Source organism: Oncorhynchus keta, unplaced genomic scaffold (genome assembly GCF_023373465.1).
Source record: "Oncorhynchus keta strain PuntledgeMale-10-30-2019 unplaced genomic scaffold, Oket_V2 Un_scaffold_584_pilon_pilon, whole genome shotgun sequence".
NCBI lineage: Eukaryota > Metazoa > Chordata > Actinopteri > Salmoniformes > Salmonidae > Oncorhynchus > Oncorhynchus keta.
Window position 1 is genome coordinate 1,107,427 of NW_026290969.1, and position 144,179 is coordinate 1,251,605.

The following is a 144,179-nucleotide window of genomic DNA, read 5'->3' on the forward strand; positions in this document are numbered from 1 at the left end:
GCCTGGTTTAGATCTTATCTGTCGGAAAGATATCAGTTTGTCTCTGTGAATGGTTTGTCCTCTGACAAATCAACTGTACATTTCGGTGTTCCTCAAGGTTCTGTTTTAGGACCACTATTGTTTTCACTATATATTTTACCTCTTGGGGATGTTATTCGAAAACATAATGTAAACTTTCACTGCTATGCGGATGACACACAGCTGTACATTTCAATGAAACATGGTGAAGCCCCAAAATTGCCCTCGCTAGAAGCATGTGTTTCAGACATAAGGAAGTGGATGGCTGCAAACTTTCTACTATTAAACTCGGACAAAACAGAGATGCTTGTTCTAGGTCCCAAGAAACAAAGAGATCTTCTGTTGAATCTGACAATTAATCTTAATGGTTGTACAGTCGTCTCAAATAAAACTGTGAAGGACCTCGGCGTTACTCTGGACCCTGATCTCTCTTTTGAAGAACATATCAAGACCATTTCGAGGACAGCTTTTTTCCATCTACGTAACATTGCAAAAATCAGAAACTTTCTGTCCAAAAATGATGCAGAAAAATTAATCCATGCTTTTGTCACTTCTAGGTTAGACTACTGCAATGCTCTATTTTCCGGCTACCCGGATAAAGCACTAAATAAACTTCAGTTAGTGCTAAATACGGCTGCTAGAATCCTGACTAGAACCAAAAAATTTGATCATATTACTCCAGTGCTAGCCTCTCTACACTGGCTTCCTGTCAAAGCAAGGGCTGATTTCAAGGTTTTACTGCTAACCTACAAAGCATTACATGGGCTTGCTCCTACCTACCTCTCTGATTTGGTCCTGCCGTACATACCTACACGTACGCTACGGTCACAAGACGCAGGCCTCCTAATTGTCCCTAGAATTTCTAAGCAAACAGCTGGAGGCAGGGCTTTCTCCTATAGAGCTCCATTTTTATGGAACGGTCTGCCTACCCATGTCAGAGACGCAAACTCGGTCTCAACCTTTAAGTCTTTACTGAAGACTCATCTCTTCAGTGGGTCATATGATTGAGTGTAGTCTGGCCCAGGAGTGGGAAGGTGAACGGAAAGGCTCTGGAGCAACTAACCGCCCTTGCTGTCTCTGCCTGGCCGGTTCCCCTCTTTCCACTGGGATTCTTTGCCTCTAACCCTGTTACGGGGCTGAGTCACTGGCTTGCTGGGGCTCTCTCGTGCCGTCCCTGGGGGTGCGTCACCTGGGTGGGTTGATTCACTGTTGTGGTCGGCCTGTCTGGGTTGCCCCCCTTGGGTTGTACCGTGGCGGAGATCTTTGTGGGCTATACTCGGCCTTGTCTCAGGATGGTAAGTTGGTGGTTGAAGATATCCCTCTAGTGGTGTGGGGGATGTGCTTTGGCAAAGTGGGTGGGGTTATATCCTTCCTGTTTGGCCCTGTCCGGGGTGTCCTCGGATGGGGCCACAGTGTCTCCTGACCCCTCCTGTCTCAGCCTCCAGTATTTATGCTGCAGTAGTTTATGTGTCGGGGGGCTAGGGTCAGTTTGTTATATCTGGAGTACTTCTCCTGTCCTATTCGGTGTCCTGTGTGAATCTAAGTGTGCGTTCTCTAATTCTCTCCTTCTCTCTTTCTTTCTCTCTCTCGGAGGACCTGAGCCCTAGGACCATGTCCCAGGACTACCTGACATGAGGACTCCTTGCTGTCCCCAGTCCACCTGGCCATGCTCCTGCTCCAGTTTCAACTGACCTGAGCCCTAGGACCGTGCCCCAGGACTACCTGACATGAAGGCTCCTTGCTGTCCCCAGTCCACCTGACTGTGCTGCTGCTCCAGTTTCAACTGTTCTGCCTTATTATTATTCGACCATGCTGGTCATTTATGAACATTTGAACATCTTGGTCATGTTCTGTTATAATCTCTACCCGGCACAGCCAGAAGAGGACTGGCCACCCCACATAGCCCGGTTCCTCTCTAGGTTTCTTCCTAGGTTTTGGCCTTTCTAGGGAGTTTTTCCTAGCCACCGTGCTTTTACACCTGCATTGTTTGCTGTTTGGGGTTTTAGGCTGGGTTTCTGTACAGCACTTTGAGATATCAGCTGATGTACGAAGGGCTATATAAATAAATTTGATTTGATTTGATTTGATTTGGTGCAGCAGGACAGATAGTTCAACCTTGAGGAGTAGAGGAAGGGTGTGGTTCTACTGTTATCACTGTAAAAAAAAAACTCCCCTGCACCCTTTCCACCGAATATAATATTGTTGACATAGTGGCCATGGACAGGTGAAATAAAGGGGGCCATACTTGCAAACATTAGAACAAGTTTAAAGTTAAGTTTAAGGATCAGCCAATTAATGTAATGTCACGTGATAGAATGCTACAAGGTTGCTGATCCCATCAGACAACCTGGCACACGTTAGCCCTATGTTAACCTCACCAGGTGGCAGTGAGTATTTCTTGCAACAAATTCCTTGTCAGCCTATCAAAGATCTTGAACTTTCTCTCCACAAATCATGTGCATTCCTTAAAAATAGGTCAATTCTGCCACCAGAGGGATACATGTACATCTTGAATTTTGAGTTTTACATGTATGCCTCTCGTGACCGAGTTGACTTATTTTAAGAAATGCCATTGGTTTGCAGGAAATATTCACTGCTACCCGGTGAGGTCAGCATAGGGCTAATGTGTGCTAGGTTATCTTATGGGACCAGTGTTCTATCACGTGACAGCACGTTGACGATTTTAATTGGTTGATGTTTAACGTTAACTCTGAATTTGAACAACTCCCTAGCCTCTCTCTGAATGACTTGGACATCCTTGGGTGAGTGAAGGAGTGACAGAGAGAGGGAGGAGATGAAGGGGTGGCATGGAGCCAGGGTGCAGGGCTTGGCACAGGGAAACACCAGCAGCCTTGGCTGCCTCGCTCTCCTCCAGAGGCATAGGTTGGGACAGATAGAGGAGAGGAGGAGGGTAGAGTTTCAGCATGAGAACACAGTCTGTTCCAATCCCTTTGTCTCTCTTGTCATGCACCATTCTCAACCTGACTCAGTTGGAAGTCAGACATTAGCTCAGTTTTGGTTTCTTTCTATTTGCACACACCTTTCTTCTTGAAGCTGTAACAGTCCAGGTGTCACACTGGCTTTCACATGATTTTTCATGGCTTCCTGACTATTGGGAATGACAGCAACTATTTAATTTACTGCAACAGGTCTTTTAACTGACAGGAAGCATCTGAAAAGCTATATGTTGGCTTCAGAACTATTTTCTCACACCTTTGTCGGTCAATATTATAGATCCACTTATGCGATCATCACACTGCAATGTCTTCCAGTATGCTGATAGCATCAAATATTGTCAATGGTGGGTGTAGCTGGTGCATGGAAGTCAGGCGCACGAGACCAGAGATGAGTGAACACAAAGCACTTTACTGAGGCAAATAGTAAGACCATAACGCAACAGTGTCACCAAAATCAAATGCCCAAAACAAGTAAGGCAGCACACAGTACCACAAACAAAGTACCGTATGCCACAAAACACAGGTATACATCAAACCTGGTGCTAACCAGCCGGAAGCATGCCAACCTCGACAATAAACAATACCCCACACAGACATGGAGGGAACAGAGTAATTACACATAGTAATTATGGGGAGACGTGAACCAGGTGTGCAGGAAAACAAGACAAAACAAATGGAAAATGAAAGGTGGAGTGGCGATGTCTAGAAAACATGTAACTTCGACCGCCAACCGAACAAGGAGAGGGACCGACTTCGGTGGAAGTTGTAACACGTATGTATTAATGGAATTATCATAATGAATAAACTTAAAAAAGGTTGAACCACAGAAAAAGAAAGACCTGTATGAGTTTATTATTACTTCTGTCAAGAGAGAGACAGAGAAGAAGAAAACAAAGTTAAAAGGTGAAAGCAAAGCTCTGACTAGATTACATGTATATGAGTGGAAAATGTGATGTCAGTTTTTCTCACAAGGAAGGTTGGGAATGCAATTGTAGGCACATTTATTGTTGTGGGCCCTGGTCTCTGTGCTTGAGCTGTGCTATTCTGTAATAGTAATTGCGCCAGGCGGTTGGAGGCAATCATGTTGATATGCATGTAAACCGGAGGGGGAGGGAGAAAGAGAGAGGCAGCGAGAGATTGAGCAATCTGAAGGGTGCGTGAATTAGCGCGCTTGCTCCTGCTGGTTTGATTTGTCGTAGAGAGAACTGGCGTTGGGAATCCAAGTAAAAAAAAAAAAAAATCAACAGAAGACGTGTTATGCATTTTAGCCTATAGCTTGCTGCTCTCCAGAGGTGGAATCGTGAGACAGAGGGCTGTGGATACGCATCCGTACCCGTGGCGACATGCATGCCCGACTCATAATCTGATGCAGAGGACGTAATATCTGAGGACAGGACACAGGAGCGCAGGTACATTGGGAATGATGAAAGGCGAGTTTGAGATACATAAAAACTGTATGAACAGAGGAGAAAATCCGACAGGCCTACTACAGGCAATGAATTATTAATGGTGAATTTAGCCATACACGCGCGCTTAAAGATACCATATTCATATGCCTTTTCTATTATGAGTTTATTATTGCGGGCTATGTGTGCCACATTTTGTCAATATGAATGAATGAAATCGAAATATTTGAGTGGCTGTGGTCGTTTTTCTATCGTTGGGAATCTCTGAGCTGTCGGGCACCGTGGGGACAGGCTGCTGCCGACATTCTCTGCCAGTTGGCTGCGTCGTCGGTTCTGTAGCCAAGAACCAACCTTTCGGGAAAAAACGGGCAAGGACAGACGTTCCTCTCCTCCCAATGATGCGATGATAGGCCACCTGATACTACGCCAGACTATTATCCTCACGACGTCCTACTCACCTTTAAATACTAACAGACCCAGATGCCCAATTTACTATAAGAAAGAGAAGGGGTGAGTTGGACACACAATGAGAATAGGATTGAGATCTTGATTGTAAATGTGGAATGCACAAATAGCCTATGGTTGTTGTGCACAAGTTGTGTGTGTGTGTGTGTGTGTGTGTGTGTGTGTGTGTGTGTGTGTGTGTGTGTGTGTGTGTGTGTGTGTGTGTGTGTGTGTGTGTGTGTGTGTGTGTGTGGTTTACACGTGCTCCTATGAAACTGAGGTCTGTCCTCTAGCTGGTAGCCTGTTGTGTGATTGTGTTTATGCAACTAGCTCTCACAGTCTCATGTCACAATTATACATTCATCCATGTTTCGTAAACATGACACAAGTGTTTAAGGTTCAGTTTAGGCATTAACTCAGAATGTTTAAGGTAAGAGTTAAGGTTTGGGATAGGCTAAAGACTAAAATCTCAAATAGCTGTATTCAATCTGGCAACCTTTTGAATCATAGGCAGATGCTCATTGTTGCCCAGAGTTGGCGATTTCCACTTCAGCTCCCAATGTCCACAGACATGTGTAACCGGAGTGAAATGGCTAGCTAGTTAGCGAGGTGCGCGCTGATAGCGTTTCAATCGGCGACATCCCTCGCTCTGAGACCTGAAGTAGTTGTTTCTCTTGCAGGCCGCGGCTTTTGTGGGGCGATGGGTAACGATGCTTCGTGGGTGTCAGTTGTCGATGTGTGCAGAGAGTCCCTGGTTCGAGCCCAGGTAGAGGAGCGAGGAGAGGGACGGAAGCTAATACTGTTACATTGATGCTGTTTACCCGGATCACTGGACAGAATAGTTAACATATCTGACTGACAAAACACACAGCAGACATAGAACATTACTCACAACAAACCCCAAAACCTATACTGAGAGAGCAATAGACAGAACACAGGCAGAACATTGAGAATGGTTACAAAACACTTAAGAACAACAGACAGAATAAGTGTGTAGTCATAAGCGACATAAGCGAGGAAGAATAGTGGAATACACCAAGGTGCAAAAATTGGTTGTGCATCAACAGTTTTTATCTTGATATGTCAGTGACTCATTTTGGGATTGGCAGACTCCTCAGTATTCCTTCACTATCAGCTGTTTCAATCAGTCAAGAGTCTGCCAATTAGAGTGTGTTTTCTGTGTGTCTCTCTACTCTTTCTGTATTCACATCTAAACCGGTCGTGGTCACAGCAAATGTAGGTTTGGGGGTTCCATGGGTATGATCCTCTGTATACTTCACTCATTAGTGTTGCCAAGACGACCCACATTTTACCCATGTGTGTGTGTGCAAGTGCTTGCGTCTGTGCATGCGTGCGTGTGTGCATCATTGTCTATCTGCAGTTAAAATACCTCCCTGTTCGAGTGAACTGTGGCTCGATATCCACCTCAGACCTAGCTGAATATCTTCCTCATCCAGAGATCACAACGGGACAGCAGGACTCAGATTATTGGTTCTGGAGCCACAATAGCAAGCCTAACTCAGTGGAACAAGGAACACCTCTTTAAGGCTTCATCATGCGACTGACTCTTCTGTGTGGTCAAAGTCACATTGGACAGGGTTATAGCCCTAGACAGAGTGGCAGAGGATCAACAACCTTTAGTGCTGGTTCATGATGGTGTGTCTATATCCGTAATAGAGTGCCTCTTACCACGTCCTTAAATACTTCACATTATGGAGATAACTGTCATGAGACTGTAGGTGCACAAATACTGCATGTATCGCCTATTATTGGATCATTCAAACGGTTCATGTATTTATTACTCCACATGTTTTCTCAACATGGTATTGAGACAGAGATAGGGCATTACAGGTAATCAGAGGTGTTGGGAACACTGTGAGTGAGTTAGTGCATATGTGTGTCGGTGGAGGGAGGGTCTGGTCTGATAGTAAGTGGTTTGTTTACATTCCTGCACGATGGTGGAATCTTAGCGGTCAAATTGACCACATACTTTACCCAATACATACCACACACACACACACACACATTTCTCTCACCTCTCCCCTACATGACACGCTAACAGGCCATACATGTATAATAATATGCAGTAATACTTGAACTGTTCTGTTGGACTGTGGAATCGCTCAGTGTCCCTTCATGACACAGCTCTCTAGTACTATCTTTCTGTCCCTCTCTCTATCACTCTCTCTCACTACACTCTCTGTCTATAACTGTCGTCTAGCTCTATGCCTCTCTCGTACTCCTCTCTTTATTCTCACTTTCTCTCCTACTGTCCACATGTCTGCTATTATTAGTCTCTTGATCATTATTCCTATCTTTTCTCTTTCTCTCCCCATCTGTCTCCCACTCTCTCTTTCCCCACTTGTTCTCTCTTTGTCACTCTCTCTTTCTCACACTCATTCTTTCTCTCTCTATGTCACATTATTTCTGTCAATATCCAGTTCCAGTCTTCCTGTGCCACCTTCACATTCGCAGACTCCCCCATTCACACACACACACACACACACACACACACACACACACACACACACACACACACACACACACACACACACACACACACACACACACACACACACACACGCACACGCACACGCACACGCATATGGAGGCCAGTATGTGACCGTTCAGACTGGGGCTTTCTCAGGCGAACTCAGAGATCCCTCTGTCCACAAATAGGCTAGTCTCTGTTCCTGAAAATAGTCACAAATGTATGGACATTTCAGACCCTCACTCTCTGGAGTCTGACAAAAATGTGTATGTGTGTGCAAGAAATAGAGAAAGAGATTTTGCGTGTGTGTGAATGTCAATCTGGGCAATGTGTGGGTCAAAAATGGCTATGATATGTGGTAATTTCAGTTGAATCTGGAACAGAGATTTCATTCAGAATTGGAGAGGTATTTGGGCTTACTACGATGTACATGGCTTGGTTTTTCAGATTTAGACATTTAGTTTGAGCTTAAGGAATTCATCCTGATTTTTGCCTGTGATTTTTGGAACCCATTCGGTTTTGGAAATAAGAGTTTGCACCTGTTTCTCTATTTGTAGAAGAGATAGCAGTGCTTTCAGAAAGTATTCACACCCCTTGACTTTCACCACATTTTGTTTTGTTGCAGCATGAATTTAAAATAGACTAAATTGAGATTTACATACAATACCCCATAATGTCAAAGTGGATTTATGTTTTTAGAAATGTTTACAAATTAATGAAAAAAATAAGCTGAAATGTGTTTATATTCAACACTTTTGTTATGGCAAGCCTAAGTAAGTTCAGAAGTAAAAATGTGCTTAACAAGTCACATAAGTTGCATGGACTCACTATGTCTGCAATAATAGTTTTTTAGCACGATTTTTAAATAACTACCTCATCTCTGTACCTCACACATACAATTATCTGTAAGGTCCCTCAGTTGAGCGTTTTAAGCACAGATTCAACCACAAAGACCAGGGAGGTTTTCCAATGGTTTGCAAAGAAGGGCACCTATTGATGGGTAAAACAATAAACAGACATTGAATATCCCTTTGAGCATGGTGCAATTATTAATTACACTTCGGATGGTGTATCAATACACCCAGTCATTACAAAGATACAGGCGTCCTTCTTAACTCAGTTGCCGGAGAGGAAGGAAACCACTCAGGTATTTCACCATGAGACTTAAAACAGTTACAGAATGGATGTGATAGGATAAATCAATGGATGTGATAGGATGAATCAACAACATTGTTGTTACTCCACAATACTAACCTAGTTAACAGAGTGAAAAGAAGGAAGCCTGTACAAAATAAAAAATATTCAAAAAAATGTCTTGTTTGCAATAAGACACTAAAGTAAAACTGCAAAAAAATGAACTTTATGTCCTGAATACAAAGTGTTATGTTTGGGGCAAATCCAACACAACAAGCATGGTAATTTCATAGCATGGTGGTGGCTGCATCATGCTATGGGTATTCTTGTCACCGGCAAGGATTAAGGAGTTATGCACAGAGCTATCCACAGGCAAAATCCTAGAGGAAAACCTGGTTCAGTCTGCTTTCAGACACTGGGAGACAAATTAACCTTTCAGCAGGACAGTAACCTAAAGCACAAGGCCAAATATACACTGGAGTTGCTCACCAAGACAACATTAAATGTTCCTGAGTGGCCTAGTTACAATTTGACATTAAATAGGCTTGAAAATCTATGGCAAGATGTCACACCCTGATCTGTTTCACCTGTCTTCGTGATTGTCTCTACTACCCTCCAGGTGTCACCCATCTTCCCCATTATCCCCTGTGTATTTATACCTGTGTTCTATGTTTGTCTGTTGCCAGTCCATTTAGTTTTGTCTAGCCTACCAGTGTTTTTCCCTCTGTTCCTGTCTCTTGATTTTTTGTATTTTATATAGTTATCCCGGTTTTGACCTTTTCTGCATGCCCTGATCCTGAGCCTGCAGCAGGTCTGGGACAGGTAGCACGTCCGGTGAACAGGTCAGGGTTCCATAGCTGCAGGCAGAACAGTTGAAACTGGAGCAGCAGCACGGCCAGGTGGACTAGGGACCGCAAGGAGTTATCGTGCCAGGTAGTCCTGAGGCATGGTCCTAGGGCTCAGGTCCTCCGAGAGAGAGAAAGAAAGAAAGAGAGAAAGAGATAATTAGAGAGAGCATACTTAAATTCACACAGGACACTGGATAAGACAGGAGAAGTACTCCAGATATAACAGACTGACCCTAGCCCCCCGACACAAACTACTGCAGCATAAATACTGGAGCCTGAGCCAGGAGGAGTCAGGAGACACTGTGGCCCCATCCGATGATACTCCCGGACAGGGCCAAACAGGCAGGATATAACCCCACCCACTTTGTCAAAGCACAGCCCCCACACCACTAGAGGGATATCTTCAACCACCAACTTACCATCCTGAGACAAGGCCGAGTATAGCACACAAAGATCTCCGGCACGGCACAACCCAAGGGGGGCGCCAACCCAGACAGGAAGATCACGTCAGTGACTCAACCCACTCAAGTGATGCACCCCTCCTAGGGACGGCATGGAAGAGCACCAAGCCAGTGGCTCAGCCCCTGTAATAGGGTTAGAGGCAAAGAATCCCAGTGGAGAGAGGGGAACCGGCCAGGCAGAGACGGCAAGGGCGGATCTTGTTCCAGAGCCTTTCCGTTCACCTTTACACTCCTGGGCCAGACTACACTCAATCATATGACCTACTGAAGAGATGAGTCTTCAGTAAAGACTTAAAGGTTGAGACCGAGTCTGCCTCTCTCACATGGGTAGGCAGACCATTCCATAAAAATGGAGCTCTATAGGAGAAAGCCCTGCCTCCAGCTGTTTGCTTAGAAATTCTAGGGACAATTAGGAGGCCTGCGTCTTGTGACTGTAGCGTACATGTGGGTATGTATGGCAGGAGCAAGCCCATGTAATGATTTGTAGGTTAGCAGTAAAACCTTGAAATCAGCCCTTGACTTAACAGGAAGCCAGTGTAGGGAGGCTAGCATTGGAGTAATATGATCAAACGTTTTGGTTCTAGTCAGGACCGTATTTAGCACTAACTGAAGTTTATTTAGTGCTTTATCCGGGTAGCCGGAAGTCTAACCTAGAAGTTACTTCTAGTCTAACCTAGAAGTAACAAGAGCATGGATACATTTTTCTGCATCATTTTTGGACGGGAAGTTTCTGATTTTTGCAATGTTACGTAGATGGAAAAAGCTGTCCTTTGAAACAGTCTTGATATGTTCATCAAAAGAGAGATCAGGGTCCAGAGTAACGCCAAAGTCCTTCACAGTTTTATTTGAGACGACTGTACAACCAAGATTAACTGTCAGATTCAACAGAAGATCTCTTTGTATCTTGGGACCAAGAACAAGCATCTCTGTTTTGTCCGAGTTTAAAAGTAGAAATTTTGCAGCCATCCACTTCCTTATGTCTGAAACACAGGTTTTTCATGTTCTTCTGTTTTCCACTGTGATCTCAACTCATACCCCTTTATCTATGTTTGACATCCTTCTATTCTGCTTCTGCTTATCTCTCTATCTTTACAGCTCTACAGCCCCTATCTCCCCTCCCACAAAATGTTGAAATACCACCTCCTGAACAAGGGAACAGTGATTCATTGTAGGTGAATTGGCCAATAGAAGGCTGGGGTCTGAGAAACCAGATGGTTGAGTGGGAGAAGGAAATTAAACAGCGATACTACTCTGAGGAGGTGGAGATAGAGACAACTCTTTATTCCCCTCTCTTTCTCTCTCTCTCTCTCTCTCTCTCTCTGTGTGTTTCTCTTTTTCTGTGTTTCTCTCTTTCATTATACCTCGCTAAAGGCGTTAGCAGGCTAGGTGAACCGAACGAGTGTTCTCTCATACTCCCTTAAAAGACCTTCGCTTGAAAAACTTGAAAAAACACCAAATAGTACTGTAGCCAGAATACACTTCCTCAAAATGTCACTCAATAAATGTTTTTACGTTTTTGCCAAGGAGATCTTAGTGGCGCACTTTTACATCTAACTGATATGTTTGGTGCAGTATTTCCAAAGTCATTTTTTGTTGTTGTTGCATGAAAACACTTAACACTTGTTGACCAATCACTGAAGACTTTGGCTACCGACTTCGGCTTGCCTCGAGAAAATGTTTGTGTATACGAACAAGCTGAAAAAAAACCTTGCTGAAGACCAAAACAAACAAAAATGTCTCAAAATGGAAAATTACAGAAAATTAGGCCATGGCTTTAGAAGCTTCTGATAGGCTAATTGACATAACTTGAGTCAATTGGATGTGCACCTGTGGAAGTATTTCAAGGCCTACCTTCAAACTCAGTGAACTCTTTGCTTGACATCATGGGAATATCAAAAGAAATCAGACAAGACCTCAGAAATGTCTGGTTCATCCTTGGGAGCAATTTCCAAACGCCTGAAGGTACCACTTTCATCTGTACAAACAATAGTACGCAAGTATGAACACCATGGGACAATGCAGCCGTCATACCGCTCAGGACGGAGACACATTCTGTCTAGTAGAGATGAACGTACTTTGGTGCAAAAAGTGCAAATCAATCCCAGAACAACAGAAAAGGACCTTGTGAAGATGCTGGAGGAAACAGGTACACAAGTATTTATATCCACATTAAAACAAGTCCCATACCGATATAACCTGAAAGGCCGCTGAGCAAGGAAGAAGCCACTGCTCCAAAACCGCCATAAAAAAAAGCCAGACTACGATTTACAACTGCCCATGGGTACAAAGATCGTACTTTTTGGAGAAATGTCCTGTGGTCTGATGAAACAAAAATAGAACTGTTTGGCCATAATGACCATCGTTATGTTTGGAGGAAAAAGGGGGAGGCTTGCAAGCCGAAGAACACCATCCCAACCATGAAGCACGGGGGTGGCAGCATCATGTTGTGGGGGTGCTTTGCTGCAGGAGGGACTGGTGCACTTCACAAAATAGATGCATCATGAGGAAGGACAATTATGTGGACATATTGAAGCAACATCTCAAGACATCAGTCAGGAAGTTAAAGCTTGGTCGCAAATGGGTCTTCCAAATGGACAATGACCCCACGCATACTTCCAAAGTTGTGGCAAAATGGCTTAAGGACAACAAAGTCAAGGTATTGGAGTGGCCATCTCAAAGCCCTGACCTCAACCCTATAGAAAATATGTGGGCAGAACTGAAAAAGCTCGTGCGAGCAAGGAAGCCTACAAACCTGACTCAGTTACACCAACTCTGTCAGGAGGAATGGGCCAAAATTCACCCAACTTAATGTGTGAAGCCTTTGGAAGGCTACCCGAAACGCTTGACCCAAGTTAAACAATTTAAAGGCAATGCCACCAAGTACTAATTAAGTGTATGTTAACTTGTGACCCACTGGGATTGTGATGAAAGAAATAAAAGCTGAAAGAAATAATTCCCTCTACTATTATTCTGATGTTTCACATTCTTAAAATAAAGTGGTGATTCTCACTGACCTAAGACAGCGAATTCTTACTAGGATTAAATGTCAGGAATTGTGAAAAACTGAATATAATGTATTTGGCTAAGGTGCATGTAAACTTCCAACTTCAACTGTACTAGAGAGATGATAGGTATTGTGTCAGAGGCTGAGAGAAAGAGACATACAAGGAGCCAATAAGATATAAAGGGATACAAATAGAGAGACACAGTAGTGCTCATCTGCATTGGAGGAGTGAAACCAATTTTGTTCCTTTGCTCTGGTCATTATGCAGGCTTTCTGCATTATGCAATTTAAATTGCAGGCTAAGGTCCGGTCTGTGTGTGTGTGTACACATTTCATTGTTTGTTTGTGTGTCATGACTCACTGTAACTATACACCACACCCCTCTGTGTGTGTGCTGGTGTCGTGCCGCTTAAGCCTCTGGAAGAATTCAGTGACCTGCCCTCTGAGTCAGCACAGCAGAACAGCTATAAACACCACTCTATATAGGTACACACACAAGTTTCACATTTTTATTGTCAGTGAAAAACCTTTATTGCTTCCAATGCAGTAGTACTATAACAATTTTATTAAAAAGTAAACTAGAACAAAACACACGAGAAGTAGAAATAAGAAGAACGCGAGAAAGTAAGCTCGGGTCACATCGCTGGGTCGCTCCTTTTTTCAGTTCGCCACAGCTAGCGACTGGAACGAGCTGCAACAAACAATCACTTCATTCAAACACTCAATCATGGACACTCTTACTGACAGTTGTGGCTGTTTTGTGTAATGTATTGCTGTGTCTACCTTCATGCCCTTTGTGCTGTTGTCTGTGCCCAATAATGTTTGTATGTATAGGGGTAAGGTGACTACGCATCAGGATATATGATCAACAGAGTAGCAGCAGTATGTATGATGATTGTATGTAGAGTCAGTATGAATGTGTGTGTTATGTCTGTGAGAGCAAATGTGTGTGTGCATAGAGAGAGTACAAAAATTCAATAGAAGGGTCATTGCAGATTTGTTAGCTGTTTAGCAATCTTTTGGCTTGGGGGTAGAAGCTGTTCGTTCGGGAGCCTGTTGGTGGGAGACTTGATGCTCCAGTACCATTGCCGTTTGGAAGCAGAGAGAACAGCTTGGGTGGCTGGGGTCTAACAATTGTGACCAACTGTCTTGATTCGGTCTTATGTAGCAAAATCAGATTTTTTATTTTTTACATCGGATAAAGCAGAGACACAGAGCTACAAAATGGTACATGTGCTGCCATCCTGTTAGAAGGTAACATATTATTTTATTACAATGGTTAAATTGGATTTTCATTGTGTTCAATGGTGTTATTTGCCCCCTAGTGGCGCTTTCTGGTACTTAGAAAGACAACGCAAACGGGAAGTTCAGAATTTGTTTTGCACGCATAGAAGCAGCTACAAACAACGCTACGGTGCAGGTCTTTCAATGTAGTTATTTCTTGTCACGCTTCAGCCTTGGAAAAATATTTGTTTGTAAGTTCGATTCAAGCATTTAGCTAATGATGATAATCTTGTTATTGATAGTTGCTTAAATATCAATGTTGGTTGCATTTACTCACAAATTGCAATGCCTTTAATGTATGTCGTTAGCTGTATTACTTTGCTCATGCGTCATGCAAACGAATTGTAAAATATACAATACTGTAGTTTTGTTACTGTTTCTAGTGTAATATGCTTTGTTATTCTACATAGATGGTTATACATTATTAGAGTAATGAAAGGAGCCAATTACCATATGGTTAACAATTAGCGATATGGTTTGGCATCATGCCAGATGCATGGTACCTTAGCGCGTGCTTTGTATTTATGCAACTGTTTAATGTACAGCTACAGTATGTCGGTGTGAATTGAACACTAAAGTATATTCTTTTCTGTATTTTGCAGTTTCACAACATAAACATTTTCAATATATTCATTCAAGAAAAGTCACGCCTTGGGAGTTTTATTGAAGACTTAGTTGTTAGCTATATGTCTAGTTTTGCATGGGAACGCAACTCAAGGGCAGAATAGTACATCATACACTGTATTTGCGGAACAATGGGAACATAGTTCTGCTTTGAACGTTGATAAACTTGTAAACTCACTTTTGGGAAAATGGCCTTTGAATGTTTTGGTAGTACTACTGGAGAGCCCTTCTTTGTCTACACCCATTCAGCATCGTTCACACCATCTTAAACTTTAGCCCAACCCATCTCTTTAAGGGTTGATCTGCGTGTTCTGTACTAACAACAGGAGTCAAGCACCTAAGCTAACGTGCTAGCTACCTCCAGACACAACTGAGAGAACAGTTCACTGAACATTCTCGCCCTAGCAGAGCTGGTTAGGCTGTTATGTTATTCAGAGCGTTGGTGACTGCAACTGTGCTGTCAGATTGTCTGTTCGTAAATTCAGAGTGTTTCGCTCTGAGTGTTCAGAGCGCACACTGGACCGTCTGGCCGATGAGTAAGGTTGATCAGAACGTTCTGACCGCACAATGGCAGTCAAGCACCCAAGCTAACTGGCTAACACTGGATAGGTTGCTAGTTATTTCCAGACACAAATGAGAAAACACCCCACTCTTAACATTTTACTCGCCCTAGCAGAGCTGGTTAGGTTGTTTTCCTGTTATCCCAAGCATTTGTGAATGTAACTGTGCTGCTGGTAACAATTGAATGCCATTTTTTTGCATACATTCACTGACACTGGCTATATTGAACAGGTGTTGAGCGTTTGTAAATTCATCAGTTATTCTGCACTCCGGCACACTCAGGTGAGAGTGCTCTGAAATCGGAGTTGATGGCCAGACTGAATTTACAAACGCACCCGAAATGGTTACTTGCACAGTCTTTTGTTAAGACATGTAGCTTGCTAGCTAGATAAACAATGAACCATAATCCCAATTTATGATGTTACTACCCTGCATGAATCTGCAGGTAGCTAACCAACCAGCTTCAATGTTAGCTAGCTAACATTAGGCTATAGCTAGCCAAGCAAATTGCTCTGAGATACGAATAATACGTTCATACACGTAACATTAGCTAGCAAGCCAGCCAGCTAATGTTAGCTAGCTAGCTAGGTAAACAATGAACCATAATCCCGACTCATGACGTTACTACCCAGCATGAATCTGCAGGTAGGTAACCAACCAGGTTAAATGTTAGCTAGCTAACATTACTCTATAGCTAGCCAAGCAAATGGCTCTGAAATATAAAAAATATGATCATACACAAAACATTAGCTAGCTAGCTAACAGTACACTTTAACTTGAAATAAACCACTTTCTGTCAAAATTAGAAACTTGTAATATCTGAAAATGTAGCTAGCTAGACTATCTTACCCGTATACATCATTCATGGATAGACGCGTCTCCTGTCAGATGCCATGGTTGCCCTTAGTTTGAAGATGTCATCCAGAAAGTAGAGAGCAACACTTATGCAGTTTTACCACACAATACATTTTTAAAAAGCCACGTTACACAGGACTACCTAGACAAACTGAGCAGATCAAAAAGACAGAAGCATGCTATATGGCAGACCAATCCAAACTCATCTCTCAGCATGTCCAGCCCACTCATTATCTCAGCCAATCATGGCTAGCGGGAAGGTTGCTGACTTTTTCTGTGGCTAAACCAACTAGGCTCGTAATTTAACAATTGTATTTGTATTTATAGATGGCTTACAAGTTTGTTATTAAGGCACATGAAAGTTCAGATGTTCAAGAAGGAATTTCTGCCAAAAAACACATTTTGATAAGAAAAATGTTTTGCATTAGAACGGCTCTCCTGCAAAGTAGTGACCCACGATATACGCCTAGTTTCCTGAAACGGGTCACAAATGGTTACTTGCATAGTAGCAATATCGAAAATAGATACTGTCAATATAAAGAAAAAAGAACAAGTGTCGATGCCAGTAGAAAGAACAAAATAATATACAGTCTGTACAAGAACAATCTCAATAACGATATCAGTGATAGATTGTCAGGACTTCTAGGAGTAGTGGGTGCGGAGTCAGGCGCAGAGAGCAGAGGGTTTAGGACAATCGTATTTATTCCGGTACAGAAACGGTCACGCCAAAACCAGGACCCAAAAAGTCAGGAGAAAATAAGAACAATGCACATCCACAAAATCGAACAGAGGAACAAGAGCAGGCGGGCATAACCGGCTTAAATAGCCCTAACCAAAACCCAAACAAGAAACAGGTGTAACCAATAAGACAAAACTAACAGAAAAGGAAAAGGGGATCGTGGCAGCTAATAGACTGGTGACGACGACCAGGCGCCGCCCGAACAGGAAGAGGAGCCACCTTTGGTGGGAGTTGTAACATAGATGAGCTATTTATATGTGTAATGCACGTGAGTGAGGACCCAAAAGCGGTTTAACAAATACAGAGTCCTTTAATGTCAAAACACAGGGAAGACATAGATCCTCTTCAGATGTATATAATGGCAAAATAGACAACCCGCAGAGAGGGCGACAAATGAATCATAAAGTCCTTCTGTTATGCTGGTGAATGAGGACCCAAAAGCGACTTAACGAAAACAGAGTCTTTATTCCAGTATATGACAAAAGTAATAATCCTGGAAAAATCAAGAAGAAAACAAAACAGGAAAAAACTTAAATCCACTCGTAGTAACGAGGACTGACTGGAGACTCGACCATTGACTGCAGGTTGCTTCGGGAAGGCACCGACCGTAGCAGACTAAGACACCTGCTCACACGCAGCATCTGAAGGAGACAAAACACGACAGGGCGAGACAAGGACACAGCACAGCGAACATCATACAAGGATCCGACAAGGACAGAAGCGGAAAACAAGGGGAGAAATAGGGCTCTAATCAGAGGGCAAAATAGGGGACAGGTGTGAAAAGAGTAAATGAGTGAGTTAGGAGAATGAGGAACAGCTGGGAGCAGGAACGGAACGATAGAGAGAAGAGAGAGAGGGAGGGGGAGAGAGAGGGATAGAAAAAGGGAACGAACCTAATAAGACCAGCAGGGGGAAACGAACAGAAGGGAAAGCACAAGGACAAGACAATATATGACAAAACATGACACCTTCTGATAATTACAGAAGAGTCCCCTTCTTAGCAGCAGAGGAGAGTAGCTGGGTTAGAGTCCCCTTCTTAGCAGCAGAGGAGAATAGCTGGGTGAGCGGCGACAGACTGCTGGTCTCTCTGGGTAGGCGCGGGTCGTAGAGGACAGAGGTACCTGATCACACGTAGCATCAGATGAACAGGTAGATTCCGACAGGACGGGACAAGGGTGAAGCAAACAAGACGATAGTTTGGTTCTGGCATGAGAAACTCAAACGAGAATCTGACAAAGACAGAAGCAGGAACAGAGAGAGAAATAGAGACCTAATCAGAGGGAAAAAGGGAACAGGTGGGAAAAGGGTGAACGAGGTAGTTAGAGAAGATGAGGAACAGCTGGGGGAAGGAGAGGAAGAGAAGGTAACCTAATACGACCAGCAGAGGGAGACGGAGTGAAGAGAAAGAACAGGAACAAGACATAATATGACAATACATGACAATATGCATACAATCAGGGGTAAAGTGGCTGAGCAGCTGTATAAAAAAAAAAATATTCGCAACAACGTATGGCGTGTGTGTGTTATGAGAGAGTCATGTGAATAGAGGCACTGCAGATAGTGCTGATGACTGGGAACTCGTCCCTAGTGATGAACTGGTCCATCCGAACCACACATGAACAATGGAATCTGTATTTGGAGAGCCTGTTTCTGTCCTGCCCTTGACTTTGGTGCAGGGTATGTGATGTCTATAGCCTCTTCGTTGCAAAATAGCCTATAGCCTCTTCGTTGCACTCTTAGGTGATTCGTTGAGAGCCCCGAGATAAAGGTGTAAAGGTATTTTCTAGCCAATATACACCCCCTTCAGTCTACATGACAAACAACAGATATATGGAATGGGTCACAAGGTTAAGATTTGTATGAAAGATACTTATAATTCACAGCAGACAGTATCTGCTGTAAAACTATTTTCATTGTGTAAAAACCAGGGTCTGGCCCTGGTGTCATCTCTCCCTGGTACCATATAGAACAGAAACATTAACTCATGCTCTGGAATGCAGTCTCTTTAGGTTTTATCACCCAAAAGACATCGTAAATCTCCTGTCAGTGTTGAAACTCCCAGAGGCCCATCCTCAGTAGAACACACCCAGATGAGTGTTCTAGCAACCCATTATTCTCTTGCATAAAACAACCATTTGATTCAATAACAATATTATAACATAATCTTGTAATTGCTCTTACACTTCTCAAAAATATAAGTTTGTCTAGCTCTGTCCAGTCCAGGTGGTGCTTGTACAGGCAGACCATCTATGACAGGAAGGATGTCAGCGTTGCACAGCAGCTGAAACTTGGTCTTGACTGAGTCTGAACACTCTTTGGCGACAACAACACCAGGCTCCAGAGCATCGAAGCTGTAAAACAGGAAATAACAAAAAAACATAGAGAAGACATTACAACCTTGCATAACATCAATTCACCACCCAAGGTTAGATAATAATAATAACCTCATACAATGCAATAAAAATGATATTCACCTGAAGTGCTGGTACTGCTAGATCTATAGCAGCGGCCTAATGTACAGAGTCGGGTGTTGTTGCCATCCATAGCTTTCAACCAGCACCGTGCCATCCTCCAGTCCAACCAGCTGTGGGATGTTGACCCGTCTCAGTGCTGTGCTTCACAACACCAGCAATCTCAGACAAAGTCAAAGTGGTCACTCTGGTCTTTCTGAAGTGCTGCTTGATGAGGCCGAAGCACCAGTCGGAGACAAGCTTGTGATCAGGAACTGAAGGTCCAGACTGTGGTGGAGCTTGTGCATGGTCCGCCAGGCACAATACCAGAGCACAAACTTGTTCTTGTTTTGGCCACTGCAGTTATCACAATTCAGGTCCACATGTGTTTCCCCAACTCCGTAGTTGGTGAAGAAATAGCGCATGTAGTTGATGACTGGGCGGCTACCTTTGCTGGATGACATGCCTTCATCAATCAAGTAGTTGACTTGTTGTGGTATTCCTTCACAGCAGACACCAAACAAGCCACACTAGTGAGGATTTAAAAAGGAGATGGGACCTGGCTGTATAGGGTCAGAAGGACAGTCCACCTGGAAACAACAAAAGAACATAAAGATAAATAAAATGTATTGTCTCACCCCTGTCAGTCTGTCTTTACACAGCTCGGTGAAAGGTATTTGCTTACTTCCCAATTATATATTGTGTGTATCTCTCCATCTCTGTCCTTAATCAGTATAAAGGAGGAAATCAAAGCTGTAATGCATCCTGATGTCTCTGGGGGCCCCTACTGAACCAGCAAGCAAGACAACTGCAGGTCTTGACAGGTGGTCTTGCAGTCAGCAACCATCTTCTGGTAGACAGACCGCTCACTCTGAACAAGTGCTTGCTTGGGCCAGCTCTCTTTTTTGATGGGAGACATTAGACCATTCTTCTTGTATGACTGGTGGAGGAGAGTCAGGCGTGTTGTAGCTAGACTCTTACCCGTATACATGGATGAACGCTTCACCACAGACTGCCACCCCTTTCATTAAATAAAACATCCTGTCGTTTCCATTTAGTTTGTACAGCTTGCATGTCCCGTTATGTCAAGTCACTCAGGTTCACATGGTCTGATTCATTTTCAGAGTCAGAGAAGCCAGCATGGTACGATCATCCTCCTGAATGTAGTCCATTACAACCTTTTCGCACTGACCTTTGTTGATAGCGCCTGATAAATTCAGGGCAGAAATGTTATGGAGAGCAGTAGCAACACATTTGCAGTTCTCCATGTATCTTTAGAAAAAACTGCAGCTAATCTTAAAGACGGAAGACGGCAGACCAATCCAAAACTCATCTCTCGGCATGTCCAGCCCATTCATTATCTCAGCCAATCATGGCTAGCGGGAAGGTTCCTGTCTTTCTGTGGCTAAACCAAACGAGTCTATTAATTTAACAACTTTATTCATATTTACAGATGGCATACTAGTTTGTTATTAAGGCACATGAAAGTTCAAATGTTCAAGAAGGCATTTCTGCCAAAAAACGCATTTTGATAAAAAATGTAAATAAACGTTCAAATGCCTCTCCTGTTAAGTCGTGACTCGTGACATACGTCTGGTTTCCTGAAATTAGTTACAATTTTCTGTTACTTCCTTTCACACCGCCTGATATAGAGGTACTGGATGGCAAGGAGCTTGGCCCTATGGATGTACTGGGATGTCCGCACCCCCCTCACCACCTGGGGTCAGCCTGTCAGGAAGTCCAGGATCCAATTGCAGAGAGATGTGTTCAGTCCTAGGGTCCCAAGTATGGCGGCGAGGTTGGAGGGAACTATGTTGTTGAACGCTGTGCTGCAGTCAATGCACAGCATTCTCACATAGGTATTAGTCTTATCTTGGTGGATGAGAGCAGTGTGGAGTGCAATTGAGATTGCATCGTCAATGGATCTGTGAGGCGGTAGGAAAACTGGAGTGGGTCTAGGATGTTTGGGATGATGAAGTTGATGTGTGCCACAAACAGCCTTTCAAAGCACTTCATGATTACAGATGTGAGTGCTACAGCGGTAGTCATTGTGGCAGGTAGCTTTAGAGTTCTTGGGAACAGGAATGATGGTGGTCAGCTTGAGACGTGGGGATTACAGACTGGGACAAGGAGAGGTTGAAAATGACTGTGAATATGCCTGCCAGCGCCCTGGTTAAAAAACCTTACTCACGTCGGCCTCTGAGAGCAAAATCACCCAGTCCCCTGGGTCAGCGGGGGCCCTCGTAAATACCTCTGTGTTGTTTTTGCCCAAAGAGTAATAAAATGCATTGAGTTCATCTGTTAGAGAGGCATCATTGGGAAGATCACGTCTGTAAGCCGTAATGGACTGTGGCCCCTGCCACGTGTCGGGCGTTGGAGCCTGTGTAATAGGATTGCACCTTGTTCTTATATTGTCCTTTGCTTTTGTTATTACCATCAGCCTACCACCCTGCATCCCACTGCTGACTTGCATCTGAAAATAAGCAGGGTTGGTCCCTGGATGGGAGACCAGATGCTGCTGGAAGTGGTGTTGGAGGGCCAGTAGGAGGCACCCTTTTCACTCTTTCCCCCCAGAGCAGTGATTGGGAACATTACCCTATGTAGGGTGTCGTCTTTTGTATGTACGTTAACCTCTAGCGTCGAGCAATCCCGTATCCGGGAGCGTAATTATAGCCTCAAGCTCATTACCATAACGTTGCGTTAACTATTTATGAAAATCGCAAATGAAATGAAAGAAATATATTCACTCACAAGCTTCGCCTTTTGTTAACAACACTGTCATCTCAGATTTTCAAAATATGCTTTTCAACCATAGCTACACAAGCATTTGTGTAAGAGTATTGATAGCTAGCATAGCATTAAGCCTAGCATTCAGCAGGCAACATTTTCACAAAAACAAGAAAAGCATTCAAATAAAATCATTTACCTTTGAAGAACGGATGTTTTCAATGAGGAGACTCTCAGTTAGATAGCAAATGTTCAGTTTTTCCAAAAAGATTACTTGTGTAGGAGAAATTGCTCCATTTTGTTCATCAAGTTTGGCTAAGAAAAAAATCTGAAAATGCAGTCTCTACAACGCCGAACCTTTTATCCAAATTAACTCCATAATATCGACAGAAACATGGCAAACGTTGTTTAGAATCAATCCTCAATGTGTTTTTCACATATCTACGATGATAAATCATTCGTGGCAGCTGTGTTTCTCCTCGAAGCAAACGAAAAATACACGCAGCTGGAGATTACGCAATAATTGCAACGGAGGACACCAAGCGGCCACCTGGTAGATGTAGTCTCTTAAGGTCAATCTTCCAATGATTTGCCTACAAATACATCACAATGCTGTCGACACCTTGGGGAAACGATAGAAAGTCTAAGCTCATTCGTGACCCATACACAGCCATATAAGGAGACATTGGAACACAGCACATTCAAAATCTGGGGCACTTCCTGTATGAAATTTAATCTTGGTTTCGCCTGTAGCATTAGTTCTGTGGCACTCACAGACAATATCTTTGCAGTTTTGGAAACGTCAGAGTGTTTTCTTTCCAAAGCTGTCAATTATATGCATAGTCAAGCATCTTTTCAGGTAGCCTGGGTTTCACTGTTGGTTTGTGGGTGTTTGTTTCCGTGTGAGTGTTTGTCGCCACACGATACTGTTTCGGTTTTCATCACATTGTTTTATATTTCAGTGTTCAGTTCGTTTTTAATAAATCGTCATGAACACTCACCGCGCTGCATTTTGGTTCGATCCTTACTCCTCTTCAGACGAAGAGGAAATCTGCCATTACAGTAATGTTTTCTTCACAGCAAGCAAATTATGTCTGTTTTTACATCCATTGAGAATGACAATAGTTCCTCAATGTATTTCAAAAATCTTTCTCTCTCCCTTTCAATAACCACTCAGCGTGAAAGGTAAAAATGTAATGCTCTGATCCAGTGGGAAATGTCATAAAATAGGCCTACCTTATCAGTGCTTGACTTGGATGGAAATAGGTCCCGGTACTTGTTTTGGGTACTGGTGCTGTTTATATTTAGGTGCAGGAACTCCACAATACTTTTGAAATAATATTCTATAAGAGGAAAAGGAGCTCAAGCAGGAGAAAATTTGAGGTGCCGGTACTCAGCTCTGGTGAGCTCCTGCCCAAGTCAAGCACTGCTTCTTATCCCTTGCGCAAATTGCCTACAGCGGTGTCTGTCCCGAGCTCACTGGTGCAGGAAACTCTGACAGCCCAGATTTTTTTTTTTACAATGTAGCAAGTTCACTAGTGCAAGCTTCAGGCTGGACCCAACTTAATAGTTACATTTACATTTACATTTAAGTCATTTAGCAGACGCTCTTATCCAGAGCGACTTATAGTTGATACAATGTTTCAAGTTTGTTGCAGACAGGCCATGTGTAGCCAATGAGATTTATAGGATATTTATTTTTATCAGGATATTTTCTACCTGCAGGCTGCTATTTTTATTTGTTGGCTTTATGTATGGCTATTTTTACATAGTTGGCAAATGGCAATAGATGTTACTTTTTAGGTTTGTGTCATTTTCACTTAGATTTGGATAGAATTTCGATTGACCACATGACAATGATTTTGAAATATGAAGATGTTATTATAAATTAAATTAAACTGTTTCACGAAAATGTGCATATGAAAACCATAACACGCAGATCGGTAGAAATGACAATATAAATGGGAATTGAACATGAAAAAAGTTGCCGACTCCCCATGTAGCCGATTACTGACAACTTCAGGAGAGTAATGCAGAATCAGGAGAATAGCTGGGTCAGTTTTTTTTTTTTTTTTTTTGGGGGTGTTATCTGGTGCCCTCTTGAGGCATTTGTCTTATTTCATCAAACCGCAAACTTTAAGCATCAGACAAGCTCAATGCATGTAGTTGATTTTATAAAAACACATAGTCTATATGGAATGTCAGGTGACTGTGTGGAGAGGATTGTCTATATATGGAAAAATACACATTTAAAAATGTCCAGCAATCAATTCAGGTCGAAAGAACAGACGACTTTTGGTCGACAAAGATTATTTTTTAGTCGGGGACAGCCCAAAATGTTTTTCAATTAATCCCGTAAGGAATGGGTTGCCAACTGGAGATTAAAAGAAATATGTTATTTCATTCATTCATTCATTCATTCATTCATTCATTTGTGTATGCTGCTTATGTGGTTTCATGTGTGGTCCCCGAGAGCTGTACGAAGTTAATGTGTAAAGGAAATATGGAGAGGAAATCATGTGTGCTCTGCGGAAGTGACATTTTACATTTTATTCCCCGCATCCAAAGGCCGTGGCGCGCATGTTATAATATTCACTCCTATACTGAGTTAACCTCATCCATCATTCTTTGTTCTGTCTGTGTCTACAGAGCCCAGTATGAGGATGGTGTGACAGACTGATGGAAAGACAAATAGAGGGACTGTAGAAATCATTACCCTCAACAGCCAGACCATGGCCACTGCATCCATCCTCACCCTCCTCCTCCTCTCCTCTCTCCATCCCTCTTCTGGCCAGGTGATCGTCAGCTCCTCCTCCTCATCCTCCTCTCTTCCAGACCCTGTCATCACTCCATCCCTCAAACCCAGTCTGCCCTCCTCTCGTCCCAGAGGTCGGAGCGACGGGTCTGTCAGAGTGATCAACACGGATTGGCCCACAGAGGGAGGCGGTAGGGGGGAAGGGGGCTCTGACCTGGGACAGGGTGGGGGGGAAATGGGCACTCCCACAACACAGACTAGAACTATAGACCTCAGTCAATCCCATTCCCCCTCTCAGAAACTCAACATTGGGTCTGCCCAAAGCCAGTCCACTTCTGTTGAGGCTAGGACAGGTACTATGGTAACCCCAGAACCAAGTGGGGTTGCATCTGCAAAGGGACCAACCGCGCTCCCACCCACCAAATTCTCAGGTGCTGAGCCAGTGACATCAGGGGGCAGGGAATCTGATGGACCAATTGTACCAAAGGATGTAGATGATTGGCAGATGACTGGATCAGGAAGTGAATTTGTCCCTACAGTGATGGCTGTTGTGAAGAAAGAGTCACCGGTTGCCTTGACAACGTCAGATGGAATGGCACAGTTCCGGCCACAGGCTCAGACGGCTTTCAGCGGAGGGCCATCATCCAAGATGGCCGAAGCACAGATGACCCCGACGGTCAGCCCCACTGTCCAGCCCCGCCTATCTGCCCTGACAACAGCCAAAACAATTCTTTCCACACAGTCACCTGACATAAGATTGACAGTCGTCACCGTGGTGTCAACAGTCTGTGGAGGAGTAGTGACAGGTGAGTACCTAAAGATAAACTTATATGTACAGTACCAGTCAAAAGTTTATTTAGACTATTGTCTACGTTGTAGAGTAACAGTGAAGATATCAAAACTATGAAATAACACATATGGAATCATGTAGGAACCAAAAAAGTGTTATATTTAAGATTCTTCAAAGTAGCCACCCTTTGCCTTGATGACAGCTTTGCACACTCTTGGCATTCTCTCAACCAGCTTCATGAGGTAGTCACCTGGAATGCACTTCAATTAACAGGTATGCCTTGTTAAAAGTTAATTTGTAGAATTTCTTTCCTTAATGCATTCTGTGGTATACAGAAGATAGCCCTATTTGGTAAAATACCAAGTCCATATTATGGCAATAACAGCCTAACAGGCCATAATAACAGGCCATCATTACTTTAAGACATAAAGGTTAGTCAATCTGGAAAATTTCAAGGACTTTGAAGTTTCTTCAAGTGCAGTTGCAAAAACCATCAAGCACTATGATAAAACTGGCTCTCATGAGGACCGCCACAGGAAAGGAAAACCCAGAGTTACCTCTGCTGCAGAGGATAAGGTCATTTGAGTTACCAGCCTCAGAACTCTGTTATTAACTGCATCTCAGATTGCATCCCCAATAAATGCTTCAGAGTTTCACTGACAGACACATCTCAACATCAACTGTTCAGAGGAGCCTGCATGAATTTCATGGTCAAGTTGCTGCAAAGAAACCACTACTAAAGGACACCAGTAAGAAAAAGGGACTTGCTTAGGGCCAAGAAACACGAGCAAAGGACATTAGACCGGTGGAAATCTGTCCTTTGGTCTGATGAGTCCAAATGTGAGATTTTTGGTTCCAACCGCCGTGTCTTTGTAAGACGTAGAGTAGGTGAACGGATGATCTCTGCATGTGTGGTTCCCACCATGAAGCATGAAGGAGGAGGTGTGATGGTGTGGGTTGCTTTGCTGGTGACACTGTCAGTGATTTATTTCGAATTCAAGGCACACTTAACCAGCATGGTTACCACAGCATTCTGCAGCGATATGCCATGCCATCTGGTTTGCGCTTAGTGGGACTATCATTGTTTTTCCAACAAGACACTGACCCAAAACACACCTCCAGGTTTATTTGACCAAGAAGGAGAGTGATGGAGTGTTTCATCAGATGACCAGGTCACCTCCACAATCACCTGACCTCAACCCAATTGAGATGGTTTGGGATGAGTTGGTCCGCAGAATGAAGGAAAAGCAGCCAACAAGTGCTCAGCATATGTGGGTACTCCTTCAAGACTGTTGGAAAAGCATTCCTCATGAAGCTGGTTGAGAGAATGCCAAGAGTGTTCAAAGCTGTCATCAAGGCAAAGGGTGGCTACTTTGAAGAATCAAAAATATATTTTAATCTTTTACCAAATAGGGCTATCTTCTGTATACCACCCCTACCTTGTGACAATACAACTGATTGGCTCAAATGCGTTAAGAAGGAAAGAAATTCCACAAAGGGTGGCTACGTTGAAGAATCTCAAATATAAAATAGATTTTGATTTGTTTAACACTTTTTTGGTTACTACATGATTCCATAGTTGTGATGTCTTCACTATTACTCTACAATGTAGAATATAGTACAAATACATTTAAAAAATCATTGAATGAGACTGTTAGTGTAGTTTCAGAGGAATATGTTTTAACCTACAGTAGAAGTACTAGTGGAGTAGTAGACGTTCATCCATAACTGGAGCTTGAGTACTGTGTTATAATCTCTGAGTGGTTCTTTATCATGTTGTTAGAACTTTTGAGTAGTATTGGAGTGACATGTATGTAGTTGTCAGCAGAGGGGCTGCTTTCATGTCTCTTGTGTCTTTCTTCAGGTAATATGACAGCTAACGCTACTACAGCCACAGACGGACCAATAGTAGGACAGACCTCCACTGTGACATCACCATCTCCCAGAGCAACCACTCCTGGCTCAACCAATCATCAGCCAAAGTCAGCGGCACCTCAGGGAACCACTCCCAGCTCAACCAATCAACAGCCAAGTACCACAGCACAAGGAGCAACCACCACAACTAAAACCAATACGACGACAACAAAAGAAGAACCCAGAAATACTTCAATAAGCACAACCAATCAACCGACAAAGGCTACTGAACCAGGAAGAACTACCAGTACCACCAAACAGTCGGCCAAGACAGGTAGAGAAAGTAGGCTTTTGGGTGTTGTAGTTCCCTGGGTGGAAAACAAAAGCCGCTTTGACTGGGCCTAAGTTTCCTTTTTATTTGTGCAGCTGGAGTTTTTACTGGAAGTTCCTGGAAGAGGCTCAAAGGAGGGAAGAGGCAGAGACAAAGTAGGCGAGAGAGGGATGGAAAGTGGATGTGCGCAGGGTAGACTCAGGCAGGAAGGAGAGGAAGATGGACAGAGAGAAGAGCATAGAAACAATGTAGCACACTCTTAAAAGTATATATGCCTGGAACACCTTTTGGGTTGCTACACCGATTAAATCTTTTTAATAATATATCAGAAGAATGGAGGCGTGGCTTTCAGATAATTATTTATGGCCACCCATTAGAGTAAATGTAATTCCTGTTCATCATGTTAAGTTTGTACACTTGAGTGTTTATGCATATTACATATTTTAATATAATATTAACATAGCTGACTACATATAGTAAATATTCCTACTTTGGTATTTAACTAGGCACTTGGGGAACTCATAAACCTCTGTAAGCCTCATTGAAGCTACAAAACGGTCAATGTTCAACCTTAATATGACAATACAACTGAAGAGATTAACAGGAATTACATTTACTCTTAACGGTAGGCCAAAAATTATCTATCAGAAAGCCACACACCTTACTAAGCCATGCTACATTGAAACATTAAAGGGTCCTCCAATAAACCCTCAACTAACCGAAGGTGCAAATATGAACCATTGACTAGCCATGCTTCCTTGAGGATCTCCAAGGGTTCCTTCCAATTCTAAGATTGTAGAGAAAAGAAGAAAAAGAGAAAGAGATAAAGGATTAAAGAGTGACGCTGAGAGTTTGAACAATGGAAGGGGATAGCGAGGACATAGAAGAGTAAGGAGGTAGTGAGTGAAAGATAAAGTAAGGCAGAAGGACTGGTAAGGGTATAGAAAGTACACAGGGTGAATAATGAAAACGAGATGGATGAGAGAGTGATGGAGAACAGGAAGAAGTAGAGGAGAGGAAAAGCAGACAGAAAAGGAAAATAATGACCCGTGGGGTCTCTTTGATACTATCAGGACAACATTTGAGCCACGTTTAAACAACCCTCCATTTGGTCTGTTGTCCCCAGAAGTGTACTGAAACTGAACGACTATGCCTCAAAACAACAGAAATTCCTCAAACATACAAGTATTTTACACCATTTTAAAGATACACTTGTTGTAAATCCAGCCACAGTGTCCGATTTCAACAAGGCTTTACTGCGAAAGCACAACGGTAGAGTTTGTTAGGTCAGTACCGAGTCACAAAAAGCAGAAATAGAATTAATCACTAACCTTTGATGATCTTCATCAGGTGACACTCATAGGACTTTATGTTACACAATACATGTATGTTTTGTTCGATAAAGTTCATATTTATATCAAAAATCTCAGTTTACATTGGCACGTTATTTTCAGTAGTCCCAAAACATCCGGTGATTTTGCAAAGAGCCACATCAATTTACAGAAATACTCATAATAAACATTGCTAAAAGATACAAGTGTTGTGCATGGAATTTTAGATCCACTTCTCCTTAAAACCTCTTGATTCTAGCCATCCCGGATCCGGGATCGTGAATACAGCCTCAAGCTCATTACCATAACGCAAACGTTAACTATTCATGAAAATCGCAAATGAAATGAAGTAAATATGCTAGCTCTCAAGCTTAGCCTTTTGTTAACCTCATAGTCTACCAATACCGGATCCGGGTTCGTGACTACGGCTCAAGCTCATTAGCATAACGCACAATGCGAAAAAATATTCCTAAAAATATTTAACCTCCACACATTAACAAGTAAAATAGCTCAAATGAAAGATAAACAAGTTGTTTATCTACCCAGCAAGTCAGATTTCTAAAATGTTTTACGGCGAAAACATAGCACATATTTATGTCAAACCACCACCGCAGACATAGCTCATTAGCATAGCCAAGTAGGAAAAAATATGCAATCAACAAACGCAGGATTAAAAAAAAAAAAAATAATTTCACTAACCTTTTGAAATCTTCATCAGATGACAGTAATATAACATGTTACACAGTACATTCATTTTTTTCAATAATCTGCAATATATATCCATAAATCTCTGTTTACAATGACGCATCGTTCAAAAAATGCTACTAAAATGTCAGGAGAAATGAAATAGCTCCGGCAGATAACGTCAGCTAACAAGGAATACACATCATAAACTTTGACTAAATATGCATGTTTTACATATGTATAGGAAGATACACTTCTTCTAAATGCAATCGCTGTGTTACATTTATTTTTAACGTTACAGGATGCGTTCACTAGGCTATACTATGAGACAGCGCTCAAAAAGTAGCATTCTGGCTCCTCTACCTTGGAGTCGACAGAAACCCAAAATTAACACATTCCCTTACCTTTGCTGTTCTTCCATCAAAAGACCTGGAAGGGATTATACTCACCAAAGTAATAATCTTTCGGTTCTCAAAATAGCCACATTTCGGTCGAAATGTAGGCAAAATTCAAGTGGATGCGCACCAAAACGTCGAAATTATATATTATATGTCGAGTTAACTTGTCAAATTAACTTCATAATCAAGCTTTAACATGTTATAAAGGTGTACAGCAATTTTGAGAACGAACAGAAACACAGGCACCGTTCAATCGATCTTGGAAAAAAGAGAGGACTTGACCATTGCGCACATAAAAGTGACCGTTTTTTTTGAGTGACTGGCAGCTTTCGCCATGCTCAAACTCTCACGAGCGGGCGATTCTCACAATGAGAAGCCCCATTGAAAGCTGAGATCGCGCTGAACACGTAGGGACTCTTCCCAGAGCTGTGACTGTTTGGGGAGGGTGTTTGCGATGACGTCAAAGGTGGGCCAACTTTTCAGATGACAAGAGATAGTTTGGCAGAATGCATGTTCTGAGAGTTCTGCTTTACATAGAGACCAAATTTAAACGGTTTTAGAAGCTTTAGAGTGTTTTCTATTCGATAATATTTTTTATATGCATATATTAGCAATTTTGGGGAAAAATATTTTCAGTTTACTATGGGCACACACTTTCTCCAAAAGGGGCAGTATAGAGTAAGAGTTCTAAGAGGTTAACAACACTGTCATCTCAGATTTTCAAAATATGCTTTTCAACCATAGCAAAACAAGCATTTGTGTAAGATTATTGATAGCTAGCGTAGCATTTAGCGTAGCATTCAGGGGGGAACATTTTCACAAAAACAATAAAAGCATTCAAATAAAATCATTTACCTTTGAAGAACTTCAGATGTTTTCAATGAGGAGACTCTCAGTTAGATAGCAAATGTTCAGTTTTTCCTGAAAGATTCTTTGTGTAGGAGAAATCGCTCCGTTTTGTTTGTCACGTTTGGCTACCAAAAAAAAACGAAAATTCAGTCATCAAAACGCCTCAAAATTTTTTTATCCAAATTAACTCCATAATATCGACTGAAACATGATAAACGTTGTTTAAAATCAATCCTCAAGGTGTTTTTCACATATCTCTTCGATGATATATCGTTCGTGGAAGTCTCCTCTCTCCTCTGAATCACATGGAAGAATGCTTGCAGCTGGAGATTACGCACCAATTTCGACAAAGGACATTATGGGGTATTGTGTGTAGATTGATGAAGGATTTTTTTAAAACTTTTTTTTAGAAAGGGCTGTAATGTAACAAAATGTGGAAAAAGTTAAGGGGTCTGAATACTTTCCGAATCCACTGTAAGTTGTGTTATGGTAGTCCACCCAGTCAGTGTTATCTTAGTGGTTGGAGGGGATGAATGGAATTGTGATTGGAGTGTTATTGGCTTTACCGGGCTTAACAGGATAAGGTGGAGCTCTCTGGGAAAATGATTTGCTTGTTTTACCTTGAACTGCAGATAGATCGTATGTGCGTTTTCATGTGTGAACACATGTACGTGTGTGTGTCAGAGAGAGAGCGAGAGAGTGTGTGAAGGGAGGGGGAACAGGCATATGTGATAGATATTGTGGCAGGTCTTTGATAGTTTCAGTTTGTGTCATGTGCTTCATGCTCCATTCCCACAGATATATTATGTGCTATATAGGATTTTTTACAACATTTTTCATTGTAATTTCTGAAAATGTCCATATATTTTTATTGAACCTTTATTTAACTAGGCAAGTCAGTTAAAAACAAATGCTTATTTCTAATGATGGCCTACCCCGGCCAAACCTTAACCCGGACGACGCTGGGCCAATTGTGCGCCGTCCATAACATTTTTTTTTTTTTATCACAACGTGAAATGTGCGTCCATTCAGTCAGAACTTAAAGGGCAAATAAAGGTGTGTTGACTGTGTTAAAGGCACTGAACTGTCTTGTTTGCTGAATGAGCAAATGAAATAGGCAGTGGCATGGTGCATATTGCCATAGAAGCACAGCGACTATGCCTCAATGCAGTCGTGATCGTGGCTTATTGGGAGTGTGGCCATCTTGTGAGAGTGAATGTCATTCCAATTCATCTGCTCTTTTTTATTTATTCAAATCTGACTAACCCAGTGCACTGCTTGCTACAAATTCCATAGTGCCTTCAGAAAGTTTTCCTACCCCTTGACTTATTCGGTCACAGCCTGAATTCAAAATGGATTAAATAGATTTTCTCACCCATGTACACACGATACCCCATAATGACAGTTTAAATGTTTTGAAAATTAAATAAAGAAATATCTCATTTACATAAGTATTCATAGCCCTGAATCAATTTGTTAGAATGACCTTTGGAAGCGATTGCACACCTGGATTGTACAATAATGGCACATGATTATCTAAATGCACATTAAATCTTTAAGCTCTGTCAAGTTGGTTGTTTTTCATTGCTAAACAGACATTTTCAAATATTGCCATATACTTTCAAGCTGTTTTAAGTCAAAACTTTAACTAGGCCACTCAGGAACATTCAATGTCATCTTGGTAAGCAACAGTGTATATTTGGCCTTGTGTTATTGTCCTGCTGAAAGGTGAATCTGTCTCCCAATGTATGTTGGAAAGCAGACTTATCCAGGTTTTGCCTGTGATTAACTCTAATCTTTAACACATACTGGACGTACTTTAAGAAAGTAGTGTGCGCATCACACACACTTGCACATCAGATGCACACACACACAATATTGTACAATATTTGCACATTATTCATGAAAAAAATATTCAAGCTCTGCCAAGTTGGTTGTTGATCATTGCTAGACAGCTATTTTCAAGTCCTGCCATATATTTTCAAGCCCATTTAAGTAAAAAATGTAACTTTTAAATAATAATGCTCTTAGAGTTACCCAGAAAGACTAACAGTTGGAATTGCTGCCAAAAGCGATTGTATCATGTGTTGACTCAGGGGTGTAAATACTTCACGAAATTACATATTTATGTATTTAATTTTCAATACATTTCCAAAAATGTATAAAAACATGCTCTTACTTTGTCACTTTGAATTCAGGCTGTAACACAGCACAATATGGAACAAGTCAGGAGATATGAATACTTTCTGATTATGTCAAGAGATGATCTCATCAATTACACAATCTAGTAATAAGCAGTGAGCTCCTAACAGGGAGAGGAAGAGGTGGAGAGGAGGTGATAATAAGAAAGAGAGACTATTTACCATTTGGATTGTGTGTGAGGGCTGTTTGGGGTTGAAAGAGGTGAACTGTTTCACAATTACCCTTTGTGATTTTTGCCCTCATTGGAAAAGACTGTTGACAAAGTTGAAATATTGAGTGTTGTGTGTCCTTTGGCCTGGTAGGAGAAAAGAAGGTCAAGATATTCAACTCCCTGTGGGTTATTTGTTGCCATAGGAAATTAGCCCCCTCTAGTGGGGTAGATGGTCCACTGTATGTGTCCACTTGTTTTAGCTGGGTTCTACTCTATTAAAGAAAGTGTATTTGAGTATTATTGTCAATCATAACAATCATGTTTTGGGACAGTTCAATATGATGAATTAACAACTTCTCTCTCTGCCTCCAGGGATGACCCCTCTCCACATCACCCCTACTCTACATATTGTCAGAGGGAGGTACATCCCCAAAAATGACCCCCGCGCAGTTCAGAGGAACCACTCTATCCCTGTGGGCCGCCCTCACCTCCACCCATTCTCCTCTCCCTCCTCCACTCTCAGCTCCTTAACTTCCCCCAACGGCACCTCTCTCCTGTGGGATGACCTGAGAAGGACGCTGGGCTTCGCCTGGGGGCTCCATGTCTACGGCTCGGCTGTCCTCTTCCTGCTCTTCCTGGCTGGAGCGACCCTGGCTCTGGTCCTATCCCCTAGCATGCACTGCCCTCACCGTGGTGCGCTGGTCCTGGCCAACACCCTCCTCCTCCTGGCGGGCGCAGCCAGGGCAGCTATGTGCCTGATTGACCCATACGGAACAAGGAAGATTCTTCCACGGCCTACATTGACTGCTCTTTATAACCTCCCTCTGCCGTTACTGGTGTGGGCTCAGGCTGCACTGGTGCTGCTCGCCATGAAGGGGGCCGGTGTGAGTCTGCTGCCATCTGCTCTGGAGCGCCCTCCTCTGGTGGCTGTGTTGGCTGTATTACAGTGCACCCTGCTGCTGGCTGCTGACCTGATCTCCCCAGCCCTGTCCCCAGCCGTGCCTGTCACCCTGCAATCTCTATCTCTCTGCTGGGGCCTGGCACTCTGCCTGGGCTTCCTGTGCTATGTCTTCCCCAGCCTCCGCCACCTGCCAACCCAGCCACCTGTCCCAGAGGAGGGGAGAGCAGTTAAAGCTTGGCCGGGGGGTAGGAGGGCAGGGTCGGTGGTGGGTCGTGTGCTGGTGTTGTCTGCCCTCCTAGGGGCATTGTGCTGTGGGCTCCATGTTCACGCCACCATGTGGCTCTACGGGATGTTGGGGGACTGGAGGCGCTTCTACTGGGACTGGTGGCTGGTGCACTTCTGGGCCCGGCTTTTGGAGCTGGCCTGGGCCTTTTCTCTCATTCTCTTGGGCTCCTGGGTGTTCTGGAGGCCCCAGAGGGACCAAGGGAGAGGAGAGGAGGGAACAGTGGAGAGCAGGGGGGGAGGAGATCTCCCCTCACCTGGACAGTCATCGGGGTCGACTCATAAACACACCTGCTGGGCCAAGATAGTCCAGAGCCTGACGGGGAAGCCCTGTGGGAAGTCAGAGAGTAACGGAGTGGGAGGGATAGGAGTAAGAGGGGGCGGGGCGGGGGAGCTGCCTAATAACTGGGCAGGGCAGGAGCGCTCAGGGGCTGACATCAGCAAGAGTCTGATCAGAAACCAGAACCGTGAGGCTCCACCATCACACCCCTGTGGCGTCAAAGACAGCAACTGTGGACGTAACCAAAGGGGCAGGTCTGCAGAAAATGGGGTGTCGGATAGGTCCACAGGATCTCTGTTGCAGACGTTAGGCCACCCCCCACTGCACTTGCTTAGCGGCAGCCTGGAGCAGGAGAAGGAGTCAGTGGTGTCTCTGTATGAGTTTGACCTGCGACCCCCCTCCCCCATCGACCTGAGCCGCAGCATTGATGAGGCCCTGCACCAAAAGCACCTCCTCCATGGGGGCAGCCTGTTTCAGCCCCTGTGCGCCCCCTCACCCACTCCCTTCCCGGGATCAGCTGTCAGTCAGGGGGGCCCCTGGCTCCGCAGGAACACCGACCCACAGATCTCTGACAGCAGTGAAGATCGCTTAGCCTGTACAGATTCCTCCGTGCCACTTGGCAGTGTGCTCAGCAGTGTTCCAAACAGGCAGGTCACTGCTCCTCCCACGCCCTCTCACCAGGGGCACTGCTGGGCCGGGGACGGGGGAGCCAGTGTCCCCTCCTCAGTTTCCTGTCCCATCTCCCTGCACCCCTCCAGAACCTCCAAGGGGCATCTTGGGGATGAGGGGGAAGTCGACACAAGGCTGTTCCTCACCCCAGACACTAAGACCCAGAGGGGGAGGGTAAAGAGGGAGGGAGCGGGAGGGAAGAGTTACCTTGTGGTCAGCAGGCAGGATGACTTAGCCAGCATCAGCAGTGAGATTATTGACCTCTGAACCCATAACTCTAACCCAGGACATCAGGACCAGTGACCAAGCCCCAAGCAAAACCAACAAAAAACAAACTTACATAAAGTTATTACCTAAGTGTTAAGGTCTTAAGTCTATCTAGTCAACTAGACTTTATCATAAACATTGACTTAACTACATGAGGAATGTTACGTGAATCATGGACAGAGGACCTATTTTGAGAAGATGAGGGAAAATACATAAAAGCATTCATATCCCTGAGTAAAAACAGATGTCCTATATGGGACATTATCCAGTGTTTGCTTTAAATGTGAGTGGTTCAAATGTATTTATGGCACAGGTGTGGCTAACCTGACTCAGATTCTTACGTGAACAACAGAACACACACACAAACACACGCCTACAGATACACACCTGTGTACATTTGAATAACTTGCTGCATTTCAAGCATCACATACATCAGCACATACTGTACATTAATTAAGGTGGTACTGAGCGAACAGAAGAATGGATTGATACAGGATTCATATTGGTGACTACCCAGGGATTCCTTCAAATATTTATTGGTCATCTCTCTACTATTCCCTCTGTGAATCTGTTGCCAGCCACGTATGTTAAATATGAACGTCGTGGGTCCTTCCTTTCTGAAAGCCCCTGTTAAAAATGCATTTATATGAATTTATTCACTTTGTTCGCCTTGATAGTATTAATTTGCTGTCCTTGATATTTGAACTTGATGCATACGTTCATGTGTTTTTAAGAGTTGTGCCATACACATTGATCACATTGGTGGTTGATTTCAAATTATGCTTAAAAATACATTAATAACACATTACCTGACTGACAACAGTGGTCTTTTTCCATATTTCCTCTCGCAGGAAGTTCGTGTAGCAGTCCACACGCATAGGATTGCTGGTAATCGGCTCATAATTGAGTTGCTGTTTCAGTAGTTTGCCTTGTATGTAAATGTGATGTTTATTAGGAAAAACAACTGAACTGACACGCAGAAAGAAAGTGCATTATCCTGTGAAACTGTGGCTGATGCCCGGAGCTGAAGCTAAAATAGTTCCTGCTTAAAACCAGACATTTTAGTTTGAAAATGATGCTGATACATTTCACCTGCTGATTGTGTGTGGTACATTCTATCACGGACTGTCAAAGCCTATGACTGCATTTTGTAACACTCAATATAACTGACATCAGTATAAACATACCCACAATATTTTATCAGTTGCAGCATATCAATGCACACCGTGAACTTTTTGTATTTTTTAGCTATGCTCCTTGCTCCATACAGCTAAGCAGCTATATTTCATTATACTTGCCTACTGTACTATGAACTACAACACTTCTGTACTGTAGTACGCTACAGCCTAGACATGAGCACTCTAGGCAGAAGTATTTTTACTACTCAAGAGGAAAATATCATACAAGTATATTATGTAACGTAAGAAAGTATTGTATGTTATTTTTGGATCTTTGTAAATAAAGGTGCACTTCAAAAATGATCAAAAGGTATTTACTGTGAGGACAATCTGAAGTGGTCTTACTGCAGTCTTTGAAGCGTTGAACAGAGTTATCTGCCAAGAGAGTGATGACTGGTCATGGCTTATGGAGGAATATTGGGAACAGTGACTGTCCAGCCCTAATTTCTGATATGCAGGGCTCCGTTCAGGATAGAAGTATTGAAATAAGTTTCACAACAAACAATACCAGGGATTGCAGTAGACGTTAGCATTTCATTTTTAGGGGTTAAATGGCAGTGGCACTCTCTAATTTGGAGCTGTGTCCATTTTAAAATGATACTGAACAAAGCCCAGGAGTCGACCCTCAGTCCCATATCTCCTCTTGAGACCTGGGTTGAGCAAAATGGGAGAAGATATTTTGAAACGGAGTAAAATGGGGAGGTACTAGATCACCTCCAATAAGAAACCCTCTTCTTTCTTTTTTTTTTTTTTAGATTTAAAATCCTTCCAAACGTGTCATACTGAACACGGCCTGGGTCCCTGTGCGACAGGATCATCTGTTTTCTGCCTCTTTCAGGGTCATTGCAGTCTCTCCCTGTGACGTGAAATGATTGACTTGTTTAATATTTACAGTACAGTACAATGGGGTGGTGCTGTTGTCCACATTCCAATGACCCCATCTGATTTCAGTATACTTTGCTGTTTCTCCATTCACTTTCAGCTTGAGGTACTGTAGAAATCATCCTTATAACTACACGTTTAGGATCAGATCACCCTACCTCCAATTCTAACCTTAACCATTTGGATGGATGACGAATATCTGACCCTCTACCCGTGATCTGGGACAACTTCTGCCTTCTCCTTCATTGCATTATGGGGTTGGGTTAGAAGGACCTTCAGCAGTGATTGGCAGTTGTGGGGATGTTTGTGCCATAGTACAGCAAACCAATCAGTCCTCCTCTGTGAACAGTCATCACAGTGCAGAAGTAGAGATTTTCCAACATATTCATTTAATTCATTTGCTAGTTGACTGTTTCTATATAAAGTTGTATTATATTGTGTTGCGGCATCTTATCTGGTTTCAAATAAATATAAGAAATATTTTAAAATAATCTGAAATAATGTGTTATTACTTAGACAGTGTGTCTTTGCTGCCAATACTTACAGTATTATGTGTTATTACACTTGTAGTACAGGTCTTAAAAATGTCACAGCATGTAAATTGCTTTAGATAATGAAGGCAGTCCTATATTATACAGCTCATTCATTTACTCGTTTATTATCTCGTTCACTTAATCTTTCCATCCATTAATCTTTTTAGGAAGTTGTTCTTGTATACTTGGCATTACGGGCCACATGAGTGTGTGAGAGAGAGAGGTATATAACAGAGAAACATAGAGGACAAGCATAAATGTACGCAGACGGTACCCTGGATGTCACGCCTTGGTCATTGTATTTTGTGTTTTCTTTATTATTTGGTCAGGCCAGGGTGTGACATGGGTTTATGTTGTTGTATTTCGTATTGGGGTTTTTGTATTATTGGGATTGCGGCTGAGTAGGGGTGTTGTATGGGCTTGGCTGCCTGAGGCGGTTCTCAATCAGAGTCAGGTGATTCTCGTTGTCTCTGATTGGGAACCGTATTTAGGTAGCCTGGTTTCGCTTTGTATTTCGTAAGTCGCTCTGGATAAGAGCGTCTGCTAAATGACTTAAATGTAAATGTAAATGTGATTGTTCCTGTCTCTGTGTAGTTTCACCAGATAGGCTGTAATAGGTTTCATGTTCTGTTTGTTGTTTTCGTATTTGTATAGTTATTTCATGTATCGCTTTTTTCCTTCATTAAAGACATGAGTAACCACCACGCTGCATTTCGGTCCGACTCTCTTTCTACAAACGAAGAACGACGTTACAGAATCACCCACCACACTCGGACCGAGCAGCGTGTTAACAGGCAGCAGCGAAGAGAGGACGTTATGGACAGCAGAGGCTTGGAGTATACGACGTGGGAAGAAATAGACAGGTGGGCGGCCGACCCAGAGAGAGTGCAGGAGCCCGCCTGGGATTCGCTGGAGCAGTGCGAAGAGGGCTATAGGCGAATGGAGTCGAAAAGAAAGACACGGCGGCGCAGAGCGAAAACCGAAAGTAACCCCCAAATATTTATTGGGGGAGGGCTCAGAGAGAGAGAGTGGCTGAGTCAGGAGTCAGACCTGAGCCTACTCTCCCTGTTAATTGTGAGGAGCAGCAATATAAGGACTTCTGGTCTTGGGAGATGATATTAGACGGAAAAGGACCCTGGGCGCAGCGGGAGAATATCGCCGTCCCAAGGAGGAAATAGAGGCGGAAAAAGCGGAGAGGCGCTGGTATGAGGAGGCAGCACGGCGGCGCGGATGGAAGCCCGAAAAGCAGCCCCAAAAAAATATTGGGGGGGGGGGGCTTAATGGGAGTATGGCTATGCCAGGTAGGAGACCTGCGCAAACTCCCTGTGCTTACCGGTGGGCTAGAGAGACCGGGCAGACACCGTGTTATGCTATGGAGCGCACAGTGTTTCCAGTGCGGGTGCATAGCCCGGTGCGGTTCATACCAACCCTTCGTATTGGCCGGGCTAGAGTGGGCATCGAGCCAGGTAAGCTTGGGCAGGCTCGGTGCTCAAGAGCTCCAGTGCGCCTGCACGGTCCGGTCTATCCAGAGCCACCTCCACACACCAGTCCTCCGGTAGCAGCTCCCCGCACCAGGCTTCCTGTGCGTGTCCTCGATCCTGTAGCACCAGATCCAGCACCACGCACCAGGCCTTCTGTGCGCCTCGCCTGTTCAGCACAGCCAGAGCCTTCCTTCCCTCCTGCGGTACTGGAGTCTCCTGTCTGTTCAGCGCTATCATGGCCTTACTCCCCTCCTGCGCTGTCGGAGTCTCCCGCCTGTTCAGCGCTATCAGAGCCTTCCTCCTCTAAAGCGTTGCCGGAGCCTCCTGCCTGTTCGAAGCAGCCAGAGCTGCCAGTCTGCATGGAGCAGTCAGAGCTGTCAGCCTGCATGGAGCAGTCAGAGCTGTCGGCCTGCATGGAGCAGTCAGAGCTGTCAGTCTGTATGAAGCAGCCAGAGCTGTCAGTCTGCATGAAGCAGCCAGAGCTGCCAGTCTGCAAGGAGCTGCTAGTCTGCAAGGAGCTGCCAGTCTGCAAGATGCTGCCAGCCTGCATGGAGCAGTCAGAGCTGTCAGCCTGCATGGAGCAGTCAGAGCTGTCAGCCTGCATGGAGCAGTCAGAGCTGTCAGTCTGCATGAAGCAGCCAGAGCTGTCAGTCTGCAAGGAGCTGTCAGTCTGCATAGAGCAGCTAGATCCGCCAGTCAGCCATGATCTTCTAGATCTGCCAGTCAACCAGATTCTTCCAGATCTGCCAGTCAACTAGTCTCTTCCAGATCTGCCAGTCAACCAGTCTCTTCCAGATCTGCCAGTCAACCAGTCTCTTCCAGATCTGCCAGTCAACCAGTCTCTTCCAGATCTGCTAGTCAACCAGAATCTTCCAGATCCGCCAGCCAGCCAGGATCTACCGGAGCCTACTACCTGCCTGAGCTTCATCTCAGTACTGGGCTTCCTCTCAGTACTGGGCTTCCTCTCAGTACTGGGCTTTCTCTCAGTACTGGGCTTTCTCTCAGTACTGGGCTTCCCCTCAGTTCCGGGCTGCCCCTCAGTTCCGGGCTGCCTCTCAGTCCCGAGCTGCCCCTCAGTCCCGAGCTGCCCCTCAGTCCCGAGCTGCCCCTCAGTCCCGAGCTGCCCCTCAGTCCCGAGCTGCCCCTCAGCCCCGAGCTTCCCCTCAGTCCCGAGCTGCCTCAGTCCCGAGCTGCCCCTCAGTCACGAGCTGCTCCTCAGTTCTGTGGGGTTCTGGGTGAGGTCTATTAGGCCATGGTCGGCGGCGAGGGTGGATTATCCCAGGATGCGAAGGGGAGGAACTATGACTTTAATGGAGTGGGGTCCACGTCCCGAGCCGGAACCGCCACCATGGACAGACGCCCACCCGGACCCTCCCTATGGTTTTGAGGTGCGTCCGGGAGTCCGCACCTTAGGAGGGAGGTTCTGTCACGCCTTGGTCATTGTATTTTGTGTTTTCTTTATTAATTGGTCAGGCCAGGGTGTGACATGGGTTTATGTTGTTGTATTTCGTATTGGGGTTTTTGTATTATTGGGATTGCCGCTGAGTAGGGGTGTTGTATGGGCTTGGCTGCCTGAGTCGGTTCTCAATCAGAGTCAGGTGATTCTCGTTGTCTCTGATTGGGAACCGTATTTAGGTAGCCTGGTTTCGCTTTGTATTTCGTGGGTGATTGTTCCTGTCTCTGTGTATTTTCACCAGATAGGCTGTAATAGGTTTCACGTTCCGTTTGTTGTTTTCGTATTTGTATAGTTATTTCATGTATCGCTTTTTTCCTTAATTAAAGACATGAGTAACCACCACGCTGCATTTCGGTCCGACTCTCTTTCTACAAACGAAGAACGACGTTACACTGGAGTTCTGCTCCCAGATGGACTTGGTCAGCAACTGGACTGGGAGGTGAGTCTTGAGGTGAGGAGAGGTGGTTAACTTGTCCAGAACCTCCACCCCCAGGACAAACAGTCGAGTAATAAAGTAGCTGTTTGATGGTCATAAACAACATCACCAATCCCTCTCTTGATTTTAAACATGTTTTTACATATCCATTTTTTTTTTACAGTGAAATTACAAAATGGCAGAAGTAAATGTTGAAGTTTTCCAATTCTCTATTATAAACTGACGGGAAAAGTGGAATGTGCATCTTCAGGAAAGGAACTTGGATGTCAGAAGCTCAGGGGCTGTCCGACCAAAGTACAGCAGGTCTAGAATGTTGGTGACCAACGTGGTTCCTAAGAAGGATAAAGAGAGAGGATGGATACACAGTCATTCACGAACCCAAACACTGTCTTTAATGAAACATCAACATCAGACATAGAGAATGTAATCCAGCCTGGCCTGGAAGTTATTCTTCTGTCCCAGCTGTCAGTGAAGTAGTTGGTCATAGAGACTATGGAAGTCAAAGAGTTTTGGTTTAAGTTGGCAGCCCCATCTGTAAAAATGAGAAATGTAGGTTATTTTCTCCAGAACCAACACAATAGGGTGTTTAGGATGTGAGGTTTAGTCCTTGTGAAGTTTTTTTTTAACAGTGAGGAAGCAGATCTGACTTTTCATGCCCAGAGTGAGGCGTTTTATTTGCGTGGAGGTAATAATTAGCCGGTGACTGTACAATATACACAAAATATAAGAAACGGGTGGTTGCACTGTATATAGCGTACATTCTCCTTGTATAGCCTATAGCGTACATTCTCGTGTCTTTTACTTTTCGTGTTGTAAATTAGTTTTTATTTGGCTCTTTAAGATCCCAGTCAGGATCTTCTGTCTTTTAACATATTACAACTTATTTTGTGACAATTGCGTTGTTTAGGCTACTCTATAACATGCTAGAAATGCATTCATAAGGCTTAAAAGGCCATAGCCCACACAGTGGTGTGTATTCATGGACACTAAGGGAAGCCAGGCTTCCCCAAAACACTTACCCCAAAAAATTACAATTAAAATACTTTTGTCACTCTGTGTTTCACAATTTTCCTTCAATTAGCAAGAGGCTGAATGTATCTCACAGCAGAAAGCATCCTAGCGAGCGAAACAGCGCCCCTATGTCTCTCTACGTGTAGGCCATCCAGTGTTGCCAACTTAGCGACTTTGTCGCTATATTTAATGAGCGACAAATCTAGCAACTTTTTCTGATGTTATTGGATACTTTTGGAGACTCTGGCGTGAAAGCACGTATCGTTCTTACTCTTCTCAACGAGCAGCAGGTGCTGTTTAAGGTTGTGTACAGGTGTCTTTTATACTGATAACAAGTTCAAACAGGCACCATGAAAACAGGTAACGAGTGGAGGACAGAGGAACCTCTTAAAGAAGAAGTTACAGGCCTGTGAGAGCCAGAAATCTTGCTTGTTTGTAGGTGACCAAATACTTATTTTCCACCATAATTTGCAAATAAATTCATAAAAAATCCTACAATGTGATTTTCTGGATTTTTTTCCCTCGTTTTGTCTGTCATAGTTGAAGTGTGCCTATGATGAAAACTACAGGCCTCTCTCATATTTTTTAAGTGGGAGAACTTGCACAATTGGTGGCTGACTAAATACTTTTTTGCCCCACTGTATGTAAACTTCTGACCCACTGGAATTGTGATACAGTGTACTAATTTTTCAACCACTCCAATAATTTCTTGTTAATTAGGACATATACTTTGTGCATGACACAAATATTTTTTTCCAATATTTGTTTACAGACAGTATACTTCACTTATAATTCACTGTATCACAATTCCAGTGCGTCAGAAGTTAACATACATGAAGTTGTCTGTGCCTTTAAACAGCTTGGAAAATTCCAGAAAATGATGTCATGGCTTTAGAAATTCCGATGGGCTAATTGACATCATTTGAGTCAATTGGAGGCTGGAATTCAAGGCCTACCTTCAAACTCAGTGCCTATTTGCTTGACATCATGAGAAAATCAAAGGAAATCAGCCAAGACCTCAGAAAAAAATTGTAGACCTCCACAAGTCTGGTTCACCTTGGGAGCAATTCCCGAATGCCTTCAGGTACCGCGTTTATCTGTACAAACAAGAGTATGCCAGTATAAACACCATGGGACCACACAGCCATCATAACACTCAGGAAGAAGACACATTCTGTCTCCTAGCGATGAATGTACTTTGGTGCGAAAAGTGCAAGTCAATCCCAGAACAACAGCAAAGGACCATGTGAAGATGCTGGAGGAAACCGGTACAAAAGTATCCATGAGTCCTATATCGACATAACCTGAAAGGCCGCTCAGCAAGGAAGAAGCCACTGCTCCAAAACCGCCATAAAAAAGCCAGACTATGGTTGGCAACTGCACATGGGTTACAAAGATCGTACTTTTTTGAGAAATGTCCTCTGGTCTGATGAAACAAAAATAGAACTCTTTGGCCATAATGACCATCGTTATGTTTGGAGGAAAAAGGGGGAGGCTTGCAAGCTGAAGACACCATCCCAACCGTGAAGCACGGGGGTGGCAGCATCATGTTGTGGGGGTGCTTTGCTGTAGGAGGGACTGGTGCACTTCACAAAATAGATGGCATCATAAGGGGGGAAAATTACGTGGATATATTGAAGCAACATCTCAAGACATCAGTCAAGAAGTTAAAGCATGGTCGCAAATGAGTCCTCCAAATGAACAATGACCCCAAGCATACTTCCAAAGTTCTGGCAAAATTTGTGGGCAGAACTGAAAAAGCGTGTGCGAGCAAGGAGGCCTACAAACCTGACTCAGTTACACCAGCTCTGTCAGGGGGAATGGGCCCAAATTCACTCAATTTATTGAGGGAAGCTTGTGGAAGGCTACCCAAAACGTTTGACCCAACTTAAACAATTTGAAGTTAGTACTACCAAATACTAATTGAGTGTATGTAAACTTCTGACCCACTGGGAATGATGAAAGAAATAAAAGCTGAAATAAATAATTCTGTCTACTATTATTCTGACATTTCACATTCTTAAAATAAAGTGGTGATCCTAACTGACCTACGACAGGGAATTCTTACTAGGATTAAATGTCAGGAATTGTGAAAAATTTAGTTTAAATGTAGTTGGCTAAGATGTATGGAAACATCCGACTTCACCTGTATATATATGTACATATTCTCATTCACCCCTCTAGATTTGTGTGTATTAGGTAGTTGTTTGGGAATTTCTCGATGACTTGTTAGATATTTCTGCACTGTCGGAACTAGAAGCACAAGCGTTTCACAACACTCGCATTAACATCTGCTTACAACGTGTATGTGACCAATAACATTTGATTTGTGTGGTTGTGGTATGTAATTGTCATCAGTAGATGTGGTCAGAAGTTGTGAGGTTGAGGTCAGAAGTTGGGCAGTTGAGGTCAGTAGTTGTGGTCAGTAGTTATGTGGATCGGTAGTTGTGTGGATATGGTCAGTAGTTAAATGTGTGATCAGAAGTTGTGTGGTTGTGGTATGTAATTGTGTGGTTGTTGTCACTAGATATGGTAAGCAGTTGTGTGGTTGCTGTCAGAAGTTGTAAAGTTGTGGTATGTAATAGTGTTAGTGGTCAAAACGGCAGCTGCTTGCGAAACACGTGGTAATGCAGTTACAAAAACAGCTGTACCGTAAGTTCCATATTGAATATTTTGATTCTGCGAACAGCTATGAATAGCATAGAAGTAGATGAATATGCCATAAGCTCTAACTTTTTGTCTAAGTGGTTGCGGTAGTGGTCAAAACGGACGTTGTTTGCAAAAATGTTACAGAAAATGCTGTTGATGCGGTTACTTAATTAAACTGCCATAAATATTGATCAGAATATAATTTTTTGTCAGAACTCCAGAGTTGAATAGCAGAGAAGTAGACGAAGCTGGTAAACCTTTAATTTCAGCTCGAAAATGACAGTTGGAAGTGATGATGTCACATTTGAGAGCTTTAGAATCTTGACAAATCCAATGTTAATGGACGGAGTGAAAAAAAGATTACAAAAAAGTGAACGTAAAAAGTATAGCAGATATCAAAAAGTAGTATACAAACAACTCGATCCAGACCATTCTGCAATTCTGAAATTGGAATGGCGTTTCTAGCATAAACGCTGTAGGAGTAGGTGACGGAATAAGAAGAAGCAGTATGTTGAATATCTAGGCTGGGGCTGCTGGCCCCACCAATAATACTATTTTACATGATTATTTAATGACTACCTCATCTCTGTACTCCACATATACAGCCCATTTATCTTTAAGGTCCCTCAGTCGAGCAGTGAATTTCAAACACAGATTCAGCCTCGCAAACAAGGGCACCTTGAATGAGCCTGATGAAGTTATACATTACACTGTATGAATACACCCAGTCACTACAAAGATACCGGTGTCCCTCCTAACTCAGTTGCCGGAGAGGAAGGAAACCGCTCAGGGATTTCACCATGAGGCAAAATGGTGAATTTAAAAAAGTTAGAATTTAATGGTTGTGATAGGAGAAAATGGAGGATGATGAACAACACTGTAGTTACTCCACAATACTAATCTAACTGACAGAGTGAAAAGAAGGAAGCATGTACAGAATACAAATATTCCAAAACATGCATCATGTTTGCAATAAGGTACTAAAGTAAAACTTGCAAAAAATAAATAGTACCTGCAAAACAACAACGTCAACAGTGAAGATGCGACTCCAGGATGCTGAACTTCTAGGCAGAGTTGCAAAGAAAAAGCCATATCTCAGACTGGCCAATAAAAAGAAAAGATTAAGATGGGCAAAATAACACAGACACTGGACAGAGGAACTCTGCCTAGACGGCCAGCATCCCGGAGTCGCCTTTTCACTGTTGACGTTGAGACTGGTGTTTTGCTGGTATTATTTAATTAAGCTGCCAGTTGAGGACTTGTGAGGCGTCTGTTTCTCAAACTAGACACTCATGTACTTGTCATCTTGATCAGTTGTGCACCGGAGCCTCCCACTCCTCCTTATATTCTGGTTAGGGCCAGTTTGCGCTGTTCTGTGAAGGGAGTAGTACAGAGCGTTGTATGAGATCTTTAGTTTCTTGGCAATTTCTCACATGGAATACCACCATTTCTCAGAACAACAATAGACTGACAAGTTTCAGAAGAAAGGGTTTTGTTTCTGGCCATTTTGATCTTGTAATCAAACCCATAAACTTGGATTAGCTAACACAACATGCCATTGGAACACAAAAGTGATGGTTGCTGATAATAGGCATCTCTGGAACATTTTCCTAGTTGTTCAAATAATCTGCCGTTTCCAGCTACAATAGTCATTTACAAAATTAACAATGTCTACACTGTATTTCTGATCAATTTGATGTTATTTTAATGGGCAAAATAAATCATTTTCTTTCAAAAACACGGACATTTCTATGTGACCTAAACATTTGAATGGTAGTGTATATATTTTTTAAAGAATAATGTGCAATATCTAACAATACAGGGCTGCTGTCCAAACACTTAAAAGACACACCCTATCCCCTCAGCCCTCAAATTAAGTGGACACTTCTGACGACGTATCATGACGGGGCGAGGGAGGAAGGAATGATTTTTAAAATGGACCACCCTTGGCCAGAAATTCATCACTAGTTCAATGCAATTCAAGGGGCTTTATTGGCATGGGAAACATATAACATTGCCAAAGCAAGTGAAGAAGATAAAAATGGGCAGCAAACACTACACTCACAGAAGTTCCAAAAGAATAAAGACATTTCAAGTGTCATATTATGTGTTGTAACAATGTGCTAATGGTTAAAGTACAAAAGGGAAAATAAATAAACATAAATATGGGTTGCATTTACAATGGAGTTTGTTCTTCACTGGCTGCCCTTTTCTTATGGCCACAGGTCACAAATCTTGCTGATTTGATGGAACACTGTGGTATTTAACCCAGTAGATATGGGAGTTTATCAAAATTGGGTTTGTTTTCGAATTCTTTGTGGATCTGTGTAATCTGAGGGAAATATGTGTCTCTAATAGGGTGTCGTGTCTTTACTATCATTAAACTGAAGACTTTATTTTTATCACAGATTCTCTGTAATTAGTTACTCGATTAAACTGAATAATCATTTAACTGTAATTAACTAGGAAATTGGGGCACCAAGGAAAGTATTCAGATTACAAAGTTATAATTTCCCAATATAACCTTTCAGATATTTTCATATCTGATCAATAGTCTTCTGATTAATGATTTATAAATTTTACCTCAAGTTCGTCTCATTCCAAACGTCATAAATTGTTGGTTATCTGCACGAATCCAGTCTTCAGTATGAGTCATCCATACATAAATTGTCTTAAATCATTAATTTATTACTAACTAAGTAATTCACAGAAATGCATAAACAAACAGTAAATATGGTCACATGAAATGAAAGAATGTGCCCTAGTGGGCTGAACCGGCATGGCAGCTTGTTAGACAAAGGGGCAATGGGGGGTCGACTAAGAAGTTCCTACAGAGTTAATTATAACAATTGAAATGCTAATCCCTTACACATGAACTCTCACTCATTCGGGAACAATTGTAATCAATATATATATTTACGCTCAGTGTGTCGTCTTGATCGCCGGTGAAAAGTATTTCTATTGTAGAATTGTCCATCTCTCCCTCTCTCTCTCGGTCTTGGTTAGAGGGGATAGTTCAAAGTGACATTCGTTATAGAATGGATGCTTCGGCGGTTGTCGTTCTTCGTGTTCAATGATGCCGAATCCCTAGCTGCAGACTAGTAATTAGTATCAAAGACTTGTTCTCATTCTGTCGGTATCGATAGTCTAAGAGTTTACCACGTGGTATGGTTAAAAATATTCAGCAATGGTCTACACCTTTAGCCCTCTCATAATTGAGGTAAGCTTGGTCTACAACCTTTAGTCCCCTTCCTAATGGAGAAAAACATGGTCTGGTGATAATTTCTCAAAGTTGGGTTTTATTCAGAATGGCAGAAGAGGGCTGTCCCAGGATGTCTGACCCTAACTGGGCTCAGGGGTGGTCCTCTGATTTAGTTCAAATCAAAAGGGAATTGTATTTTTCTTCATTAAACAGTCCACATTCATATTATACCATTATACAAACAGTATCATCCTTACTCATTCATCTTATACAACAATTAGACGTAAACCTCATATCTGAGGCTATACAGCGTGAGGCTATACAGGCTAAACAGCGTTATGGTAATGTGGCCATACCATCCCCCATGAGCTTCCCAAGTTGTGACAAACGCACCAGTTCGTAGCTGGATTCTTCACCGATCTTTTACACTTACTCTGGAACATGACATTTGTTCGTACCTCACGTTCTGTGAGGTGGAAGGATTTCCTTTGTCCTCTGTGAAAGTTTACCCTCTATAACTGTGTGTCCATGAGGCAAGGTTTTCCTTAGGAATTTACGACCTCACTCTGCCCACAGGAGTCTGGTTGTAGAAGCAGAGAGCGGGGGATGGTGCTCGCTGTACTCAAAGAGGGCAACGTCATGACAAGGGTTGCAAAGGGTCGGAAACTTTCCATGGGAAGTTAAGCCTGGGAATCTTGGGAATTTTGCTTAAATTCATCAAAAAAGTTAGCTTATAACTATGAAGCGTTTTTTTGTGGGATACACATAAGTTAATTTTAGGTCTTGTGGCATATTTTGATTAAACTTTCCCCAATTCAATGGAATTGCAACTCAATGCAATGGAATTGTACAGCTGATTCTCAAGATCTTGCACACCAATGAGAAGCTATTGAGCCCAAACTACTACACTGTCTGAGCCAAGGACAACATGCTTTCTGGTAAGTTTTGATTACAATACTGGGTGGGTTGAATATATTTTATATGACATATATGATGTTTGTTAACTAGTAAATAGTAGCCTACAGCAAAGTGTGTTTAAATCATTTCTAACTTGTTAACAATTTCCGAAAGTTACTTTTTTCTACCATGTGGGTTTTAGCTTGCTTGAGCCTGCTAACTGAGTGTTAATTCACCTGTTTCCATACATGTTTCATTTTAAAACATTTATCTCACAAAGGAGATGTTTAATCTAACTGGTTAACTATTTATCTGTATATGGATTTGTATTTGCTTGTTTTTTTTTACTAATTTTATCCTAATCTTGACGGGAAACTGCCACGGGCACTATCTGATGTGTGGAGACATTTCACTGCAGCTAATGTAGAAGGGACAAGCTGTGTACATTTGCAAATACTGTGCCAAATCATATGTGAAGACTGCAACAAAGATGCAGAATCATCTGGCCAAGTGCATAAAGTTCCCTTAGCGCTCACAACAAGCAACCTCTGACAAAAGTCCCTCTACTTGAGGTGAAAATGATGAATCAGACACAGACATTTCTATGTGACCTAAACATTTGAATGGTAGTGTATATATTTTTTAAAGAATAATGTGCAATATCTAACAATACAGGGCTGCTGTCCAAACACTTAAAAGACACACCCTATCCCCTCAGCCCTCAAATTAAGTGGACACTTCTGACGACGCATCATGACGGGGCAAGGGGCGAGGGAGGAAGGAATGATTTTTAAAATGAATCAGCTCATGGTCCTCCTGGAATCAGAAGTTCAAGTGAAGGTCAAGCAAATCATAGAGAAGGCAGACTGTATTGCAATCATCTCTGATGGGTGGTCGAATGTTTGTGGGCAAGGAATAATTAACTACATAATCTCCACCCCTCAACCAGTATTCTACAAGATCACAGACACAAGGGACAACAGACACCCCCCAGGTCTCTACATTGCTGATGAGCTGAAGGCAATCATCAATGACCTTGGACCACTGAAGGTATTTATACTGGTGACAGACAATGCTGCAAACATGAAGGCTGCTTGGTCTAAAGTGGAGGAGTCCTACCCTCACATCACACCCATTGGCTATGCTGCTCATGCATTGCATCTGCTCCTCAAGGACATCACGGCACTGAAAACAATGGATACACTCCACAAGAGAGCCAAGGAAATGGTTAGGTATGTGAAGGGTCATCAAGTTATAGCAGCAATCTACTTCCCCAAGCAAAGTGAGAAGAATAAGAGCACCACATTGAAGCTGCCCAGAAACACCCATTGGGGTGGTGTTGTCATCATGTCTGACAGTCTCCTGGAGGGGAAGGTGTCTCTCCAAGAAATGGCCATATCACAGTCTGCCGATATGGACAACACCATCAAGAGGATCCTCCTGGATTATGTATTTTGGGTGCCTGAAACTCCTGAAACCTATGGCAGTAACCATTGCACAGATTGTGGGAGATAATGCCATCCTGTCTGATGTTCAGACTTTGCGTGCAGATGTAAGATAAGAATTCTGCGCTGCCCTGCCCATTTCACTGTTGCTCCATGTAGAGGAAACTGCAGTTCTGAAATACATCAAAAGCGTGAAGACTTCTGCCTGAAGCCCATACACGCCACAGCATACATGTTGGAGTATGCTGTGTATGCTGCCAAGTATGCTGGCAAGAGAATTCTGTCTGGTGCAGAGATCAACAAGCCCTATGGTGTCATTACTACCATGTCTCTCCACCTTGGCCTGGATGAGGGCAAGGGTTTTGGCAGTCTGGCAAAGTGCACTTCCAAGCAAGGGCTTTGGGATGGAGATGCAATATAGCAGTTGTGCCAAAATTCAGCCACCTGGTGGAAGGGACTTTGTGGATCTGAGGCTCTTTCCCCTGTTGCCTCCATCATCCTCCAAATCCCACCAACATCAGCTGCCTCAGAGCGCAACTGGTCCTTGTTTGGGACCAATACAAGGGTTGGAAAATTGGTGGCCATCTGGGCAAATTTGAGAAATCCTCAACAAGGTTGGAAAGTGACAGTGAAGATTAGGTGGACATTGAGGAGGTCCAGGGAGAAGACATGGAAACCTGAGAGGAAGACGACCAAAGCTTTAGTTTCTAGACTCATTTTACAGATGTATGTTGAAAACATTTTTGGGAGATGCGATGGATCATTCAATATTCCCTTTCTTTTGTTCAGTGAAATCGTCCCATGTGAAGAGTAAAGTCATGTAATTAAAGTTAAATTCGGAACTAAATCGTTTATTTTATTTCTATTATAAGGATTTAATCATTTGCAATTGTGTCTACTTATAAGGTAAAATGTTTCTGTTTCTGTCTCCATATGATATGGTAAATATATCCAATGCAAAAAAACATCTACATTTCAATGGCATTAATATGAATTTGCATATATTTACGTTAATTCCCACGTCTCTAATATGGTCATACATTTGGAAGGTTAAGAAGTGCGTCTCAGCATTCACCTTCATCCCCCAATGATTGTATTTTCAGTCACCGGTAGCTTGTGGGTGCTTTATATGCGCTAGTCAATTATGAGTACGTCTACTTATATTAAATATATAATTAGTAATATATGCCTACTGTATGCTGTAAATTAATTAACTAACTAACGTTAGTCTGCCAAGTTGGAACTTCAGATATGAAAATGTTTTATTTGGACAATTTCCGGTAATATTTCCAAAAGATAACCAAACATAAATATATTTACTTTTAACGAGACGTGTTTTTTTTTGCCGTCATTTGCATTAGTAGCACCATTTCAAACTTATTTGCATTCGTTTTTACTTACACTTTTATGTTACATTGATGTTGTTTTTAATTTTTGTGGACTTTTCTTAGCGGATGTACAATCATCGCAATTTCAATTATGGGGAGTTCCAAGCCCCTTAGTGAACATAATTGCATACCACCCTGCATACTACTGCTGGCTTGCTTCTGAAGCTAAGCAGGGTTGGTCCTGGTCAGTTCCTGGATGGGAGACCAGATGCTGCTGGAAGTGGTGTTGGAGGGCCAGTAGGAGGCCCTCTTTCCTCTGGTCTAAAAAATATCCCAATGCCCCAGGGCAGTGATTGGGGACACTGCCCTGTGTAGGGTGCCGTCTTTCAGATGGGATGTTAAACGGGTGTCCTGACTCTCTGAGGTCATTAAAGATCCCATGGCACTTATCGTAGGGGTGTTAACCCCGTTGTCCTGGCTAAATTCCCAACCTGGCCCTCAATCCATCACAGTCACCTAATAATCCCCAGTTTACAATTGGCTCATTCATCCCCCTCCTCTCCCCTGTAACTATTCCCCAGGTCGTTGCTGCAAATGAGAACGTGTTCTCAGTCAACTTAAAATAAAATTGTGCTCTCCCAAACCCGACTAAAACCGGGGGCTTATACGTACCAAGCTTGGCTAATCATTGGACCGCCCGCCAAGATGGCGACGGTGATTTCCCCATAATGGGAGGGTAGGTGAGTTTGAACCGCAATCCTTCTCTAGGGAGGACCACTGAGGTATAAAGAAAGGGGTGGACAGCACCACTGTGATGGTCAGTGTGTCCAATAACACTTGTTTCCTTTGATAAATGTATGTTTTCCTGTTGTGAAAAAGGACAGAAAGTCAAATAGGTGCCTCCTGGCTTTCCCATCCATATGCATTTTGTGCGTTCTTTCCTCTGGTCTTGGCTGTATGCTAGTCACATGACTCGGCTAGGGCGGCTAACCTTTCAACCGCGAAGAGTGTTGCAGCGAGCTGTCAACATTTAATTCATAAACTGTACCGTTAACAGGTTTACATATCTAACAGGTTTACATTGTGATATGTAAGTACACAAATGCGTCTTTGGATAGTTTTTGTCATTGCAAACGGTATACTCACTACTGGCGAAACGTCATTATCTACAATAGCTAACTGTTAGTTAGCTAGGTTGTTAGCCTTTTGCTAACTTTAGCCAGCTAATTGCTAGCTAGTGTGAATAGTTCTAACTAGTTAGCTATCTATGACTGGCTGGTTCTAATCAAATGATGTCCCTACCTAGTGCCAATATGTCCCTCAATCAGATACAAGGTGAGACAGATGACTACCGTAAAGATCCATTAGCTACATCACTGGCTTATGGAGAGTTGTAAACACAGCCGACTGCAGCCGTTGTTAGCTATTGTAAGTTAGTTAGCTAGCTATTCTGTTTATTCTTTCAAACGCGGTTCTTTTAAGTAACGCCATGCATAGGATTTACGTGAGCAGTTAGCGTTCAGTAGGTAACGTTAATCAGTGACTTCCATGTCATCTGACAAGTCTTTCATGCTGGAAGTTTTTAGAGTTCGTCATTCAGTAAGCCACTAAACCATGACTTCCATACACGTCTGAACTTCTTACATGTATGTTATTGTCAGTACCCTTAACCCCTCTACTGCTTCAAACGATCAGTTTCTGCCTCTCAGGCTTTCTCCTGTCATAATGGAGCGGATGAGGGGTGGGCATCACACCCAGTTGGGCGTGGCATGAGACAGACACACACCCTGGGTGTCTCTGTTACCATCCTGCACCCACCCCCACCAAAATGGCCTCCAGCTACCCACCCCCATTCGAGGGCACAGGGGAGGTGAAGGAGGGCTTCCTGTGCCCGCTGTGCCTGAAGGACCTGCAGTCGTTCTACCAGCTCCAGGAACACTACGAGGAGGAGCACTCTGGGGATGATCGACATGTCAGGGGACAACTCAAGAGTGAGTCCATTTTGTGCTCTACCAGACTAAATATGCACAGCATGGAGGAGCAAAGGAAATTCTAAATCAAAAGGGTCTCTGATAATACTTTTAGAAGGCATGCATCCTTGCTTGAAGTAATCACAACTCTCTCCTTTTGGCTGCAGGTCTGGTCCAGAAGGCTAAGAAAGCCAAAGACAAGCTGCTGAAGAGGGATGGTGAAGACAAGCCAGAGACGGGCAGTTATGAGTCCTTCTACTACGGCGGAGTGGACCCTTACATGTGGGAGCCTCAGGAGTTGGGTGAGACTGGGAGAAGTGTGCAGGGGGGGTTACTGGGAGTAGAGGTAAGGGGTGGTGTGGTAGAGTGCTTACCAAATCAAATTTTATTTCTCACATACATGGTTAGCAAATGTTAATGCAAGTGTAGTGAAATGCTTGTGCTTCTAGTTCCAACAGTGCAGTAATATCTAACAAGTACTTGTAACAATTACCTAACCACTACCTAATACACACATATCTAAAGGGATGAATGAGAATATGTACATGTAAGTATATGGATGAGCGATGACTGAGTGGCATAGGCAAGTTGCAATAGATGGTATAAAATACAGTATATACATGTGATGAGTAATGTAAGACATGTAAACATTATTAAAGTGGCATTATTTAGAGTGCATTGTATAAAGTGACTAAATCTACACTACATAAGAGATGTATTGGTCTGGTCATTGAATGCTAGTGAGTCATCTCGACTGAATTGAAAATGTGGTGTTGCATTGTAATGGAACACCCTTCCATCCAGTCTGATGGTGTCCCTCCTATACCCCATAGGAGCCACAAGAAATCATATGGACTTTTTTAAGAAGCACAGAGCTGCCCGGATTGACCACTATGTCATCGAGGTCAACAAGCTCATTATCAGGCTGGAGAAAGTGAGGACTCTTGCACAAACTACAGCAGACAATCACAAGTTGTTTGTCAATGTGGCTTTGACACATACAGTGGCAGTTACATTTACATTTACATTTAAGTCATTTAGCAGATGCTCTTATCCAGAGCGACTTACAAATTGGTGCATTCACCTTATGACATCCAGTGGAACAGCCACTTTACAATAGTGCATCTAAATCTTTTAAGGGGGGTGAGAAGTTACACTGCCCTTATTTTATTTATTTTATTTCACCTTTATTTAACCAGGTAGGCTAGTTGAGAACAAGTTCTCATTTGCAACTGCGACCTGGCCAAGATACTGTCAGAACATGACTCACCATGCATCCTGTGTTCTGTTTCAGCTGACATCTTTTGACAGGATGAACATAGATGCAGGCAAAATTAGAGGTGAGTTAAGTGGGGATCATATTGCAGTGTGTTTTGGTATTCACCATCACATTATACTAGATCCGCATTTCTTCTTATTGAGTAGTGTGGATTTGAATGTTATTTTCATTGTGTGAATCCAGAAAAGCCTCTTCTCTTCCTCTCTAGCGATTGAGAAGTCTGTTGTGGCGTGGGTGAGCGACTCTGATGTTCCGTTCTGTCCCGACTGCGGGAACAAGTTCAACCTTCGCAACAGGCGACACCACTGCCGCCTCTGTGGCTCCATCATGTGTAGGAAGTGCATGGAGTTTGTGCCCCTGCCTTTGGCTTGTGAGTAGAATTACACACTCACACACACATAAACACACCACATTATGGACATATATAACGTGTGCTCTTCTGGCACAGCCAGAAGAGGACTGGCCACCCCACATAGCCCGGTTCCTCTCTAGGTTTCTTCCTAGGTTTTGGCCTTTCTAGGGAGTTTTTCCTAGCCACCGTGCTTTTACACCTGCATTGTTTGCTGTTTGGGGTTTTAGGCTGGGTTTCTGTACAGCACTTTGAGATATCAGCTGATGTACGAAGGGCTATATAAATAAATTTGATTTGATTTGATTTACATGCATACTACAGTATTACATATTATTGCAACATATCTCAGTGTTGCTCAGTGAATCCTCACCCTGTTTGTTCTCTTCTCTCCAGACAAGCTGACCAGTGGGACTCGGGAGGCCCGTAGTGTTACGGGCAGCCAGTCCCAGTCCCCTCCAACAGGGGGCGGGGGCAATGTCAGCGGGATGGGCTCCAGGAGGGGCAGCATCAGCAGCCTGAGCAGTGTCACCTCAATGCTGGAAGAGAAGGATGACGAGAGGATCCGCTGCTGCCTCCACTGCATGGACACCCTGATGAAGAGACAGCAGAAACTGGAGGAGAAAGACCACGTGCCTGACATCGTCAAGCTCTATGAGGTAACACAGAGCTCTGTGTGCTTCCTCTTGTTCACCATGTAGTGTACTTCCTGTCATTCACCATCCATCTTCCTGTCTTCCTCCCAGAGGCTGAGACTGTGCATGGACAAGGTGGATGAGAGGGCTCCAGAGTATATCAGAATGGCTGAGTCTCTCAAGTAAGATATAGCCTGTGTCTTAAATGACACCTCATTCCCTATATTGCGTACTACATTTGACCAGAGCTATATGTGGATCTGGTTCGGTTTTTTTATCCTCATTGTCAAACTTCCATTTTCACAGTGCTGGAGAGACCACCTATAACCTGGAAACGGCTGGTGGACTGAGAATGGAAGTCCAGAAATACTACGAACTGATCGATGCACTGAGGTACATACCGTTTACAGAACATGTGTTAACTAACTTCAAGTCACTTTGGATAAAAGTGTCTGCTAAACGACCATATTATAACATGCTCTATATATATTCATGTCAGTAAGAAGATCTTAACACTGGGAATGAAGGAGGAGCCACAACCCCATCAAAAGACTCTCCAGCTGCAGAGGATGGTCAGATACACAGCCACACTGTTTGTCCAGGTGAGACACAGAGGGTACACTACTGTACACACAGAGCAGCTATGGATGAGCTGAATAGCATACTAAACATGTCATTGATAATTGAGACTGCCACCAGTAAAGTTACATACTATATTCAAGCACCCCCCCCCCCTCCATCTCTATACTTCTCCCTTCCTCCTGCAGGAGAAGTTGCTGGGTCTGATGTCTCTACCCACTAAGGACAAGTATGAGGACCGTAAGGAGAAGAGGAAGCAGGAGCAGGAGAAGAGGCTCACGCAGGAGAGACTGGTGAGTAGGCTGCTTATTGTTTAATCTAATGACCCAACAATGATATTCCAAAAAGGATCTAATATATCTATGATAACAGACAAGCAAAAAGCAACACAATTAGTGTTTTATAATGAAGCTGTCTCTAAAAGCTTACCTTCCTATTTTACTGCCAGATTGCCCAGGTGGCCCAGAAAAGGAGGCAGGACTCTGAGAAGAACCGCCCAGCTGCCAGCACCAATGGGGAGGCTCCCCAGGCCCCCAGGGCCCCCCGCATGACCAAAGCTGGGGGATGGCTGCCCTCTTCTGATATCCTCCACACGTGCGGGGAGCTGGAGGACCCCCTGCTGCAGCAGATAGACAACATCCAGTCATTCTTGCGGCAGGCCAAGGCCGCCCAGAGGCATGACGAAGTGGCCATGCTGGAGGAGAACCTCAGGCAGCTGCAGGTGTGGAAACCTACATTATATTAGACATGTACCACAACAACTAATATTGATCAAGGAATTCATTGTTGTATATACTGTGATTTACAATGCACCACATCAAGTAGGGCTCTGTGTAGGAATAGGGTGTTATTTGTTGAACTATGTGTTTCCCAGGATGAGTACGACCAGCAACAGACCAGCTTGGCCATCACTCTGTCCCAGAGGCTGGCGCAGGAGGAGAGTCTACAGCAGGACGAGCTGCAACGCCTGGAGGACAGAGAGAGGGGGGAGAGGGAGCACAGGGCCCAGAGCCAAGCCCCAGGATCCCAGGCCACATACACCTGGCAGGGCTCACTGAACCTAACCGATATAGGGAGCCTCCATGGGGAGGAAGAGGTGACACCTAAAGCAGAGAGCAGCCCCCTGTCCATGAGGGCCTTCCCTGCCCTGACCGACCAGGATGAGGAGTCACCCCCCCGGCTGAGGAGGCTGGGGGGAGATGTGACACCTCCTGGTGGCGAGGGCCAGAACAGCTCCTCCCTCAACCCCTTTGAGGAGGAAGACTCCACCCCTGTGGAGGATCCTTCCAATCCGTTCTTCGAGGAGATCCAGAAGGAGCACAAGGAGGTGGCTAACGGGAAGAAGGAGTACAACCCGTTTGAGCAGGAAGAGGGTGGGGAGGAAGAGCAGGGGCAGGCCGAGGGCGCCACTGGCAACCCTTTCGAAGTGAAGGAGGAAAACAATGAAGGTAACCCTTTTAAAGAGGCTTCTGGGTGTACCCTGCCGGGAGCCTCGACCAATCCCTTCGAGGGGGAGGATGAGGAGGCGATGCCGGATGTTGACATGATTGAGGAGGAGTTGCTGCTGCAGCAGATCGATAATATACGGGCGTACATATTTGATGCCAAGCTCAACGGGAGGCTAGACGAGGTAGAGCTGCTGTCGGAGAACCTGAGAGAGCTGCAGCGCACGCTACAGGAACAGAAGAGCAAGACACACTGACAGACACCTCCCTGTCTCTTTCTCTCATACCCCCATACCATTACCGGACGCTTACAACAGGGCTGCCCACCCAGGGCTAGAAGGCTCCTCCTGAGATGACGGTAGTTCCCTTTAAATGACCAATGATCTCGTTGATACTAGGTTGTGTTAGGTGATGGAATCACCCAGCGCCACCCTTGGTGAGTAGCCCTCCAGAGCCAGGGTCCAGAGGGTGCATCTCAGTCTATACTCCAATAGCCTATACTCCTTTCCTTCATCTGCACTGATGTGAATAAACTGCACATAATAATAGCATTATTTCTTTGCCGATCCTGATTGCCCTACCAAGTGCAGGTCAAGGAGAGGAAGCATCTACAGACTTGAGGCTTTCTCAGGTTTTGACAGCCAAGCCACTAGAAGGATGCCGACCACGAGATGCATTTGGGTTGCGTTTTGATTTTCTCGCTCTCGTACTTACTAATAACACTCTCACTCTATAAAGGTGTCTGTTAGGAGCCCAGGTTGGTTTTTATTATATTTGTATGGTAAGAAGCACAAGGGCAGAGTATCATCACTTACAGACAGATGTCTGTATTCGGCCACTGGAGAGAGGATTCAAGGGGTCATAAGGGAGGTTATTTGAGGCCAGACATCGATCTGCAGTCCTGCTACACAATAGATATCTTATGTAGAATCAGGGTTGCATTCAAGATCACATGGTTTTGAAAACATTCACTCAAGGGTTGGGCGATATGAGACCTACGATATGCTACTCCAAATACTGCGATAGTCGATATAATTGATTTGCACGTTAATGACCAGATAATTCCAGACTATGCCATTTTTGTCCTTATATTGTATTTAATCACATCGACCCAACCTTGGTTTACTCTGAATAGTTTAAAATGGCAGCTATGAGTGTCATGAAAACGTGTTGTCTGCACACAAATGCAGCCCTGAATACTAAGCATGTCTAACCTGTAACCGCTACATTTATCTGTCAGATCTTCACATACATGTTTGTAGGGGAGTGGAAACTCATTGCCGTTCGCACATAATCTTTTCTCAGTCTTCTGTCATCCCTGGGGGTCATGACCACTAGAAAGAAAATGTTGAACAAAACATGAGCGAAACCAAAAACTGTTTTTGAAATCCTACTTTGCCTCCTTCAGTTTCTGTAAGCTGGTTTTGTCTGTTGAAGCACAGGATAGATGCATTAGCTTTCAGTGTGTGTATATCACTAGGAGGCACTTCAGCAGTGGTCCAAAGTAGGCTTTCAAAGCTGATATTGTCCTAGTCTCTCTCATGCTGTTTCTCTAACGTGTCCTAGTTCTCCTACTGTTCTCTCTTAGTGCACTGAGGGTCAGAATCTGTCCTGCTCTGAACAAATCTAAAGCTCTTTACAGGGTAAAAAAAAACATCCCATTTACTTTCTCTTATGCCAAGCCTGGTTCAGAATATTGGCCTTTGTCATCCTTATTCAATAGCTGTCTAGTCTTGTAACTTCAGTCTGTATTTAGTGTATTTATGCAACTGATTCAGCAAAGTATTTCTTGGCATCGCTTACCATTAACTCAGAACACCAACAGTTGAGCTGTTTAGGTCTGAGGCATAGGTCTGAGGCACAGACGAGGTTAAGTTACCCAGAGGGCTCTGCTTTTGGCACCTGTATCTGTCACCGCATCAGCCTGCTCTGTATCCATAAGGTTGTGGCAACTTTAGGATAAAATACTATCTTGATTAATCTCTTAAAGATAATCTATTGTCATAGGTAAATTAACACTAAACCTATTCCACGCTACCAAGTATAATTTATACTGTTGGCAAACTCCTGGGTCACCTGTTGAATAAGTACTTTGATGTATCCAAGTACTGGTTCACTTGCCTTGCAAAGTATACAATAGTACTTGTCATTTTGAACTAAAGCAGTATTGTGTTCGCTGTAATCGATCATGCACCACTAACTCTCAGCTGTGTTGCATCTAAACCAAACATTTTCAGACATGAATAATGTATGTGGCAAATGTGAATGACTTGTAGAGTAGGTTTTTGATAATGTTGCCCGTTTGCCTTGTTGTCGTAGAAGGTTCCGTCACACAACACTAATTAAAGACATGACCTATGTGAACAATAGGAAGTGGCCTTTTCATTCACCCACTCCATCGACACTATGTGAAAGTGTGTTGCAAAGATTATATACTTTCAACCTCACGAATCTAAGGAGCAGATTCTAGTTCACCGATCTCCAAATCATCAGTTTACAACAGCTGACAATGAAACTAAATCCTGTCTGGTTTTCTTTAATGTACAGAAACATCCACAATATTTCCAGTGAAACATTATACTACTAAATAACAGTTCAGTCCATGATTCCTTCCAGTCTTAGTCCTGTGCAGCTAGCATCTGAGCGCGGTCTTTCCCTGTCATCTCCTTGGGTGGTGCTGGAGCAGGGGACCTCCTTTCAGACAGTACTTCTCAGGCCCAAACTTGGCTGGGTTTAGCAGCCTCCATCCTGGCTAGAGCCTCCGCTTGCAGGGCCTCGCTGTGAAGGGAGGGACAGGAAAGATAACGACAAGGGGAAGACAAATGAACCAAATCATACATACTGTACACATAGGTTTGCTCCTAGAACTCGGATAGTCGAACTGAAAGTCTGTGCTCGCATACTCCCCAAAGACCTTCACTTGAGCAACCGTAGCAAAAACATAACCGTAACACTTCAAAATACTCAAATTTAAAGAAGTTCGAAATCAAGTTAAAAAAAATTTGCAGAGGGTCTTAGTCACAATTATACATCTAAGAAGTTTGGTGCAGTATTTATCAGGTGAAAGAAATAGCATGAAAGCTAAGTCTCTCCTTGAATGGCAAACATTTAATGTTCCCTCCCACTCCTACTGTTGCCCAATCACAGATGAAGGGAGTGTTGACTTTGGCTACTGAACTTTGACTTGACTCAAGTGAAAAAATGTGCAGGCAAACAGCCTAGGAAAAAAAGTCAACATTTTATAATATGCACAAATTGTTTCAAATGGGAAGCTTTAGACAAGAGCGTAGCATCTAACCCTGTGGTCACCAACCTTTTAGGAGTCAAAATATATGCCGAGATCTACCGCTCTAATTTTGTATTAACATGACTTAAAATGTAAGCCTATGCAACATTAACCAATTAAACAGTACTTTAGAGGTGTCAATGAGGTTTGTGCAGTAAGCTGGCCCAATACATTATCACCAAATACTGGCTTTGCTTGAATTTACCTGCCAATGCATTGTTGTTTGGGACATTTAAAAACAAAATTGTATTTCAAAATTTGAGGTAGGCTATATGATCACACCAGTAATAGATCCCTTGTTACAAGTCAGAATGTTGAATAAACTTTATTGGAACTTACTCTCCCGAGTGTCTAGTGAGTTTGTCCTTGCACCAAAATTTGAGACAAAATAGCCACAGTAAAGTATTAGGCTATTGAACCGATTTGCGTGGCTCTCACAGATTGTTTGTTCATCTGAGGCACACAACGTATGTTGCACTTAACCCAATTTGCTCCAGGGGCACAGTGCTACTATGGCTGACGATGTAAAACAACACATTTCACTGCACCTGGTGGATGTGACAAAATATACATGTTTTTTTTGTTATACATGCATGATGCATGCATACTAACTGAGCTTTTTTTGTTGTTGCATGGGGCGCTTCAGCAGGACATTTTGAAACATTCAGAATAGAAATTTGCTATGTAGAATAAGGAATCACATCTCCCCTATTTGTGGAATTTCTATCTACAATGTTCTCGAACATGTTCGTACTGAACGTGCCCATGGTTTTGCACAGGTGATAGAAATCTTAACAGCAGTAGTAGCATTTTAAAAAGTTGTTTTAGTAATATTCCCTGTGGATATTTTGGCTCAAATTTCCAGCTGCATAAGGATCAACTACCCAGACAACCAGTTGAGTAAATTGAAATGTAATTTCTACAAAGTGCATAAAGATGGCGGCCCCCATGTACATACCGCAAACGCCGGCAATTAAAACAAATTTAAAAGTATATTGTGTTGATTTATCGGCACATTGAACCATGTCGCGTGCCGTAGTTTAAAAAATCTGGATAGCGTTCAAATTAAGACATCTGAATACCTCCATCTTTATGCCCCTTTGCCATTGTACTGTTTCAGACGAACTATAAACTATCAAAATAAAGTTGCACACTCCATGTATAATCTCCCAGCAATTTAATGTGTATTTACCAAAGTTTCAGCATCACTGTGCCTTCCTCAGGGTAATGTCATGAATACTTGAACCAGGTTATGTAGACACACTGTGCAATTAGTGTAACCAATGACAGTAGTGAGGGGTGTGTCAATGATTAAGTTAATTAAAATGAATTAGGAAATGCAAAACAGGTTAAGTGTATTTAGCCAGCTATAACGTTAGCTCGCTTATATCAGTTTTTCGATTGGCAACAAGTCACTCATCAATACCCGGTCATTATCACTGGGTTAGTTCTGGTTAATTTTCAATTGCATATCTATACATTATAACAACTATATCAGACAATTTGAGATTTGGAAATATCACTGTTTTGCATTGAGAAATGTATCCAACAGCTAGCTAAATTAGCTATCTGCAAACTGAGCTTGCTCCGTCGCTGAGCTGTCCATGTGTGTTGTAATTTACTGTAACACTGTTTTCTGGAGATAATCCAGCGTTCGCTTGATAGGAAATATTCGTTTCATAGGCATTTTAAGTTTTATTTACACATTATTATGTGTAAGGACCGAGCACTTCTTGATGACTTTAAATACATACGAAGAGGCGCGCTTTACTTTTTAGTATTTTTATAATTTTTATTCACAATGATTACATTTATAGCAAAATTGTTTTTCGATATCATATAGACAAAGGTCTGACCAAGATTTACATAAAAATAATAGGATACATAAAAAAGTAGGACAACATTAGGGGCTCTCAACATTCGATTTGCATCATTATAATTGTTTTACGTTTGCATGCTTTTTGTTTTTCCATCTATTTAAGGAATTGTGTATACATTTGGAATTCATGTTGGAATTAATCAATTTCGCTTTGCACAGGATCTACATTCAACAGAAACGGACAGGACAGGAATAGTAAATTATACACAGAGTGAATTTTTGGGGGTTAGAAATATGTAATGTTTGGGGGTCTCGATTGGCTGCATGTAGTGGTTGGTGTACATTTCTTAAGTACAAATAATTTAATGTACTACTTACTTAATTGTTTTTTTCTGTATCTGTACTTTACTATTTATATTTTTGACTACTTTTACTTCACTACATTTCTATAGAAAATAATGTAATTTTTACTCCATTTTCTCTGACACCCAATAGTACTCTTTACATTTTAAATGCTTAGCAGGACAGAAATTGTCCTATTCACGCACTTATCAACAGAACTGGTCATCTGGCGGACTCACTAAACACACATGCTTCGTTTGTAAATGATGTCTGAATATTTGAGGGTGCCTTTTGGCTATCCGTAAATGTAAAAAAACAAGAAAACGTTGCCGTCTGGTTTACTTAATATAAGGATATATTTCTATATAATATATTTATACTTTTACTTTTGATACTAAAGTATATTTAAACCAAATACTTTTATACTTTTACTCAAGGTGACTTTTACTTGAGTAATTTTCTATTAAGGTATCTTTTACTCAAGTATGACAATCGGATACGTTTTCCACCACTGCTGAGGAGTGACGGACTCCATCATAGCTGGAGGGGTGCTCTCATCTATCAACATACAGAGCTTTAACTCCTCTAGCTTCACAATGAGATAGGGGTGCAGGCCAGGTAGCAGGCTGTTAGCCAGGTGAAACATGGCGGTGTTCGCTTCAGCAATCTCACTGGAATAAAGACCACTTCCATTCCTGTCATTATTGAATGAGATTGTGATATTTCACATCTCATGGAATCCAAGATGGCGGCGCAGTAGGACCTGTATATCTGTCTTTGTTTTATCCCCTGTAAATAGCTGGCCTTTTTTTGTATAATTCTTAATCTCACTTTCTATCTATGAACTAAATATACTTTCCTGAAACGTGCCTCACCCAATGTGCTACGGATCTGCTATTTTTATTCCTTATAACTGAAAACAAGACTCCCTAAATTGTATCAGCATATCGATTGTGCAACCAGGGCTGGTAAAACCTTGGATCATTGCTATTCTAACTTCCAGAAGCTAAAACAAGAAGCTCCTGCGCTGAGGTCTGTTCAACGCTGGTCCGACCAATCTGATTCCACGCTCCAAGACTGCTTCCATCAAGTGGATCAAATGTTTCGTATTGCGTCAAACAACAACATTGACAAATACGCTGATTCGGTGAGCGAGTTCATTAAGAACGTGCGTTGAAGATGTCGTTCCCATAGCAACGATTGAAACATTCCCAAACCAGAAACCGTGGATTGATGGCAGCATTTGCGTGAAACTGAAAGCACGAAACCACTGCTTTTAATCTGGGCAAGGTGACCGGAAACATGACCGAATACGAACAGTGTAGCTATTCCCTCCGCAAGGCAATCAAACAAGCTAAGCGTCAGTATAGAGACAAAGTAGAATTGCAATTCAACAGCTCAGACACAAGAGGTATGTGGCAGGGTCTTGCTCCCAGGCAGACTAAATAACTTTTTTCCCACTTTGAGGACAATACAGTGCCACTGACAGGCCCACAACCAAAACATGTGGACTCTCCTTCACTGCAGCCGAGGTGAGTAAAATATTTAAACGTGTTAACCCTCAAAGGCTGCAGGCCCAGAAGGCATCCCCAGCCGCGCCCTCAGAGCATGCGCAGACCAGCTGGCTGGCGTGTTTACGGACATATTCAATCAACCCGTATCCCAGTCTGCTGTTCCCACATGCTTCAAGAGGCCCACCATTGTTCCTGTTCCCAAGAAAGCTAAGGTAACTGAGCTAAACGACTACCGTCCCGTAGCACTCACTTCCATCATCATGAAGTGCTTTGAGAGACTAGTCGAGGACCATATCACCTCCACCCTACCTGACACCATAGACCCACTCCAATTTGCTTACCGCCCAAATAGGTCCACAGACGATGCAATCTCAACCACACTGCCCTAACCCATCTGGACAAGAGGAATACCTATGTGAGAATGCTGTTCATCGACTACAGCTCAGCATTTAACACCATAGTACCCTCCAAACTCGTCATCAAGCTCGAGACCCTGGGTCTCGACCCCGCCCTGTGCAACTGGGTACTGGACTTCCTGACGGGCCGCCCCCAGGTGGTGAGGGTAGGTAACAACATCTCCACCCCGCTGATCCTCAACACTGGGGCCCCACAAGGGTGCGTTCTGAGCCCTCTCCTGTACTCCCTGTTCACCTACGACTGCGTGGCCACGCATGCCTCCAACTCAATCATCAAGTTTGTGGACGACACTACAGTGGTAGGCTTGATTACCAACAACGACGAGACGGCCTACAGGGAGGAGGTGAGGGCCCTCGGAGTGTGGTGTCAGGAAAATAACCTCACACTCAACATCAACAAAACTAAGGAGATGATTGTGGACTTCAGGAAACAGCAGAGGGAACACCCCCCTATCCACGTCGATGGGACAGTAGTGGAGAGGGTAGTAAGTTAAGTTCCTCGGCGTACACATCACAGACAAACTGAATTGGTCCACCCACACAGACAGCATCCTGAAGAAGGCGCAGCTGCGCCTCTTCATCCTCAGGAGACTGAAGAAATTTGGCTTGTCACCAAAAGCACTCTCAAACTTTTACAGATGCACAATCAAGAGCATCCTGTCGGGCTGTATCACCGCCTGATACGGCAACTGCTCCGCCCACAACCGTAAGGCTCTCCAGAGGGTAGTGATGTCTGCACAACGCATCACTGGGGGCAAACTACCTGCCCGCCAGGACACCTACACCACCCGATGTCACAGGAAGGCCATAAAGATAATCAAGGACAACAAACACCCGAGCCACTGCCTGTTCACCCCGCTATCATCCAGAAGGCGAGGTCAGTACAGGTGCATCAAAGCTGGGGCCGAGAGACTGAAAAACAGCTTCTATCTCAAGGCCATCAGACTGTTAAACAGCCACCACTAACATTGAGTGGCTGCTGCCAACACACTGACTCAACTCCAGCCACTTTAATAATGGGAATTGATGGGAATTTATGTAAAATATATCAATAGCCACTTTAAACAATGCTACTTCATATAATGTTTACATACCCTACATTATTCATCTCAAATGTATACAGTGCCTTGCGAAAGTATTCGGCCCCCTTGAACTTTGCGACCTTTTGCCACATTTCAGGCTTCAAACATAAAGATATAAAACTGTATTTTTTTGTGAAGAATCAACAACAAGTGGGACACAATCATGAAGTGGAACGACATTTATTGGATATTTCAAACTTTTTTAACAAATCAAAATCTGAAAAATTGGGCGTGCAAAATTATTCAGCCCCTTTACTTTCAGTGCAGCAAACTCTCTCCAGAAGTTCAGTGAGGATCTCTGAATGATCCAATGTTGACCTAAATGACTAATGATGATAAATACAATCCACCTGTGTGTAATCAAGTCTCTGTATAAATGCACCTGCACTGTGATAGTCTCAGAGGTCCGTTAAAAGCCCAGAGAGCATCATGAAGAACAAGGAACACACCAGGCAGGTCCGAGATACTGTTGTGAAGAAGTTTAAAGCCGGATTTGGATACAAAAAGATTTCCCAAGCTTTAAACATCCCAATGAGCACTGTGCAAGCGATAATATTGAAATGGAAGGAGTATCAGACCACTGCAAATCTACCAAGAACTGGCCGTCCTTCTAAACTTTCAGCTCATACAAGGAGAAGACTGATCAGAGATGCAGCCAAGAGGCCCATGATCACTCTGGATGAACTGCAGAGATCTACAGCTGAGGTGGGAGACTCTGTCCATAGGACAACAATCAGTCGTATATTGCACAAATCTGGCCTTTATGGAAGAGTGGCAAGAAGAAAGCCATTTCTTAAAGATATCAATAAAAAGTGTTGTTCAAAGTTTGCCACAAGCCACCTGGGAGACACACCAAACATGTGGAAGAAGGTGCTCTGGTCAGATGAAACCAAAATTGATCTTTTTGGCAACAATGCAAAACGTTTGGCGTAAAAGCAACACAGCTCATCACCCTGAACTTCTTTCTTTCACTGCTTTAGCACACTCCGCCAACCCTGATGTCTTAGCCATGTCTGAATGCTGGCTGAAGGCCACCAAAAACTCTGAAAATTCCATCCCCAACTATAACATTTTCCCTCCAAGACCCCCCTCAGCCCCCAGGACACCATATGTGAATTAATTGCCCCCCATTTATCTTCAGAGTTTGTCCTGTTAGGTGAGCTAAACTGGGATATGCTTAACACCCCGGACCGTCCTACAATCTAAGCTAGATGTCCTCAATCTCACACAAATTATCATTGAACCTACCAGGTACAACCCCAAATCCGTAAGCTCGGGAACCTTCATAGATATTATCCTGACTAACATGTCCTCTAAATACACCTCTGCTGTCTCTAACCAGGATCTCACGATCACTGCCTCATTTCCTGCGTCCGTAATGGGTCCGCGGTCAAACGACCACCCCTCATCACAGTCAAACGCTCACTAAAATACTTCAGCAAGCAGGCCTTTCTAATTGACCTGGCCCGGGTTTCCTGGAAAGATATTGACCTCATTCCGTCAGTAGAGGATGCCTGGTTATTCTTTTAAAAGTGCTTTCCTCACCATCTTAAATAATCATGCCCCATTCAAAAAATGTAGAACCAAAAACAGATATAGCCTTTGGTTCACTCCAGACCTGACTGCCCTTGACCAGCACAAAAACATCCTGAGGCGTACTGCATTAGCATCGAATAGCCCCCGCAATATGCAACTTTTCAGGAAAGTTAGGAACCAATATACACAGGCAGTTAGGAAAGCAATGGCTAGTTTTTTCAAACAGAAATTTGCATCCTGTAGCACAAACTCCAAAAAGTTCTGGGACAAAGTAAAGTCCATGGGGAATAAGAGCACCTCTTCCCAGCTGCCCACTACATTGAGGCTAGGAAACGCTGTCACCACCGATAAATCTTTGATAATCGAGAACTTCAATAAGCATTTTTCTATGGCTGGCCATGCTTTCCACCTGGCTACCCCTACCCCGGTCAACAGCTCTTCACCCCCCACAGTAACTTGCCCAAGCCTCCCCAATTTCTCCTTCACCCAAATCCAGATAGCTGATGTCCTGAAAAAGCTGCAAAATCTGGATCCCTACAAATCAGCTGGGCTAGACAATATGGACCCTCTTTTCCTAAAATTTTCCACCACCATTGTTGAAACCCCTACTAGACTGTTCAGCCTTTCTTTCATATCGTCTGACATTCCTAATGATTGGAAAGCGGCCGCGGTCATCCCCCTCTTTAAAGGGGGAGACACTCTGGACAAACTATATCCATCCTGCCCTGCCTTTCTAAAGTCTTCGAAAGCCAAGTGAACAAACGCATCACCGACCATTTCGAATCCAACCGTACCTTCTCAGCTATGCAATCTGGTTTCCGAGCTAGTCAACACCTCCTTTGGCTGCTTTTCCTTCCAGTTCTCTGCTGCCAATGACTGGAACGAATTGCAAAAATCACTGAAGTTGGAGACATATCTCCCTCACTAACTTTAAGTATCAGCTGTCAGAGCAGCTTACTGTTCGCTGCAGCTGTACACAGCCCATCCAACCAACTACCTACCTCATCCCCATATGTTTTTGTTTTTCTGCTCTTTTGCACATCAGTATTTCTACTTGCACATCAGTATTTCTACTTGCACATCATCATCTATCACTCCAGTGTATATTGATAAATTGTAATTACTTTGACTATTGCCCTATTTAATGCCTTACTTCATTTACACACACTGTATACAGATTTTTCTATTGTGTTATTGACTGTACGTTTGTTTATCCCATGTGTAACTGTGTTTTGCTTTCTTGGCCAGGTCGCAGTTGTAAATGAGAACTTGTTCTCAACTGGCCTACCTGATTAAATAAAGGTGAAATAAAATAAATAAAACGACTTCCAAGGCAGTCATACTCAATGAACTAATCACTGATCACAATCTTGATGTGATTGGCCTGACTGAAACATGGCTCAAGCCTGATGAATTTACTGTGTTAAATGAGGCTTCTCCTGGTTACGCTAGTGACCATATCTCACGCGCATCCCGCAAAGGCGGAGGTGTTGCTAACATTTACAAGAGTTAACGGCTGCGTTTTAGTCTTTTGAGCTTCTAGTCATGAATTCTATGCAGTCTACTCAATCACTTTTTATAGCTACTGTTACAGGCCTCCTGGGCCGTATACAGCGTTCCTCACTGAGTTCCTATCGAACCTTGTAGTCATGGCAGATCATATTTGCATTTTTGGGGATTTCAATATTCACATTGTTGTGGAAATTTCCTTAATTACCAAATGATGAGAGCAAATCACACACCAGTCAGAGTTATGCTTAATCTTCACCTTTAATAATAATTAAGCTTTTGCAATAGCATTTTGACATTCAACATTTCAGTATCTCTAATGAAAATTTGAGTGGTCAACATAATGTCAACTGAGATATTTTATAGCAAAGATCCACCCTCCTAGTCGTCATGACAAACCACAGGTCTTAGGAACTTACACAAAGAAAGACTTTACTTCAGAGAGGAGTATCCCATAGCCAGACAGCATTGGCTATAAATTATCGTTCAGTTTGGTCTCCTAAACGAAGCTCTGGTCTCGTTCTTGGTACAAAATGGTACCAAGACATTACCTCACCCAATGGTATATATATATCAATTGTCATTTTAGACACTCCCATCCCAAATACAACCCATTCTGGACAAGCTCACAGAGAGGAGAGTGAGCCTCTAGGTCAAGATAAGGGCAACCATGGAGGGAACATAGAATGGTTCCAGACACTGCCATCCTCCTCTCCCCGATGGGAAAAGTAGGGAGTGACTGGCACACAGACATTGTGGAGCCAAGAGATAATTGGTTCCACCTCAATCATCCCTTCACATGGTTTAAAACATACATTTACACATGACGACAAGCTTGACCTCTCCCCTCTCTGTGGCCCAAGTAACTGAACCCTGACAGAGAACAAATTGCAAACGGCCACCACTATAGGACAACAATATACTTTCTAAATGACATGTATCTCACAAGCATATTATGAAAATAAAACATCTTATCTATGTTGCCCAACTAATTCTGATTCATCCCCAACATGGAAAAGTCCACGGAACCACTCATAAAGGATTGGAGTCATCATCGACATTTGTCCAACATCTCTCCAGACCTACTCATTACCACAGTCTTACGTAGAATAAATATTGTGGACCTAAATGCTTTTCCTCATCGTGGACTATTGGACCACCACTTTATTACGTTTGCAATCATAACAAATAATCTGCTCAGACTCCAACCAAGGATCATCAAAAGCCATGCTATAAATTCTCGGACAACCCAAAGATTCCTCGATACCCTTCCAGATTACCTCCACCTACCCAAGGACGTTTGAGTACAACAATTGGTTAACCACATAACTGAGGATCTAAATTGAACCTTGAGTAATACCCTAGATGCAGTCGCACCCCTAAAAACAAAAAGCATTTGTCACAAGAAATTAGCTCCCTGGTATACAGAAAATACCCAAGCAAGCTTCCAGAAAATTGGAACGGAAATGGCGCTCCACCCAACTGGAAGTCTTCCGAGTAACTTGGCAAGACAGTACCGTGCAATATTGAAGAGGCCTCATTGATGCTCGAGCATCCTATTTTTACAACCTAATTGAGGAGATTAAGAAACTACAAATCATGATCATTAGAAAGCAAATTACAGACTCCTTTGAATCTGCGTATTTCACAAAATCAGTTGTCCTGAATCATCACAGAACCAGGCCAGGACCTAGGAACTACAGAACCAGGCCAGAACTAGGCCAGGACCTGGGATCAATGGAGACACTCAAGTTTTTTAATCTTGTATCTCTTGACACATTCATGAAAATAGTTATGGCCTCTAGACCTTCAATCTGCATACTGGACCCTATTTCAACTAAACTACTGAAAGAGCTACTTCCTGTGCTTGGCCCTCTTGTGTTGAACATAATAAATGCCTCCCTATCCTCCGGATGTGTACTAAACTCACTAAAAGTGGCAGTAATAAAGTCCTCTTGAAAAAGCCAAACCTTGGCCCGGAAAACATAAAAAACTTCCGGCCTATATCGAATCTCCTATTCCTCTCAAAACTTTTAGAAAAAGCTGTTGAGCAGCCTTTCTGGAGACAAATAACTGCCTTCCTGGAGATAAATAGCGTATATGAAAAACTTAAGTCTGGTTTTAAACCCCATCGTAGCACTGAGGATGCACTCGTGAAGGTGGTAAATTACCTTTTAAATGGCATCAGACCAAGGCTCTGCATCAGTCTTCGTGCTTCTCGACCTTAGTGCTGCTTTTGACACCATTGATCACCACATTCTTTTGGAGAAATTGGGAACCCTAATTGGTCTATTCAGAAAAGTTGTTGCCTGGTTTAGACCATCTCTGTGGATAGTTTCAGTGTTCCTCAGGGTTCTTGGTGATGTCATTCGGAAAGTATATATAATAATATATGCCATTTAGCAGACGCTTTTATCCAAAGCGACTTACAGTCATGTGTGCATACATTCTACGTATGGGTGGTCCCGGGGATCGAACCCACTACCCTGGCGTTACAAGCACCATGCTCTACCAACTGAGCTACAGAAGGACCAGTAAATAAGTCGCTCTGGATAAGAGCGTCTGCTAAATGACTTAAATGTAAATGTAAATGTCAAATTTCACTGCTATGTGGACGACGCACAGCTGTACATTTTGATGAAACATGGTGAAGCCTGCTTTCAGACATAAGGAAGTGGATGGATGAAAATGTTTTGCTTTTGAACTCAGACAAAACAGAGACTCTAGGTTCTAGGTTTCAAGAAACAAAGAGATCTGCTGTTGGATGTGACAATTAATTTTGATGGTTGTACAGTCGTCACAAATAAAATTGTGAAGGACCTCTGCGTTACTCTGGACCCTGATCTCTTTTTTGATAAACATAAAGAAAAGGACAGCTTTTTTTCAATCTTCGTAACAGACTACTGCAATGCTCTACTCTCCAGCTACCCAGATAAAGCACTAAATAAACTTCAGTTAGTGCTAAACATGGCTGCTGGAACCCCAGAAATGTATCATATTACTCCAGTGCTAGCCTCTCTTTACTGGCATCCTGTTAAGGCTAGGGCTGATTTCAAGGTTTTACTTCTAACCTGCAAAGTATTACATGGGCTTTCTCCTACCCATCTCTCAGATTTGGTCCTGCCGTACATACCTACACGTACGCTACGGTCACAAGACGCAGGCCTCCTAATTGTCCCTAGAATTTCTAAGTGAACAGCTGGAGCTGGAGGCTTTCTCCTATAGCGCTCCATTTTTATGGTCTGCCTATCCATGCGAGACGCAGACTCTGTCTCAATCTTTAAGTCTTTATTGAAGAATCATCTCTTCAGTAGGTCCTATGATTGAGTGTAGTCTGGCCCAGGAGTGTGAAGGTGAATGGAAAGGTACCGGAGCAATGAACCACCCTTGCGGTCTCGGTCTGGCCGGTTCCCCTCTCCCTACTGGGATTCTCTGCCTCTGACCCTATTATGGGGGCTGAGTCACTGGCCTCATAGTGCTCTTCCATGCAGTCCTAGGAATTGTGTGTCACTTGAGTGGTTTGAGTCACTGACGTGATCTTCCTGTCCGGTTTTGCGCCCCCCTCAGGCTCATACGGTGGAGGAGATCTTCGTGGGCTATACTCGGGCCTCAGGGTAGTAGGTTGGTTGACTGTTAACATCCCTCTACTGGTGTGGGGGCTGTGCTTTGGCAAAATGGCTGGGCTAATATCCTGCCTGTTTGGCCCTGTCCAAGGGTATTGTCAGACGGGGCCACAGTGTTCGGCCCTCCTTTTTCTGTAGTCCACGATCAGCTCCTTTGTCCTGATCATGTTGAGGGAGAAGTTAATGTCCTGGCACCACACTGACAGGTCTCTGACCTTCTCCCTATAGGCCATCTCATATTTGTCGGTAATCAGACCTACCACCGTTGTGTTGTCAGCAAACTTAATGATGGTGTTGGAGTTGTGCTTGGCCACACAGTCATGGGTGAACAGGGAGTACAGGTGGGGACTAAGCACACACCCCTTAGAGGCCCCTCTTTTGTGGGTCAGCGTGTTATTGCCTACCCTTACCACCTGGGGGCGGCCCATTAGGAAGTCCAGGATCCAGTTACAGAGGGAGGCATTTAGTCCCAGGATCCTTAGCTTAGTGATGAGCTTTGAGGGCACTATGGTGTTGAACGCTGAGCTGTAGTCAATGAACAGCATTCTCACTTAGGTGTTCCTTTTGTCCAGGTGGGAAAGGGCCGTGTGGGGTGCAGTAGAGATTGCATCATGTGGATCTGCTAGGGCGGTATATGAATTGGAGTGGGTCTAGGGTTTCTGGGATGATGGTGTTGATATGAGCCATGACCAGCCTTTCACTTCATGGCTACAGATGTGAGTGCTACGAATCGATCATCATTTAGGCAGGTAACCTTGGCGTTATTTGGCACAGGTACTATGGTGGTCTGCTTGAAACATGCAGGTATTACAGACTGTCAGGGACAGGTTGAAAATTACAGTGAAGACACTTGCCAGTTGGTCAGCGCATGCTTCCTGGTAATCCACCTGGCCCTGCGGCCTTGTGAAAGTTGACCTGTTGAAAGGTCTTAACAGTATGCAACAAGGTGTCTGTAACAGGAAAGATGTGGCAAAAACAAATGTAGACATTAGGGTTGCACATTTTGGAGAATATTCAGAGGTGGAAACTTTCCATGGGAATTAACTGAAAAACATGCAAATGAATATTAGTACCATTTAAATGTAGATGTTTTTTCCATTGGTTATATTTACCATATCATATGGAGACATAAAACCTTTTACCTCATCATAAATAGACATAATTGCAAATGATTAAAATCCTTCCAATAGAAAAAAGAATAATAATAGTTAAGAATTTAACTTTAATTAAATGAGTTGACTCTTCACATGGGAGGATTTCACTGAACAACAAAAGGGAATATTGAATGATCCCCAATGATCCATCGCATCTCCCAAAAATGGTTTAAACATACACCTGTAAAATGATAGTCTAGAAACTAAAGCTTTGGTCGTCTTCCTCTCAGGCTTCCATGTCTTTTCCCTGGACCTCCTCAATCCCCACCTCTTGAACATCAGACTCTTGAGGCCTCATCTTCACTGTCCAACCTTGTTGAGGTTGGCTCGTTGTCAGGCTCAAAAAGCCTCAAATTTGCCCAGATGGCCACCAATTTTTCAACCCTTGTATTGGTCAGCCTGTTGCGTGCGTTGGTGTGTGTGTTCCCAAACAAGGACCGGTTGCGCTTTGAGGCGGCTGATGTTGGTGGGATTTGGAGGATGGAGGCAAAAGGGGAAAGAGCCTCAGATCCACAAAGTCCCTTCCACCAGGTGGCTGATGAGATATGTTGGCACGACTGCCATATTGCATCTCCATCCCAAAGCCCTTGCTTGGAAGTGCACTTCGCCAAAAACCTTGCCCTCATCCAGGCCAAGGTGAAGAGACATGGTAGTGATGACACCATAGGCCTTGATCTCTGCACAAGACAGGATGCTCTTGCCAGCATACTTGGGGTCCAACACTTAAGCTGCGGCGTGTGTGGGCTTCAGGCAGAAGTCTTCATGCTTTTTGATGCATTTCAGAACTGCAGTTTCCTCTGCTTGGAGCAACAGTGAAGTATGAATTTCTTCTCTTACATCTGCAAACAGAGTGAAAATCAGACAGGATGGCATTGTCTCCCTCAATCCGTGCAATGGCTACTGCTATAGGTTTCAGGAGTTTCAGGCTGCTTACCACTAGAGATTAAACATTTCATATCACAATTATAGTGACCAAAATTATCACGGTTATCAGTATTACCGTGGTATTTGAAAGATTAGTGGAATCTGTATGGGTAGCTGGACAGGTAGGATGACTGACAGTGAAGGTGAATAGGTGACAGAGGAATGGATGAGACTGAGGCAGGAATTCCTTTAACCATAATATGGTATATTTACTGAGTAGTCTGTGCTGCATCACAAAGGAAACAAATAACATGTATCCAATCAAATTCATAATCAAAGATCAAATCATATCATTCATTATTAACATAATTTTGGGAATTCAACAGTCCAGTTCATTAAGAAGTCAATAGTAATCATCCGCGAGTCATTTAGGCTCATAACTATTTATCATAAATCATGAAAGAATACAAACAGTGAATGGTTATACAATCTATAATCCCCATTATCAAAGTCAATCAGTTAGCAAACAATGACATTTCTCATTTCACTCTTTCAATTGTCTTCATGTGTACATATAATTAATTTCAATACACATGAACCATATCGATTGCAAAATGGGCCTATATGAGGATCCGTAGGGCCGTGATCATTGACAATTCACATTACACAATATGTTTGAAGCATGCGCTCTAAGCCGCGCTCCGCGGTAATAACTAATAACAGTAACTGAATGGCCCACTCTCCCGATCGCCATAGATAATTCAGATGAAAGGTAAGAGTCGGTGGATTTACGTAGATTCATGGACGCACAGCACTTCTGGATCAGATGGAGTTAAGGAAGAGAAAGCAGCGAGATCAGGCGATGGCAATTTCCTCATTTTATGGAGTTGAGATCTGTCGGATATTTCCACCTGACCTCATTAAAGCGCCTCTGGCCCAGCTGAGTAAATGGCAATGAATTAAAGGATTATTCCACCAACTCAATGGGCTTTTTCTACAGTATTGTTAAAATGTGCTGGACATTTTCAAAAAGTATTGATACACACACTGAAATTATTTCACCAAGTTTTATATTGCAAATCAACAAATAAATTGAGCAGCGCTATGCACTTTTGTGCATAAACATTAAAATAATAACATTAAAGATGGCACCATATGGCCATGAGAGGTAAAAGTTTCCCTAGTGCAGGTTTTAATGAACACAACCTTAAGTAAGCAAATCAAATGTGCATATAAAAGCAACACAAGTAAAGCAATGTGCATGTGAGAACAATACAACCATATGTAAACACATCCAATGTGCAGGTGTTGACATTAAAATAACACAAAATACGTCAACTAATCAAATGAACAGCACTGATTGTATGTCTGTTCTCTCCTTCATAAAGAAATAAGGTGCTGCTGGCCTAACATCCTGTACGTATGCATCTTTGTTCACTTGAGATTGAAATGTAAAAATGTCAGTATATTTACTTTGTCCGGTTTAAGTAGTGATCTGCAAATGGAGACAATGTGCCCGCTGGCACTCTCTCTGATGGCACGCTGGTTGCTGGGATGCACAAAGCTTCCTGGCAACCCTGGCAAGGTGAGGAAACTGATGTATTGCCCCTCCACCACACCAGTCTATCCTCATTCTGCTGGAATGGGTGGCAGAGACAGGTAGTCCTTGATCTTTTCTTCACTCTCTCTGACCGTCTTCAACCCTCTGCTGCCTTGAGGTAATTCTTCTCAGCAACCCAGCCAGGCCTTTCCCCTCTGATGCTGCTGTGGTTCTTCCCTGACTTGTGAAGCTGCCAGCTTCAATGCCTCCTGGACACAGCTGCCAGCTTCAATGCCTCCTGGACACAGCTGCCAGCTTCAAGGCCTCCTGGACACAGCTGCCAGCTTCAAGGCCTCCTGGACACAGCTGCCAGCTTCAAGGCCTCCTGGACACAGCTGCCAGCTTCAAGGCCTCCTGGACACAGCTGCCAGCTTCAAGGCCTCCTGGACACAGCTGCCAGCTTCAAGGCCTCCTGGACACAGCTGCCAGCTTCAAGGCCTCCTGGACACAGCTGCCAGCTTCAAGGCCTCCTGGACACAGCTGTCAGTGTTAACATTTGTAGCCTCAGGCTCATCTAAAAAGCTCCTTTTGAAGTGGGGGTCAATGAAACAAGGCATGTGGATGACTCTCTTTGCCTTCTCTGTGTATCTGTTGTCAATGTCTTCTCTCATTACCCTTTTAATCTCCTCGGTCAGGGATGGCTCCGTATCCTTTTCCACCAGAACATCATGGGTGATGTGGTCCAGGACAGGCTTGACAGTGTCACTCGTGTTTTTGAGGAAAGTGCATCTGTAAACTTGCTCAGAGGTTCAAGGATCTGGCACAGTTGCTCCATGACACTTATACCAGCATCCTTGGGCATCAGATGCCATGTTCCTCTTTCTCCAGCCAGTGTCACACAGACTGGCTGCTGTTGGCTGAGGAAACTCTCAAGCATCTTGTGTGTAGATCCCCATCGGGTCACTACATCACTACACCAATTTTTCAGTTTTTGATTTGTTAAAAAAGTTTGAAATATCCAATAAATGTCGTTCCACTTCATGATTGTGTCCCACTTGTTGTTGATTCTTCACAAAAAAATACAGTTATATATCTTTATGTTTGAAGCCTGAAATGTGGCAAAAGGTCACAAAGTTCAAGGGGGCCGAATACTTTCGCAAGGCACTGTAAATACAATTGGATTAGAATTTACCTACGTATAGTACACAAACACATCCTCTCCCCTCATAAGAAAACCATACACACACACCACTCCCCTCTGCCACCTGTTCATGGACCACTATCTGCTGAGCAAGCACCTCCACGTTGGTTGTCATGGTGATGTAAGTTCTACTAGCTGAGCCTGTCTGGAGCGAAGCCAAAAGATGTCTGTCAACTGCAGAAGCAGGGATGTGCAACCTCTTATATCAGTAGGCAGGGTCACGTTCAATAAGAACAAACCCAAGGAAATGTTTTGAAAGAGTAAAAAGACATGAACATTGTCACTGACCAAGGTAGTACTACCTAATTTGCTTCGTACATCATTTGCGTCATAACAAGAGTATGCCTCTACAGCCACAAAATATAACAACTAAGGTGAACAACTCCCTGTGCATAAAAACAGAGGACATGTACTGTGTCTGGGGACAATCCTTCCGGCGGAAGGCATCTTGTTTAGTGATTCAACCAGTGGCGACTGGCGGGAGAAGCTATAGGAGGACGGGCTCAATGTAATGGCTGGAATGGAATAAATTGAACAGTATCAAATATATTGAAACCACGTTTGACTCGGTTTCATTTATTCCATTTCAGCAATTACAATGAGCCCGTCCTCCTATATCTCTTCCCACCAGCCTACACTGGATTTGACTTAAGGATTGGAGGGCATAAGGCTGTAAGTGTACACCTCAAAAAGGCTGAAATTACACCTCAGACTAGGGATGCACGATATATCAGTGAGCATATCGGAATCGGATGATATCAGCTGAAAATGCCAACATCGGCCAGATGTCTAGTTTAACACCGATGTGCAAAGCCGATGTCAAAGCTGATGTGCATACCTATATAACGTAGGTAGATGACGCCATGAAAAATACAGCGCTACACAGAACAAAAGCAGGAAAATACTACCTACTAAATACTACCTACTACCTAAAAAAGTGCACACTTCCAACAACTAAACAAGTTGAAGTCAAGCAGTCATTTGAAAGAGTAAGAACATTTCAGCGAGACAACTCAAAGGCGAAATCCATTAACGAGATTGCCAAGATTGTCAAGGGCAATCAACTGGTCTCTGTCGTGGATGATGTTGGCTTTCGCCGACTGGTCGAGTACCGGTACGCACTACCAAGTAGGCGCTATTTTTCAGACGCTGCCCTACCGGAGTTACACAGTATTGTTGAAACACATCCATGAGTCACTGCTATTAGACTCTAGACTGACATTTGGACCAGCGATGTCAGCCCCATGAGCATGCTAAGTCTGACAGCACAGTGGGTCAACCAGGATTTCTCACTGAGGAAAGCCGTATTGCATGCTCAAGAATGTGCTGGTTCTCATACCGCTGCTGCCATTTCAATGGCATTTGAGAACATGTTTGAAACATGAACACACTACTTTGCACCATTCGAACAACTGACTGGAGAAATAAGCTCATCACCTGCGTGATACCTTCAGACGTGATACATTCTGTCATGGCATTGAAATGCCTGCTCAACTAAACTGCCGACACAGACCATGGGGTTAAAACTTACAAAAGTACTCAAGGCTGTGAACAAGCGAGTCGGTGGCATTCTCTGAGCCTCTTTACTGTGTCGCCACCATGCTCGATGCTATGTGCAAGGACCGCTACTTCGTTGCAGACAAGAAACAGGGTTAACGTGAAATGTTACATACACAGCTGGACAAGATGGAAATGGACACAGTGACAGTTTCCACCAAGGAAGAGAGGCCACAGACAGACAGAGCTGAAACTTCACTGCTTGACATGTATGATGAAATCCTGGTTGAGAATGAAACGACTGAACAACAAATCAGCACAGCAAGTAAGTGAATATGTTTTAATGGTAATGGGGACATACGTAAATGTTATTTAACTAGGCAAGTCGGTTAAGAACAAATTCTTATTTACAATGACGGCCAAACCCGGACAACGCTGGACCAGTTGTGCGCCGCCCTATGTGACTCCCAATTATGGCCGGATGTGATACAGCCTGGATTCGAACCAGGGACTGGAGTGACGCCTCTTGCACGGAGATGAAGTGCCTTAGACCGCTGTGTCCATATGTGTGTGTGTGTGTGTGTGTCTGTGTGTTAACTATTTAACTGTACTAGAACGCTTAAAATACCGCAAAAATGGTAAATATCGATATTGCTTCTTTTTTAGGCAAGGAAAATATCAGTATTGGTAATGGCCAAAAATGTCATATCGGTGCATCCCTACCTCAGACACTACACCTCACTTTCCAGTTATGGATTTTACCAATGATTTTGTGTGTGTTTCAGAGAGCGAGAGAGTCTAACTTTCTGTCTGTCTCTGTGTGCGCGTCACATTCAATGAAGAATGTGTTGTGATGTCCTGCGCAGACATTGCAAGCATCAACCAATAATTGCGTGACACGTTATCAACTGTGCTGTCAGGCACTACATTGCCATTGGAGGAATATATAACCACCCATTCAGTATACTGTCAACCAATCATGTTCACAGTGGCATACTGGGTCAAACGGTTGCTAATCGTCGCGCAATCCCTTCTCAAAATCAGGGGGCTCATTTGACTGGTAAGTCTGAAGCAACTGATTCTAGGCAAAACATTTGAGGAGTGAAGTCGGGGAGGTGCATCTGTGACAGCCGAAAGTCCGACACTAATGTGGTTTTTCAACAGCAAGGTTCAGACAGAGAGGAAAAGAGAGAGGCACAAATTTGGTTAACAAAAAAATGTATGGCTTATTTGCTAAGTGAGGTTTATTTGATCTAATAGAAGTTTTGTAAAGCGTTTGTAAAGTGGTTACGAGTGTACTGCTGCTATAAGTAATACGACACATGACATTCCGGCAACTTTGAGAAAAAAGTTGGAGTATCGGAGTTGTCTCAAGTTGGCTATGCATATTCATGACATGAGGCTAGTACCATAGCATTCTCTCCATAGAATACTGGTGGTTGACGTCAACAACCCTCATCTAATATTCAAAAAATATTACAAAATGAGATGTATCCACCAATCCAAAGAAAGTATAGGCAGGAGCCTTGCCGCTTTGTGGACAATGACTCCCATTGCTAGGGCGGAGACATGTATCTTGTCAGTATATCCATAATCTTTGCGCAGATCACAATTGCAGGGTTGCCATTGTTTATAGCCTAAAGGTTTATCTTTATAATGCCAAAATAAACATTCCTCCAATCCCCATATCACACACACTCACAAAATGTGTACATTGTAAAATAAATTGGTGAGCAAGGGTCCATACTTGCGAACATAAGCAACCATTTAAATTTAAACAGGTTCTCCAGCACAAAAAGCTTATAAACATATTAAAATGTTTGATTTGCTTGCACGTGATACACTGCTGCTACTCGCTGTTTATTATATATGCACAGTAACTCTACCCATACCTACATGTACAGCACAAATGACCTCAACTACCTCGACTAACCTGTATGAATTAATGAGTGGCGGCAAAGTTGGTTCCTGTTTCAGTCACATCTTTAGTCACCTTCATGTAGATCAAACAAAAACTCTATAATGATTAGTTGACGATAGAGCCTCCCACAATGCAGTCAATGGCTGCAGGATGAAGTCGGCAAAGAGCAACTGCAGATACGTACAGTCGACTGCAGCAAAGAGTATGGATATACTGACCAAATACTTATGTTCCACCATCATTTGCAAATAAATTCATAAAAAAATACTACAATGTGATTTTCTGGATTTTTTTTTTCTAATTTTGTCTGTCATAGTTGAAGTGTACCTATGATGAAAATTACAGGCCTCTCATCTTTAAGTGGGAGAACTTGCACAATTGGTGGCTGACTAAATACATTTTTGCCCAACTGTATATTTATTTTATTCAAAATACAGATGAACAATATACAGTGTTACATCATACAAAACAGAATGCAGGTATTAACGAGAATTCTAAAACATACAAAAAATATTAAGTGATTAAAAAATAAAACAATTCTAGTGCAATTGTATTCACTACGAAAACATCTTATTAAAATGATTCAGGAAGATGTTATTCTTGTTATTATTCACTAGAGTTAATGTTTTAATAAGATAGTTGAATTCAATAAAACAAATGTAATTTTAATATAGAATTTTGGAATTTTTGTTTGTATATAAAGTATTTGGCAACAATAATTAAAAACATCAATCATTTCAATGGTCTTGTTTTCATTGCAATAGTAATATCCTTCATGTCAAAAACATGGGTTGTGTTCATAATGGTAAATAAGTATTTTGCAAGGTTTTCCCAAAATTCTGACACAAATTTACATTCAAAGACCAAGTGAGACAGATTCTCACCTTTTTCACAGAAAACGCAGATATCATCAATATCCACAAATTTGAATATCATAGAATTACATGGATATAAAGGAAGTGCACTTCCTTAACTTTGTTAGGTATACAATATTTGTAAGGCCTTAACCATGCATTTTTCCAGACAATGTCAGGAATAAGCATGTTCCAGAAAAACCTTCCTCACGGTGTAAGTTGGTTTTGTGAATGAAGAATTGGTCTTATATATTTATTACAACAAGATTTCTCAAGTAAGTCCACGCCTTCCAATCTGAGTTCTGGATAAACTTCATGATCATTACCAAAGCTAAGATGAGTTTTCATTAGTGTAGTTGGACCACTGGGAATGGCTTTGATCACAGAAATAAAAACTGAAAGGTACTGGAAACTCTTTCAATGTTATAAATTGTTCATATGTGAGAATAATTGTGCAGGAAACCTATTTTCCAGGCCATTAAAGCTTGATGGTGAAACCTAGACAATTTAGTGGGTAATCTTTCAGGAATATAATTACATTTCAGTACAAATTGAAGACCTCCCAACTTACTAAACACATTATTTGGAATGAAATACCATATTGAATCAGTGTTGATCAAACATCTTTTCAACCAGTTGATCTTGAAAGTATTATTTATGTCAACAAAATCCAACACTTCCAGACCTCCTTCAGAGAGGACTGACCTTTTTAGTTTGTGAGACTTATTTTTTCCAAATGAAGTCAAGAAAAGTCTTATTGATCTCTTTACAAGTAGCTGGATTTACACATAACGATAATGAGGTGTACACAAAATGACAGTCCCTCTGCCTTGGACAGAAGCACTCTCCCAAGTATAGAAAGATCTCTTTGTAGCCAATTATTAAATGTATTTTTGATTCTTCATTTTAGGAGAGACATTCAGAATATCTAGAGAAAGAAGTTCCACAACCAAAATGAATAAAAATGGCAAAATTGGGCATCCCTGTCCCTGAATCTTTTGGAAGTATTAAGGTTTAGTAACACAGAACTATTTATATCTTTGTAATACATGCCAATGACTTTCATAAAATTTTCACAGAATCCAAAAAGTTTAAGTGACCCAAAGAGAAATTCATGTTAAATTGTGTCAAAGGCTTTACAGAAGTCCAAAAATAAGACAACTGCATCTGAGTCAAGTGCATCTGAATAATCCATAAGGTCCAAGACTAAAAGAATGTTAAAGCTTATGTGACGGCCCTTCATAAATCCTGTTTGAGTCTCATATAAATGGTATCCATTCCTTTCTTTAATCTTGACATAAACCAGAGCAATCAATTTGTAATCAATATTTAATAAAGTAATTGGTCTCCAATTGTCAATGAGAGAAGTCTTTATTGGGCTTGGGAATCAATGAAGGCCCCGTTTCATTTCCACTTTTGATGCAATCTTGAAACGTTAAAAATCGGGTCTTCTAGTAACTCCCAAAACCGTCTATAGAATTCAACTGTCAAGCCATCAGGGCCAGGTGATTTCCCTTTTTTTCATTGAATTCATAGCCTCTAATTTCTTCAGCTGACACAGGTGAATTGCAAACTGAGTGGAAATCATCCTCAATTACAGGGACATAATTCCGAATGTGGCAAATGTAACTTTCACAACCATCTTCCTGAAATTGAGACCTGTAAAGGTTTTCATTAAAAGGAATTGACAAAGGATGTTATTGTAATGGGATCTAAAACATTGTTACATTTTGAGTGCAGTTATAGATTTTCTTTTGTAGTTTCTCTTTTCAAGTGCAAAAAAGTAAGTGTTTCTTTCCCCCTCTTCAATCCATTTTGCTTTTAACCTTACGAGGCACCCTTTGCCTGATCCGTGTAAATACAGACTCTTCTTCAGATAGACTTTCTTTAGAAAACTGTCAAGCTTGCTCATCAACTATTTAGGTTCTTTAAGTGCATCAGCTCTTTGACACGTTTAATGGCTATAACTGACTTTATATTTGAAAAATTCCCATCTACTTACATGACCCAAGTCTTTTGTTGCAAAAATATCTTTGGCTAACGATTTGATGTTTCCAATGAGAGTAGGATCTTTAAGAAGTGTGTTGTTTAATTTCCAATTTCCAAGTAGCTTGTAAATTCAGGAAAATCAAGTGATGATCAGACAAGAGAGCCAACTGATGATCTACATCTATAACAAATTGTAACAAAAAGGTGGAAATGAGGAATTAATCGATTCTAGATTTACGTGACATAGTTGTTGTTCCAGGTATAACCCGAGTAATGTCCATATTACATTACAAATGAAAATAGCATTGTCAAGTATGTGGATTCTAGAATGTCTCCTTTAAACTTGTGAATAAGTGTCAAAACACCAGCAGAATGTTTTGATCCATGACTGAAATAGACCATGTCTCCCTATTGTGAAAATTTTAAATTACTTTCACCTGAATGAGTTTCCTGAAGGACAAAATCTGCGTTACTGCATTTACAATATAAAAATAAGGCTCTCAAACCCCTAGCATTCAGACCGTCACGATTGTCGTAGTGAGGAGACAAAAGCGCAGCGTGGTGTGAATACATACTTTTAATGAATGACAAAAAAAAAAACCACCAATTACACTAAACAAACAAAATAACAAAACGGCCGCTATCGAAGCTGAGTGCTAACATGCAACATCACATAGACAATAACCCACCCACCAACCACAATACAAAACAGGCTACCTAAATATGGTTCCCAATGAGAGACAAACACCTGCCACCATATCAGGCCAAAACACATAGAAACAGACTAACTAGACATGCAACATAGAATGCCCACTCATATCGCACCCTGACCAAACAAAACATAGAAACAAACAACTCAAATAATGGTCAGTGTGACACTAACGATATTGAGTGAGTTGAAAATGAACTACTGCATTAAAAAGAGAAAGAACAAATTACTCAGAAGTATTAATGTGAACAATAAAACAAAACAGTGAACCTTGAGAGGATTACTCTGATGAAAAACTACGCTCAGCTGAGGTAGCGGTGGTTAACAGTATAACAAATCTATTTACTTCCTTTTCTTTTAGTTGGCAAGTGTTCATCAGTTGTAGTTCAAACGGTACATTTATTTGTGGCAGTACATTAACTGTACTCATGGTAGTACTCACAGTTGCAGTTTGGTTAATGTCAGAGTTACCCAGTAATCATTCTTCCTTCGATAAAACATATGTGGACCCTTGAACCCCTACTTCTTTCCCTCTTGTCGTGCCTTCTGTATGAGTAGCCACAGTTTCTCCCTGGAAGTCTGATCCTGCAGTATCAGAGCTTCTTTGATGCGGTGTCACGCCCTGGTCTTAGTATTTTCTTTATTATTTTGGTCAGGCAAGGGTGTGACATGGGTTTATTATGTGGTGCGTTTTGTCTTGGGTTTTTTGTAGGTATTGGGATTGTGGTATAGTGGGGTTGTCTAGAATAGTCTATGGCTGTCTGGAGTGGTTCTCAGAGGCAGGTGTTTATCGTTGTCTCTGATTGGGAACCATATTTTGGCAGCCATATTCTGAGTGTTTCGTGGGTGATTGTTCCTGTCTCTGTGTTAGTTTGCACCAGATAAGGCGGTTTAGGTTTTCACGTTATGTTTATTGTTTGTATTGTTCGTGTTTTTATTTTTATTAAACATGAATCGAAATAACCACGCTGCATTTTGGTCCTCCTCTCCTTCACTGCAAGAAAACCGTAACATGCGGAGCTTCTTCTTGTCCAGAAACTTGTTCCCCTTGGCCAATTTCCCGATGATGTCCCTGTCCCTGTAATAGTGAAGCGCAAAATGATATTGAGAGGGGGTCCATCATATCTTTGTTTTCCAAGTCGATGTACCACGTCGATCGTCTCTTAGCTTGTCTTTGATGCACGGAGACACCTTTCCCAGGATATTAATGACTGCTTCCCTAATGTCCTCTCCCTCTACCCCTTTTACATCTTGGATTTTCAGATTCCACCTGCGAGAGTATCTTTGAAGTTCAGCTACATTCTCACACAGCTCATTATTTTGGGATTGCAGTTTCTTCAACTCATTCTCTAGGAACGTTATCTTTTCCTTGTTCTCGCTCATAATTGTGTAGCTGGCTGACAGTTTGACAAATTATCGATCTTCTTTGATAGCCCGCTCTATGATGGACACTTTGGAGAGCATGGCGTCTTGTTTAGTAGACAGGGACTGGATTGCAGAGAAAAGTTCAGACATGGAAATGTCCTCTTACTTTTCTCACCAGTAGATTTTATCCACAACATTTATTCCGCGAGACAAAACTAGGTCCAGAGTAGCAGTGACTAGGTCCGGAGACATGTTAGACAAAGCCCACTGAGTCGATGATGGCTCTGAAAGCCTTTTGAGTGAGTCTGTGGACTTTCCCATGTGAATATTAAAGTTACCAGAAATTTGAATATCATCTGCCATGACTACAAGGTCCGATAGGAATTCAGGGAACTCAGTGAGGAACACTGTATATGGCCCAGGAGGCCTGTAAACAGTAGCTATAAAAAGTCATTGAGTATTCTGCATAGATTTCATGACTAGAAGCTCAAAAGATGAAAACTTGTATTTTTTTGTAAATTTAAATTTGCTATTGTAAATGTTAGCAACACAGCACTTGAGACCAAGAGGAGTGCAACCAATTCATTACCTCCAAAAACAAGCAATCCCGTCAAAACAACAAAATTCATCTGGGAGGGGCAGAAAATGCCCAAGCATCCTCCTACGAAGCCAGAAACTAGACACCTAGCCATGGCCTGGGACTGGAAGATGCTTGTCGATATTGGCCAGCAACTAATTTTTCCACCTGAGATTGCTTCTACCAACCTTAGGCCAGAAATGGTACACTGGTCCCCTTCACGAAAGGCTGTGTACATCAGAGTTTACAGTCCCATGGGAAAACTCTGTTGAAGAGGCCTACGAGCGCAAGAAACTGCGTTACACAGTTGGCAGCAGATGCAACTCAGCGTGGCTGGAATGCAAAAGTCTGGCCAGTTGAAGTGGGATGCAGAGGATTCGTGGCTTCTTCCACCATCAGGTTGCTGAAAGAACTTGGAATCCATGAACAGGCTCTGTGGCAGACCGTCAGAGCAGTTTCTCAAGTAGCTGAAAGAGGCAGCCAGTGGATCTGGATCAATCGGAAGGACCCTTGCTGGGCTATGACCCCCCACCACCACCTGAGAACCCAATTCCGATCCCTCCAACTTGAGGGCATATGAGGTATGCGGTCAGCTGTAGGGCTGGCTTAGGGAAGAGGATGCCCCTGTCTTGCATAGTCCCGTGGGAAATCTTAATTGGGCATGCTAAGGCTTGATCACCCTTTACCTGGCCACCTTTGATGAGGGTGTTTGGTGATTAAAGGCCGAAACACCCACTGATTCGAAGGCACACTACTGAGGATGTCCCAAAATTGACATCTTAACCCAGTCTAAGAAATAAACCTCCCATTCCACTCTGTCAACATCACTGCAAATCTCATGTGAGTGCATACCATCTATTGGCACAATGGACAGTTTTTAACATCTCGTCCCGTGTTTTATGATTTCGCCTTTGCGGGATGCGCAGGGATATGATCACTAGTGTAATCAGGAGGTGAGGCCTCATTTAACACAGTAAATTCATCAGGGCAAGCCATGTTTCAGTCAGGCCAATCACATCAAGATTATGATCAGTGATTAGTTAATTGACTAACTGCCTTGGAAGTGAGGGATCTAACATTAAGTAGTCCCATTTTGAGATGTGAGGTATCACAATCTTTCAATAATGGCGGGAATGGAGGAGGTCTTTATTCCAGTGAGATTGCTAAGGCGAACACCGCCATGTTTAGTTTTGCCCAACCTAGGTCGAGGCACAAACACGGTCTCAATGGGGATAGCTGAGCTGACTACACTGACTGTGCTAGTGGCAGACTCCACTAAGCTGGCCTGCACCCTCTCTCATTGTGGAGCTAGGGGAGTTAGAGCCCTGTATGTTCGTAGATAAGATGAGAGCACCCCTCCAGCTAGGATGGAGTCAGTCACTCCAACAGGCCAGGCTTGGTGAGTCCATGAAATTGGGCCAATTATCTACAAATTATATATTTTGGGAGGTGCAGAAAACAGTTTAACCAGGGATTGAGTTGTGATGAGCTCTACTCTGCTGTAGAGCTCATCAATCCCCTTAACTGGGAGGGGGCCAGAGACAATTACTCGATGCCGACACTGTTCTTCCCATTCAACTTGACAAAAACGACCTCTAAACTTATCCTATGTCCCTAAAACAAGTTAGTTTCTTTCAACATTGATAGCCAATATTAGACTGTTAACCACCTAACCCTCAATGTTGCTTTGAAGAGCGAGAAAACACTCCATCTCACAGGGACGCCATCTTGGCGTGGTTACCAATACTGAAATACCCATCAGGCGTTGTAAGATCTGGTATGCGTCACTTTGATTTAAAGCTCAGTGAGGACTGTCATTGGCTAAAGGATGGCCATGTGTTCGTTCACTCACTGGCCAAATTACGAGTCTTTCAAAAACGAATTTCCATTGACATTCAAACGGAACTAAATGAAGAACCTGGCAATTCGTCAACATATTTTTATCTATAAGATACCCGTTATTTAACATTTTATTTTAATGAGAAAACCCTGACAACAAAAATCTAAGAACCCGCGTATAATTACACGTACAACCCCCCAAAACAACCCTTGTCCATGAGATGGCAAAGGTAAAAGGGTCGGTCGGGTTTATCTGCGTGGTACTAGCCGGCTATCAACGTGATTGGCTGCATTGACAGCTACAGCTCATCTTTTGTCCTCTGTAATATAAACTTGCAAAATTAAAGATCTATCAAAGATTTGACATGGGAGACAGGGTATTCAACGACGTTGTCAATGAATAGATATTTTAATAGCGTTGAAAGAAGGGATGACAGCACCGCCCAGTTGACAACCATCCTCCAGCCCACAGGGAAGAGTTCTCCCTCAAATCACAGCAGCAGTCTAACCGAGCTAAATTGTCCTTTCAATACTACTTGTGCCTTTCAATACTAGCTTTCAATGTTAATGTTTATCGCACTGATCGGGTTAAGAAAGGTGGGGGTGTGGCTATATGTAAAAATCTAAATTCCATGTAAGTGTGGCAAAGTCTGAAACTATTTGTAAACAGTTGAAATTTCTTACTTTGAATATTGGAGGTTCCAAATGGCCTCTCTAGAAAACTGTGATTGGCTGTTAGACCCCCCCTGCTCTCGATGATGTATTTTCTTCTTTGACGCACCTTACGTCTAAACTTCTTTACAGTGAAATGATCTTGATTGGTTCTCTCAACTGGTGTTGATTAAAGCCTGTCTGATGATTTAAAAATGTTTTGTAATTCTATGAATCTTACCCAGTTGATTAACTCACCCACTCGCCCAAATCTTAAATGCCCAGATAAATCCACCCTGATTGATTTGATATTGACAAATGTTCCACAAATATTCTGCGGTTGGTGTTTTTTGTAATGATGTAAGTGACCATTGTGCTGTTGTTGCGGTTAGAAGGTTCCTAAGACAAACCCACGTTTTATTTGTAAGAGAAATTTGAAGCATTTTAATGAGCAGCTTTTTTCATGATTTGTTTTATTTTGACTGGAGCAAGATTGAGCTTATCCCTGATGTGAAAACTGCCTGGATATTCTTTCATGATGGTTTTTCCCAAATAGTAAACAAACATACCCCATTCTGCAGGTTCAGGGTTAAAGGGCAGGATAATCCATGGTTTTCTGAGCTGTCTTGTATTATTCAAGACCGTAATCTAGCCTGGGCTAAAGCAAGGAAATCAAGTTCTGATGCTGATTCTTATTTTTAGGCAGTTTCTTTTCAGGAAGGCAAAGTCTGAATATTTTATGTCTGTTACCACTGAACCTGAATGACCTTAGAACATTTTGGAAGGCTATTAAGTCTATGTCTGGTAACAGTAATGTTAATGAGTTACCGTCATGTGTTTTGAAGGACTGTTGCTATATGACAAAACTGAAATAATGAATTGTTTCAATGAGCACTTTGTATCATCTGGTAGGCTGTTTGATTCAGTGTCCTCTGTCTCTGTACAACCCTGTGTGGATGAACCAGTGAGAGCTGGTCAAACTTTTAGCTTTTTGCCATTCTCAGTGCAGGTGGTACATAAAGCCCTGAAATCCTTAGATCAGAGAAAGCCGGTAGGTCCTGATCTTTTGGATCCCTGCTTTTTAAATCTGGCAGCTGATTTCATAGCTGAACCACTTACATCTGTTCAATATAACCCTGAAATGTATGAAATTCCAAAGATCTGGAAATCAGCATTGGTCCTACCACTTTAAAAGGTGGGAGATCCAACTCTTTTAAATAATTATAGGCCAATCTCAAAGCTGTCACCCCTGTAAGTGAACAGCTAAAAATAGTTTTACTAACTCTATTTTATCAATGTACCAATCGGTCTTCAGGAAGAAGCATAGCACAATTAAAGCAGCCATGAAGGTTTTAAATGATATCACTGAAGCCATTGACAAAAAATAGCACCGTGTCTCACTTTTTATTGACCTCTAAAGCTTTTGATACAGTTGATTATGCTATACTAAGGCAGTGTAGGTCTTTCAGAGCATGCAGTTGCATGGTTTTCTAACTGTCTGATAGAACTCAGTGCACTCAATTTTATGGGCCTATGTCTGTTAAATTGACTGTCTTGAATGGTGTGCCCCAAGGCTCTGTACTTGGTCCTCTGATTCACTATTTATATAAATTATTTAGACAAAAATGTCCAACTTCATTTTTATGCTGATACTGTTGTGCCTCGTCTCTTACAAAAGCTTTCCAGAACATGCAAACTGCGTTTTATACTGTTCAATTGAAGCTTATCCTCAATACTGACAACTAAACTAATAGGGTTTTCTAATGCAAGAAATAGACCTCTGAACCTCTCACCTATTACAACCTGTCAGGGCAAGGAGATTGAAGTTGTAACCTCAAATAACCTTGGAATTTTAATTGATGACAGCCTCTTAAATTGCATACTCAATTTAAAAAAATTGAAGCTGAAATTGGGATTTTATTTTAGGAATAAGGCCCGTTTTTCTTTTGAAGCCAGAAAGGAGGCTAGTATTTTTGAAGGAGGCTACATTTATGCCTTTACTAGACTATGGGGATATTTTATATATGAATGCTTTCCGCTCAGTGTTTGAGATCAATTGACAGATTTATTTTAAACTGCAAAACCCTTAGCACCACTGCACTTTGTATACCAGGGTTGGCTGGCCTTCTCTAGTCACTCATAGGCTGTCACTGGTATACTTTTATTTACAAAGCCATTTTGGGTTTACTACCTTTAATTGGGCATTTTTATTGTTCAGAAATGTGGTGGGTACCCTCTTCATTCGCTGGACTTTATCCTGCTAACTGTTCCAAATGTCTGAACTGAATTTGGTAAAAGGGCTTTTATTTACTCTGCGCCATAGTCTTGGAACACCTTACAAAACACTTAAACTGGAAGAACTTGCCCCGATTGGTGTTTAAGTCACTGAAGAAAGATTGAGGCTGATTCCCTGACCTGTTGTGAAGGCTTCTAGGAGTAGTGGGTGGAGGCTTCTAGGAGTAGTGGGTGGAGGAGTCAGGCGCAGAGAGCAGGTTTAGTTCCGAACGTAGATCTTTATTCCAAAGACAGTGAAAACGGACATGCCAAACAAGGGCGCATTAAATAACCAGTCCAAACAGGACTAAACTGTCCGGAAAAATAGAATCCACAAATAATCCAACACCATAAACAGGAAACAAGCCAGCACAATAGCCGGCGGGCCTAGTGCCCTTAAATAGCCTACAAACAAAACTAAACTCCAAAAAGGTGTAACCAAATCAGACCAAACTAACAGAAACAAAAAAGGGAATCGATGGCAGCTAGTAGGCCGGCGACGACCGCCGCCTGAACAGGAAGAGGCACCATCTTCGGCGGGATTAGTGACACCCGTCAATGTTTTTAATTTGCTAACATTTTTTTTTTTTATACTCTTGTGAATGCAATGGTTTTTACTAGATTACTTGTAGTTTGTTGTCTGTCTAATTTTTTGTAATGACTGGTGCTGCCTCTTGGCCAGGGCGCTCTTGAAAAAGAGATTTGAATCTCAATGAGCCCTTCCTGGTTAAATAAAAAATTAAACAGCGTAAATATTTTGGATGACGACTTACCCCCGGGATCAAAGTTAGAAGATTTAGGGATTTAATTGAATGTGTTTTTAATATGTTTTTATTCATTGAAAGTTCATAGTTCGTGACTCCGTTCCTCAAGCCCCTTGCTCTTTTCTCCCTTCTAGTGCGCAGCGCAAGCCTGACAGCACTGACTAGCCTGTCTGCCTCCTTCAAAGGGGAGCTGATTGGTAGATTGTTGTCAATCTTTCATACATTCTTTATAATAGAACATTCCTTAAAGGAAAGAGCTGATTAGGATATTTATGAGTGTGTAAATGAACCTGTATGCATTTATTGAATCTGACTGTAAAAAGTAGAGGTCGACCGATGATTTTTTCCACGCCGATACTGATAAATCTGCCGATTTTATATATAATATATATGTAATAATGACAACACTGAATGAACACTTATTTTAACTTAATATAATACATCAATAAAATCAATTTAGTCTCAAATAAATGAAACAATTTTCAATTTGGTTTAAATAATTTATTTTATTTTTATTTCACCTTTATTTAACCAGGTAGGCTAGTTGAGAACAAGTTCTCATTTGCAACTGCGGCCTGGCCAAGATAAAGCAAAGCAGTTCGACACATACACATGGAATAAACAAACATACTACAGTAGAAAAAGTCTTTATACAGCATGTGCCAATGAGGTAAGGTAAGGGAGGTAAGGCAATAAATAGGCCATGGTGGCGATGTAATTACAATATAGCAATTAAACAGTGGAATGGTAGATGTGCAGAAGAGGAGTGTGCAAGTAGATACTGGGGTGCAAAGGAGCAAGATAAATAAATAACAGTATGGGAATGAGGTAGTTGGATGGGCTATGTACAGTTGCAGTGATCTGTGAGCTGCTCTGACAGCTGGTGCTTAAAGCTAGTGAGGGAGATATGAGTCGCCAGCTTCAGTGATTTTCGCAGTTCGTTCCAGTCATTGGCAGCAGAGAATGAAAGCGGCCAAAGGAAGAATTGGCTTTGGGGTGACCAATGAGATATACCTGCTGAAGCGTTCGCTACAGGTGGGTGCTGCTATGGTGGCTAGTGAGCTGAGATAAGGTGGTGCTTTACCTAGCAGAGACTTGTAGATGACCTGGAGCCAATGGGTTTGGCAATGAGTATGAAGCGAGGGCCAGCCAACGAGAGCACACAGGTCACAGTGGTGGGTAGTATATGGGGCTTTGGTGACAAAACGGATGGCACTGTAATTGACTGCATCCAATTTGTTGAGTAGAGTGTTGGAGGCTATTTTGTAAATGACATCGTCGAGGAGCGGTAGGGTATGGTCAGTTTTACGAGGGTGTTTGGCAGCATGAGTGAAGGATGGTTTGTTGCAAAATAGGAAGCTAATTCTAGATTACAATTTTGGATTGGAGATGATTAATGTAGGTCTAGAAGGAGAGTTTATAGTCTAACCCGACGCCTAGGTATTCGTAGTTGTCCACATATTCTAATGCAGAACCGTCCAGAGTAGTGATGCTGGACGGGCGGGTGGGGGCAGCGATCGGTTGAAGCATGCATTTAGTTTTACTAGTATTTAACCTGTTACATCTACCCCCTACTTTTTCGAACATTCTGTTAAAAATCCCGCAACATTTCAGCGCCCTGCTACTCATGCCAGGAATATAGTATATGCATATGATTAGTATGTGTGGATAGAAAACTCAGACAGCTGTCTATCGTTGTCTCTGATTGGGTATCATACTTAGGTAGTAGCCCTTTCCCCTCCTTCAGTGTGGGTAGTTGTCTTTGTTAGGGGCACTATAACCCTTCTAAGCTTCACGGTCGTTTGTCATTTCTTGTTTTGTTGGAGACATTTTACAAAATAAAAGACAATGTACGCTCAGCACGCTGCACTTTGGTCCGCTTCTTTCGATGGCCGTGACATCATGTTACACAATACATGTATGTTTTGTTTGATTAAGTTCTTATTTATATCCAAAAATCTGTTTACATTGGCTCTTTATGGTCAGTAATGTTGTGCCTCAAACATCTGGCGAATTTTCAGAGAGCTACATCAATACATCAACAGAAATACTCATACTAAACTTTGATAAGAGATACAAGTATTATGCACAGAATTATAGATATACTTCTTAACCTGTTATGTCGACCCTCTACTTTTTCGAACATTCTGTTAAAAATCGCGCAACATTTCAGCGCCCTGCTACTCAGGCCAGGAATATAGTATATGCATATGATTAGTATGTGTGGATAGAAAACTCAGACGTTTATAAAACTGGTTAAATCACGGCTGTGACTAACAGAACGTGCGTTTCATCGAAAGTGCAGGAAAATCTGATCACTGAAAATGGAAATAAATATTCTTGCGCTACTTCCAGGAATTGTTCAAAGTGAACCGAATTAAATGAGGCCGAGCTTGCAGTGCCTACAGCTTCCACACGATGTCTAGAGTCTTTTCATTTGATTCAGCTTTGATTCTTGGTCAAACCGAATCAAGGGAACCGATTCCCTCCGGTCTCCGACCGGATGTTTTGGTCGAGCTCTCTCCAGACATTTTTTCGAGACGGACACCTATAGAATTGACATCACCTCCTGATGAATTTTATCGCTTATTAACGCTTATACCTAAAGTTGCATTACAAAAGTATTTCGAAGTGTTTTGTGAAAGTTTATCGTCGACTTTTTGAATTTTAAAAAATGTAATCATAGCCTCAGGCTCAATACCATAACGCAACATTAACTATTCATGAAAATCGCAAATGAAATGAAATTAATATGCTAGCTCTCAAGCTTAGCCTTTTGTTAACAACACTCATCTCAGATTTTCAAAATATGCTTCTCAAGTATAGCAAACTAGCATTCGTGTAACAGTACTGATAGCTAGCATAGCATTTAGCATTAGCAGGAAACATTTTCACAAAAACATTCAAATAAATCATTTACCTTTGAAGAACTTCAGATGTTTTCAATGAGGAGACTCTGTTAGATTGTAATGTTCAGTTTTTCCTGAAAGATATTTTGTGCAGGAGAAAAATCGGTCCGTTTGGTGCGTCACGTTCGGCTACCAAAAAAAAACTAAAATTCAGTTATCCAAACGCCGAACTTTTTCCAAATTAACTCCATAATGTCGACTGAAACATGGCAAACGTTGTTTAGAACCAATCCTCAAGGGTGTTTTTCACATATCTCTTCAATGATGCACACTTCCAGGAACGATACTTCTGTCTGTGTCGCATGGTAAAATTGCCACTGAGAGTAACGCACCAACGTAGACAAAGGACACCGGACGGGCCCCTGGCAAATGTAGTCTCTTATGGCCAATCTTCCAATGATATGCCTACAAATACGTCACAATGCTGCAGACATCTTGGAGGAACGGCAGAGCGCATAAGCTCGTTCACAGCCATTTAAGGAAACAATGGAAAACAGAGCCTCAAATCCTGCTCATTTCTGGTTTGAAGTTGCATCTTGGTTTCGCCTGCAAGATCAGTTCTGGGGCACCCACATTTACATTACATTTACATTTAAGTCATTTAGCAGACGCTCTTATCCAGAGCGACTTACAAATTGGTGCATTACCTTATGACATCCAGTGGAACAGCCACTTTACAATAGTGCATCTAAATCTTTTAGGGGGGGGGTGAGAAGGATTACTTATCCTATCCTAGGTATTCCTTAAAGAGGTGGGGTTTCAGGTGTCTCCGGAAGGTGGTGATTGACTACGCTGTCCTGGCGTCGTGAGGGAGTTTGTTCCACCATTGGGGGGCCAGAGCAGCGAACAGTTTTGACTGGGCTGAGCGGGAAATGTACTTCCTCAGTGGTAGGGAGGCGAGCAGGCCAGAGGTGGATGAATGCAGTGCCCTTGTTTGGGTGTAGGGCCTGATCAGAGCCTGGAGGTACTGAGGAGCAGTTCCCCTCACAGCTCCGTAGGCAAGCACCATGGTCTTGTAGCGGATGCGAGCTTCAACTGGAAGCCAGTGGAGAGAGCGGAGGAGCGGGGTGACGTGAGAGAACTTGGGAAGGTTGAACACCAGACGGGCTGCGGCGTTCTGGATGAGTTGTAGGGGATTAATGGCACAGGCAGGGAGCCCAGCCAACAGCGAGTTGCAGTAATCCAGACGGGAGATGACAAGTGCCTGGATTAGGACCTGCGCCGCTTCCTGTGTGAGGCAGGGTCGTACTCTGCGGATGTTGTAGAGCATGAACCTACAGGAACGGGCCACCGCCTTGATGTTAGTTGAGAATGACAGGGTGTTGTCCAGGATCACGCCAAGGTTCTTAGCGCTCTGGGAGGAGGACACAATGGAGTTGTCAACCGTGATGGCGAGATCATGGAACGGGCAGTCCTTCCCCGGGAGGATGAGCAGCTCCGTCTTGCCGAGGTTCAGCTTGAGGTGGTGATCCGTCATCCACACTGATATGTCTGCCAGACATGCAGAGATGCGATTCGCCACCTGGTCATCAGAAGGGGGAAAGGAGAAGATTAATTGTGTGTCGTCTGCATAGCAATGATAGGAGAGACCATGTGAGGTTATGACAGAGCCAAGTGACTTGGTGTATAGCGAGAATAGGAGAGGGCCTAGAACAGAGCCCTGGGGGACACCAGTGGTGAGAGCGCGTGGTGAGGAGACAGATTCTCGCCACGCCACCTGGTAGGAGCGACCTGTCAGGTAGGACGCAATCCAAGCGTGGGCCGCGCCGGAGATGCCCAACTCGGAGAGGGTGGAGAGGAGGATCTGATGGTTCACAGTATCGAAGGCAGCCGATAGGTCTAGAAGGATGAGAGCAGAGGAGAGAGAGTTAGCTTTAGCAGTGCGGAGCGCCTCCGTGATGCAGAGAAGAGCAGTCTCAGTTGAATGACTAGTCTTGAAACCTGACTGATTTGGATCAAGAAGGTCATTCTGAGAGAGATAGCGGTAGAGCTGGCCAAGGACGGCACGTTCAAGAGTTTTGGAGAGAAAAGAAAGGGATACTGGTCTGTAGTTGTTGACATCGGAGGGATCGAGTGTAGGTTCAGAAGGGGTGCAACTCTCGCTCTCTTGAGGACGGAAGGGACGTAGCCAGCGGTCAGGGATGAGTTGATGAGCGAGGTGAGGTAAGGGAGGAGGTCTCCGGAAATGGTCTGGAGAAGAGAGGGGATAGGGTCAAGCGGGCAGGTTGTTTGGCGGCCGGCCGTCACGAGACGCGAGATTTCATCTGGAGAGAGAGGGGAGAAAGAGGTCAGAGCACAGGGTAGGGCAGTGTGAGCAGAACCAGCGGTGTCATTTGACTTAGCAAACGAGGATCGGATGTCGTCGACCTTCTTTTCAAAATGGTTGACGAAGTCATCTGCAGAGAGGGAGGAGGGGGATTCAGGAGGGAGGAGAAGGTGGCAAAGAGCTTCCTAGGGTTAGAGGCAGATGCTTGGAATTTAGAGTGGTAGAAAGTGGCTTTAGCAGCAGAGACAGAGAAGGAAAATGTAGAGAGGAGGGAGTGAAAGGATGCCAGGTCCGTAGGGAGGCGAGTTTTCCTCCATTTCCGCTCGGCTGCCCGGAGCCCTGTTCTGTGAGCTCGCAATGAGTCGTCGAGCCACGGAGCGGGAGGGGAGGACCGAGCCAGCCTGGAGGATAGGGGACATAGAGAGTCAAAGGATGCAGAAAGGGAGGAGAGGAGGGTTGAGGAGGCAGAATCAGGAGATATGTTGGAGAAGGTATGAGCAGAGGGAAGAGATGATAGGATGGAAGAGGAGAGAGTAGCGGGGGAGAGAGAGCGAAGGTTGGGACGGCGCGATACCATCCGAGTAGGGGCAGTGTGGGAAGTGTTGGATGAGAGCGAGAGGGAAAAGGATACAAGGTAGTGGTCGGAGACTTGGAGGGGAGTTGCAATTAGGTTAGTGGAAGAACAGCATCTAGTAAAGATGAGGTCGAGCGTATTGCCTGCCTTGTGAGTAGGGGGGGGGGAAGGTGAGAGGGTGAGGTCAAAAGAGGAGAGGAGTGGAAAGAAGGAGGCAGAGAGGAATGAGTCAAAGGTAGACGTGGGGAGGTTAAAGTCGCCCAGAACTGTGAGAGGTGAGCCGTCCTCAGGAAAGGAGCTTATCAAGGCATCAAGCTCATTGATGAACTCTCCGAGGGAACCTGGAGGGCGATAAATGATAAGGATGTTAAGCTTGAAAGGGCTGGTAACTGTGACAGCATGGAATTCAAAGGAGGCGATAGACAGATGGGTAAGGGGAGAAAGAGAGAATGACCACTTGGGAGAGATGAGGATCCCGGTGCCACCACCCCGCTGACCAGAAGCTCTCGGGGTGTGCGAGAACACGTGGGCGGACGAGGAGAGAGCAGTAGGAGTAGCAGTGTTATCTATGGTGATCCATGTTTCCGTCAGTGCCAAGAAGTCGAGGGACTGGAGGGAGGCATAGGCTGAGATGAACTCTGCCTCGTTGGCCGCAGATCGGCAGTTCCAGAGGCTAACGGAGACCTGGAACTACACGTGGGTCGTGCGCGCTGGGACCACCAGATTAGGGTGGCCGCGGCCACGCGGTGTGGAGCGTTTGTATGGTCTGTGCAGAGAGGAGAGAACAGGGATAGACAGACACATAGTTGACAGGCTACAGAAGAGGCTACGCTAATGCAAGGAGATTGGTACGGCAAGTGGACTACACGTCTCGAATGTTCAGAAAGTTAAGCTTACGTAGCAAGAATCTTGTTGACTAAAATGATACAGTACTGCTGAAGTAGGCTAGCTGGCAGTGGCTGCGTTGTTGACACTACACTAATCAAGTCGTTCCGTTGAGTGTAATAGTTTCTACAGTGCTACTATTCGGGGGCTAGCTGGCTAGCTAGCAGTGTTGATTACGTTACGGGACATTAAAAGAACGACAATAGCTGGCTTGGTGACCTAGAAAAATCGCTCTAGACTACACAATTATCTTTGATACAAGGACGGCTATGTAGCTAGCTATGTAGCTAGCTACGATCAAGCAAATCAAACAGTTGTGCTGTAATGAAATGAAAATGTGATACTACCTGTGGAGCGAAGCGGAATGCGACCGGGTTGTTGTTAGCTAGCTGTTAGCTGTTAGCTAGCAGTGTCTCCTACGTTAAGGACGACAAATAGCTGGCTAGCTAACCTCGGTAAATTAAGATAATCACTCTAAGACTACACACTCTAAACTACACAATTATCTTGGATACGAAGACAGCAAAGACAACTATGTAGCTAGCTAACACTACACTAATCAAGTCGTTCAGTTGAGTGTAAATAGTTTCTACGGTGCTGCTATACGATAGACGTTAGCTATGTGGCTAGCTGCAGTAGACTACGTTAGGACGACGAAATACGATAATTACGCAATTATCTTGATACAAAGACGGCTATGTAAGCTAGCTAAGAAGAAATTGCTAAGATTAGACAAATCAAACCGTTGTACTATAATGAAATGTAATGAAAAGTAATGAAAAGTAATACTACCTGCGGACCGAAGTGCGAATGCGACCGCTCGCGCCAAGCCGGAAGTAGTACCCACAGATAATATCTTTGCAGTTTTGAAAACGTCAGTGTTTTCTTTTCAAAGCTGGCAATTATATGCATAGTCGAGCATCTTTTTGTGACAAAATATTGCGCTTAAAACGGGCACGTTTTTTTATCCAATAATGAAATAGCACCCCCCTACCTTCAACTGGTTTTAATCGGTCGAGCTTTAGTAAAAAGCCTAGTTCTTATTATAGGCCCTAGTTCATTTGTGCATATACAGTTCCAGTCAAAAGTTGACACCTACTCATTCAAGGGTTTCTTAATTTTTTTGTTATTTTCTACATTTGTAGAATAACAGTGAAGACCTCAAAACTATGAAATAACACATATGGAATCATGTAGTAACCAATTTTTTTTAAACAAAACTAAATATATTATAGACTCTTCAAAGTAGCCACCCTTTGCCTCGATGACAGCTTTTCACACTTTGAATTCTCTCAACCAGCTTCACCTGTAATGGTTTAACAGTCTTGAAGAAGTTCCCACATACACAGAGCACTTGTTGGCTGCTTTTCCTTCACTCTGTGGTCAAACTCATTCCAAACCATCTCAATTGGGTTGAGGTAATGTGATTGTGGAGGGCAGGTCATCTGATGCAGCACTCCAACTCTCCTAGCCCTTACACAGCCTGGAGGTGTGTTGAGTCATTGTCCTGTTGAAAAAGAAATGATAGTCCCACTAAGCGCAAACCAGATGGGATGGCATCTTGCTGTGGAATGCTGTGGTAGGCAGTGTGCCTTGAATTCTGAAAAAAAAAAATCACAGACAATGTCACCAGCAAAGCACCACACACCAACACACGACCTTCTCCGTGCTTCACGTTGGGAACCACACATGCGGAGATCATCCGTTCACCTACTCTGCGTCTCACAAAGACACGGCGGTTGGAACCAAAAGTCACACATTTGGACTCATCAGACCAAAGGACAGATTTCCACCAGTCTAATGTCCATTGCGCGTGTTTCTTGGCCCAAGCAAATCTCTTAACCTCTTGCTCCTACCTGACACGCAGGCGTCCCATCTAGACATCTGGAAATGCAAATGCGCTACGCTAAATGCTAATAGTACTAGTTAAAACTCAAACGTTCATTAAAATACACATGCAGGGTATTGAATTAAAGCTACACTCGTTGTGAATCCAGGCAACAAGTCAGATTTTTAAAATGCTTTTCGGCGAAAGCATGAGAAGCTATTATCTGATAGCATGTAACACCCCAAAAGACCCGCAGGGGACGTAAACAAAATAATTAGCATAGTCGTCGCTACACAAACCGCACAAATAAAATATAAAACATTCATTACCTTTGACCATCTTCTTTGATGGCACTCCTAGATGTCCCATAATCACTATTGGGTCTTTTTTCCCCCGATTAAATCGGTCCATATATAGCCTAGATATCGATCTATGAAGACTGTGTGATAAATGAAAAAAAATGCATCTTATAACGTAGCGTCATTTTTTTAAATTAAAAAAGTTGACGATAAACTTTCACAAAACACTTCGAAAACTTTTGTAATGCAACTTTAGGTATTAGTAAACGTTAATAAGCGATTAAATTGATCACGAGGCGATGTATATTCAATAACTGTCCGTCTGAAAATGTCCGGGTAAATCTCAACCAAAATATCCGGTCGGAGACCGGAAGAACTGCGCTGCCTTGCGTCTGTTTGATCAAGAAACAAATAGTAGGCAAATGACAAGACTCTAGACATCGTGTGGAAGCTGTAGGTATATTGCAACCTCAGCCCCATTAAATGTGGTTCACCTTTATCAATGGGTTCAAGTCGCGCATGGATATATTTTTCCATTTTCAGTGATCAGATTTTCCTGCACTTTAATGAAACGCACGTTCTGTTATAGTCACAGCCGTGATTTAACCAGTTTTATAAACGTCTGAGTGTTTTCTATCAACACATACTAATCATATGCATATACTATATTCCTGGCATGAGCAGCAGGGCGCTGAAATGTTGCGCAATTTTTTACAGAATGTTCGAAAAAGTAGGGGGTAGGAGTAACAGGTTAAGAAATTCCACAAATGAACATATAACAAGGTACACTTGTTAATTGAAATGCATTCCAGGAGACTACCTTATGAAGCTGTTTGAGAAAATGCCAAGAGTGTGCAAACCTGTCATCAAGGCAAAGGGTGGCTACTTTTGAAAAATCTTTTGTTTTAACACTTTTTTGGTTACTACATGAATCCATATGCGTTATAGCCCTCCCAGGTGGCGCAGGGCTCTAAAGGCACTGCATCTCAGTGCTAGAGGCGTCACTAGAGACACTGGTTTGATTCCAGGATGTATCACAACCGGCCGTGAATGGGAGACCCATAGGGTGGCGCCGTCATTGTAAATAAGAATGTGTCCTTAAACTGACTTGCTTGGTTAAATAAATAAAAAATCACAGTTTTGATGTCTTCGCTATTATTCTACAATGTATAAAATAGTAAAAATAAAAGAAAAACTCTAGAATGAGTAGGTCTGTCTAAACTTTTGACTGGTACTGTATACACTGAATAAAAATATAAAAGCAACATGTAAAGTGTTGGTCCCATGTTTCATGAACTGAAATAAAAGATCCCAGAAATATTCCACTCACAAAAAGCTTATTTCTCTAAAACATTGAGCATTTTACACAGTGAGCATTTTATCCATTGTCAAGATAATCCATCCACCTGAAAAGTGTGATTAAACAGCATGATTATTGCACAGGTATACCTTGTGCTGTGGACAGATATATATTTTTTAAAGCTTTAGTTAACTAGACAAGTCAGTTAAGAACAAATATATAGATTATCGTTTACCTTTAACTAGACAAGTCAGTAAATAACATTCTTATTTACAATGATGGCCTAGGAACAGCTGGGTTAACTGCCTTGTTCAGCGGCAGAAATACAGATTTTTACCTTGTCAGCTTGGGGATTTGATCTAGCAACCTTTTGTTTACTGGCCCAACACTAACCATTAGGCTAAAGGCCCCCTAACCCTCTAAAATGTGCAGTTTTGTCACAACACAATGCCACAGGTGTCTCAAGTTGAGGGAGTATGCAATTGGCATGCTGACTGTAGGAATGTCCACCAGAGCTGTTGTCAGGTAATTGAATGGTCATTTCTCTACCATTTGCCTCATCCAACATTGAGGAGTACTTCTGTCTGTAATAAAGCCCTATTATGGGGAAAAAAACTCATTATGATTGACTGGGCCTGGCTCCCCAGTGGGCATAGACCCACCCATTGCTGCATCCCTGCCCAATAATGGGAAATCCATAAATTAGGGCCTAATTAATTTCCTTATATGAACTGTAACTAAGCAAAATCTTTGGAATGGTTGCATGTTGTGTTTATTTCAGAAGGCATTACATTGCTTCCCCAGGCTTCATAGCTAATTGTTGTTTAAATAAAATTGTGTCCAAATTGTGACACTTTGTTTCTCTTGTGTTTTCTAAATATGTACTGTACACATGGAGATGGGTGCACCTACAGGGTTTGGAATATCACTGTCAGTCTCAACCACACAGTGCCTGTCATTTGAGATGCAGACAATCTGTTCTTGTAAAAGATTATGCAACATGCACAGCTTTAGCACTGATTTAGTTAAATAAAAGGTTAAAAAAAATACAAAAAAATATAGTACTAAAAAGGAGTAGGGCCCATAAGGCAATATATCTACAATGTCAATGCTACATTCAGGCAGCCAGTAAAGAAATTCCCCTTTGCTACAGCTAATGCTAATACTACAGGCAACTGCAGTAGACAACCCCAATACATGCCGATATTGTGGCATTTCATGGACGAGGAAAACACTGCCCAGCCTATGGAAAAATATACAAATCCTGTGGTACAGCTAATCACTTCAAAAGGAAGCTAATACTTCTGGCCCTTCTTTGGACACTGTTAACAACCCTCCAGGCAAGCGTCAATGCCATACAACTCTCCTTCCGTGGCCTCCAATTGCTCTTAAATACAAGTAAAACTAAATGCATGCTCTTCAACCGATCGCTACCTGCCCAACATCACTACTCTGGATGGCTCGGACTTAGAATATGTGGACAACTACAAATACCTAGGTGTCTGGTTAGACTGTAAACTCTCCTTCCAGACGCATATCAAACATCTCCAATAAAGTTCAATCTAAAATTGGCTTCCTATTTCACAACAAAGCATCCTTCACTCATGCTGCCAAACATACCCTTGTAAAAATGACCATCCTCGACTTCGGCGATGTCATTTACAAAATAGCCTCCAATACCCTACTCAACAAATTGGATGCAGTCTATCACAGTGCAATCCGTTTTGTCACCAAAGCCCCATATACTACCCACCATCGTTGGCTGGCCCTCGCTTCATACTCGTCGCCAAACCCACTGGCTCCATGTCATCGACAAGACCCTGCTAGGTAAAGTCCCCCCCTTATCTCAGCTCGCTGGTCACCATAGCATCACCCACCTGTAGCACACGTTCCAGCAGGTATATCTGTAACAGTTTTCTTCCTGGGAAGGATCGGAGGACCAAAATGCAGCGTTGTTAAAGTTCATGGTTCTTTAATTAGAAAAACTATACATGGTTCTTTAATTAGAAAAACTATACATGAACAGAATACAAAACAAGAACCGTGAAAACCCGAAACCAGTCCCGTGTGGCACAAACACTGACACAGGAAACAACCACCCACAAAATACCCAAAGAATATGGCCGCCTAAATATGGTTCCCAATCAGAGATAAACACCTGCCTCTGATTGAGAACCACTCTAGGCAACCATAGACTTCCCTAGACAACTACACTGAACACAACCCCATAAATCTAATAAACCCCTAGACAAGACGAAACACAATAAATCACCCATGTCACACACTGTCCTAACCAAAATAATAAAGAAAACACAGATAACTAAGGCCAGGACGTGACAATATCTCTATGGTCACCCCCAAAACCAATTATTTCTTTGGCCGCCTCTCCTTCCAGTTCTCTGCTGCCAATGACTGGAACGAACTACAAAAATCTCTGAAACTGGAAACACTCATCTCTCTCACTAGCTTTAAGCACCAACTGTCAGAGCAACTCACAGATGACTGCACCTGTACATAGCCCACCTATAATTTAGCCCAAACAACTACCTTTTTTCCCTACTGTATTAATTCATTTTATTTATTTATTTTGCTCCTTTGCACCCCATTATTTTTATTTCTACTTTGCACATTCTTCCACTGAATCTACCATTCCAGTGTTTTACTTGCTATATTGTATTTACTTTGCCACCATGGCCTTTTTTTGCCTTTACCTCCCCTATCTCACCTCATTTGCTCACATCATATATAGACTTGTTTATACTGTATTATTGACTGTATGTCTGTTTTACTCCATGTGTAACTCTGTGTTGTTGTATGTGTCGAACTGCTTTGCTTTATCTTGGCCAGGTCGCAATTGTAAATGATAACTTGTTCTCAACTTGCCTACCTTGTTAAATAGAGGTGAAATAAATAAATAAATCAAAATAAAAGGGTCTGCATGAAAAGCAAGAGAAAGGAGGGTAAAGTGCACTCCATGGAAACAAACACAGATGAAGGGAACGACAGCACAGAGGATGTACATGCTAGCGAGTGCATAGGGGCAGTGAGGGCAAAAGGACAAAAGTGGTTTGTCACTCTGCTACTTAATAATAAACCACAGCAATGCCAGCTAGATTCAGGGGCCACATGCAACGTTATGAGCCTTAAAGACAAAAGGAGGCTCGCGCCCAGAGACAAACTCACACAGAGTAGCACCAAGCTGAAACTGTATTCAGGCCAGTTCATGACCTCTTTAGGCCTGTTTGTGACAGAGTGTGTTTTACGTGGCCAGAAACACACCATTGAGTTTGAAATAGTTGAGGCTAGTCAACAGCCATTATTGTCAGGTTCTACATGCGAGCGCCTTGGGCTTATTAACTTCACCATCCCAGCTGATCTTAACATTATAGACAAAGTCCAGGCTGGGCCCCTGAGCAAGGAGACACTCCTAAGCAAGTACCATGATGTCTTCAACGCACCGGTCGAGTCAGTTCCCTGGGAAGTCCACTTTGAGTTGGACGCAGCAATCCAGCCTGTCCAGTGTGCACCCTGCAATGTACCAGTGGCCATGAAAGCAGCAACGAAGGCTCAGCTTGACAAATACGAAGTAGATGGCCACATAATATCCGTCACCGAGCCTACAGACTGGATAACTAATATGGTTATCGTCAAGAAACCAGACAAGCTACGGATATGCATTGATCCTAAACACTTCAACCAGGCTCTGCGACGTTCACAATACATTATGCCCACGTTGGAGGATGTTCTTTACAAGCTCCCAAAGGCCAGAGTCTTCACGCTCGTGGATGCCAGAGATGCCTTCCTGCAGTGCAAGCTCGACGAGCCCAGCAGCTACATGACCACCTTTTGGACACCCTGGGGCAGGAAGAGGTGGTTGAAGCTTCCGTTTGGTGTCTCTGTGGCTCCAGAGCTGTATCAGCGGAAACAGCATGAGCTGTTGATGGGACTCAGTGGCGTGGAACCCATAGCAGATGACATCCTCGTAGTGGGCTGTGGGGTCAGTGATGAGGAGGCAGAATGTGACCATGACGCCAAGCTGCTGGCCCTGATGGTCAGATGCAGACAGGTCAAGCTAAGGCTAAGCATAAAAAAGCTTCAGTTTAAAGTGCCAGAGGTCCGCTTTCATGTGGAGGGAGCGCAACGCTTCGTCGGATTCGTCACCTACCTGTGTCAAAACCTGTCACGATTCAGAGTGACTCAAGCCAGTATGGACTTGGCAGTTGCCTCATGCAGGAGGGCCAGCCTGTGGCATTCGCCTCTAGGGCACTCACCCCAACAGAGCAGAACTATGCCCAGATAGAGAAGGAGTGCCTCAGCATTGTGTTTGTATGCCAATGCTTCCACCACTACCTGTACGGGCGCGACAATATTACAGTAGAGACAGATCACAAGCCCCTTATTGCTATATTCAGCAAGCCTCTTCTGAATGCCCCAAAGCGACTGCAGAGCATGCTACTGGCCCTACAAAACTACAACCTCAAGGTGGTGTATAAGCCAGGGCCAGAGATGTATGTGAGTGACACGCTCAGCAGGGATCCGAGTCTCACAAACGCTCCATGCATGAACAACACGCAGTGTGCAGCTTACAAACTGAGCAAACCTCAATGTTACGGACCAGCGCCTTATACAAATCAGACAGCACACAGACAGGGACGAGCAACTCCAGGCATTGAGGTCTATGATTCTGATGGGCTGGCCCGACTGCAAGGAAGAAACTGCTTTAGCCGTCAGAGAATATTGGCCAGTCAAAGATGAGCTCAGTGTTTAAAACGGAGTAATATTCAAGTGTCAGAGAGTCGTTGTTCCCCGGTCTCTGCGCCCTGAGATGTTGGCGCACGTGCACTCAAGGCACATAGGAGGCGAGGCCTGTTACAGACAAGCACGTGACACACTGTATTGGCCAGGAATGTAGAGTGAAATCAAAGACTATGTCAGTAAATGCACAATCTGCAATGAATATGCCATTGAGCAACAGAGATAGACGATGATGTCCCACGAGCTACCGATGCAACCCTGGCAGATAGTAAGTCTCGATCTCTTCCAGCACAGTGGCAAATACTTTTTGCTGGTAGTCGATCATTACTCAGACTTTTGGGAGATTGACCTCCTCCCCAACCTCTTAGCAGAGACAACGATCAAACGATGCAAGGCTCAGTTTGCCCGCTATGGCCAGCCAGATAGGGTGATTTCAGACAATTGTGGAAGGACCACCAGAGGGCAGGCTGGGCTCATGGATAGTAGCCCAACAAGGCATGGGAGACAAGGTAACCAGAGGCAATTAAGCACAGCTGACGGTACTAATGACATACTCTCCTTCCCCTATAAGAGAGAGAATGGAACCAGCAGAGAGAGGGAAACTATCTCTGGAAGATGGCCACTGAGAGAGAGGAGCTATCCAGGAAGAACCACTAAGACGGTGACAATCCCGTGACTTTTTGTTGCAGCTTAAAGATAATCCTATTGTGTTCCTGTTTCATCTGGAGAAGAAGATATGTTTTTTTCCTTGGAAGATTTTCATTGATTATGTTGAAATGTTTTTGTTGACCAAATGCTCTCAATAGAGAACTGTGTTAAATCAAGAAAACCTACTCCTGACTCGTTTATTCCACCTTCCCGCTTTAGAGTGACGCCCAATTACTTGGTCCGCTCACACAATGGACCCCAATTCTCCGAAGTTGAGTTCTGAGAATTTGCAGCAGGATGGGAATTTGAGCACATCACTTCATCACCAAGACACCCAAAAGCTAATGGGAAGGCGGATTCTGTTGTAAAAATCGCAAAGAACCTCTGCAAAAAGGCTCTGCGAGAGGGCAAAGATGCCTGGAAAGCAATCCTGCAGTGGCGCAATACCCCGACAGAAGGCATGGATAGCAGTCCGGCACAGCTCCTCATGGCACGGCGCTTAAAAGCAGCTCTGCCAGTAGCCAGCACTCTCCTGGAGCCATGTGTGGTGACAGACATGCTGGTGAAGCTACGTCACAGAAAACAGGTCTCCAAGTTCATCTACGACAAATCAGCAAAAGACTTACCTGAGCTCAGGGTGGGTGAAACGGTGTGAATGAAGTGACTACCAGGGGACCGGACAGGCCTCTGGAGACTCGGATCCTGTGTACAGAAAGTGGCACCACGCTCCTACTTGGTCAAAGTGAATGGATCACTGTACTGTCGTAACAGGGTTGACCTTCGGATTGCTGAGCCAGCACCTACTCAGAACCCTGATGGCCAAAGGGGTCGCATGACAAAAGACAGAACCCCAGCAAGTCACATGGGGCCTGAGGCACTGAGCGAAGAGCCAGGGGATCACAGGTCGGCCGCTCCCTCGCCCATTAATTCGCCCCTTAGACAGTCAGGTGACACGCTTGTGCGGGAACCCGCAGTCCTCGCAGACAATGCCCCTGTCTTTTCACGCTGCGGCGTCTGTCCCAGCCACCAAAAATACTTAATCTGTAGGTTTCCCATCAGGGATTGTTGACAGACAGAGATAAAAGTGAAGAGAATATCAAAATGTGTTTTTACCAGAGAAAAATAAATAAATACTGAACTGTTCATGTTGGAAATTGTAACTAGGTTTGTTTTGTTAGTGAATTGACACCTCCTGTCCTATTTTATTAAATGGAAGATGTTATGGGTGTAAGATGGCACAGTGATGCCATCTGTTGGTAAATGTTCATTACTGCAACTCGTGTTTCACCGGAGTGCTTGAGATACCCGGATGTTTGTGAAGTACTTGAACAAGACTGGTTACTCGCATCAATGCCTCGGTCTCGTCAATTAACATTCAAGCAAATTGTTTCTGCTTGGTGGGAATGAATTTGAAGCCGTACAATATTGCGGACCAAAACGGAACCATGGACAGAATGTGTTGACACTGTCGTCTTCATTGGATTCAAGGTTTGATGTTATTTATTAGCATGCTCAGATGATATCAGCATTTGATTGTTAGGGTATACAGCAGGGGTGTCAAACTCAATCCATTGGCCTAGTGTCTGCTAGGTTTAGTGTTTTCCCCTTTCAATTAAGACCTAGACAACCAGTTAATTCATTAATCAAGTACAACGGACGAGTGAACATGCAGAGAATTGGCCTTCGTCGGAATGAGTTTGACACGTGCTATACACGATAAGCAACCGTTTTTTACCTTTATTTATGCAGAGAATCTAAATAGACACTATGGTCTATTTTGCAACTGTTGCCTGTATTACAACAAACAACAATTTAAAAAGCTCAGAGATAACATATTACATAAAGATCAGAAATACAGAGCAAAATTATTCGATTTTCAATCACAAACAAATACACGAGCAAGCAACATGAGTACAGGAAATACACAAAGAAAAACAAAACTATAATAAAAAAACAACCTTATCCTTGGTAAATAATTGTATCTGAATTGCCCGTAAGCCACTAATGCATCCTATTTGAAGCAGTCAAATAAATGGAATACTTGTCAATGTCGAGAGCATAACCTTCATAGTGCCAAAACGCGCACCGCACAACTGTAGCCTAGTCAAGCCAATCCCTGGAATGTTGTGCTGTTAAACGGCATTTTTCTATAGAGGGGAAGTTCTGCAGGTGTTATTGCCTTCCCTGTAAGTGGAAGGGAGGAGTTAACGATATCTCGGTGGGTGTGTAGACTATATATATATCTCAATCAATCAATGGTGGAAAAGGTACTCAATTGTCATACCTGACTAAATGTAAAGATACCTTAGTAGAAAATGACTCAAGTGTTGCTAAAATTGCTAAATTGCTAAAATGTACTTTAAGTATAAAAAGTAAAAGTATAAACCTTTTTAAATTCAGATGGTACAATTTTCTTTCTTTTGTTGTTGTTGGATAGCCAGGGGCATACTCCAACACTCAGACATCATTTACAAACAAAGCATTTGTGTTTAGTCCGCCAGATCAGAGGCAGTACGGATCACCAGGGATGTTCTCATCATAAGTGTGTGAATTGGACAATTTTCCCAGCAAAATGTAACAGGTACTTTTGGGTGTCAGGGAGTAAGTACATGTATGGAGTAAAAAGTACATAATTTTCTTTAGGAATAAAGTAAAAGTTGGCAAAAATATAAATAGTAAAGTTGTGGTATTTCTTTCCTCCTTAATGCATTTGAGCCAATCAGTTTTGTGTTGTGTCAAGGTAGCTGTGGTATACAGAAGATAGCCCTATTTGGTAAAAGACCAAGTCCATATTATGGCAAGAACAGCTCAAATAAGCAAAGAGAAACGACAGTCCATCATTACTTTAAGACACGAAGGTTAGTCAATACGGAAAATGTCAAGAACTTTGAACGTTTCTTCAAACGCAGTCGCAAAAACCATCAGCTATGATGAAACTGGGTCTCGTGAGGACCGCCACAGGAAAGGAAGACCCAGGGTTACCTCTGCTGCTGAGGATAAGTTCATTAGAGTTACCAGCCTCAGAAATTGCAGCCCAAATAAATGCTTCACAGAGTTCAAGTAGCAGACACATCTCAACATCAACTGTTCAGAGGAGACTGCGTGAATCAGGCCGTCATGGTCAAATTGCTGCAAAGAAACCACTACTAAAGGACACCAATAATAAGAGGAGACTTGCTTGGGCCAAGAAACATGCTCAATTGACATATATGTATGTATTTGAGTTATACTACCCCCACCTTGTCACAACCCAACTGATTGGCTCAAATGCAGAAAAAAAATTGACAAATCAACTTTTAACTAGGTATACCTGAAATGCATTCCAGGTGACTATCTCAGGAAGCTGGTTGAGAGAAAGTGTGTGCAAAGCTGTCAAGGCAAAGTGTGGCTACTTTGAAGAATCTCAAATATAAAATATATTTGGATTTGTTTAATAAAATGTTGGTTATTACATGATTCCAAAGAAAGTAGTGAAAAATAAAGAAAAACCCTTGAATGAGTGTCCAAACCTTTGACTGGTACTGTATGTGTTAGTGTGATATTTATCATCAGGTAATAACCTGAATAACCTATATAGCAGCGAATCAACTGCTACACATCTTTTATCTTTTATAGGATCAGTTTGTGTGATAACGCTCATTCAGGAGCTTTGCCAAGGGCCTCTAGGTGGAAAGACTTTCTCTCTTTCGTTTTTATTTGCAATGAGAATAGCGACACCATTTTGATGCATGTAGAGTGTTGTGGGAAGTAAGGTCATTGACAGCTCCAGGTAAATGTCTGTCTGTTAACCCCGATTTGTATTTGCCTCTTTAACGCACAGTTTTACAGGTCTGCAGAGTGAAAGCATTACACAACACCCACCAACAACCTGGATAGTTATCCGCTAGCAGATCAACTGAGCAAGCAAGAGATGCAAGAGACAACGAGGAAGTAAAACATGAGAAAAGCAAACCATTCACACTTATAAAGCTGGACTGAGAGAAGACCAGAGGATAAAGAGAGAGAGAAGGGGTGAGTTTTTGAGTTGCAGTGTGGAGGTTGGAGGGAGGTCATGGTGTGGCAGGGGCTGTGGGTGTTTAAGCCCCGCTTTGGGAAGTGTGGGGGCCGGTTCAGAGTGGTGCCTGCTCTCTGTGTGCTGATAGTCAGTGCTGCCCTGCTAGCTCTACTCTTCATTGACTCCATTGAGTCATGGGCCACATACATGAATATGAACACAATGGTAGAGGCACAGGGGGGGATCATACCCCCTCAGAGTGTCCCCCCAACCAGACCCGAGGAGTACCTCCATATGCCCAGCCCTCATGTCTGCCAGCATGCCAAGGCCTACCTCATCACCGTGGTGACCTCCGTCCCAGCCAATCAGAGGGCCCGCCAGGCCATCCGGGACACGTGGGGTGGGGAGGTGGTCAGTGGTCATAGGGTCATGACCTTGTTCATGCTCGGGGTGGCCTCTGACCCCGGGCTAGCCAAACTGCTGATAGATGAGTCCTGGGAAAGAGGGGATCTGATCCAAGGGCGTTTCTGGGAGTCCTACTCCAACCTGACCCTGAAGACGCTATCGATGCTGAGCTGGGCCCAACGGTTCTGCCCCCAGGCCCACTTCCTGGCCAAGGTGGACGATGACGTCCTGTTCAACCCTGGGGCCCTTCTGCTCTACCTGAACAGCACCTACGAGCACGGGGACCTGTACCTGGGCCGGCTCCACCAAAACGTGGCCCCAGACCGAGACCCAGGCAGTTAAGCACTACCTCCCTAGAGGGGCGTACCCTGCCTCTGTCTTCCCTGACTACTGCAGCGGCACTGCCTACATCCTGTCCCGCTCAGCCTTGCTCAAGATCTCCCTGATGGCCGCTGCCTCGCCTCCGTCCACTCCTCTGCCCCCCGAGAACATGTTTGTGGGACTGTGTGCCCGTGAGGCTGGAATGCTGCCCTCCCACTGCCCACTGTTCTCTGGTGGGCCTGTGGTGCTCTACGGGCGCTGCTGCTACCAGGCCATGGTGTCCATCCATCACATCTCCCCCAGCGAGATGCTCCGGTTCTGGGCTGACATCCACTCCCCTCTCTCCTGCTCCTGGTTGGATATGCGTGCCTCCCTGGGGGTCTGTAAAGTCCGGGTCATGCTGGGGACCTTTCTGGGGGTGGAGCAGGGGCTATGAGAGCGTTATTGCCATTGTGGATAGAAAATACTATTGCGTTATGGGGAGCTGTTTCTCTGCCAGTATTTCAATACTGTGAATAGCACAAGCGGCAAGCACTCTATTTCATTAGCTACGATGAGGAATCACTGTGCAGTGTGAAAATGTACTTTTATTTTTATAGACTTTTTGGAACACTTTAAATGTATTTTATGGTGACGATTATTACGCTAGCATTTTGTAAAAGCTGAAGCTATATGAATCTGTTGATTTATTAGTGTGAATATATTTTTAAGACTGTTAAAACACACACTACACAGACATTAACTGTAGATATGAAAATATTACTGACCAGGAAACATAACATACAGGATATCCTAATGTCAGTGTTTCACCTATATTAATTTCGCAGTGTTTGATATTTCCTTTACATTGTACTATCCAGTACAACAATGAAACATATAAACATCAAATGTAAATGCTTAAATGTCAAATAATTTCTCACGTTTGTCATTTCATTTGCTTGTTGTGATAGCATGAATTGTGACAAATTACATCAATTGGCAATTGACAATGCTTTTCCATACTCCCTCCAGCATGTGACATTTTTTCATTGTTTCGCCCAACAAGCAAGGAGTTTTTCTATGGAGGTCAATGAGAGGGTGTCGAATTTGGTTAACAAAAATATTTATGGATTATTTGCTGCATGAGGTTTATTTGATCAAATAGAAGTTTCGTAATGATTATGTTGATACGAGTCTACTGATATAAGTAGGACACATGACATCCCGGCAACTTTGAGAAAAAACATGTTAAATCGGAGTTGTCTCTAGATGGCTATGTATATTCATGGCATGCGGCTAGTACCATAGCCTCTCTCCACTGAATATAGACGGTTGCGGGCGGTTGTCAACATCCCTCATCGGATATTCAAAAAAGGATTACAATAATGAGCTGTATCCACCAATCCAAGGAAAGGATAGGCGGGAGCTAGACAGCCCGCCATGCCGCTTTGTGGGCAACGACTCCATTGTTAGGGTGGAAAGACATGTATCTTGTCAGTATACGGTATCTATAATATTTGGTATTGCTAGCATGCCCAGGCAACCTCTTCCTCTTCTACCACATTGAAAAGGCAAAGGAGCAATGAGGAAACTATATAACATTTGAATTTTGACAGTCTTAAACCACAGAGTTTGGAAAATAATTGTCAATTGTAACTGAGAAAGCATGAATTGTGACAAAAAGAAAATGCAGTCACAACAAGCAAAAACATGAGAAATAGTTTGTCATTTAAGCATTTAAATGTTGTTTTTAAATATGTCAGTGTTGTACTGGATAGTACCATGGAATTTAAATATGTGACTAGTTTCATGAAACTACTTTACAGGAGAGGCATTTCAATATAATAAAAAGAAAAAGACCAATGTCTTCTGGAAGATGTGAACTTTCATGTGCCTTAATCGTTAATGTGTATGCCATCTGTAAATATGAATAAAAAAATTACATTACAAGCCTAGTTGATTTAGCCATGGAAAAAGACCGGAACCTTCCCGCTAGCCATTATTGGCTGAGATAATGGATGTGCTGCACATGCCGAGAGATGAGTTAGGATTGGTCTGCCATGTAGCACGCTTCTGTCTATAACATGAGCTGCTTAGTATTTGTAGGTAATCCTTTTCTAAAGCGGCATTTTTTAAATGACAAAAAAAGTGTTTCTAAGGCTGTTGAAATGGTTTTGAAAGTTGTTTTGAAATCAATGTAATGCCTGGTGGAAGCAGAGTGTGATAGCTAAGGAGATGGAGAAAATTTAAGCATTTGATTGCAAATGAGGAGGGAGTCAAAAAGAGAACACATAAGGCTGTTGAATAAAACACTTGTCTCCAGATTACATCTTCAAACTAAGGGCAACCATGGCATCTGTGACGGAGAGGGAGAAGCGTTCATCCATCTATACGGGTTAGAGAGTCTAGCTACATTTTCAGATATGATACATTTCTAATTTAGTCAGAAAGTCGTTTTCATTGAAAGTTAAATCTTACTGTAAGCTAACTAGCTAATGTTAGCTGACTGACTGGCTCGCTAGCTAATGTTTCCTGTATGATCTGTGTAGCAATATTCGTATCTCATTGCGATTTGCATTCCATGCTAGCTAACATTGAGCCCAGCTAGTTGGTTAGCTTTAACAATCTGTAGATTTATGCAGGGTAGTAATGTTATGATTTGGGATTATGGTTAATTGTTTAGCTAGCTATCTAGCTATATGTTTAAACAAAATACTCCACTGGGCAAGTAACCATTTCACTGTACCGTTTACAACTTCTGCATGCTGTGCATATGTGACAAATAAACTTTTATTTTATTTTATATAGTGTGTGTTACCAGAGACGCTAATGTGAAGAACATCAACTGCACAAAAGTCAAATTTGGATATAATGTTAGGCCAACAAGTCAGCGTCCAAGTTCTAAAATTCTCTGGTAGAATTCCCTGCTTTTATTTTGTCACACTCGCAACCGTAAGCTATTTTCTGAAATTAGCTTGCCATCTTGTAAATAATTATCTAGTTGTGAGTTTATTTTCCTGTAATAATGTTAACAAATTAGCTAAAGTTAAGACGGGCAGCTATATGATATAGTCATTATTTGAACTGCCTAGCCAGGTAACTCAACGGTGGCTAGCAAACTACAAACGAACCAAAACATTATTTAGAAAGATGCTTTTAGTTGCCTGGTTTGCTAGAGTGACATACTACATTAATCTTTAAACAGATGAGTTTATTTGTGTTAAAATACACTAGTTATGACATTTTGGACCACCAGGCTGCTGATGTCATGCAGCCTGTCATTTTTGTGTTAATACTTTTCATATCGACAACGACAAGTTTGAAGTCAGACGACAATAGAATGTTGATGATGCCACTACGACAACTGTATATAGACATGTCCATAGATGTAGTATAAACCAGCCTTTAGTCTTGAACTCTTTGGTTGTTTAGTACACTACCGTACTCACCGTTTAGCACAGTGGTTCCCAACCAGGGGTACGAGGACCCCGGGGGTACATTGCCTATCCACAGGGGGTACTTGAGAAGACTCATGAGACCATAGTCTTACTGGTAAAATACAAGAGGGGGTAATTCGGGGGGTACTCCAGGCAGAGCAAAATACTGTTGGTGGTACAGTAACCACAAAAGGTTGGGAACTACTGGTTCAGCACATGGTCTCACATGTGAATCCTTAAAGAGATGGGTGGGGCTAAGGCTTAAGAGTGTGTGAACTATGCTGAATGGGTGTAGAGAAAGAGCTCTCCAGTAGTTGTACCAAAACATTCACAGGCCAAAAGTGGGGTTACAAGTTTATCAACTTTCAAAGCAGATTTACTTTCTCAGTGTTCCTCAACTGTAATGTAATGATATACCATTTTCTACCTCTGAGCCTCTACTTTTATCCAATGTAAAAACATTTTGCTACATAAGACCAAATCGAGCCTGATGGTCACATATTAAACAAACTTTGCTATTTCAAACTTTACTATTTGGCAGGTATTATGCATGCTCAATCATGAAAGTGATAATGCTATATATTACTTTGAACTTTAATTCGAATTTTGTCACAACAAATGCATACCCATTTAGGAAAAGGAATTACAAACATATTGATTTATCATTTTTGTCCATTTGCCTTTTCAATTGACTTTCGGTAGCGAAATGCCGAAAGCATTTTTTATCCCCGTTCCATTGAAGTATGTAACTGGGATGTTTAGCAAGTAGAGTGTGAATAGTGGACATGTATGGATTTTTCTGGGCTGGGAGTAATGATTTGTCTGACCCAGAGAGGGATTTTGTCCACTGCTGCAGAGGGCTTTTCTGCAATCAGTTGAGATCCAATACAGAGTCAAATGCAGTTTACAAAATGTTGTTGACAAAAGTACATCTCTTGGATTTTTCAGATGTGGGGACATAATTTGACACCACTCATCTCTGTGTGCAGGATAAATAGAATAACTATCTAATATATTATTGTTTACAATAACCTTTCAATACTAATGTGGTCAGAAGCGAACTGGAACATTGAACTGACATTGTATGAACAAAGGGTGGATCCGGGTTGCATGTAAGTTCTTCCTTAATATAGATGATGACAACAGGAAGGCAAAGCGAGGCAAACATTTTTTTTTTACCCGAACCTTCCCGCAGTTGCCTAGCAACTAGGGGGCAGGTGAATCATATCCTGAATGTTTGTCTGTCCACACAAAGCTATTTTGCCCATTCTATGCTTAACCAGTTCTAGTAATTTTCACTCTCATTCGTGACAAACACTGCCCCCCTGGGTTCAACGTCTATGCCACTTTGGTTCAATGTTGTTTCATTGAAATGACATAGAAACAACGTGTATTCAACCAGTGTGTGCTGATTATAAGTAGTCACGTGCAAAGCAGGTTATAACATGCGAAGTCTTGAAACCAGACCTGCGTGCAATTAATCAGCCAATGTCAATGAGCATTGATAAAAACACTCTTGCATGAGATGAACCAAACTTGATTTTCTGGTTATTGCACACCCATAGAATGGTCTGCTGAGAAATGAATCAACAATGTCCACTTCCTTGACGTCCACATAACTAAATAGAATAACATGTATTGTCCTAAACGAAGGCGGTGAGGGCCGGCAGGTAGCCTTGCGGGTAGGAGTGTTGGGCCAGTTACCACAGTCTTTTGATCCCCGATTAAGGTAGCCTTCTGCACCTCTCTGATTCAGAGGGGTTGGGTTAAATGTGGAAGACACATTTCGGTTGAATGCATTCAGTTGAACAACTGACTTAGGTATCTCCCCTTCCTAGTTCAAGGCTTATACATTTAAAAATTGTGAAATCTTGATAAAACTCATATTTCATACATAATTATTTAGCAATTGTATAATTCAGAGGTGTTAGGATTATAGAAGCACAATACATTGGTGGCATACAGAAGAGCAAGAAGGCAGTAAATATGTTGTAGTTGCTTTGATTATCAATGAGTCCCTGGCCTTCAGGGAGAGAGTGCATTCGGAAAGTATTCAGATCCCTTCATTTTGTTACGTTACAACCGTATTCTAAAATTAATTAAAGTTTCTCCCATCAATTTACACACAATACCCCATAATGAAAAAGCAAAAATAGGTTTAGATTTATTTTTGGGGGCAAATTTTAAATGAAAATAGTGTGGGTAGCCATTTGATTAGATGTTCAGGTATCTTATGGCTTGAGCACGCACCCGAGGGGCCCCCGTGTTTAGGAACAGCGTAGCGGATGTGTTGGTACCTACCCTTACCACCTGGGGGCGGTCCGTCATGAAGTCCAGGATTAAGTTGCAGAGGGAGGTGTTTAGTCCCAGGATCCTGAGCTTAGTGATGAGCTTTGAGGGAACTAAGGTGTTGAACGCTGAGCTGTAGTCAATTAATAGCATTCTCACATAGGCGTTCCTTTTGTCCAGGTGGGAAAGGACATTGTGGAGTGAAATAGAGTGCATCATCTATGGATCTGTTGCTGCACAGCTATTTTCAGGTTCAAGTCCAGGCCTCTCAAGAACATGGAGACTTGTTCCGAAGCCACTCCTGCATTGTCTTGGCTGTGTGCTTAGGGTGGTTGTCCAGTTGGAAGGTGAACCTTTGCCACAGTTTGAGGTTTTAAGCAGTATGTATGACTACAGTGTATGACCTGGACTATGTCTCCCGTAGCGGCGGACAGCAAGTCCCTCTGACTTAGAGACAGACAGGAAGCTCCCGCAGGCAAGAAGTAGGACAGCAGGGGCCAGTAGGATCTGATGTCATACACCTTCATCCTCTTGTCCATACCTGAGGTCACCATGTACCTGCATAGACAGGAGATTCTTACAGGAATCTACTCATCTGCGTGAACGTGCCTTAGGCATGCTGCAAGGAGGCATGAGGACTGCAGATGTGGCCACAGCAATAAATTGCAATGTCCGTACTGTCAGACACCTAAGACAGCGCTACAGGGAGACAGGACGGACAGCTGATCGTCCTTGCAGTGGCAGACCACGTGTAACAATGCCTGCACAGGATCGGTACATCTGAACATCACACCTGAGGGACAGGTACAGGATGGCAACAACAACTGCCTGAGTTACACCAGGAACGCACAATTCCCCCCATCAGTTTTCAGACTGTCCGCAATAGGCTGAGAGGGGCTGGACTGAGGGCTTGTAGGCCTGTTGTAAGGCAGGTCCTCACCAGACATCACCGGCAACAACGTTGACTATGGGCACAAACCCACCATCGCTGGACCAGACAGGACTGGCAAAAAGTGCTCTTCCCTGACAAGTCACGGTTTTGTCTCACCAGGGGTGATGGTCGGATTTGTGCTTATCGTCGAAGGATTGAGCGTTACACTGAGGCCTGTACTCTGGAGCGGGACCGAGGTGGAGGGTCTGTCATGGTCAGGGGCGGTGTGTCACAGCCTCATCGGACTGAGGTTGTCATTGCAGGAAATCTCAACGCTTTGCATTACAGGTAAGACATCCTCCTCCCTCATGTGGTACCCTTCCTGCAGGCTTATCCTGACAGGGTAGCCTAGTGGTAAGAGCGTTGGGCTAGTAACTGGAAGGTTGCAAGTTCAAATCCCCAAGCTGACAAGGTACAAATCTGTCGTTCTGCCCCTGAACAGGCAGTTAACCCACTGTTCCTAGGCCGTCATTGAAAATAAGAATTTGTTCTTAACTGACTTGCCTGGTTAAATAAAGGTAAAATAAAATAAAAAAATAAAAACATGACCCTCCAGCATGACAATGCCACCAGCCATACTGCTCGTTCTGTGCGTGATTTCCTCCAAGACAGGAATGTCAGTGTTCTGCCATGGCCAGCAAAGAGCCCAGATCTCAATCCCACAGAGCACGTCTGGGACATGTTGGATGTCTGGAAACTTGAAAGGTGCCTTGGTGGAAGAGTGTGGTAACATCTCACAGCAAGGACCGGCAAATCTGGTGCAGTCCATGAGGAGATGCACTGCAGTACTTAACTTCTTGTTATTTTCACGTCCGGATTAAATGCATGCCCAAATTCAACTGCCTGCTACTCATCCCCAGAAGATAAGATACGCATATTATTTGTATATTGGTGTAACGGCATTCTTCGTTTGCAGAAAGAGAGTCGGACCGAAATGCAGCGTGGTGGTTAATCATGTCTTTAATGAAACAATCGCGATACATGAAATAACTTCTACAAATGCAAAACAACAAACGGAACGTGAAAACTAATTACAGCCTATCTGGTGAACACTACACAGAGACAGGAACAATCACCCACGAAATACAAAGTGAAACCCAGGCTACCTAAATACGGTTCCCCATCAGAGACAACAAGAATCACCTGACTCTGATTGAGAACCGCCTCAGGCAGCCAAGCCTATACTAGACACACCCCTAATCAACCACAATCCCAATGCCTACAAAAACCCCAATACGACAATACAATAACCCCATGTCACACCCTGGCCTGAACAAAAAATTAAAGAAAACACAAAATACTAAGACCAAGGCGTGACAATTGGGATAGAAAACTGTTTGAATCATGTCTGTGAGTATAACAGAACTTATTTAGCAGGCGAAACCCTGAAGACAAACCACTCAGATTATTTTTGTTTTGTTTTGAGGTCACTCTTTTCAATGGGTTTCATTGGGAATACAGATTTCTAAAGGACCTTCTTGCAGTTCCTATCGCTTCCACTGGATGTTAACAGTCTTTAGAATGGTTGAGGTTATTCCTTTGTGTAATGAAGAAGTACGGCCATCTTGAACGAGGGTCACTTGAAGTGTACTGTTAGATAGAGGCGCGTGACCAGAAAGCATGCTTGTTTGTTTTCTTCCTGTATTGAACACAGATCATCCTGTCTTCAATTTTATCGATTATTTTACTTTAAAAAATACCTAAAGTTGTATTACAAAAGTAGTTTGAAATGTTTTGGCAAAGTTTACAGGTAACTTTTGAGATATTTTGTAGTCACGTTGAGCAAGTTGGAACCAGTGTTTTTCTGGATCAAACGCGCCAAATAAATGGACATTTTTTATATATATATATATAGACGGAATTAAATCGAACAAAAACGGCCCTTTGTGATGTTTATGGGACATATTGGAGTGCCAACAAAAGAAGCTCGTCAAAGGTAAGGCATGAATTATATTTTCTGCGTTTTGTGTCACACCTGCAGGGTTGAATTATGGATTCTCTTTGTTTAGGGAGGTGCTATCCTCAGATAATAGCATTGTTTGCTTTCGCCGAAAAGCCTTTTTGAAATCTGACATGTTGGCTGGATTCACAACAAGTGTAGCTTTAATTTGCTATCTTGCATGTGTGATTTAATGAAAGTTAGATTTTTACAGTAATTTATTTGAATTTGGCGCTCTGCATTTTCCCTGGTGGGACACTAGCGTCCCACATATCCCAGGGAGGTTAATGCAGCTGGTGGCCACACCAGATACTGACTGTTATTTTTTATTTCGATCCCCCCCTTTCTGTTAGTCATATCTGTGGAAATTGTTCAGTTTATGTCTTAGTTGTTGAATATTATGTTCATACAAATATTTACACATGTTAAGTTTGCTGAAAATAAACAGTTGACAGTGAGAGGAAGTTTCTTTTTTTGCTGAGTTATATATACACATACAGTACCAGTCCACGTTTGGAAACACCTACTCATTACAAGTAGCCCCTTTGCCTTTATGACAGCTTTGAACGCTCTTGGCACTCTCAACCAGCTTCATGAGAAATGCTTTTCCAACAGTCTTGAAGGAGTTCACACAAATGCTGAGCACTTGTTCGCTGCTTTTCATTCACTCTGTGGTCCAAATCTTCCCAAACCATCTCAATTGGGTTGAGGTCAGGTGATTGTGGAGGCAAGGTCATCTGATGCAGCACTCCATCACTCTCCTTCTTAGTCAAATAGCCCTTACAGCATGGAGGTATGTTTTGGGTCCCCATCTTCATCACATTCATCTCACACATCAGCTGTTTGGACTGACAGTCTAGGCAGGTCACATGACCTCTACTTCCACTAAGCAGCAGGTGGCTGGAATAGAGGAAACACACACACATACGAAACAAACATCTTCTCAAGACCAAAACACACACTCACAGTTAATTTATCCAGTAAATGCAGGTCTAACAATAAAGCAAAGAATATCTAGCCCACTTGCACAGAACACTCAAACAACAGCAGGTGAAACTGACCATCTAGTCTTGTTGTAATCCAGTTGGTAGGGCCCAAACTGAGACAGGGTCAGGTTAAAGTACTGTGGAGTGAGAGCGGGTTGGAGACAAACACATTGTTATAAAAAAGACTGACAGAGAACCCAGATAATTTAAAATATTCTGCTTGTGGCAACTTAAATGACACATTGCCCCTGAAAGACTTAAATTTTCCCCGGAGGTAATGTGTCTATTCCCACAGCATCAGCGATGTCATCCTGTGAGATGGTGCATGTGTCCTCATCCTCGTCTCCCTCCAGGAACCTAAGACCAGAGAGAAAGAGTCAGTTACACCGAGACGACTGGGGGGGGGTGTTACCCAGCATCCTCTGGGAGCAGGAGGTCGTATTGTGCATTCTGCTTCGGAGCTGGGTCTGAGTAAGCCCCTGAACAAACAACCACATATCTGGGAGGGCTCGAATGGTTTTGTTTAGTATGCATGCACTTCTGTCTTATGTGTGTGCTTTAGGTGATGAGCAAACAAATCAAGATCGCCACACAGAGACCTGCGTTTTGAAGTCGGTTTAGTAATACTTTCCTGTGGATATTTTGTCCCAAATTTCGACCCACAAAATGAAAAGACGAAAACAGCAGACAACAGGTAGACTATGTTCAAATGAATGTCAATACAAATTAACATTACAAGATTTTTGCATGATAATATGAACTTTAACTTGCTACCAGATAACTAGCTACCTATTTCACTTTTTCACAAGTTTTTATCACTAGCTTGCTAGCCGCGCATGAGGGAGAGCATCGGCACAAGTAGCTACAGTGTGTTAACCCTTTTCCCGAATCGAGAACGAGGAAAGTATCGCCAAGAGTAGGTTATCTTATAAAGAGTCCAGTTGCAGGTGGATCTACAGAAAACAGAGATACCAAGATATTAATTCCATGTTTTGTATCGAGTGAGAAATGCTATTGCATGTGTGTAGAGTTTTGTTTTGGTCGCACTGTGTGTGTCATTATGGTACTTCACGTGCCTGTGGCCACATCGCATAGAAATGACTAGCTCCTGCAAAAATGCTGGGAAATCCTACACTGAACAAAAATATAAACATGTAAAGTATTGGTCCCATGTTTCATGAGGTGATGTTCAATATGCACAAAATGGTTATTTCTCAAAATGTTATGCACAAATAAGTTTACATCCCTGTTAATGAGCATTTTTCCTTTGCCAAGATAATCAATCCACCTGACAGGTGTGGCATATCAAGAAGCTGATTAAACAGCATGATAATTATATAGGTGCACCTCATGTTGGGGACAATAAAATGGTACTAAAATGTGCAGTTTTGTCACCCAAACGCAATGCCACAGCTCTCTCAAGTTGAGGGAGCGTGCAATTGGCATGGTGACTGCAGGAATGTCCACCAGAGCTGTTGCCAGAGAATTTAATGTTAATTTCTCTACCATGAGCCGCCTCCAATGTAATTTTAGAGAGTTTGGCAGTTTGCCCAACCGGCCTCACACCCGCAGACCACGTGTATGGCGTCATGTGGATGAGCGGTTTGCTGATTTCAACATTTAAAAAAATCATTATTTATAACCTTGTCAACATCTTGACAATATTTCCTATTCATTTTGCAACTCCTTTCATGTATGTTTTCATTGAAAAGTGACCCCAAACTTTTGACTGGTAGTGCGTCTCTGAACGTGGGTGCGTTTTACTTAGCTAATGGCGCTGTAAATGTTGTGTTAGTGGGAACGAATTGGTGTCCATCTCTTCCACTAGAAATCACAGTAGGGGAAGGTAAAAGCATAATTAACCTATTCCATGTTAGTTGCAAGGCTAAGGATAGAGGCTTTCTCTGAATAGATCTGAATTTCAAACGAAAAACATACTGTAGACCAACGCTCCGTGATCTGTACCAATGCGTTTTATTGTAGGCCTATAACAGCGTTGTAACCTAATACATAACCTAATAAACTTGAAGGCAAAAATAACAGAAAATGTACAATAATAATCCGTTTTTATACCATGCAATATATTCAAGTAGAAAATAATCCAGAGACCCACTATATATGTCCGGGGAACAATCACTTGTGTTTTATAACTTAAACGCATTAAATCATAAACCTAACTACAGGTCAATTTGGTCTACATAACTCTGACACTTAGAATCATGCAATTCAAGGCCAGACCGAAGAGAGCAGATTTAAAGCCTGCGTCCTTCTGTTGGATGCAGGCTGCCTGCCTGCTGAGCCAAAAGCTATTTCCCTGAGATGCTTCGCTTTATTATTATTTTTCTTTGCCACGTGGGCTTAATCTGTAAAACGAATACATTTCTGAGCATCTCATGACAACAATATTGGTCCAGCAAACAACACAGCTATTCATTAACTTGAAATCCCTTTGAGCGTTACTGATTCTGGCAATCCAAGTGTGTTTAATTACACACAAGCCCCCCTAATTTAAACATTTCTCAGTATACTTTCTGGAGACGTTTTCTGAGTATTCGTCATAAAAGCAGCTTGCCAAATAAACTATAGACTACCCATGGCAGAGGGGTCCATATTATATTCATAATAAACCACTTGAAATTATTAATTGTATCAATTTACACAGATTTTTTTTTACAACACAGTATTTCGCAGGCGCCAGCCCACTCGTCACTCCCGTTCAGTCAAATCCTCCTCAGGTGCGGACCTCTTGCCCGGGTGCTGTCTCTTCTCCGCGGCGCGACTCTTTGTCACGTTGTCTAACAGCTCGAGCAACAGGTTGGCTTTACTGCAGCCAGGGTCCAGCACGTCACAGGGACTGTTGGCGCCCAAATCCGGACTCATGTCATACCAGTAACGTTTGCCGGGATGTTGGCGCTTCTCCAACTCCTGGAGGTCCCCTTGGCGCTTCTCCAACTCCTGGAGGTCCCCTGCGTCTGACTCGTCGTCCACATCTCGCCTGCCAGGATGCTGGCGCTTGCTGTACATCATCAGGTAGCGCTTGCCCGGGTGCTGCCGTTTGGAGAGTTCACTTAGAAATGCGGAGTTCTCTGTAATCTGCTCCACCATTGAGCGCTTGCCTGGATGCTGCGTCTTCTGGAGCTCCACAAAAGAGTCAATTTCGTCTTCACGTTTTCCTGGGTGCTGTCTTTTCTGGACCTCCCCTGAGTCTTCGTCTTCGTCCTCGTCCTCCTCTCGTTTACCAGGGTGTTGCCGTTTCACTAGCCACTCTGGCTGAGAGGACAATGCCTCTGTAAAATTAAAATGACAACCTGATTAGTTTACTGACAGGGGAAATATAAATCTGCCACCGCTTGTTATGTATGCCATGTGTACATGTATTTCCATTGAACATACATGAACATGAAAACGTAGGTTATGTCAAACATATGTATTCTATTCTGTTTTCATTATTTCACCATTAAAATATAGGCATTTGTGCTTTGATGCCAGTATTAACTCCTGGAAAATATTGGATGCGTTTCACGGGTGCTTTGCCGGTTGCCCTCTCCAAATAGATTTGCATCCTAACAAATAACACAATATAGTAATGTATTCACGTTAATGTTGCACAACATGAATGAAAGATCTTGGAAATGTTGGGTTATTTGATAATGAAAAAAATTACAAACAATCGAAATTGTTGAGTGAATCTGGTCTTTCTGAAACGAATATAAATGTTTCTTTCGTGCAACTAGGTAACTTTAAAACAGGTATACAAAAGCATAACTAGAAGGAATGTCTTCAATTGTGTTAAATTATTTGCTTTTCAATTCAATGTAAAACACCCCCGGTTCGTGTCAAACTCGACCAGTTTGCCAAACACAAAATCGATCCAAAAGCTATTACGCACCATTCACACCATCCTCATCCTCTGTCATTTTTAGAATGGAGCGGAGCAGGATGCCCTCGGCCCTCTGTAGGATGATGTCGTCTATCTGCCGGTCTCCCGTTTTCTCTTGATCGGGGATGCTCTGTCCTCGAGCCACGGTCAGGTTGCAGACTGCCAGAGATGCCAGAATGATCAGGCAGGTGGACTTCATGGTAACTTGGCCATTCGTTCGAAAACAAGAGAAGATATCATTATTATTGAAAGTATACTTGATTACTTAAAAAAACATGCATCCTATATGATATTTGGTTGACATTGGCATTGTATAACTAATTTGGAGTTCTCTGTCTGTTTTACGCACATAGTACGTTTCAATAGCCTATTGGTCCGTAAAACTGGAAAATCCTTCATGAATAGATATTCGCAAACTATTTTGCAATCCGGTCCAGAGATATTATCTAATAGACAGTGATCCAAACTTACCTTAGATTTGTGTTCTGGCTATTGTCACTCGCAACACCTCTGATAACCTTCAATTATAGCAAACCAACTAGAAAGGATGTTATTTGCCTCTTGCAGCGGTTGGAAACCCGTTGAGGCAAAGTTTATCGGTATGTTCGGATAGAACGCGTCAAGCCATTTATAGTCAGCGGTTACCCCCGTCACGCCAACCACGCTGTAGTAATTTCATAGAATCTTCATCTCCATTGATTTCACATTCGTGCGCAATTGGATTAAAGTAGGTTCTAACCTCTAGAGGACGCTGCTGTCTGGTTCTTTTCTTGGGCGTCAACTGAGCCGACAAGCCGAATCCGAAGGAGTAAAATATGATGACTGCGAGAGAGGATTCATTCAAAAATGTTCTACTCATATCGCAAAGTGGTGGTGCTTATTTTGCAGAAGACCAATGTAATTGTATTCACTTGTTTTGCCATTGGGCTGTCATTTTCAAGACGTTTGTTAAGATTATGCTACACTAAATGTAAATCATGATAATATATGGATTCATTCATAAACTGCTGCCACCCAGATATCTGTATGTTTTCTCCAACGATAGACATTCATTGATGCATTATGCTAATTCATTTTCAAGACGTTCTTATGCAACACCAAATGTAAAGGATGATAATGTATGGATTCATTCATAAACTAATTTTTCCACCACTGCTGAAGTTCAATTGAACATAATAAGCTACTTCTCATTTTGAAAGCATATGTGGCATCGATATGATTCAAATATTTATTATAGTATCAAAATGAACTACAACATGTAAATATCATATTTTTGGTCATACAGACTGTCTTTTTCAAAACATAGATTTTGTAAGGGTTTAGGAGAAGACTAATTATATCAATGTCCCTCCAAATCTACACAGAACATAGTTACATGTTGTCAGAGTATTCAATATTAATGTTCTATACACGTTGCATTGGAACGTTGCAAGAACATTCCTGTGTCCAGTTTTCTAAAGATTAGGAGAATATTCTATCAACATCCCACCAAATTTACACAGAACAAGGTTGTCATGGTCTCAAAATAGAAGATATTGTTTCAGACACGTTCCATGGGAACGTTGCAAGAACCTTCCTGTGTGTCAGTCATCAGGAAGTTAGATCCCTTGACTTTTTCCACATTTTGTTATGTTACAGCTTTATTCTAAAATATATATTTTTTTAAACTCATCAACCTACAAAAATGACAAAGCAAAAACCGGTTTTTAGACATTTTTTCAAATGTATTAAACATAAAAAACAGATGCCTCATTTACATAGGTATTCATACCCTTTGCTATGAGATTCTAAGTTGAGCTCAGGTGCATTCTGTTTCCATTAATCATCCTTGAGATATTTCTACAACTTGATTGGAGTCCACCTGTGGTAAATTCAATTGATTGGACATGATTTGGAAAGGCACACACCTGTCTATATAATGTCCCACAGTTGACAGTGCATGTCAGAGCAAAAACCAAGCCATGAGGTCAAATACATTTTTAGTAGAGCTTTGACAGGATTGTGCCGAGGCACAGATCTGGGGAAATGTACCAAAAAAAATGTTTAGAATGCACTGTAAATTAGCAAGAACCTCCTGAGAACCTATTTAGCATGTTTTGGCATTAGAGTTAGGAGAACATCCCTAAATATCAAACAGAACTTACAGACAACATGGTTACCATGTTCTCAGAATATCCAATATTAATGTTCTAGACATGTTTCAAGAACATTCCTGTGTCCAGTTTTCTGAGGGTTAGAAGAATATTCCATCAATGTGGACACTCAAATACTGTATCTGGGGAACATTATGGGTAACATTACAAAAATGTTATCTCTCCCTAGAATTGTTAGCTGTGCTTCCACTGATTCTCATGAAGTGATTATATCTTGTTTTATCACTGTTTGTCAATGTCATTAGCTAAGTCATTGTCTGCTGTCTAAATGAGCTACACAACTCATAAAGTGCTGTCTGAAAGTGTTCATACCCCTTGACTTATTCCACATTTTGTGTTACAGCCTGAATTGAAAATGGATTCAATTGTGGGGGTTTTCTACACCATCCACACACAATAATAATAATAATAATAATAATAATAATACACACACAATAACCCATAAATACGAAGTTAAAACATGTTTTTAGAAATGTTTGCAAATGTATTCAATATTAAATACAGAAATATCTAATTTACATAAGTATTCAACCCCCCTGAGTCAATCTCATTTGGTAGTGATTACAGCTGTGAGTCTTTTTGGGTAAGTCTCTAAGAGCTTTTCACACCTGGATTGTACAATATTGTACATTATTCTATAAAAAAATATTCAAGCTCTGTCAAGTTGCTTGTTGATCATTGCTAGACAGCCATTTTTAAGTTTTGCATAGATTTTCAAGTCGTTTTAAGCCACAACTGTAACGAGGACAATCAGGAACATTCAATGTAATGTTAGTAAGTAACTCCGGTGCATATTCGGCCTCATGTTTTAGGTTATAGTCCTGCTGAAAGGTGAATCTATCTCCCAGTGTCTGTTGAAAAGCAGACTGAACCAGGATTTACTCAAGGATTTTGCCTGTGCTTATTCCATTTATTTTTATCCAAATGTTTATTTATTTCCGATGACAAGTAAACCCATAACATGATGCAGCCACCACCATGTTTTTAAATATGAAGAGTGGTAGTCAGTGATGTGTTGTGTTGGATTTCCCCCCAAAATAATGCTTTGTTGTAATGAAGAGATTCGGGAGACAGGCGCAAGGAATGCGTAATAGTTTTTAAAAATTAAGCCCAAATTACGGCGTGCCGTGTAGAGGCATGGGGACGAAGACCAAACAAACACTTAACAAAACACAGGGTAGAAACCCAAAATGAAAGAGCGAGGAGTACCTCGAATAAATAACACATGCGCACAATGATTAACACACGGGACGAGACCCGTAATCATCTGTGCAATCCACAAGGACACGAAAGCCCAAAACACACAGTGCAGGTACTCACACGCACCAGAAGACGTAGTAACAATAATGGACTACCCAATGGAAACCAAAGGGCACACTTATACAAGTACTAATCAGTGGGAATAGGGGACAGATGTGCGTAATGACAGTTCCTGGAAGGATCCATGACATTTATATTCGGGACATGAAGGAAATTTCTTTGCCACATTTTGTCTCAGTTTTAGTTCAGTGCCTTATTGCAAACAGGATGCATGTTTTGGAATGTTTTATTCTGTACAGGCTTCCTTCTTTTCATTCTGTCATTTATGTTAGTATTGTGGAGTAACTACAATGTTGTTGATCCATCCTCAGTTTTCTATCACAGCCATTAAACTATTTAAGTGTTGTAAAGTCAACATTGGCCTCTTGGTGAAATCCCTGAGCTGTTTCCTTCCTCTCCGGCAACTGAGTTAGGAAGGTTGTCTCTTTTGATACACCATCCAAAGTGTAATTAATTAACTTCACCAAAGGGATATTTAATGCCTGTTTTTTTGTTTTTTGTTCTCATCTACCAATAATCGCCCTTCTCTGCGAGGCATTGGTAAACCTCCCTTGTGTTTGTGGTTGAATCTGTGTTTGAAATTCACTGCTTGACTGAGTGACCTTATAGACCTTGTATGTGTGGGGTACAGAGATGTGATTGTTATTCCAAAATGATGTTAAACAACTTTTGCACAGAGAGTGCAAATTATTATGTGACTTGTTAAGCACATTTTTACTCCTGAACATATTTAGTTCTGCTGTAATAAAAGGGTTGAATAATTGACTTAAGACACTCTAGCTTTTCATGTTTAATTAGTTTGTAAAAATGTCTAAAACATAATTCTACTTTAAAATGAGTATTGTGTGTAGACAATCTCAATTTAATACATTTTAAATTCAGGCTGTAACAACAAAATGTGAGAAAAGTCAAGGGGTTTGAATACATTCTGAAGCCCTAAATAAGAATATATTGCCACCCACTTTTTTCCTGTTGGAATCGTGGTATTTTTTCTCTGCTGTAGGCTTTCGTGTTTAGGTGTATTGGTCTATGTAGTGATCCACATTTTGTTTGACCTTAATCCATGACAGTATCGATAATGTTGAGCAGACATTCAGACACATTCTCTCATTATCCAGAAGTCAGACAGACATCCAATACATGTCTAACCAGACTGCAATGTGATAAACTACAGCAGTTGTAACCAGTTAAAGGAGTACTCCGTAGCTTCTTTCCACTGCAACTAAACGTCATTCAATTTAGACCTATCAGGACGCTGGCGCACACCTGTCACCAGCGTTAGGCGCATAATGACACTCACCTGGACTCCGTGACCTCCTTGATTACCTGCCCTATATATGTCACTCCCATTGCTTTCTTCCCCAGTCGTCATTGTTTCTGTTCCATGTTGGTGCGCTGTTTGGGGTTCTTGTTTTGTTCATTTATTTATTAAACGTATTCAGTCCCTGAACTTGCTTCCTGACTCTCAGCGTACATCGTTACACACCAGTCCTCCAAAACAGACACAAACAAGTGACAGGGCCACACTGTTGGCCAGAAATAGAAGCTATAAAGTGCACCTTTAGTGCACAGAACTAGATATTGATGATTTCTAGCTAAACCGCCACACCTTATGTAAGAGAGCACATCTTGTCAACCCCCCCCCCATTTAACCCAGAGAACAGACTATTATTCTGTGGAAGAACACGGCTAGAGACAAGCACAATTTCAGTGCTTTCAAATTCCACATTGATAAATCCACATATCTTATTCCACATTACACTGTGTTACATTGTGATTTCAGAATTGGTTAAATCAAAAATTCTCTCCCATCTGCACACAATAGCCCACAATAAGAGATTGGAAACATGTTTTTAGACATTTTTGCACCTACAGATTTGAGTCATCTTGTGTACTGTATGTCTGTATCAGCTTTGAACATCTAGATCTTCTCAAATTTTTCCTTGCAGATTTTCTCATGCTCTGTTAACTTAGATGTGGAAGACTTGGTTTCATTTCTGGGCTTTTGCTGGGCCAGTCAATAACTTTCACATTCTTGTTCTGAAGCCATTCCAGCGTTGCTTTGGCTGTATGCTTGGGGTCATTGTCCTGTTGGAACTTAAATCTTCACCCCAGTCTGAGGTTGCACTCTGAAACAGGTTCTCATCAATTATTTATCTGTATTTGGCTCCATTCATTGTTCCCTCTATCCTTACCAGTCTCCCAGTCCCTGCCACCGAAAAGCATCCCCATAGAATGATGCTGCCACCACCATGCTTCACAGTAGGGATGGTGTTAGACAGGTGATGAGCTGTGCCTGGTTCACCAGACATAGCACTTTGCATAAATATGAGACTACAGAATGTTTTGCCTTATGCGCTCAGTCTATCACGTGCCTTCTTGCAAACCAGGCGTGATTTCATGTGTCTTTTTCTCAGAAGTAGCTTCCGTCTGGCCACTCTCCCATAAAGCCCAGATTGGTGAAGTGCCAAAGAGACTGTTGTCCTTCTGGAAGGTTCTCCCATCTCAGCCAAGGAACTCTGTGGTTATGTCAGTTGGGTTCTTGGTCACCTCCCTGACCAAGGTCCTTCTTGCCCGGTTCTCAGTTTGGTCAGACGGCCAGCAGAGTCTGGGTAGTTCCATATTTTTTGCTCAACATTCTAGAAATTGTTCTATACCCTTCCCCAGATGTATGCTTCATCACAATTCTATCTGGGAGATCTACGGACGATTCCTTGGACTACATGGTATAGTTTCTGCTCTGACATGCACGGTCAACTGTGGGACCTTACTGTATATAGACAGGTGTGTTTCTTTCTAAATCATGTCCACACAATGAAATTGGCCACAGGCGGACTCCAATCGAGTTGTAACGTCCAAGGAAAGTGGATAGAACTGAGTTCAATTTGAAGTGTCATAGCAAAAGGGCATTAATATTTATTTAAATTAATGATCAATAAATTGGCAAAATGTCTAAAACATGTTTTCAATTTGTTTTGTGTGTAGATGTGTGAGAAAAACAGCTAAATGTGGATCAAGTCAATGGGTATGAACACTTTCTGAAGGCACTGTAACACCAAAGCATGTCTGACCTGAAAGGCCTCCGCTGCTGTAGTGGTCTCTGCTTAAAAAAAATATGGTAATTACAGTGTGTAAAGACTTACAAGCTGCACAGGGACCAATTAATTAGCCACCCAAGCAGAAGAAAAACTGTGTGTTTGTTGTTGTTTCTAGCCTGCGGAAGGCCAACACTCGCTAACCCTGTAAGACGATGAAAGCGGAGTGGTAGTTTGATTCATTCTGTGATCATTTGAAGCATGTGGAAAAGCAGAAGATTAAATTCAGGGTGTAACAACAAAATGTGGAATAAGTCAAAGGGTATGAAGAAGTTCTGAAGGCACTGTATATGCAGGCATTTAGTAACACAACATAGGATTATTCTAATCTAGAATACTTGGTCTCTCATCTCACCCACCTGCGGAGTATAATAACAATATGTAATGTAGTTAACACTCTTTCTGTATAACAATTCTATTATTTAGATTTTAAAATATATGCATTGAGAAAAATACTCAAGAACTCACTTATAGGGGACAAATGTACCCTTTATGTTACTGTAGGCCCAGACTAATCTCCCCCACATGTTACGTGCACTTGTTGGGAGTTGCCGTTTTGGACAGTCATACGTTTTGGCAGTTGCGCTCTGTCCCTGGTGGAGTTCCCTTGTGCTATGCTTACAGGCACTAGACCACGTGTGTCTGCAGATTTTCCCTCCTCCCTTGTACTTGATTGAGGAACCCCGCACCCGGTTTTCTAGGTCTTAATTGAAAGGGAAAAAATTAATCCAGCAGACACTAGGCCCTCCATGGAATGAATTTGTCACCCCTGCACTGGACTATAATTAAGGCAAGCGCTGCCTTTTGACCTCTCAATAAGACCCAGGAGGCAGCAGGGTTGTTAAAAGTGGGGATTCATAACAATTAGAGAGCAGGTTCTACGGTATGTGCTGACAAAGAGGACATCATGAATATACCCTCTGTAATGATGCTCGTCTTACTCAATGTCCACTGTTTACTTTTCCCCTGTCCTTGTTATTAATTATCTTAAAACTTCTTGGTGACAGGGGGCAGTATTGAGGAGCTTGGATGAATAAGGTGCCCAGAGTAAACTGCCTGCTACTATAGATGCTAATATATGCATGTTATTAGTGTTATTAGTAATATTGGTTAGAAAAAACTCTGAAGTTTCTAAAACTGTTTGAATGATGTCTGTGAGTATAACATAACTCATATGGCAGGGGGAAAACCTGAGAAAAATCCAACCAGGAAGTGGGAAATCTGAGGTTTGTAGTTGTTCAACTCTTTGCCATTCCAATATACAGTGTAAATGGGGTCATATTGCACTTCCTAGGGTTTCCACTAGATGTCAACAATCTTTAGAACTTTGTTTGAGGCTTCTACTGTGAAGTGGGGGCGAATGAGAGGGGATTGAGCCAGGTGTCTGGCAGAGTGCCACAGGCTCGTGACGCGCGGTCACGAGAGAGTTAGCTCTCATTCCATTGCTTTTCTACAGACATAGGAATTCTCAGGTTGGAACATTATTGAATAATTATGATAAAAACATCCTAAAGATTGATTCTATACGTATTTTGACAAGTTTCTACAGGCTGTAAACGAAACTTTATGAACTGTTGGTCTGACGTTCGACTGGACCTGAATGCGCGTTTGGATTTGTTTACCAAACGCCCTAAAAAAATAAGCTATTTGGACATAAATGATGAACTTTAGCGAACAAATCAAACATTTATTGTGGAACTGGAATTCCTGGGAGTGCATTCTGATTAAGATCATCAAAGGAAAGTGAATATTTATAATGCTATTTCTGACTAATGTTGACTACACAATATGAAGGATATCTTTTTGGCTGCTTTGTTGTCTGATCGCTGTACTCGGATTATAGCATGGTTAGATTTTTCTGTAAAGTTTTTAAAAAATTTGGCACAGAGGTTGCATTAAGGAGAAGTATATCTCTAATTCCATGTATAACACTTCTTTTTATCAACATTTATGATGAGTATTTCTTCTGTAAATTGATGTGGCTCTCTGCAAAATCACCGCATGTTTTAGAACTACTGAACATAACGCGCCAATGTAAAATTAGATTTTTGAATATAAATATGCACTTTATCGAACAAAACATACATGTATTGTGTAACATGAATTCCTATGAGTGTCATCTGATGAAGATCATCAAAGGTTAGTGATTCATTTTTATCTCTATTTGTGCTTTTTGTGACTCCTCTCTTTGGCTGGAAAAATGGCTGTGTTTTTCTGTGAGTTGGTGGTGACCTAACATAATCATTTGTGGTGCTTTTGCTGTAAAGCCTATTTGAAATCAGGCACTGTGGCTGAATTAATGAGAATGTTATATTTGAAATGGTGTAAAATACTTGTATGCTTGAGGAATTTTAATTATGAGATTTTTGTTGTTTTGAATTTGGCACCCTGCACTTTCACTGGCTGTTGGCGTGGTAGGACTCTACCGTCCCACATATCCAGAGAGGTTAAGTCGTGAGGAAGTTATGCTGTCCTCTTGCAGATCTGATAAGCGTTCATCTAGATCAGTGGTTACCACCTGGTCGATATTCAAGGCATTCCTAGTCGATCACCATTTCTATAGAAAAGCCAATGATAAAGGCTTCAATCAATCAATCACATTTATTCATAAAGTCCTTCTTACATCAGCTGATGTCACAAAGTGCTGTACAGAAACCCAGCCTAAAACCCCAAACAGCAAGCAATGCAGGTGTAAAAGCACAGTGGCTAGGAAAACTCCCTAGAAAGGCAAGAACCTAGGAAGAAACCTAGAGGAACCAGGCTATGAGGGGTGGGGAGTCCTCTTCTGGCTGTGCCAGGTGGCGATTATAAAAGAACATGGCCAAGATGTTCAAATGTTCATAGATCACCAGCAGGGTCAAATAGGGGTCACAGTGGTCACAGTGTCACAGTGGTTAAAGAGGGTGCAACAGGTCAGCACCTCAGGAGTAAATGACAGTTGGCTTTTCATCGTCGATCATTCAGAGTATCTCTACTGCTCCTGCTGTCTCTAGAGAGTTGAAAACAGCAGGTCTGGGACAGGTAGCACGTCCGGTGAACAGGTCAGGGTTCCATAGATGCAGGCAGAACAGCTGAAACTGGAGCAGCAGCGCGATCAGGTGGACCTTGATGCAGCAGCCCTGCTCACAGGGTAGTCAAAGTGTTCCCATTTGACTGAAAAAACGAACTCCGTCTAAATTGAGTGCGCTTACTGCACTGCCCAATCGGATAGCTCAAATCACCGTCCCTACAGTTTCCACTACCCCGGCCGCAGCTAAATTTGATACAAGCCTATGTGAGATTCATAACTTTTATGAATCTGTATTCTTTGACAGACTGTCAAAAAATTCAGAAAATAGCTGCTGTTTTTACGAGTGAGTTCATGTCTATGTCTTTATTCAGCACTGTCAACACTATTTTTATTGAACACTAATCGCCCTACAAAACATACTTCCACTGGCGCTGCAATGAATGGCTAGGTGTATTGATAGCACTGTGTTTGTATTATTATTAGCAGCTCGTGAGACTAATGCTGTGTTCAAAACAACTGGGAACTCGGAAATCTCCGACTTCATTGTGTTCAAGACAACTGGGAACACAATTTATTTTTGATTTGACTGGAAAAAATAGTTGTGAACTCAGAATTCCAAGTCGGAAACCTTGGTATATTTTTAGAGCTCAGACTTTCCGAACAGAAGATCACAGGCGTCATGATTTGAACTTGTTTTTTATGAGTTCCCAGTTGTCTTGAAAGCACCATTACCATCAGATGCAGGGACCATCAGTCAAGTAAAATAAAAAAGCTAATAATTTCAGTTCATGCTCAGCTGTGCCTTTCAAGTGCCACACCAACTGATCTATTTTGTTATCAAAGCTCGAGTTTTGAAATATATATTAATTTTTATAATAATAATAATAATAATATTCAAAAGTTTGGTGACCACTGATCTAGCTAAAATTGGAAGTTGAACACAATCAAGCAATATCGGGGCTCTCAAGTTTTGCAGCAGTCTGAGGCACTGCATCTCAGTGCTAAAGGTGTCACTACAGACCCTGGTTCATTCCTAGCCTGTATCACAACCGGCCATGATCTGGAGTCCCTTTGGGTGGCGCACATTTGGCCCAGATTAGGGGAGGGTTTGGCCGGGGCAGGCCGTCATTGTAAAATATGAATTTGCTCTGAACTAACTTATCATTTTTTGGGGTTGTAGGCATCTTGTAGACAGATAATGTTCTAGACAACGTCACACCTCTTCCAAACTTAATGAACACCTCGGGCTGCATCCTACAGCCCCAGACTGCTCACAGCTTCAATAATGGGTGGATTATCTGATCGTTTTCAAGAGATTTCTCCCTCCAACGGAGAACCAGAAACAAGAGAGAATGGCACAAGTGGCTGTACTCTCAACACTTAGGAGGAGAAGGAGAAGTTATGTGAAAGCGAACCGAACAGAGTATGGGAAACACACATCAAAGATAGGTGAGTCAGAAAGAGAGGTGGCAAATTTCCCTAAAGTTCCTGAAGCCTAAGTTGTGGGTGTAACAGGGATGCAGACAGTTGGAACCCAACCGAGAGAGAGGGAGCGAGATGGAAAATGAACACAGTGGTCTACATGAAGCAGTCAGAGGTAAGAAAGACTAAAAAGACACACTACCATACAGCTGCCAAGGACAGAAGGCTAACTGTGTGGTTTCTACCAGCTGCAGAGAGATAGACAGGCCGGAAGAAGACGGATTCAAAGGTAGTGAAAGTCAACAAACATACAGAAGAGCCGGCAATGGATAGTGTTGATGTGGCACCCACCTCTCCCCTGGCACTGACACTGCCCTGTCAGTGGTCCCTGTGGCTGGGTGTGAGTGATGGGTACATGCCCTGGTCATGGCGGTGACTGAGAGTAGGGGACTGGTGATTGGGCAGTCTCTGGACACTGAGGTCAGGGGGGTCTGGAAAGCTGGTTGTTCGCTGTAGCCTTTGTAGTTTTCTAATACACTACAGACTTCGAGTCAAACCCAAGACACCCAGTGTGAACTAAATATGGACTGTTGGGCTGATAGAGGGTAATGGAGCAAGTAGGCTAGTGGTTAAGAGTGTTTGGCCAGTAAACTAAAGGTCACCGGTTTGAATCCCCGAGCCGACTAGGTGTAAAATCTGTCGATGTGCCCCTGAGCAAGACACTTAATTGCTCCTGTAAGTTGCTCTTCTAAATGACTAAAATGCCATGACCATTAATTGTTAAGACCAAAGGTTGTGAGAAAGACTTTATTGCTATCTCTGTATTGTTATTATAATCAAATTAAGTGTTATTGGTCACATACACATAGTTAGCAGATGTTTATGCGAGTGTAGCGAAATACTTGTGCTTCTGGTTCCGACAGTGCAGTAATATCTAACATGTAATCTAACAGTTCCCCAACAAATACCTAATACATACAAAGCTAAAAGAGGTGAATGAGAATATGGAACATATAAATATACACTACCATTCAAAAGTTTGGGGTCACTTAGAAATTCAATACATTTTACCCGTAAAACACCAATCTCAACATCAACAGTGAGAGGCAACTCTGGGATGCTTGCCTTCTAGGCAGAGTTGCAATGAAAAAGCCACATCTAGCCGGGCTAAAGAACACAGACACTGGACAGAGGAACTCTGCCTAGAAGGCCACAGCATCCCGAGTCGCCTCTTCACTGTTGACAATTGAGACTGGTGTTTTGCGGGTACTATTTAATGAAGCTGCCAGTTGAGGACTTGTGAGGTGTCTGTTTCTCAAACTAGACACTCTAATGTGTCTAGCTCAGTTGTGCATCGGGGCCTCCCACTCCTCTTTCTATTCTGGTTAGAGCCTCCCACTCCTTCTATTCTATTCTGGTTAGAGCCAGTTCTGTTCTGCAAAGGGAGTAGTACACAGCGTTGTACGAGATCTCCAGTTTATTGGCAATTTCTTGCATGAAATAGCCTTCCTTTCTTAGAAAGTTATTTGTTTCTGGCCATTTTGAGCCTGTAATCAAACCCACAAATGCTGGTGCTCCAGATACTCAACTAGTCTAAAGAAGGCCAGTTTTATTGCTTCTTTAATCAGCAACAACAGTTTTCAGCTGTGCTAACATAATTGCAATAGGGTTTTCTAATGATCAATTAGCCTTTTAAAATTATAGACTTGAATTAGCTAACACAACGTGCCATTGGAACACATGAGTGATGGTTGCTGATAATGGGCCTTTGTACGCCTATGTAGATATTCATTAAAAATCAGGCGTTTCCAGCTACAATAGTCATTGACAACATTAACCATGTTTACACTGTATTTCTGATAAATTTGATGTTATTTTAATGGACAAAAGATGTGTTTTTCTTTCAAAAACAAGTGACCCCAAACTTTTGAATGGTAGTGTATGGATGAGCGATGGCCAGGCGGCATAGGCAAGGTGCACTAGATGGTATAAAATACAGTATATACATATGATATGAGTTATGTAAACATTATTAAAGTGGCTTTATTTAGTGTTATTGTTTAAAGTGACGAGTGATCCATTTGTTAAAGTGGCCAGTGATTGGGTCTCCATGTAGGCAGCAGCCTCTCTGAGTTAGTGCTTCCTGTTTAGCAGTCTGATGGCCTTGAGATTGAAGCTATTCTTCAGTCTCTCGGTCCCAGCTTTGATGCACCTGCACTGACCTCGCCTTCTGGATGGTAGCACCTGCACTGACCTCGCCTTCAGGTGGTTGTTGTCTTTGATGATCTTTTTTGTCTTCCTGTGACATTGGGTGCTATAGGTGTCATGGAGGGCAGGTAGTTTGCCCCCGGTGATGCGTTGTGCAGACCTCACTACCCTCTGGAGATCCTTGCGGGCGAGGCAGTTGCCGTACCAGGTTATGATACAGCCCGATAGGATGCTCTCGATTGTGGATCTGTAGAAATTAGTCAGGGTTTTTGGTGACAAGCCAAATTTCTTCAGCCTCCTCAATGTGGATAGGGTGGTGCTCGCTCTGCTTCTTAATACAGTGCGCATCCATTCCAGAAGCCAGCCGCACCAATGTGTCGGAGGAAACACTGTGCACCTGGCGACCTGGTTATCCTGGCCCGCCACAGGAGTCGCTGTGCGCGATGAGACAAGGATATCCCTACTGGCCAAACCCTCCCTAACCCAGACGACGCTAGGCCAATTGTACGTCACCCCACGGACCTCCTGGTCACGGCCGGCTGCGACAAAGCCTGGGCACGAACCCAGACTCTATGGTGGCACAGCTAGCACTGCGATGCAGTGCCCTAGACCACTGCGCCACCTAGCATTTTCCATTGATTGTGGTGGGGATGAACAGATGTAGCCTACTCAAACTACTGCTTGTGTTTCATTATTATGTAGTTATGACTCCAACACCATCATTACTTTTGCTGACAACACAACACTGTCGTCAGCAAAAGTCCACAATCATCTCCTTAGTTTTATTGACGTTGAGTGTGAGGTTATTTTCCTGACACCACACTCCGAGGGCCCTCACCTCCTCTCTGTAGGCCGTCTCGTTGTTGTTGGTAATCAAGCCTACCACTGTTGTGTCGTCCGCAAACTTGATGATTGAGTTGGAGGCGTGCGTGGCCACGCAGTCGTGGGTGAACAGGGAGTACAGGAGAGGGCTCAGAACGCACCCTTGTGGGGCCCCCGTGTTGAGGACCAGCGGGGAGGAGATGTTGTTGCCTACCCTCACCACCTGGGGGCGGCCCGTCAGGAAGTCCAGTACCCAGTTGCACAGGGCGGGGTCGAGACCCAGGGTCTCGAGCTTGATGACGAGCTTGGAGGGTACTATGGTGTTGAATGCCGAGCTGTAGTCGATGAACAGCATTCTCACATAGGTATTCCTCTTGTCCAGGTGGGTTAGGGCAGTGTGCAGTGTGGTTAAGATTGCGTCGTCTGTGGACCTATTTGGGCGGTAAGCAAATTGGAGTGGGTCTAGGGTGTTAGGTAGGGTGGAGGTGATATGGTCCTTGACTAGTCTCTCAAAGCACTTCATGATGACGGAAGTGAGTGCTACGGGGCGGTAGTCGTTTAGCTCAGTTACCTTAGCTTTCTTGGGAACAGGAACAATGGTGGCCCTCTTGAAGCATGTGGGAACAGCAGACCGGTATAGGGATTGATTGAATATGTCCGTAAACACACCGGCCAGCTGGTCTGCGCATGCTCTGAGGGCGCGGCTGGGGATGCCGTCTGGGCCTACAGCCTTGCGAGGGTTAACACGTTTAAATGTCTTACTCACCTCGGCTGCAGTGAAGGAGAGACCGCATGTTTTCATTGCAGGCCGTGTCAGTGGCACTGTATTGTCCTCAAAGCGGGCAAAAAAGTTATTTAGTCTGCCTGGAAGCAAGACATCCTGGTCCGTGACTGGGCTGGGTTTCTTCTTGTAGTCCGTGATTGACTGTAGACCCTGCCACATGCCTCTTGTGTCTGAGCCGTTGAATTGAGATTCTACTTTGTCTCTGTACTGACGCTTAGCTTGTTTAATAGCCTTGCGGAGGGAATAGCTGCATTGTTTATATTCGGTCATGTTACCAGACACCTTGCCTTGATTAAAAGCAGTGGTTCGCGCTTTCAGTTTCACGCGAATGCTGCCATCAATCCACGGTTTCTGGTTAGGGAATGTTTTTATCGTTGCTATGGGAACGACATCTTCAACGCACGTTCTAATGAACTCGCACACCGAATCAGCGTATTCGTCAATATTTTTATCTGACGCAATACGAAACATGTCCCAGTCCACGTGATGGAAGCAGTCTTGGAGTGTTGAGTCAGCTTGGTCAGACCAGCGTTGGACAGACCTCAGCGTGGGAGCCTCTTGTTTAAGTTTCTGTCTGTAGGCAGGGATCAACAAAATGGAGTCGTGGTCAGCTTTTCCGAAAGGGGGGCGGGGCAGGGCCTTATATGCGTCGCGGAAGTTAGAGTAACAATGATCCAAGGTTTTACCACCCCTGGTTGCGCAATCGATATGCTGAAATTTAGGGAGTCTTGTTTTCAGATTAGCTTTGTTAAAACCCCCAGCTACAATGAATGCAGCCTCCGGATAAATGGTTTCCAGTTTGCAAAGAGTTAAATAAAGTTCGTTCAGAGCCATCGATGTGTCTGCTTGGGGGGGGATATATACGGCTGTGATTATAATCGAAGAGAATTCTCTTGGTAGATAATGCGGTCTACATTTGATTGTGAGGAATTCTAAATCCGGTGAACAGAAAGATTTGAGTTCCTGTATGTTTCTTTCATCACACCATGTCTCGTTAGTCATGAGGCATACGCCCCCGCCACTCTTCTTACCAGAAAGATGTTTATTTCTGTCGGCGCGATGCGTGGAGAAACCCGTTGGCTGCACTGCCCCGGATAGCGTCTTCCCAGTGAGACATGTTTTGGTGAAGCAGAGGACGTTACAGTCTCTGATGTCTCTCTGGAATGCTACCCTTGCTCGGATTTCATCAACCTTGTTGTCAAGAGACTGGACATTGGCAAGAAGAATGCTAGGTAGTGGTGCGCGATGTGCCCGTGTCCTGAGTCTGACCAGAAGACCGCTACGTTTCCCTCTTTTACGAAGTCGTTTTTTTGGGGGTCGCTGCATGTGATCCATTCCGCTGACCTGTTTGTAAGGCAGAACACAGGATCCGCGTCGCGGAAAACATATTCTTGGTCGTACTGATGGTGAGTTGACGCTGATCTTATATTCAGTAGTTCTTCTCGACTGTATGTAATGAAACCTAAGATGACCTTGGGTACTAATGTAAGAAATAACACGTAAAAAAACAAAAAACTGCATAGTTTCCTTGGAACGCGAAGCGAGGCAGCCATCTCTGTTGGCGCCGGATGCCCGAGCACGCCCCCAACCACATTGACAGGGCCGAGAGCTTGAAGTTCCTCGGTGTCCACATCACCAAGGAAATAACAGGGTCCACACACACCAACGGGTAGGAGGGTAGTGTATTAAAGCAGTACTCTCTCAGGTGTATGTTATGCCTGGTGTAGCCGTAGGGAGTTACAGCACACCCATCCATTAGGAAACCCCATTGGGGCTGGACACAAGGTTGCCCAGACTGTCATGTGGAGATCGACAGAGCTCTAAAAGGACCTCATCGGACTTGTTTGCTGGTGTGTCTCTCTCCTGCGAGGTGACGGGTGAGGGATGGGGGGGTCTCTCTCAATCTTTCATCACACCCAAGGGTGCACTGGAATCCTAACACACAGAGAGAGACAAACCTAAATTTGCATTATTTATCTTTAGATTTCACCGCTGTCTTAAGCTGTGTGGCGGGACTCTGAGAATCCCATTATCTCTCAATAACCTGAGAGGCGGCTGTATGTTTCTCCAGATGGAGACCATGATTAGCTATCCTCCACCACATGCTACAGCTCACTGATCATCACTCTCTAAACTATCTCTCTCCTCCTCTCCATCTCTGTCCCCCACCGTCTCTCCCTCCCTCTGTCATAGACAGGTAATGTCTGACACCATGTGTAATAGAAGATTGAGCTGATCTTTCCCTCTCAATGCCTGAATCAAATGCAGATGTATGCATGCAATATGTACAGGGTAACAGGGTTCTTTTGAGCAGAAATTCTAGGAATGAATGAGAGTTGACTGGGCACAAAGTAAGTCTAGCAGCCACATACGGGTATGCCCAAAGCCATGACATCACTGGATATGGCACAAGTCTCTCCGCATAACCACTGCAAAGCGTCAGAATATGATTAGGCTGACCCTAGATCTGGGACGAAGGTCAACTTCCAAATGCAGCGTACTGAATCATTTTGGCTTTAGGGAATGGTCAGTCAGCCATAGCCATGACCCTGTGATCCTTTGATCTGTCAGTTGTCAGGGAGATGTCCTCCCTTGTTCCCAGACTGTCAGAGAGGTCTGTTAGAGCCTTCACAGTGTCATGGTCAGCTGTCTAACTTGACCTTGGTTGAGTGGCGCAGTGGTCTAAGGCACTGCATCGTGGTGCTAGCTGTGCCACTAGAGATTCTTGGTTCGAGTCTAGGCTCTGGCGCAGCTGGCTGCGACCAGGAGACTCATGGGGTGGTGCACAATTGCCCCAGTGGTGTCTGGGTTAGGGGAGGGTTTGTCCGGCAGGGATGTCCTTGTTCCATCGCGCACTAGTGACTCCTGTGGCGGGCCGGGCGCAGTGCACGCTGACATGGTTGCCAGGTGCA

At 42.9% G+C, this 144,179-nt stretch overlaps 4 protein-coding genes and 1 long non-coding RNA gene across 12 annotated transcripts in view; 3 read left to right on the forward strand and 2 right to left on the reverse strand.

Moving 5' to 3' along the window:
• Window positions 1-4,067: 4,067 nt before the first annotated feature.
• On the forward strand, window positions 4,068-39,044 carry LOC118361428 (proline-rich transmembrane protein 3-like). 3 transcript variants are annotated; one of them, XM_035741365.2, is made up of 4 exons: window positions 4,068-4,405; window positions 24,653-25,564; window positions 27,413-27,736; window positions 33,721-39,044. In XM_035741365.2, the coding sequence occupies exons 2-4, from the start codon at window positions 24,736-24,738 to the stop codon at window positions 35,745-35,747; spliced, it is 3,180 nt and encodes a 1,059-aa protein (XP_035597258.1). In that variant the 5' UTR covers window positions 4,068-4,405; window positions 24,653-24,735; the 3' UTR covers window positions 35,748-39,044. The 3 variants fall into 3 exon arrangements, with proteins under 3 accessions (XP_035597258.1, XP_035597257.1, XP_035597259.1); XM_035741364.2 differs by having other exon boundaries at window positions 4,069-4,384; XM_035741366.2 differs by lacking the exon at window positions 4,068-4,405 and adding an exon at window positions 4,413-4,891.
• Window positions 39,045-52,879: 13,835 nt separating this feature from the next.
• On the forward strand, window positions 52,880-62,126 carry LOC118361426 (rabenosyn-5-like). 3 transcript variants are annotated; one of them, XM_052517166.1, is made up of 13 exons: window positions 52,880-52,985; window positions 53,955-54,236; window positions 54,383-54,517; window positions 55,049-55,149; window positions 55,510-55,555; window positions 55,703-55,864; window positions 56,240-56,502; window positions 56,590-56,660; window positions 56,785-56,871; window positions 56,978-57,080; window positions 57,246-57,350; window positions 57,506-57,778; window positions 57,932-62,126. In XM_052517166.1, the coding sequence occupies exons 2-13, from the start codon at window positions 54,074-54,076 to the stop codon at window positions 58,757-58,759; spliced, it is 2,337 nt and encodes a 778-aa protein (XP_052373126.1). In that variant the 5' UTR covers window positions 52,880-52,985; window positions 53,955-54,073; the 3' UTR covers window positions 58,760-62,126. The 3 variants fall into 3 exon arrangements, with proteins under 3 accessions (XP_052373126.1, XP_052373127.1, XP_035597256.2); XM_052517167.1 differs by lacking the exon at window positions 52,880-52,985 and adding an exon at window positions 53,016-53,062; XM_035741363.2 differs by lacking the exon at window positions 52,880-52,985 and adding an exon at window positions 53,168-53,335.
• On the reverse strand, window positions 61,023-64,139 carry LOC118361427 (uncharacterized). The gene is made up of 2 exons (XR_004820989.2): window positions 62,981-64,139; window positions 61,023-61,280 (listed from the first exon to the last, which is right to left on the reverse strand). It is a non-coding gene; the product is annotated as an uncharacterized LOC118361427 (long non-coding RNA).
• Window positions 64,140-109,592: 45,453 nt separating this feature from the next.
• The window catches only part of LOC118361425 (beta-1,3-galactosyltransferase 9-like), a 46,855-nt gene continuing 12,268 nt past the window's right edge, over window positions 109,593-144,179 (forward strand). The window contains exons 1-3 of one of the 4 annotated variants that reach the window (XR_004820987.2): window positions 109,595-109,780; window positions 112,113-112,303; window positions 126,497-126,644. Coding sequence is in view for 2 of the 4 variants with exons in the window: in XM_035741362.2 (XP_035597255.1) it covers window positions 112,344-113,033 (690 nt within the window). In the remaining 2 variants the exon portion in view is untranslated. Of the gene's footprint in view, window positions 109,781-112,112; window positions 114,942-126,496; window positions 126,645-144,179 lie in introns of those variants that run through there. The other 3 variants (XM_035741362.2, XM_052517151.1, XR_008134017.1) reach the window with 3 other exon arrangements.
• Window positions 125,078-127,904, reverse strand: LOC118361424 (pro-thyrotropin-releasing hormone-A). The gene is made up of 3 exons (XM_035741361.2): window positions 126,925-127,904; window positions 126,463-126,657; window positions 125,078-125,860 (listed from the first exon to the last, which is right to left on the reverse strand). Exons 2-3 carry the CDS (start codon window positions 126,650-126,652, stop codon window positions 125,280-125,282), a joined length of 771 nt encoding a protein of 256 aa, XP_035597254.1. The 5' UTR covers window positions 126,653-126,657; window positions 126,925-127,904; the 3' UTR covers window positions 125,078-125,279.

Excerpts from the sequence above, each read along its gene's own strand:
- LOC118361424 (XM_035741361.2), bottom strand. The coding sequence starts at position 126,652 with ATGAAGTCCACCTGCCTGATCATTCTGGCATCTCTGGCAGTCTGCAAC. Across the intron at positions 125,861-126,462 it reads GGATGAGGATGGTGTGAATG|AGGCATTGTCCTCTCAGCCA; the intron begins GTGCGTAATAGC and ends TTAATTTTACAG.
- LOC118361426 (XM_052517166.1), top strand. The coding sequence starts at position 54,074 with ATGGCCTCCAGCTACCCACCCCCATTCGAGGGCACAGGGGAGGTGAAG. Across the intron at positions 54,237-54,382 it reads TGTCAGGGGACAACTCAAGA|GTCTGGTCCAGAAGGCTAAG; the intron begins GTGAGTCCATTT and ends TTTTGGCTGCAG. Across the intron at positions 57,351-57,505 it reads GGCTCACGCAGGAGAGACTG|ATTGCCCAGGTGGCCCAGAA; the intron begins GTGAGTAGGCTG and ends TTTTACTGCCAG.
- LOC118361428 (XM_035741365.2), top strand. The coding sequence starts at position 24,736 with ATGGCCACTGCATCCATCCTCACCCTCCTCCTCCTCTCCTCTCTCCAT. Across the intron at positions 25,565-27,412 it reads CTGTGGAGGAGTAGTGACAG|GTAATATGACAGCTAACGCT; the intron begins GTGAGTACCTAA and ends GTCTTTCTTCAG. Across the intron at positions 27,737-33,720 it reads CAAACAGTCGGCCAAGACAG|GGATGACCCCTCTCCACATC; the intron begins GTAGAGAAAGTA and ends CTCTGCCTCCAG.